Raw genomic sequence first — 121,896 nt, 5'->3', positions numbered from 1 at the left:
ACAGACATGAAGGGGACGGATTCGGGTGAGAGAAGGCATTTGATGATGTGGAGGAGAAGCTGGGAGGGCAGGAGGGCGGAAGGGTTGGCAGGTCGCAGGGATGGGTGTGTGTGGTTCCTGAAAGGATTGACGTTAAGATCAGAGACCAGGAAGGCTGCCCTTAATGTGGAGGAATTGGGGCTGACGACAGGCTCCAAAGTGTGACCAGGGGTGGGAGCAGCGGCAAGGTCAAGGGCCGGTGAGGTCATCCTCTTGGGCAATGGAGTCACATAAGACTGAGCGAGATCTGGGTGACAAGAAGTCTGTGAGCCAAGGGTGAAGCATGGCAGGAATGAGGTGGAGCGCAGCCCCAGGCAGGAGGCGGAGCACCCAGGGCCTTCAGCCTCCACGGCCGATGGGGTCTTCCAGGAGGAAGCTGGTCCAGAAGTAGGTATGGGAAACAAGCCTACCAACCTCCTCTTGATGGGAATCAAAGCATCACCCATTAGGAGACCCCAGGGAAGCAGGGTCCACAGGCAGAGCCAGCTTAGAAGCAAAGGTCCCAGGACGGGGAGGGGTGAGAGGTGAGTCAGTGACCAAGAAGGACAGAGACCTTCAGTCGAAGACAGATGGGGGCTGAGCTCTGGCTACCGCTTGGCAAAACCATCCGTGATGGGGATGGCAGGTTCCTTCCTCATGGTTACTCTCTGAACAGTGTGGACCCTGGACTGAAGGTCCATTGGCCTGGGGAGGAGCCACACGACAAGCTCATAAGGAAGGAACGCTTGTTCCCATTTGACGAGGAAGGAAATGGAGGCAGAGTCATAAACAGGTTAAGTAATTTACTCAAGGTCGGGGAGCATAACCACTTATTACGAAGTGATTAAGTGCAAACCGTAGAGCAGGTTTGAATGCTGTCAGTCTGACCCCTAAATAGATGGCCTGGTCCGTCCTACCTGTAACAGCTACAGAAGGACTGCCTCCCTCCAAAAAACCAAAGCAGCGCCTTTCCCCACCCCCACCTTAGGAAGGAGACCAGCATCGTGTCCTTCCCCCAACTTTGGTGTTCCTGGCCTATGCAAAGCCATTGCCCCCAGACTCCCAAAAGGCCCACCCACTGCCTGCAGGGCCAGACCCTGAGCACTGAAGGAACACCAGTGCCCAGTGGTCAGAGAGCATCGAGTAGAAAAGGGATCAGGGCAACCAAGGCGGCTCCCAGAATGAGGTACCAGGCCCTGCTCCTCCCCTTGTTTCCCAGACCCCATACAAGCCCCCCAGGAGGGGTCATGGCCAAAATTGAGTGTCTTGACAGTCCTATTGGAGGGAGGAATAAGAGCCAGATTTAAGGCGACTCTGTAAAACAAAGGATCGGGGGGCTCCTGGACTCAGGTCACCTGCCCCACTGAGTTCTGAGCTCCTGGAGGCTGTGGGCTTAGCCATCCTTGGATCCCTCTCAGATGAGCCCAGCGCTTTGTCTACAGCAGTTATCAATGATGTGAATTAAATCTGAGGCTCATGGTGGGAGTCCGGAGCTGTGGAGCTGGAGGGTCTGACTCCAAATCCCAGCTCCACTCTGTGCTAGGTTTGTGACTTTGAGCATGTCGCTTAACCTGAGTTTCACCTATGAAGTGCAAGCAGGGCCAAGCAAGGGCTTTGCCTTTGAGCTAATGCTCTGAGGCCCCCATGATGCTATTTTGAACAAGGGACCCTATGGTTTCATTCGTGGGGCCCTGGGTCCCACAATTTATGTAGCCAGTCCTGAATAGGAGTAATATTACTATCTACCTCAGAATGTTGATGCAAGGATTAAATGACATCATCTGTCTAAAGTGCTTAGTACATAAGGAGCGCGCAGTGGAACTTCTTGTCTTTTGCTATTAGACCGTCCCCAGCGCCGATGTGTGATAAATAGATGAAATGATCGAATGAGTCTGGGGAGCATGTGGAAGCGAAGGTGCTGGGCTGGGGGGCTGTACAAGAAGCGGGAGCATTTTTGGGCCCCACATCGTGGAGCAGCTGTTTACATGGCAGCGGTGGTTTGCGCTGTGGTCCAGATCTAGCCGTCACGTCCCGCAAGAAGTCCATTTGGTGAGAGATGAGGACGTGGGTTCCAGTCTCTACTACGAGGCGTGGCCTCGGCCCCAGTGAAGTCACCAGTCTCCAGCCCTGGGAGCTGCAAAGGGTCTGCGGAGGTCTCAGGGCAGTCTCAGCCGGCTTGGCTTCCGGGGCGGGTCCTGAGGTGGTAGCTCCGCCCACCCCGCGCCAGGGGGCGGGACCCAGAGCTGTCAGCACTGTCAGCACGTGGAGAAGGGGGCCTGGGCCTCGCGCGCACGCGCTGGGCAGCAGGCAGCCCGGGCCTTGCTCAGAGGAACGGGTTGGTGCCCGCCTGCTGGAGCGGGTTGAGTGGCCCGGCCGATCCAGAAGTGGGCAGCAGCGGCTGAGGCAGGCTCCCAGGGGGCGGCGGCGTGAAGGCGCGGGCTTGGGGGAAGACGCTGACCGAGGCGGGGAGGGTCACGCCGGCCGGCACGCTGCTGAGCGGGAGAGGCAGGGAGGCGCTGTAGGTCATAGAACCGAAGGGCGTCCCCACCGGCCCGCTGGCCGCCAGGCCGAGCGCTGGCGATCCGGCGCGCATCTGGTTCAGGGTGGGCCTGCCCTGCTCGCCCCCGCCGAAGGGGTTGGTGGGGGATGGAGCGCTGAGACCTGCGGAACGAGAGTGGATTGGGGGGCTTAGAGTGGACCAGGGGGACATAGCCCTAGTGGGAAGCGGGGCAGGGTGGCAAGATCTGGGGTCTTAGGAGTAGGGAAGAAGAAGATCTTAGGGCAGGAGCTGGGCTCTGAAAGAAGAGTTGGAGAGAGATCAGGGAATCCCAGTGTTGAGACCCAGCAGGGAGGAGAGGGCGGTCTACCTGTTAGGAAGGGGTTCCGGGTCTTTGCAGCCTGGGGTGCCTTGACTAATGAGTCAAGGTTGACCAAAGAGGAGGCCGAGGGGCCCAGGAAGGACTCAGGAGTGCGGCGAGCTGGGGTGTCCTTGCTGGGCTGTGTTAGCGCTTCCCCCAGTACATCAAGGTCAAAGGCATCTGGCTCCTTTGTGCCATTCTGCTTGGAACTGGGGATGGAGTCTCCAAACAGGTCCAGCTCTGGAACAGAAATGATAGAGCTCCTTGGTGGGGGCACCAAGTGGTCGCTCTGGGAGAGGGAGAAGGCAGAGGCCAGCTGTGGATGGACCCCTCTTTCCCCAGAGCTGCATCATTTCCTGCCTCCTGCTTACCCACAGGACTGCTGGGCTGCGCAGAGGGCGGAGCCTGGGCACACTCTGGCCCCTCCTTGGTCTCTGTGGATACTGGAGGCTTGGCAAATGGGTCAAAGTTTGAGGTACCACCTAGCCCTAGCCAAGGAAGAAAAGGGAGATGAGATGTGTTGGCAAAAGGGCAGGCACTGGGCTGACCCCTTTCCAGGCGAGCCACCCTCTTAAGACAGGAGCTCCTGCCCCTTGGCCCTGGAGGGAAAGGGACCCAGAAGTCCTCCAGCCCCTCACCCACAGCCTCTGGCCCTCTCCTTACCAGATGTGCTGGAAGTCTCCACCGCGGCCCCCCAAGGGTCAGCCCCTGAGTTGGGGAGTTTGTGGTGGGGGGAGTTCTGTGCCCAGGAGTCTGTGATGGGTGGTCCAGCAGGCAGTACTGGGGTCCGGCCCCAGGGCTCAGAGGACGAGAGCATAGGGGACAAGTTCCAGGGCTGACTTTGGGACAGGATGCTTCCTGAGGGGACTGGAGACCAGGGGTCTGCGGAAGGCCCCCAGGACGAACCACTGGGCTCTGTCTTGGGCCTGAGACCTGAAATGGGGACAGCACAGGTGTGACTCCAGGCCCACTCAAACCCCGGTCCGGAGCCTTCCCAGGTACTCAGACCAATTTGGGAGGCCAAGGAACCCATTTCACAGATGGGATGCTGACTCAGGACCACGCCACGAGCTGGAGCCCATATTCAGCAGGTTATCCCAGGATCCTGGACCCGCCCCCTCTTCTGCCCAGGCACAGGCAACTCAGGCCACCTTCCCAATCAGGGACAGGCTGGGCCAGGAAACCTGGGGCGATCAGGGGCAGCAAGAGAACATTTCGGAATCTTCCATAAGCTTGAGTTTCTCAGATGTGCCCCCTCCCACACTACAGCCCCATGGCACAGAGGATGCTGAGGCTCAGAGTGGTGAACAACTTGCCCAGCTGTCCTCAGCTGTCTGAAGTGTGTGCCAGCAAGAGGCTGAGAAGGAAGGGGCTCTCTAGGGGCCAGCCGGGGAGCCTCTTGCAGCCCCGCATGCCCACCTGGGATGTCCCATGGGTCAGCAGAGCAGTGTGTGGAGGGCAGGGCCGGGGCTGGTGCGAAGATGTCCACCAGGTCCAGGATGGAGGACTGTTGGAGAGGGGGAGAGGCAACAATGCTCAGAGAGGGTGGGGCCTGGAGGAAGGGCGGGCCCTGACCTGTCATCCTCACTCCAGCTCCTTCTCTCCTTTATTCATTCCACAAACATCTACTAATGATCCCTCCCCTCGGCCTAGGCACAGTGCTTTCCAGTTCCCGAGGTGTTTCCTTATCCAGGCAGTGCCTCATTTGCATAACAACCTGGGCTGTAGGTAGAGAAGGTGCTGGGGCTCCCATTTTATAGACGTGCCAGTGGGGGGCCCAGAGAGGGGAATCGAGTCGCCAAACGTCACACAGCCAGGGAGAGGCAGAGCTGGGAGAGAACACGGACCCGCCTGCCCCTTTTCTCAGGTGTCCTGCCCCTCAGACCATCAGGGGTAGCTCACCTTTTATGATGAGCCTACTTCCCTAAGTCCGTATCCAAGAGACACAGGCCACAGTGAACTTGGGCAGAAAGGGTACAGAGACACCCCAGGGGTAGCAGAGACAGCTTTGGAGGGTAGCCTCGCTACCAGCAGCTACGCATTCCTCCCTCTAGGAAACTAGGTGCGTGAGGCCAAGATGTTTTCTGCACCATGTGCCTGAGGCCACCCCTAGTCTTGAGCCACAGTATCACATGACCCTGGAATTGTCAGAGCTGGAACTGTCCAACAAGTCCACTGTACAGAGGAGGAAACCAAGGTCAAGACAATGACATGCCCTGAGTCTTAAAGTAGGGGGCGGCAAAGCCAGAATCCAGATCCAGTTGCCTTGGATCAAGGTTCTTTGCATCCTATTTTGCCACCAGCTCAGGCACCAGCCCGTGCAGGATGGGACCCGGAGCTGCGACACCCCCCCACACACCACCTCTAGTTTCATTGCATAGCACTTAAGCAGTGCTTACTGGATACCGAGCACTGTTCTGCACTTGTTACAAATATTTAACCTAGTTCATCTCCCAAGCTCTGCCCGCCCACGTCGCCAGCCCCCTCTACCTGGCTGGTTTGCCGCTTCTCCTCCTCTCTCTCTTCTTTGTCAGGCTCTCTGTCTTGCTGACGGTGGACTCCAGTCCCAGCACCATTGGCCACAGGGGAGTCGTCTCCCCGCCAGGACCTCACCTCCTGCAGAAGGCACAAGAGCGAGCAAAGCATGAGCAGCCACTGGGCTGGAGTGGAGAAGAGTGCAGTGTGGGAGGAGCTGAGAGGTTAGGGGCAGCAGGACCACCACGAGGAGCGGGAAGAGCCTGGTTAGTGGCCGCGTAGCACCTCCACCAGCACCAGCATCAGCGCAGGAGGCGTGGCCAACTACCTTCTGCTCCTGCCGGCTCAGGCGCAGGGCCAGCTGCAGCTGCAGGTCCTCATCCCTGCGGGAGGCTGGGGGGACCGGCTGTGAGGAAGGGAGAGAGGGGGTATACTTGGCACAGTGCTCCCATCCCTGGGCAGAAGGGCAACATCACCCTATGTGGGTAAGGGTGATGGAGAGAGAAGTACCACCCAGAGTGAGTGTGGGCAGTCTGCCCCCAGACACCGGTTGTGGGCGTGGCTTTCCCTTGCCCAGATCTGGATCTGAGATGCAGTTTAAAAATTCAGAAGATCGATCCTTCTCTTCTGGGTTTCCAGAGTGCGCCCCAAGCCCTGCTGTGTGAGGCCAGCTGCATCTTCCAGGTCTGCCGGGACCCACCGAGGCGATGGCAGAGACAAGGTCATCAGGGAGGCTGTCCCTGCCCCCCGCAAGGACAGCAGCATGTCTTTGTGTCTCCTAGGAAGCTGTCGGCACACGGACCCCTTCCCCTCCATCAGGCAACATCAGGCCCATAAGACAGACAGGTACCACAACCCACTACACACACAGGCTACCCTTTCCAGGCCCAGCCAGAGAGAATTAGGGGCGGGGAGGCAGTCCCCAAGCCGAGTAACCAACCCGAGGGACACAGACAAGGTCCTGTGCTGTCCTTGGAAGCAGGACTAGGACTTTGGGACCCAGAGTAGGCGAGCCTAACTATCAGAGGTGTGAAGCATCCAGGCACCTCGCTCGGGTCGCCCCACCCCCACTCGCAGGCTGCCCCAGGAGGAGGCCTCACCTTCTCAGCCTCCTCGCGGCTCATGGCCAAGGCCAGCTGCAGCTGCAGCTCCTCTTCTCCTGATGTCTGTGGCCGGGCCTGCTCGAGGTCAGAGGTGTAGCGGGGGGATGAGGAGGAGGCTGCAATAATCAACCATCCATGGTGGCTTCCATAACACACAGGTACCCGTGAGCTTCCCCACTCCCCAGGAGGTTAAGGCTCAGATATGGAACCTGAGGGGGACGGGAACACCTGGCCGTCCAGGGGGGCCCCATGGGGCCAGGCAACTTGCTTGGCACTTTCTGTAAGGTTTCCATTCCCCCATGGGGAAGATTCCAGTCCCTTCTTTATAGACGTGCAACAGCTCGGAGGGGTGGGCCCTTCAGCAAGACCTGACTCCAGTTCCTGGACTCTCATAGCTGGGCCCTGCTCAGCTTAGGGTCAAGTGCAATGGGAGGGTGAGAGGTTGCAGTCAGTTAAGGTCACAGCTCTCTGAACCCTCAGCATACTGTCAAGAAGGGGCATCCTTGGAGTTCCCGTCATGGCTTGTGATTAATGAATCTGACTAGGAACCATGAGGTTGCAGGTTCAATCCCTGGCCTTGCTCAGTGGGTTAAGGATCCGGCGTTGCTGTGAGCTGTAGTGTAGTTTTGCAGACGCGGCTCGGATCCCGTGTTGCTGTGGCTCTGGTGTAGGCTGGTGGCTACAGCTCGGATTGGACCCCTAGCCTGGGAACCTCCATATGCCGTGGGAGCAGCCCTAGAAAAGGCAAAAAGACAAAAAAAAAAAAGAAGGGGTATCCTTTTTTTTTTTTTTTTTGCTTTTTAGGACTGAACCCATGGCACATGGAAGCTCTCAGACTAGGGGTCAAATTGGAGCCACAGCCGCTGGCCACAGCCACAGCCACAGCAACCCAGGATCCAAGCCATGTCTGCAACCTACACCCCAGCTCAAGGCAACACTGGATCCTTAACGCACTGAACAAGGCCAGGGATCGAACTCACATCCTGATGGATACTAGTCAGATTTGTTTCCATTGCGCCACAATAGAAATTCCCAAGAAGGGCCACTCTGAGTGCCCCTCAAGTCAGGGAAGCCCCCATCACCGTGGGGGGGAGAGTCAAGGACATTCTGCAGCTGTCCCCATTTTCAAGGACGGTGCCCTGGAGTGGGGGCGATAAGGGACACGCCATGTGTCTGTGCACAGGGCTGAGTGCATTCCGGGGCCTGGTCTCATTTAACTCTCACCTTGAACAATTGCAGTCTATAAGATTATCCCTCCTTTACAGATGAGGAAACTGAGGCTCAGGGAGCTGCTTGTCTAGATCACACGGCTAAGAACGGGCAGGCTAAGGACCACAGCTACACTCCAGAGCCTGTGCTTCCACCGCCGTGCCTCTGCCAGACAGCGAGTGAACAGGAACAAGCCTGGCACATTCTCCTCCTTCTCTCTCGCATCCTCAGAACCCCCAGCCCCGCGACAGGTGTACTGATCCACAGCTGCGGGATGCAGAGCCAGCATCAGAACCCCCCAGGTGGCCTCCCTGCCCCCCAGGCACACCCCTGGGCTCACTCACAGTTGTAGGAGGACGGGGAACCGCGAACATCCCCGTGGCGGCGGCTGAAGCCCAGCTGGCCGCTGCCAATGCCTGTGCCCTCCAGCGCCATGCGCTCCTTGGTCTTGAGCGCGTGGGTCCGCTCCTGCCGGAGGCGCTCCTCGTCCCTGAGCAGGGCCATCACCTGCTTGACCTTCTCACGCACGTTGACGCCCTGGTCCTTGCCATCGCGGTCGATGTACTGGAAGTCCTTGAGCGTCTGGATGGTGTAGAGGTTCTCCCGGCACTGGTGGGCCACCCGCTCGGAGCCCGTCTTGAGCAGGTAGTCGAGCAGCGTCAGCGCCTTATACACGTGCCGCCAGTTCTTGCCGCTGTCATTGAGCCGCCGCCACAGCATGCCCATGACCTCGGCAAAGGCCACCGTGTTGAAGGTCAGATCGGCGATCTCCGACATGAGGGAGCTGGGCGGACCCCACGGGTCATTGCTGGTGGCCTCGCGCACCTTGATCTCTGCCTCCGAGTAGTTGTGCACGATGTTCTTGACCTGTCGCCGCAGCGCGGAGGTCGTCATGGCCGGGGACTTGGAGATGGGCGGCCCTCGCCCCAGCCAGAGGTGGAGGACCGAGGGCCACCGTCGAGAGGTCACCGTCTCCGAGCGTGGGCCGCCGTGCTCTCAGCAGGGCGGCTGTGTCCTTGGCTTCCACATGGGTCTGAGGAAGAGAGGCTCTGGCATTCAGGCCCACCTCAGCCAGTGACTTAAGGCCTGGCCAGGGTGTCCCTGATGCCAGGAACCGCTTTGGGCAGGCAATTACTTTTTATTTTTCTTATTCGATTTATTATTCAGCTGGCACTTCTAGCTGGGCATGTTCATTTCTTCACACTCACACCTATAAAGATACTATTGTCATTACCTCCATTCACAGATGGGGAGAGTGAGGTTGCGAGAAGGATTAAATGACTTGCCCAAGATGACAGAGCTGGTGAATGTGGCGCCAGGATTAACCCACATTCATGTGCCACAGTCAGTCACGTGCCACAGTCTTCCCTTAGTTAGGGACACAAAAGGGACCCCCCAGGAGTGCCTACCTGCCTTACTTCTGTTTCACAACCTCTCCTGTCTCTGCGGGGATCTGGCTTAAGACCTATTCTTTCCAACTTCTCCATCCTCACCTTCCCTTCTTCTTCTGTTGTTTGTTTGTTTGCTGTTTAGGGCTTTACCCGCAGCATATGGAGGTTCCCAGGCTAGGGGTCGAATCAGAGCCACAGCTGCCGGCCTACGCCACAGCCACAGCAACACCAGATCCGGGCCGCATCTTTGACCTACACCACAGCTCAAGGCAATGCCAGATCCTTAACCCACTGAGCGAGGCCAGGGATCGAACCCGCAAGCTCCTGATATGTGTCAGATTCATTTCTGCCAATCCACAATGGGAAGTCCCCCTTCTTCTATTGTTAATTTTTGTAGTTTGATTCATTCAGCACCAATTTCCTGGGACTTCTCTGAGCCAGGCACTGTGACAAGCACAGAATACAAGTCTTGGCCCACCCAGTGCGGTTGTGAAGGCACAGGCAGTCACTCTAGCACAGGAGTGCAGAGGCGCACAGGAGCACCCACACTCGGAAAATCAGAAGAGCTTCCCAGAGGAGGTGACGGCTGAGCTGAGAGCCGAGATCCAAAGGGAGGAGGGAGGAGGAAGGAGGTAGCAAAGCAAGGAAGGAAGCCTCCCAAAGAGACCTCCACTGTACACGGAGAGGGGTACGCACGGCCTGCCCACAGTCACACAGCATGTGGGTGGCAGAGCTGGGACCAACACCTCGGTCTCCAGAAGAGGAGACTTATCCTAATCCAGCACTTATTGTCAGTGTCACCCGTTTTATAAATATGTCATCTGATTGCTTTATGGTCTCAGTCCCAATTCCCAGCCAGAATGGAAGCTCCCTGAGGCCAAGGCCAAAACCCTAAGGCCCTGGGCACATCAGTCCTCTGATATCCCAGCTGAGGGATGCCTAGGGCCTGCCCACTGCCTCCCCACAGCCTCAGGACCAGGCCATCTGCTGAAAGCAAACCCAGACCCAAGACAGAGAACGGTTCTCCCAGGGCCCTACCAGAAACCCAAACCGGATTCCTCCTGCCACTGCTGTTCCTCTGGTGTATAAAACACATACACACACTGGCCGGACCTGGCCCCCACCCAAACCCCCCACCAACACCAGCACCCACGGAGAATGCGCCTCTCAGCTCTACCCTTGGGCGCAGCTGAAGTCTGAAGCCTGTCTACCCCCAGGCCCCCATCTCCACTCTCCCTCCAGCCAGCCCTGCCAACCTGGGCTCCGTTCAAAGCAGCCCGTGGGCCTGGGTAGGTTTCATCAGGCCCCTGTGCCTGGGAGCGCCTCGACCCAGAGGGCAGGAGCCTGTGCGAGAGCTGGCGAGATGGAGAGGGCTGGCTGGAAGCCGCTTACCTTCTGCGCGCTGCCTTTCTGTCCAGTGGTGGCAGGGCTTCTGCAGGGCGCCACGGGCAGCGCTCGTTTAATGCCTGCCCTCCCCCTCGCTAGTGACTCAAACCTGTCTTTACCTCCCCATCCTGTGGGCTGGCAAGTGGCAAGAGTCAAGATGAGAAATAATGGTGCCCTAAAGCCCGCCCGAGCGCTAGCCCCTCCCAGGGCTGGCCACCGAAACCAGCAGAACCAGTCAGGCATCCTGACTCGACTTGGAGCCTCCCAGAGCCGTCCTGACCCCCTGCCTGGCCTGGGGTAGTGGGAGGGGGCCCTCTGTGCGGGCCCCCGCGGCCCTGCCTGAACTTTCCTCCTGGAAGGTAGGGATGGAGGAGCCTTCTCTGCGCACCTCGGCCCGAGCTGGGGGAAGGGAGGGATCCGGAACATGGGGAGGCCCCTCCCCCACTGAAGTTGGAGGGGATGAGGTAGGAAGAAAGGGCAGGATGAGGCCCCGGGAGCACCGAGGGGAGGGGGAAGGAGAGGAAGGAACTCAGGAGGGGGTGGCTGGGAGAGCTGCCAGCTGTGTTACAAGCAAAGGGTTTTATCGAACACAATATGCCCAGAAATAAAAGGGAGTGAAACAGAAACCCAGCAGCCGATAAGACAGCAGCGGCAGCGGCGGCAGCCAGGCAGCCGGGTATGGAATTACTGCAGTGACCTTGAGCCAGACCCTGGCAGGTGGAGGGAAGGACACTGAGAAGGCCAGGCCGAGAGACCGATTCAGAGATGGGGGGAGGGTGGGGAAGGCAGGATGCAGGAGGCATGAGGGTACCAGCTGGGGAGGGAGGCTTAGGCTGGGGGATGGGAGAAGGGCCAGCAGGGGGCGGGGCGGGCCTTGGGGACGAGAGCATCAGCTCTCTCTTTTGTAGGGGGTACCAAGGAGAACTTTACAGGGGCCAGGAGCCTACTCTTCTCGGGACCCATAGGACTAGGGGATCAGGACTAAGGAAGCAGATGGCACACCCAGAGCAGGCGTTCAGGGAGACAGAAAGAACCCAGATATGCCGAGTCACGTGCATGAGTTTGTCCAAAGATCGTGTGTGCCCCCATCAGCACGCACCCCCTTCCATCCTCTGCTAAGGCTGCTAAGGCAACTCTATCCCCTGGCCCCTTCCCCACCTCCCAATCAGGTCCAGCCTGAACCATGGGGGGAGTGGCAGTGCCCTAACTCTTGGCACTGGAGGGACCAGCGGAGTGAGTGCTAGCCCAGAGGTAGCTGTGTCCTGGGGGTGCTAGAGTTGGGTGGGGGCTGTGGGTGCACCAGGGGCTCAAGAGGAGGAGGAATAGGGCAGAGAGAGCAGAACTCTGTGAGGAATGCCACCAGAGATGCCAGTCCCAGGATGGGGAGCGAGCCTCAAGAGGTACCCTTCCTGGGGGCTGCAGGGAAGGAAGGACAGCAGGCAAGATGCCTCCAAGTTTCTCTGGGGCCCCTGCCTTCCTCACCCTTCTTCCTGGGACCTGGAGGGAGATTGAGCCCCAAGCTTTCCATGCCAGGCACCAGCGCCGACAGGAGGAGCCAGCTTACCTCTGGTTCAGGCTCCCTTGGCCCCAGCCCGGGGACCACGAGCAGCCTCTGCAGTGACCCTCCAACCTGCGCAGCAGGGGGACAGCACAGCCTTGGGAGTGTCCCCAGAGCCATCCACCGCGGACCCTCGTTCTGGAGACCCGCCCTCTCCCAGGAGGCACAGACCCCTCGGAGGGGCAGCTCAGGGTCCCTGGAATGGGCTGCTGCTCTGCCTCCTGCCTGCCAGTCTTCTGGACGCCCAGCCGGCAGGCAGCACTGGGAGGAAAGTTGCTCAGCTGGCCAGGCAGGTCTGCCTCAGCAGTAACAGGACACAGGAGGCGCAGGGCGTGTTAACCCCTTCCTGCTGGCCAGGCAGGCAGCACCTTCAGAGATGGGAGGCCTGCCTACTGGCTGTCCCCAGGAGGTGCAGATCCAGAGGTGACCCACTCCCACCCTGCAGTGAGTTAACCCTTCCCCTGCCTCTTCACTGGAAATGGGGACGGGGGAGGCTCCAACACCCACCCCACCCCTAGCTCGTCCCTCTGGGCCAGGACCCCCATTCCCTGAGGCTGGCTCTTTAGTGGAGTAGTCTTCTGTGGGTTCCCGGCTGCTCCCCTGGGTCACGCTGAAGGGCATCAGGACTTCAGGCACAGTGCCATCTTACCTCTTTGACACAGGATCAGAGTGCCCTGTCCTCCCCAAACCTCCTCCCATGTCTCAACTGGAGGAGGACGCTTGAGGCCTATGAGGTCCTTATCGGAAGCTCCAAACGCAGAATCAAGTGGGCAGGAGACTGCAGCCACACCTTAGGTCTCCCCCTCTCCCCTCTCCCGCCCCAGTCTTCAAGGCAATAAGCCTGCCCTTAGCAAAGTTGCTCTTCAAACTCTGGGAGCCTGGAGTCCACTCTGCACAGGAGGCCTGGCCCAGAATGATTATTATTGACAGAGAAGAATTTATGATGCTGAGTCTGCGCTGAGAGCACATTTCTTTGTAAAAGCCATCTCTCACCCTCTTCATATTTCTCTGAGCAAGAGAGGGAGCAGCAAGTCCAGAGGCTGTTTTTAAGGCAGGAAAAAGAAAAAAAAAAAAGGCTCAAAGAGGCCAGGTGGTTTGACATGAAGAGAGGGGTGAGCAGACCCAAATCCATAATGATCTCTCGCTGCTGACACAGGGATCTGGACTCTAGGGTTTAAGAGTGGGGTGAGCGTGATCCTCTGGGACTGGGATGAGGCCCGTGGACCCAGCTGAAATATGTGGATCTCAAGGAGCCAGGTCCCGTGGGGTCTAATTCTCTTCCCCGGCACATGCTTTTGGCAATACTTGGTGAGGACTCTTTGGGAAAACCTTGTTCCAGGAAGCACGACCCCACATGTGTGAGCCAACAAAGGCCAGGGGCAGGGACTACAAGGGGTGACACTCTCTGTCCTGTCACCTGACTCATTCCTTGTCCTGCTACTAACGTGCTCCTTATCCCACGCATCACCTCCCCAGGTGTGCTTCTCTCCTCCTGTTGTGGGATGGCTCCAGGAACCGGGAGGAGAGGAAGCTGAGGGCAGGTGGGACATGAGAGGACCATGAGCTGCCTTCATCAAGATCTGACATTCAAGGAGTTCCTGTCGTGGCGCAGTGGTTAACAAACCTGACTAGGAACCATGAGGTTGTGGGTTCGATCCCTGGCCTTGCTCTGGGTTAAGGATCTGGCGTTGCCGTGAGCTGTGGTGTAGGTCGCAGACACGGCTCGGATCTGGTGTTGCTGTGACTGTGGTGTAGGCCGGCAGCTACAGCTCTGGTTAGACCCCTAGCCTGGGAACCTCCATATGCTTCGGGAGCGGCCCTAGAAAAGGCAAAAAGACAAAAAAAAAAAAAAAAAGATCTGACATTCAAGACACGGAGGTAAGTCCATCAATTGATGAAGAGATAAACAAAATGGGGCCTATCTATGTAACTGAGTATTATCTGGCAATAAAAAGGAAGAAAATACTGACACGTGCTACACGGATGAAACTTGAAGAGGTACTTAATGCACAATACTGAATCTACTGTCTTCTTCTGAATCGTATACTTTAGAAGGTTGAAGGTTTTTGTTTTTGTTTTTATTTTTTGCTTTTTAGGGCCACTCCCGCGGCATATGGAAGTTCCCAGGCTAGGGGTCAAATCAGAGCTGCAGTGGCTGGCCTATGCCGCAGCCGCCGAAACGCTGGCTCTGAGCCACATCTGCAACCTACATCGCAGCTCACAGCAATGCTGGATCCTTGAGCCACTGAGCAAGGCCAGGGATCGAACCCACATCCTCACAGATACTAGTCGGATTCGTTTCCATTGTGCCACAACAGGCACTCAGAAGGTTGAACTATAAAGTATATGAATTATATCTCAATAAAGCTGCTATTTAACAAAAAAACAAAAAAACAAAAAAAAAAGGAGGAGGAGTTCCCACTGTGGTACAATGAGATTGGTGGTGTCTTGGGTGTGCTGGGTCGCAGGTTTGATCCCAGGCCCTGCAATGGTGGGTTCAGGATCCAGCGTTGCCGCTGCTGTGGCTTAGGTCACAGCTACAGCTCAGATCTGATCCCTGGCCCAGGACCTCCATATGCGGAGGGGCAGCCAAAAATGAAAAAAAAAAAAAAAGAAGAAGAAGAAGAGGAGGACACGGAGGTCTAACAACGGGAAGTGGTAGGAACGTGGTAGAACGTAAAGTTTCTTTATTGATGTGTTTGTTAAACAGTTTCCCAGAAGGCAACTCGGGCATGCAAGTCAGGTGCAGAGATGCACAGCCTCCTCAACATTCTTTACGGGGCTGAGCTCCTCAGCCAGAACCAGCAGGTCCGTCACCAGGGCATCCAGCAGCCCGTAGACCTGGAAGAATGGAATGAACATCACAGGCGCCTGGGTGGAAAGCACCTGCACAGGGAGTGGCCCCCCCGCACCCCCCACTGCACGGTGGACGCTCCCAAACCAGAGGGGAGACAACTAAGCTATGTCGGTAACCAAAAGGTCTATAGAGCTTTTGTTTTTACAAATGGTTTTGTTTTGAACCAGCCCAGGGCAATAATCTTGCACTGGCCCCTTGAACATATAGCAACATTTAGAGTCTAGAGTGACTCGAGGGGCAATTCCAGGAGGCCCGGGGAGCGGCGCCCATTTCTTGAGTCCCTTAGGGTAGCCCAATTTCATCCTGGCCTCCAAGAGACCAACTTCCCTTCCGGTAAGATCACGGAGCCGTGAACTGAAATGTTTCCAAGACTGTATCTTCCAGTGGAGCTGACCCACTGAAGGCTCGGCAAGTTGAGTCTTGATTTCAAAGAGACAAGGGACCTCAGGGCCCTGTGATTACTTTCTAGATCCCATCGATCTCAGGGATGTCACCCACCGCAGAGCTCAGTGATGTCACCAGCAGCAAATGGAGCTTCTGATTAAGTGTAACGTGTCAAATGTGATTGCAATGCACAATGCAATCCCAGCTACCCAGGGGACCACAGCAGAGAAGACAGTGCGTGGCTACTCGACACCTCGACATGTTAAGCATGGCTCTGGGGATCTCGCCTCCAAAGAAACAACGACAACAAAGAACAAAACACAGCACCTAAGTGAATCTCTAAAAACCTACTGCTTAAGAACACACTTTAGGAGTTTCCATTGTGGCTCAGCCGTAACTAACCCAACTAGTATCCATGAAGATGCGGGTTCGATCTCTGGCCCCACTCAGCGGGTTAAGGATCCGGCATTGCTGTGAGTTGTGGTGTAGATCACAGACGCAGCTCGGATCCCACATTGCTGTGGCTGTGGCTGTGGCCAGCAGCTGTAGCTCTGACGAGACAGACCCCTGACCTGGGAACTTCCATATGCTATGGATGCGGCCCTTAAAAAAAAAAAAAAAAAATTTTAGAAAGTCTCTCCAGGGTTATTGTTGGTTTTGGCCACCCCTGTGGCATAAGGAGGAAGTTCCTGGACGAGGGAACTAATCCCAGCCGCGGCTGTGACATATGCCACCGCTGTGGCAATGCCCGATCTTTAACCCACTGTGCCACAGAGGGAACTCCTCTCTGCAGTGTTTTAAAACCCTTACACTTGCGGGAACTCCATCCTACACGGTACTCCCCCAAGGAACACATCTACCAAGACACACCTGACACAGAGAAAGCGGGAGCAGCAGAAAGAGAAAAGCTTCTGCTCCATTCCCTCTAGAGTCCATTTCCAAATGGCAGCCAGCAGGATCTTCTAAGGCGTGAATCGGACCATATCATTCCTCTAGTCAAAACCCTGTGTCCTCACAATGACCTACAGAGCCCCACATGGGGCTTTGGTGGGCTCTCTGCCCTTCTGTCCTCCCGGCCCGGGGGCACTCTTCCTAGATGTCCACATGGCCACGTCTCACTTCCCTTCAAGTCTTTGTTCGATGTCACCTTCCAATGAGGCCCAGCTACCCCCACCCGGGCCCTCAGCCCCGGTCTCTTTTCCCCACCGTGCTCATCCCCTGACACACCAGATGTTACTTATTCATGAGGTCTCTCTCAAACACTGGGATGCCCTTCACAAGGGCAGCTCTGCATCCGTCACGGATGCAGTGGGCACTTATTATCTGTGGAATAAACGGAATGAACGAGGGAGCAGAGGCAGGGACACAGCTCAGGCCTAAGTGAGGGGAGGGCAGCACAGCGGGCTCTTGCTCTCACCTCCGTGTGCAGCCTCTGGGTGTATTTCTCCATGACCAGGGGATCTATGGGCTCCTGAGACGGGGTGGTGCTGTCAGGGGCGGGGGCTTCCAAGGAGATCCTGTCCCGGCTTGAAGATTTCACAGGTTTCTTGTCATCCTTGGCTTTGTGCTTCTTGCTGTTTAAACGGTCCTGCTTGGAGAGACAGAGACACGCGCCGCCTTCAGCAGCTCCCGAGGGAGGCCCAGGGCTTTCTCCAGAGCAGCTCTGGGGCGGCGGGCATTGCACTGGAGTGACTGCCCACCTTCTGCAGCCCCTCCCCACCCAGGCCCCGGCCACGCGCTACGTGCCTCTTTCCCAGGTGGCAGCTTGGCTGCTTTTTTATCCTCTTTGTCTCTGATTCCCAACTGCTTCTTTTCCTGGGCTACCCCTTTTCGGTCCTCCTTCCCAACTCTCCCAGAAGTCACCTTTATTTCTGTGACTGGAGGCGATTTTCGGTCTAAGGGAAGTGAACGGAAGACAGATGGCCTGAGGCCTAGCTGACCTCACAGGGCAGGAGCCGGGAGAGCAAGGAGCCCTGAGCTGGCAGTGCTCTAGCTGTGTGAGTCCCCACGGGCTGGAAGCAAGGCCCTGGAACTCTGGGGAACAGACGTGTAGGGCAGCAGTGTTGAGGCCCTACACATGCGGGATGACACGTCACCTCAGCTCTCTGGGATTCCACTCGGAAAACATGGGGACTGAACTAAGGTGATCACTAAGGGTGCTTCTGGGTCCCACAGTCGAGCAGGAGATCAAAGGGTAGCCAGAGGCCTACCCCATGGACCAACCTAACAGAGGTTCCACCGGAAGGGTACAAACGGCTGAGGTGCCACTGCCACCCAGGCAGAGGGACGGGAAAGACCATCCGGAGAAGTGGCTGCCCTGTCTGACCTTGCTCTTCCGGCAGGTCCCGGTAGATGGTCTCCTTCTCAGGCAGGCCCAGCAGAGCCCTCAGCCACAGGGAATGGCTCACCAGGCTGTCAATCACATCTCGCCACAGCTGCAAACTAGACAGGGAGCCATTGGAGAAAAGCCATTACCTTTGAACCTGGAGAAGCTTCGTCCTTCCCTTCCAAGCCACTGCTATCGCATGGCAGCACCATGCCTCCGTCCAGCCAGCACCCTCACTGGCACCCACGCAAATGCTGGGATGGGGATCTGGCTTCCCTCGGGTGGCAGTCAAGAAAGAGTGGCCGGGGACTAGGGCCAGATCAGCCTTGAACGAACTCCAGCTTGAAACCCTGGCTAGAACTGGATCCAGTCCCACTGGAGGGGCTGGACCTGCCCAAGAGCTCCAGGGTGAGGCTCCTGGGGTGTGTTCTGAGGGCCTTGCAAAGGGACCCCAAGCCTGTCCAAGCAAATTCCAAACCAGTGATGAGGAGGCTGGCAACCAACTGAGGCTTTTCATGGAATCGGCCCCTCTTTCCACTGCCCTCTGCTCGCTCCTCTGGTCATTCCTCTGCTCACTGAGAAGGAACAAGGGAAGAGGTGCTCACTCTGCAGTAGCTCCTGCTCGGAGGGCAGCCGGCACAGGGAGAGCAGCTGTAGGGGCGGCCGCGGCAGGGGCCAGGGCACAGAATGTGTGCAGCATCTTTCAGCAACCTGAGCTCAGTTCCCTTGAGTCCCGGGAGTGCCTACCCAGACCCCACAAAGGGGAGGACACAGGACCAGCTCTCCTGGGGGTGAGGGGGTGTCACCTACCACATCTGGTACAGGAAGTCGGACCGCACTGGCCGCGGTTCCTGGCACAGGTCCAGGGCCGCTTTGTTGAGCTTGATGAGGGCATCTTCTCTCTGGTTCTCCTCCGGGAGCGCCATCACCGCCTGGCAGGGTCAGAGGTACCATGGGCAACCGTTCTGCCCAGGACACCATGGCTTCCTTGTCCTTAAGTAACAGGTGAGGTGCCGTGAGGGCAGGTGGCCGGGAGGCGATGAAGCCATGGAGTCTCCTGGGGGCCTTCCTGGGAGTCTGGGCCCGCCCTCACGAATCTGTACCCATGAGCCCTTTGCCAAGGTCAGAGAAGGAGCCCCTTTTACATTACAGTGGCCTATGCCCTGGGACGAAGGAGATGACCAAGAAGTTGCTTCCTCCGAGCCCTTAAAAGGTTGTTTCTCTGCCCATGGGGGTGAGAGGGGCTGCCGGAGCCCTCCCCCAGCTCTGGCCAGGAGCACCAGAACCCGGCTGTGCCAGGGCCCTTCTCACCAACCCCCCAGGGCTGTGGCGGCACCTTTCTGAAGCTCTCCAGGCAGAGGTTCCACTGGGCCGGGGGCAGGCTGCCCAGCTCCCAGGGCCTCCTGGCGCTCTCCAGGTCTGGCCTCCCCTCCACCGGGATCTCCTCCATGAGGCTCTTCCGCTGAGAACCCTTGGCCCCTGGCCTGGTCTTCTGGGACCCAAGAGGATCTCGGGTGTCCCTGAGGGCCTCACTGTCCTGCCAGGGAGGTTGGGAGTCCAATGCCGGGCTCTTGAGGTGCACAGAAGACCCAACCTTCATCGAGGCCTCCTCACAGTGGGCTGGGGGTGCCGTGGCAGCCTGGGCCCTGGGACTGAGTCGCTCTTCCTCGCCTGGCCTGGCCTCCTTGGTCTTGGGGGGCAGGATCATGCACTGGCACCACAGTCTGTGCAGGTTTTGCACCACTTGGTGCTGGTAGTGCAGCTGCAGCAGAGAGAAGGGGAGGCACATGATGACGTGATGGGGAGGCCGGGGTGTGGGGCACCCAGAGCCTGAGCCAGCCTGCTCTCTTCCTGTTTCCCGCTCCCTCGAGAACACTGGTGGAGGAGGCAGGAGGAAGCTGGTAGGAGCAGCTGGGCCCAGAGGGGCTCCCCACTTCCCTTTCAACCTGGGCACCTCCAGCTCAAAGCTTTCCTACGTTCAGGCTTCCAAGGAAGACTGGGTTTGAATTAAGGAGTTGCTGAAGCTCTGTTATTACCAAGCGTCCACATATAACAGCTATGTTATCCTGGGCAAAGTACTTAACCTCCCTGGCTCTCACTCTCTTCCATGTAAAATGAGGATATAAATAGCACCCATCGCGCAAGGCTGCTAAGGAGAAAGTGAGTTACTCATGGATGCTCAGAACAGGTCCTGGCACTCAGACGGTTTGCTATTATTTTCTCCCGGGGCCCGCACCATGGGCCGGGGCCAAGCGGGGCCTGTACCCGAGGGTTCCTATGGTGGAAAAGGTCCTCCTCCGTGAGGTAGGCATCCACGGGTGACTGTGCACGCTCCGGGGTCAGGATCCCTCTCAGCAGCTCCTGCAGCACGTTCTCCACGACGGTGACTGCTTCGTGGGAAGCCAGCTTGGTCTGGGGAAGGGAAGGTGGCACAGGTGGCAGCTCAGGCTTTCCAAACCCATGTTGCGTCCTCAAGGGGAGCCAGATCCCTCAAGACTTTGTGCCTTCCGAGTGACTGAGTTCCTGCCATGCCTGTCTCACACACTCCCTCGCCCTCTCTCTCTCTCTCACACACACACGCCCCTATTCCCAGACTCAATACTCCTTGGATCTCCCCCAAACATCCTTGTTCCCTAAAAGAGGCTGGAAGGATCCAGAGAAGGGGTCAGACCCAGAAAAGCTCCTCCCTTGTGGGGCCAGGAGGTCACACAGTCAGCATTTCCCCCAGCTTAGGAAGGAGGGCTAGAGCCACACAGCATGAGCCCTGCTGAGAACGTGGCTTGGCCACATGGCCAGGGTCACAGAAAGAGCAGAGAGAGCATCTCGTGTGAGATGCTGGTTCTAGAGTCAGCAAGGAAAACAGACAGAAATTTGGCAAAAATCACCTTTATGCATCAAGGGTTGAGCCCCCATGGAAGTAGCTGGCTTGGGTTTGGGGGCCATGATGAATTTAAAAAGCATGGCTTTCCCTAGAATCTCCCAAAGCACAGGGCCAGATGGCCAGGCCACAGAATGGATGGGCCACGGGCTCCCAGTTCCCCCCTCACACTCCTGGGTGCTGGCCCCAGGGGTTACATAATCCTCTCTGGTTTTTTGCCAGGTTGTGAAGTTACACCAGTTAACTGCAACTCCACTGGATCATTCTAGACAGTGAACAGACAGGGGTGTGGAGGGTCACGGGTGTTTGCACCCAAGTAAGTGCTTCCACGCCGTCTGCATCTTAAGGCCCCGTCTCATTTCTTCCTAAGGCACTGGGGCCACGCACCGTGGAGCTCAGAGCTCCCCTTCTCTTGCCTGCCCTCCCATCTGTCACATCACAAAGCCCTGAGGAGTGTTTGGCGAGCAAGAGTAGCGTCTGTTTTTGAAAAATCTACCTAGTGGACTGGGAGAAACAGGATCCCTGCAGGCTGTGCCAGGGAGCAGCCTAGATTAACCTACAGTGTCCACAGGGGCCGAGATCCCGGGTCCCTTACCTCCAGTAACTTCCTCTCATCCTTAAAAATGTCCTGGGCCAGGGAGACTGCATGGAGATTGACCTGCAGAGAGGCACCTCCTAACAGGATGGGGTGGGTTCCAAACTCCCAACATTCCCTGAAGATCCCGGCGTTCAAAGACTTGAAGAAGAAGGTAAAGGTTTTCGTTTCTCCAGGCAGAATCACACCTGAGAGGGACGAGACAGAGTTTTCACCAAATAGGAGCTGCAGAGCCCCAAGTCTGCATGCATAGGGTTAAGTAAGTCCCAGGTAGGGTGGCCAAGGGTTCCGGCTTGCCCAGGATGGAGAGCTTTCTTGAGATGTGGGACTTGCAGGGCTAACACCAGGACTGTCCCAAGCATCCAGGGACAGTCGGTCGTCCCAGCCTCAGGGCTGTGCATACGTGTAAGGGAACCCCTAGAATGCTTCTGCTCCCCGGTAGCTCGCCCCCTGTGTTCTCAAACGTTCCACCGTTCCCCAACAGACAGAAAGAGGAGATGCTGCGCTTCATGAAAAAACACCGGACGGGAGTTCCCTGGTGGCCTAGCAGTTAAGGGTCTGGCATCACCACTGCTGTGGCTCAGGTCACCGCTGAGGTGTGGGTTCAGCCCTTGGTCTGGAAACTTCTAGGAGAGAAGGTAAGCTCCAGTCCTATGAGTCTGCCGTCTTAATCCCATCTCCCCTGGTCTGGGAACTTCTGCATGCTGCAGGCATGACCAAAAAAAAAAAAAAGAGGGGAGGGGGAGTCGGATGGACTGGGAGTCTGAGATTAATACATGCAAATGACTGCATTCAGAATGGATAAGCAGGAGTTCCCGTCATGGCGCAGTGGTTAACGAATCCGACTAGGAACCATGAGGTTACGGGTTCGGTCCCTGCCCTTGCTCAGTGGGTTAATGATCCGGCGTTGCCGTGAGCTGTGGTGTAGGTTGCAGACGCGGCTCGGATCCCGCGTTGCTGTGGCTCTGGCGTAGGCCGGTGGCTACAGCTCCGATTCAACCCCTAGCCTGGGAACCTCCATATGCCGCGGGAGCGGCCCAAGAAATAGCAACAACAACAACAACAACAACAACAACAAAAGACAAAAAAAAAAAAAAAAGAATGGATAAGCAAAGAGCTCCTGCTGTACAGCACTGGGAACTATATCCAGTCACTTGTGATGGAGCATGATGGGGGATAATGTGAGAAAAAGAATGTAGGTATGTATGTGTGACTGAGTCTCTTTGCTGTACAGTAGAAAAGTAACAGAACTATAATGGAAAAAATAAAAATCATTTAAAAAAAAAAGAGAGAGAGAGAAAGGAACAGGAGGGACAGGTGGGCGAGGGGCTGGCACTTAACAGGAAGGGCACCGGCTAGACTTTGGCTGAGAGGGGTGAGTGGGGCAGTGCCTCCCAGGTACCTTCCCGATTGTTGAAGTAAAACCGCTGCATCCTGTTCCTCTTCAGGTCTTGGAAAGAGTCCGGCTGGGACCGTCGTCGCCAGTCATACCAAATGGCCACGGTGCCGTTATTGACCACGGTCAGTTCCGAAGATGTTTTCTCCCCTTCTAGAGTTTCGAAGGTCAAGCGGACAGCAATCCCAACATGCTTCTGGGGAGAGAGGAGGTCTAGAAATGTCTTTGAAGGCAGTCCTGCCCTCGGGTGACCAACTCAGCCCGCGTTGCCGGGACGTTTCCGGCCTTGGCACTGAGAGTCTCATGGCCTGGATCTCCAGGGCCCGGCCACTCTCAGGCAGGTAAGCATCCCTACCCCAGCAGTGGCTGTCTTGGAGGCTGCCATCAACAGTAAGGAGAGGAGATAAAACTGATTTTTTAATTTTTATTTATTTTTTTGTCTTTTTGCCTTTTCTAGGGCCTCTCCCGTGGCATATGGAGGTTCCCAGGCTAGGGGTCTAATTGGAGCTGTAGCCACCAGCCTAGGCCAGAGCCACAGCAATGCTGGATCCGAGCCGTGTCTGCCACCTACACCACAGCTCACGGCAATGCCGGATCCTCAACCCACTGAGCAAGGCCAGGGATCGAACCCCCAACCTCATGGTTCCTAGTCAGATTCGTTAACCACTGAGCCACGATGGGAACTCCAATTTATTTTATTTTATTTCATTTCATTTCATTTTGTCTTTTTGTTTTTTAGGGCCTCACCGGTAGCATATAGAGGTTCCCAGGCTAGGGCTCCAACCACAGCCACAGCAAAGTGGGATCCGAGCCGCGTCTGCGACCTACACCACAGCTCACGGCAATGCCAGATCTTTAGCCCACTGATCGAGGCCAGGAATCAAAACCGCGTCCTCACAGATGCTAGTCAGATTGGTTAACCACTGAGCCACGACGGGAACTCCTAAAATCGATTTTATATCTGAGGAACATTTCTGCTCCTTAGCATCTGAGGAGTATCTCAGAATCTTCTTAATGCACAGTTTTTTTGAGAAGGTTTGTTTATTTACATGTCTGGGGACTAGGTACAAACTGGGTGGCTTGTGACACTCTCTTTTCAGTCTTGTGACTTTACTCTGATTCAGATTAGCCTTGCTGTTAACATTTTCAGACACATGCTGAAAGTATGACTAGATAACAATGCAAACAGGGGAGTGTGCAGGTCCTTGTGACTGCCAGTCACCTTGGGCACGGCCACCTTGGGACTGCTCAATGAGGGTGGCCCTTCCAGCAGGTGGGTGAGGGCGAAGGCAGTTTTACCTTGTCCTCTGGGTTACTGCCTCGGATCCAGCAAGCTGGCTTCCCACAGAACAGCAGAGAAGGGCCGAGAACAGCCATGGGGACCATATCACAGTGATTGGTCAATAAGTCTCTGTAAGAAAAACCAATGACTAGGAGTTCCCTTCGTGGCAGCAGAAACAAATCTGACTAGAATCCACGATGATGTGGCTTCAATCCCTGGCCTCGCTCAGTGGGTCAGGGATCCAGCATTGCCGTGAGCTGTGGTGTAGGTGGCAGACACAGCTTGGATCCCACAGTTCCTGTGGCTGTGGCACAGGTCAGCAGCTGCAGCTCCAATTTGACCCCTAGCCTGGGAACTTCCATATGCCACAGGTGTGGCCCTAAAAAGCAAAAAAAGAAAGAAAAAAGAAAAAAACCAATGACTCATTTTCCCTGAGCTTGCCACAGTCTTGCTACCTGGAGCCCATAGAAATGGCTGCCAGGCAGTCTGGAGATGTGCCCGGCTCTGCCCGCCAGTGGAGCGTCTTCAGCTCCATCCTGCTCCGTTCCTGCAGGTGGGAGGTTTTCTTGGACATAAAGAGACTTCATGCAGAGCCACGCAGTACTGGGAGAGTCTGGAGGGCCCCCCTTTATGAGCAAAGGAATGTCTAGGAAATCCCCATTAGGGGTTGGTTGCTGGAGGAGAACAGATGGCAAGCACGGCTGTCCCTTCAAATGGGCTAGAGGAGGGGGTGCAGCCACTAGCGAGAGGCTGGAATGGAGGCACCTTGATTTCAGGGAGGGAAGCCTGTCTAGGAAATCCCCATTAGGGGCTGGTTGCTGGAGGAGAACAGATGGCAAGCACGGCTGTCCCTTCAAATGGGCTAGAGGAGGGGGTGCAGCCACTAGCGAGAGGCTGGAATGGAGGCACCTTGATTTCAGGGAGGGAAGCCCTCCCTATAACACTTGTGGGAGTTAGGGAAGCCACACTCTCCAAACGCTCTCCCTAGGGCCCAGGCCCAACTCACAAGTGCAGTGTGTCTGTAGAGGAGCTTTCCTGGCTCCTTTCAAACACCGAACAGTCTTCCACCATAACAGCCGAGAAAGGCCGCCCTCTGCCCACCACCTCCAGGCCATCAATATCCTCCGAGAGACGGAGAAAAGAAAGGTTAGCGGACTAAGACAGGTGCCCCCCCTGAGGGGCTTCAGATGAGGCACAGGGGCCTTACTAACCTGCTGGCTAAAATCCAGCTCTGCCATGATGATCTGCAGCTCCTTGCGTCGGTAGATCAGAAACAGACTCCGATCCCAGGTGTAGCGGTACCAAGCATCCTTCTGGGGTGGCAATCCTAGAGCAGGGGCCGAGGACCCTCAGCACAAGCTGCTTCCCTGCCCCCTTCCCCACCCGCTCTTGAGGGCTCCGGGAGTGCCGGTGCCAGCACCGGTTCTGGGAAAGGTGAAAATACAGCTTCCTTGTGAGCAGGGCTCCCCTCCTCCCGGCCCCATACCTACTGCTCAGCAGCCCTGCACAGGGCTCCTGCAAAATTAGCTTCCAAACCATCAGATCTTTGGGTTATAATAAAAATAACCATAGCAGCTACTTTTTATTGAGTGTTTAACAATGGGCTTCTTTTTTCTTTTAACAACTTAACCTCTTTTTTCTTTTTTTCTTTTTTGGCCATACCCATGGCATACAGAAGTTTCTAGGCCAGGGCTTGAACCCAGGACACAGCAGTGACAATGCCAAATCCTTAACCACTAGGCCACCAGGGAACTCGAACTCAAACTTCTTAATACACGTGATATCTCATTTCACCCCCTCACAACCCCATGCGTACTTTACAGACAGGGAAACTGAAGGCCAGAGGGGTTCAACTCGCTGGCGTTCATGAACTCAACACAGCTGGGATCTGAACCCAGGCAGTCTGGTGGCCTTTCAAGCAGTGCTGCCCATTAGAAATGTCATGCAAACCATGCACTGCAGGCCATGTATATGTAAATTTAAATTTTTCAGATGCCACATTTTAGAAGGTTTTACCTTTTTAGGAAACAGATGGGATTAATTTTAGGACTAGAGTTTAACCCAATATATTACAAATACTATCTCAATATGTAATGAATAAAAAAATGACTAATGAAATCTATTTTTTTCAAACTGATCTTGGAAATCCAGGGTGCAGTTTACACTTAGAGCACATCTCAGTTCAGAGCAGCCACATTCCGGGTGCTCCGCAGCCATAGTGGCTCGGCCTGCGGTGAGGACTGTGCAACCCCAGGGCCATGTGTCCCCTGGCTCCTCCCACCACTGCCCCTGCGGTCTTACAGAAGGGGGAAGTGGGCTTCCACAGGCCATAGGACTTGATCCCATGTCGGTATCACCCCAGAGCCCTGGTCTCTCGCACCCTGGCCCAGTCACAAGGTGCTGTTTCATTTACAGCCTGCTCCTCACCCATCTCCGCCTGGATGGAGCGGGGCTTCCTGATGTGGGTGATTGGTTCCACGAGGCCACGCTGAGTTTTTGTCTTCGTCATTACCAGACCCGTCATTTCATCTCCCAAGTATTCCAGTCGACTCCAGAACCCATTGGTCAATCCAGAGACCTGGCGATGGGAGACAGATGAGTCAGCCCACCTGAGCACCCTGGAGAGGCTGCTGGGGGGCCAGGGGAGGTAAGAACTCCACAGACAAAGATGCTCTCTCCAGGGGAACCGTGCTGCCCTGGGAGCAGGAGAGAAGCACCCCCTTTCTTGTTTTGAGGCTGCCCTGTTGTAGGTTTCCCTGGCCCCAGCCAGGGTAGTTTGGGCTGGGTAACTATACTGACATACCAGAGCCCAACACGGCACCCTGGGCCACGAAACCTGGAGTCTCAGCTTTTAGGAGACAAAAGACAAAGACTATTCTAATAACTTAGTACCCATGATTCCTTTTTCCTCAAACTGACTAACAGTGACCATCACAGGCCAAATTACTTACCTGGCCAGTCTCTGAATGACTAGTAATAGGAGCAATAATAGAATTTAGTGAAGGTCTTGAGGGCTTAACGATGTTTTACACTGGGTAGATTTTTCTTTTTTCTTTTCTGGCCTCCCCACGGCATATGGAGTTCCTGGGCCAGGGATGGAATCCAAGCTGGAGCTGCGACCTACGCAGGATCCTTAACCCACTGTGCTGGGCCAGGGATCGAACCCACGTCCCTGCCACTGCAGAGACACTGTCAATCCCAGTGCACTATACCGGGAACTCCTGGATAGATTTTTTTTTTTTTTTTGGCCCCCAGCTGTCCAGACCCTCCTCACAGGGCACTTGGGAATGCTGTCCCTACCTTCCCATCGGGCCGCCTGGGCAGCGCACGGTCAATGAGCTCCCGTTCCTCCTGGATCTGTCTGTAGGTCTCCCCCATGTGCATCAGCAGCTCACCCACTGGCTTCTTCAGCCGTTCTAGAGAGAGAGCCGAGAATGCAGTCCTGCCACCAAAATCAGAGCAGGCAGGGGCCTGAGCACTCGGCACTGACCAGCTCAGGTCACTGGGCTGATTTCACGACCCACTAAGAGCAGGAAGCACAAACATGAGCAGCCTGAATCCAGGCTCCGGAGGTGGAGGGAGAGGAAAAAGACACGGCAGCAGAGCCTGGATGCCCTGTCTGCTCTGCTCACCACTGAGGGCTTCCTGCTGCTTCTTCCACAGGGCTATGTTGCGCTGCCAGTTTTTCAGAAAGTTGTGCTGAGGAGGTGGGGCCCAGGGAGGGTGTGCCTTCTCTTCCTTGGGGGCTTCCCGCTTGGGCTCTTCTGTATCCGAGATGAGGGTCATCAGACAGGGCGGGGTGTGGATCAGCTCGACCAGCTGAAAAGAGCGAGGGGAGGAGGGTGTGGGAAGGAGTGGAGCCAGGGCTGACTTCTCCAGGCCTCAATCCCTGCTGTCCCCTCTCTGCTGAGTCCCTCCTCTCCAGGACCCTAAGGTAGCGCGTGACAGAAGACACACTGCAGAACCAGGGGACCTCGGAAGCCGCTGTCAGTCCCCTCTCCCCTAGAATGGGGAGACTTGTTCTAAGACTGGGGTCACTGTCTTAAGTATATCTGTCCTCTTTACATCTGCCATGTGACTGAGCCTTTTTTTTTTTTTTTTTTTTTTAAGGGCCGTGCCCATGGCCTATGGAAGTTCCCAGGCTAGGGGGTCCAATCAAAGCTGCAGCTGCTGGCCTACACCACAGCCATAGCAACTCAGGAACTGAGCCGTGTCTCTGACCTACACCACAGCTCGCAGCAACACCGGATCCTTAACCTATTGAGTGAGGCCAGGGATCAAAGCCACATCCTCATGGATACTAGTTGGGTTTGTTACCACTGAGCTACAACAGGCAACTCCAACTGAGCCATGTTTATATGACTCCAGGCCTCTTAGCACTGGACCAATCGGAGAGTCTTTGCCTGGCAAGCAGAGGAGTGAAGGAACTGACACACAAGTGTTGCATGACAGGAAGGTCGGAAGGACAGACTCTCCACGTGGGCCGGGGAGCTGTGCAGAGCCACCTTCCTCCACCACGTGGACCAGGGAGAACAACGTGAAATAACGCCCACCAGGGCCCAGAGGAGCAGAGGGCAACACGGGAGCCCTGATCCTGAAGCCGGGGTCGGTCGGGCGGGAGCCAGACACATTCTGGCTTTCGGCTTCCTTGAGGCGCTTCTGTCTCCTTACAGTGAACTCCTGACTTCAGCTGAAGCCAGCGTACTTTGGCTTCATTATCTGGGGGGGAAGGGTCACTCAGACTCGGGGGCCCAGAGCCTGGACTGTCTCTGCAACCCCAGTCCTGCTGGCCTCTTCTTTGCCTCTTAAACTCATGAAATGACATCAGTGATCTCTCTCCCGCAGGCAGCTCTGTACAAACGAACCTCGGTGTTCCCTCGAGCAAGTGCAATTCTCTTGAAGTCATGGAGACTCCCCAAGATATGGTGAGACAAGATCTGGTCACTGCCGTGGAAGATGTCGCCTGGTCCTGGGGGTAAAAAGAGCGGGGAAGGCAAGCTGCAGCCAGCGGTATAAACGGCTCAAGAGGCTGCTTCCTGATGGGGACCTGGCTTTCTCTCCAGGGTGACCCATGACTTCAGATGCCAGGGCCGGGGCTGGGCATACCAGAGTAGTCCAGGGGCTTTGTGGCTGCATCTGGGGTCGCGGGATGTGCCACTAAGTGGCAGACCTTCCTCCTACGATCCTTGGGTTTGAGTTTACGGATGATAAATTTCTGGGTAGTGACAGGTTTATCTTCTGTTTCAATAAGGCGAGGACTGTGTTGCTAAAAAGAAATAAAACAGAGGAGATTCCATGGGAGATCCGGGGAGGAAAAAATACCACCTTCTTCTCTGTCCTAATTCTTGGTGGAATTCCTAAAGGCTGACAAATCTGTTTCTCTAGAGCTGTCCATATGTTCTATCGAGGAAATGCCTGTGCAAAAGATAGACTTAGTAACGCTCTGGGGAAAAAATAGCATCTCATGCCTCCACACAGTTCAGGTGAGAAGTGGCTGATTCTTCTGGGTTAAGCCTGGGCGGGGCAGGGTTATCCACACCTGTAATTTTGCTTCTTTTTTTTTTGGTCACTTCTTGGGCAGCTCCCTCGGCATATGGAGGCTCCCAGGCTAGGGTCTAATCGGAGCTGTAGCTGCTGGCCTACACCACAGCCACAGCAGCACCAGATCCGAGCCATGTCTGCAACCTACACCACAGCTCACAGCAACGCTGGATCCTTAACCCACTGAGCAAGGCCAGGGATCGAACCCGCAACCTCATGGTTCCTAGTCGGATTTGTTAACCATTGCGCCACGATGGGAACTCCTAATTTTGCTTCTTAAACTTCATTGTCCCTTCTGCGAAATGGGGGCCAGAGCACTTGCCTCTACAGGATGCAAATTACTTCATTCTCTCCCTTCCCTGTGAATCTCAGAAATTTTAAAATAAACAGCATAGTAAATTCCTTTAGATGCAAATGTGCACAGATGTGTGTTTAATGGAGTTTTCCAAGGAATTAGATACTCCTGAGGAGGGAGGTGGTAGGCAGACAATGGATATGGTTCAAGTCCTAGACCCCCCAGGTGGCAGGGAGCCCTGTTCCTGCAGGAAGGGATCTCTGGACTTCATACTTACCTTCTTCAGATCTTCCTTCTTAATGGCCAAGGCAAGAATGTCATCTCCTTGGAGGACATTGCTAACGGGCTCAGGTTCTTCCTGAATCGGGGGTGTGGGCTGTTCAGGGACCTTCGCCCGCTTCTTTTCTGAAGAGAGGCAGAAAGGTCAAGTGCTTAAAAACAGATATTAGACTCCACGGAGGGAGGCAGAGTTGGCCACTTTGATGGAGAGCGGAGGCTGCCAAGGTGGCCTGGGCGGCACTTTTCCAGAGTGACAGAACTCTCTCTCATAGGTCCCCCTACCCACTTCCCCGGCCCACCACAGTGACCCAGGCTTCTGTAGCCAGAATTAAGATCAGACGTTGCCTTCCAGGCAAGGCTGCTTACAACCTTGGGTACATCCCTTAACCTCTCTTGGTCTGTCTTGTGTGAAAAAAAAGAAGCTGGACCACATCAGTGGTTCCCGAATATTAGTCAAGTGTCTGCCTCAGAATCTCCTGGGGAGTTTTACAAATACAGCTTCCTGGCTCCCACATGGAGTCAGGGCCTGGGAACTGTGTTACAAAACTTCCTAGGTGGGAGTTCCCATCGTGGCTCAGGGGTAAGGAACCTGACTAGCATCCATGAGGATACGGGTTTGATCCCTAGCCTCTCACAATGGGTTAAGAATCCTGTGTGTCTGTGAGCGGTGGTGTAGGTCGCAGATACAGCTCAGATCCCACGTTGCTGTGGCTGTGGCGTAGGCCGGCAGCTGTAGCTCCAATTCAGCCCCTAGCCTGGGAAATTCCATATGCTGCAGGTGCAGCCTGAAAAAGCAAAAAAATAAATAAATAAAAATAATAAAACTCCTTATATGGCTCTGATGCACAGTGTTTTGGGACAACTGGACCAGCTGCCTTTTCGGCCTCCTCTCTCCATTGCTGGCACTGACCCAGTCTTCTGGGTGAAGGTGCTGGGTCTCTTAACACACTGGTTAAAATGCAGACGCTCTGGGGAAAGCAGCACATTCACCACTGACTGTCTGCTTCACATTCTTTCATTTAATAACACTATTTAAGCATCTTCTACATGCCAGGCACAGTGCTAGGCTTTGGGGATACAAGGCAAAGTCTTAGGCTTCAGAGAGCACATGCCCACGGGAGCAAGCCTCTCAAACACACTGAACAAAGGTGACCATGGGAGCATCCAGGGGGCCCCAGCCACGTGTGGGGGGTGATCAGGGAGGGCCTCCTAAGGAGGTAAGTAGATTGAGAGCTCCAGGAGGAAGAAAGACAAGGGAAAGGGCACCGAATGGGCATTCCAGTGGGCATAGCGTGAAGAGGCTTAGAGGCAAGGGAGGATGGAGCACACACCTGGAACGCAAAGCATGTGTTTTTAAATAGCTGGTGCGGAGTTCCCGTCATGGCTCAACGGTTAACGAATCCGACTAGGAACCATGAGGTTGCGGGTTTGATCCCTGGCCTTGCTCAGTGGCTTAAGGATCTGGCATTGGCCGTGAGCTGTGGTGTAGGTTGCAGACACAGCTCGGATCCTGCATTGCTGTGGCTCTGGCGTAGGCCGGTGGCTACAGCTCCGATTCGGCCCCTAGCCTGGGAACCTCCATGTGCCGCGGGAGCAGCCCAAAAAATGGCAAAAAGACAAAAAATAAAAATAAAATAAATAGCTGGTACGCAGCGAGGTGGGAAGTAGGAAGCAGAGCCTTGGAGGGGGAAGCAGTAACTGTATCACAAAGAGCTTAGTGAGCTGTGTAAAGGACTTCAGTTTTTACCCTGTGGGCCATGACAGGGCAAGGAATGGATTCAGGGGTGAACAGGAGATCACTTAGGAGTGTACCGCCGTGATGAAGCGCTTGACGGAGCGGCTCAAGGGCCTGGAGGAAAGTGGAGCCAAATCTGAGCCTGTTTCTCCCATGCGCCACGCCAGAGCACCACGCCAACTCCCAGGGCAGAAGCAAGTTAGGCCCCAAGGACACAGTCCCTGTCTTCCTTCCACAGAGGTGCATTCACTGTTTCAAATGCCTCTCGTTCCCCTGGCTGGCACTGTCCTGTCGGCTGCCCTCTGGTTCAGAAAGCTTTGATGTAAGGCCCTATGCAAATCAATCAAGAGAAAACCTAAGCATTGCCTTTAGGACTTTTACTTATTTATTTATTTTTGTCTTTTTAGAGCTGCACCTGCAGCATATGGAGGTTCCCAGACTAGGGCTCAAGTCAGAGCTATAGCTACTGGCCTACACCACAGCACAGCAACGCCAGATCTGAGCTGCATCTGCGACCTACACCACAGCTCACGGCAACACCAGACCCTTAACCCACTGAGCGAGACCAGGGATCAAACCTGTATCCTCACGGATGCTCGTCAGATTCGTTTCCGCTGAGCCACTACAGGAACTCCTGCCTTTAGGACTTTAAAACACACCTAGGTTTTGTCCACTGCTTCTCATGGTGCTTTAATTTTTAAGAAGCAGTATAATTAAAACATCAGGGCAGGTGTTTTGGTTACCAAAAGCAAACTATTTTAAAGAAAATGCCTATATAGTTAATGGCAAAACAAACAAACAAACAAAACAAGCCAGAATCATTCTAAACATAACTTTAGGAGTTCTCTGGAAGCTCAGCAGATTAAGGATCTGGCATTGTCACTGCTGTGGCTCAGGTCTGGTCTGTAGTAGGGTAGTATAGCCGGGCTACATCAGAGACTTCCCCTGAGAAATTTAGGAGGAAAAAGGCATTTTGGAAGGTTTTTTTCCTTCCTCACCTTAATGCATGTTCTTAACTCAAGGGCTATTTAACAAGTCAAATTTCCTCTTATTAAAAATAAATATGCAGTGAAAGGATCTTTCCTTGATTTGTTTACAGCAGAAAGTTCAAATCTGATAAGATCCTCGGAAACTAGGTAAACAGCAGGCAGTAGCTAGGAAAGCCCTTGACTGCCCTTGGGAAAGCAGACTAGCTATTTTTCCCTCTTTCTCTCCTAACTGTTAAAAGTATATCATGAGGAGTTCCCGTCACGGCACAGTGGTTAACGAATCTAACTAGGAACCATGAGGTTGCGGGTTCGACCCCTGCCCTTGCTCAGTGGGTTAAGGATCCGGTGTTGCCGTGAGCTGTGGTGTAGGTTGCAGACGCGGCTCAGATCCTGTGTTGCTGTGGCTCTGGTGTAGGCCGGTGGCTACAGCTCCGACTCGACCCCTACCCTGGGAACCTCCATGTGCTGCAGGAGCTGCCCAAGAAATGGCAAAAAGACAAAAAAAAAAAAAAAAGTATATCATGAGAGAGCATCTCCGTGTTCTCTGGTGGCTCAGTGGGTTAAGGATCCGGTGTTGTCACTGCTGTGGCACGAGTTCAATTTTTGACCAGGGAACGTCCCAATGCCACGGGTATGGCCAAAAAAAAAAAAAAAAGAGGAGTTCCCATCGTGGCACAGTGGTTAACGAATCCGACTAGGAACCATGAGGTTGCGGGTTCGATCCCTGCCCTTGCTCAGTGGGTTAACGATCCGGCGTTGCCATGAACTGTGGTGTAGGTTGCAGACGCGGCTCAGATCCTGCGTTGCTGTGGCTCTGGCATAGGCTGGTGGCTACAGCTCCGATTAGACCCCTAGCCTGGGAACCTCCATATGCCACGGGAGCGGCCCGAGAAATAGCAAAAAGACAAAAAAAAAAAGAGCATTTTGTTGTAGTCTACATTGGACCTTCATGCTGTGAAGAAGCATTAAAGAAAGCCCTTCCAGGCCTCCCAGGGAACCCTACTAACTCCAGGCCTGCCCCTTCCTCACACTCAGCTCACACCATCATCTGAGGCTGGGTCTCCCCAGGGGCTGCAATGACACACCGACTTTCTGACCTGGCATGTAAAGCACTTCTGTGGTCTGGTCCCTACCTGTGCAGTCCCCTCTGGCTTCCTTCCCCCCTTCTCCACACTCACCACCTCTGCCTTGGCCATTAATGTCAAAGTTCCACTCCCTAGCTTCTTCCTAGACCTAGAGAAGCATATCGCTTTTCGTTTGTTTTTTGTTTTTTGATTAGACCTAGATGTCATCTTCTTCAGAAAAATGTTCCCCCTAATCTACCATTCAAAGCCTAAGTCAGCCCCCTTGATACCGACGGGCGTCTGTATCACCATCTTTTGACTGGTTTCTCCTCCAGGAGTTCACAAGACTCCATTTCCTGAGGTCTGGGGTCCCACAGTTACCACCCATGGCCTTGTTGCCCAGCACAGTGCCCGCACACAGCAGGCCCTCAATAAATGCAAACAAAAGAAGACTGAAGAGGAAGTGGATTGCACATGGGCACAAGTTCATGGGGTCAGCCTGCTGACCAGGCACCCTGGGGTTCTCCCTCTCGCAACCAGAGGGTAATTGCAGAGGACAGGAAGCAGGGATCATGTCCATTGATTGTCTCCAGGTTAAACAAGCAGGACAGGGGTTACACAGTCTGGCTGGAAAGGGCACAGGGTGGGAAGAGGTAATCAGAAAACTGGCCAAGTCAGGCATTTCTCCCGGTTTTTCCAGTAGGACTCTAAGGTGGCACTCAGCAGAGAATCCCACTAAGGTCGTTGGTTTCACCACCTCAACATGTTTCCTGCATCTTTTCTGAATTTCTTTTCCCAAGACCCCATGGCCTGGCCTTTCTAGTCTTAAACTCTTTTCTGGATCTTTCCTTTCTTTTCTTTTGTTTTCTTTTTTGGCCGCCCTACTGGCATATGGAGTTCCCAGGCCAGGGATCAGATCTCAGCTCTAATTGTGACCTATGACACAGCTGCGGCAATGTCAGATCCTCTAACCCACTGTGCCAGGCCAGGCCTGGTGCTGCAGAGACACAGCAATCCCACTGTGCCACAGGGGGAACTCCTTTCTTGGCTCTTTCACACCCACTCAGGTGAAGGATTCTGCCTTCTGTATCCCACCCTAAGATACTGTTCAAGGTCTCATAGGCCTGCCTTTCCAAGGTCATCTCCCCAAAAGCTGATCCCTGAGTCCCCTCCTTTCTATGTCCCCACTCTCAAGGCCCCAGTGCCCTGCGGCCCCAGCCTGCCCTGCGAGTCCCTTCCTTGTACATCATCCCCAAGGCCCAGTGTACTGTGCCCCACCCTCCAGGGTTCACCGCCTTGTCTAAGGCATGGGGTTCGCCTTGTCCTGTACCCCATTCCCGTGTGATCTTTACCTCCAGGCTATCACCCCCATCCTCCAGGCCCTGTGTTGTGACGCCCCAGAACCCCTGCCCCTGTCGGGCTTTCCTGAGCTCCCAAGGCAGCCAGGGCCAACCTTTCAAGCTACCTGAAGACTCCACGAATCTGTTTGTAGGTATTCTGTGGCGGGATTCCTTCTTTAGAGATTTCATGGTGCGGCCCGGGCGGCGAGCGTGGCCCTGTGGACCCGGACCCAGGACCCGCAAAAAGGAGGCGGCGCCGCAGCCCCCGCGACCCTGCGCGAGCGCGCCCGCCCGCCAGCGGCCGCCCGGGCGTCCATAGCAACCAGCGCCGCGCGCGGGGGAGCGCACCCACCGAACAACTTGGGCGGAGACTGCTTGGGAACCACCTTTTTCATCAGGCCGCAACCACGCGCCCGCCACGGGCCACTTCTTCGACCCTAACAATGCCCCCAATCCGGACCGTGACGTCACAGGCGGCGCCAGCGGGCGCCGTGACGTCACTAGCCCGGCGGTCGGGGAGGGGGGGGGGGCCGGGGGAGGGGAGGCGGGGTCGGGAGGCGGGACCGGGAAGGAAAGCGGAGGAGGAGGGAAGAAGGGGCTCCACTAGCTTCCAGGCTGTTTCCTGCTGCTCCTTCTGCCCGCTATCCTTTCGTCCCGTCTGCACAGCCGCCGCGGCATCCATCATTTCACACCGTGCAGAAAACCCCTGATGCCTTCTCGCGGATTTCAGTTGCCCCGTGGTCCCTGCCTGTCCCCTGCAAGCGCTGGGTGTCCTTCCCGGCTCGCTGCAGCCACTTTGGGCTTGCATCACTTCCCAGACCAGCCAAGCTTGGGAAACTTGGGGCCACCTCACACTGTCGGTTGCAGTCCTTGAGCTCCCCGCCCCGCAATTTAAAGTAGCTCTCTGTTATCTCAACTTGGTATATGCCCCCTTATATTTTTTTCCAGAGTCTTAATGCATTCAACAATTACTGTGTTTGTTTAACTGGTTGGCTGCTGTCAAGCTCTCTGTAAGAATATAAAATTCATGAGAGCAAGGCTGGCTTGTCCTTTGTCCACACCTCAACTCAAAGTGTAACACGTAGTGGCTCAGAAACTGTGGAATAATGAAGGGGCTATAGAGCAGGACAGAACTGGGTTCCAATCTCAGCCCTTCCTGTTTCCTAGCTGTGTGTTCTTGGGCTAGTCCCTTAACCTCTCTGAGCCACAGTTTTCCCACTTATAAAATGGAGGATGCAATGGTCACTGTACGGATTAATTGAGAGTATGCACGATGGCCACTGTACAGACTGAGAGAAAGGGCCTCTGTAAGGATTAACTGAGTATGCATTTAAACTACTCAACACAGTACCCTCCATAAACTGTAGTGACATCTCAGTCAATTCTCAAAATCATGCTGGGGTTGAGGAGCTCCACTCTGTGCCCATTTGACAGATGGAAAAACTGAGCTCCACCAAGGAAAAGTCACCGGTCAGGGAGCTCCCGATGTGGCACTGTGGATTAAAGATCTGATGTTGCTGCAGCCATTGTGTAGTTTGCAGCTTCAGCTCAGACTCGATCCCTGGCCTGGGAACTTCCATATGCTGTAAGTGCTGCCAAAAAAGAAAAAATAAAATAAAATAAAAATAAAGTCACTAGCTAGAAGCAAAGTTTGAAGGTGGTTCTCCCAAGTCAAAGACCAGGGCTCTTTAGGCCCTGACTCTTGGGGTATTTTTTGTTTTGTTTTGCTTTTTAGGGCTGCAACCACAGCATAAGGAAGTCCCCAGGCTAGGGGTCAAATCAGAGCTGCAGCTGCCAGCCTACGCCACAGCCACAGCAACACGGGATCTGAGCCGAGTCTGCCACCAACACCACAGCTCATGGCAATGCCAGATCCTTAACTCACTGAACGAGGCCCAGGATCAAACCCACAACCTCGTGGATACTAGTTGGATTCGTTTCCGCTGCGACACAATGGGAATTCCTCTTGGGACATTTCTGAGCTTTGCTGTAGTCTGCCCCAGACAGAGGAGGGGCTGAGGTTGGATGCCAGCAGGGCTAGTTGGTCCCTGGGCTCCCTATGTGTTCTCCACTCCTGGGTCTCTCCCAGGAGCATGGCCCCTTCTCCATGCCCATCCAGAACTTCACTCCTCTTATGACTGAGACATTCTCCACGGGCCCTTCCTCTCCTACTCTCCGAGGCCTAGGCACTAACCTCCTTCCACCCTCCAGGGATTCGCCAGTTCAATTCACTCCATGAACATTTACTGAACGCTTAGGATACTCCGGGCTGGTGCTGTATCACCTGGATCCTCCAGAATGCAGACACAGATAGAGATAGGAGTGCAAGAGGTTTATGGGGCTGGGGGGTAGGGGTGGGATGGGGTGGGTGGTGGGCAGCAGACCAAGCTGGGAGAGCTTCAGACTGTATTGCAGGTCTGAGAAAGTCTGGGTCAACCCACTGTGGGCCTCTGGGACTAAGAATGTTCATTTACAGGTTGTCAGCTAACGGCGCTCTTTGCAAGTGAACAAGCTCTTTCCTCCTTCCCTCCTCCCTCCCTACCCCCTCCCCCCCTCCCTTTCTTTTCTTTCTTTCTTTCTTTATTTTTTTTTTTTGTCTTTTTAGGGCCACACCCTCAGCATATGCAGGTGCCCAGGCTGGGGGTCGAATCAGAGCTGTAGACGCCAGCCTACGCCACAGCCACAGCAATGCCAGATCCGAACCATGTCTGCAACCTACACCCCAGTTCACGGCAACGCCAGATCCTTAACCCACTGAGTGAGGCCAGGGATCGAACCCCAAACCTCATGGTTCCTAGTCGGATTTGTTTCCACAGCGCCATGACGGGAACACCAGCAAGCTCTTTCTAAAAAGGAGCTGGGCACTCCATGGCTGCCACTGGAACTCTGCAATATATAGAAGAAAGTAAACGTCTCCTCTTGTTCTTAGCTCAGGGTCCACTCTAGAGCGGAAGACAAACACCCCTGGAACACTAAACCGTGCGCTCAGCTTCCAGAAGGTCTTTGAACTTTGGGAGGTGATGCAGCCAGTGGCTAGCCTGGCTGGGAGCAGTTCAGAGGCCTCGGGACTCTTGAAGGAGGGTGCAGTGTAGGTTAAAGGGCAAGAGAAGAGGGAAGCAGGAGAGGTGTGTGGTCAAGCAGGTACAGAACCTGGGAGGTTTCGCCACCAGCCCCCAAGTGACCCTGGACAGGTGCCTCCGTGTCACCATCTATATCATGAAGGTGTCAGACCAGATCGGAGCTGCTTAACCTTTTGAAAATGGGATCGAAATTATAACCCATGGAGTTCCCGTCGTGGCGCAGTGGTTAGCAAATCCGACTAGGAACCATGAGGTTGCTGGTTCGATCCCTGGCCTTGCTCAGTGGCTTAAGGATCCGGTGTTGCCATGAGCTGTGGTGTAGGTTGCAGACGCAACTTGGATCCCACGTTGCTGTGGCTGTGGCGTAGGCCAGTGGCTATAGCTCTGATTCGACCCCTAGCCTGGGAACGTCCATATGCCGCGGGAGCGGGCCAAGAAATGGCAAAAAAAAAAAAAAGAAAAAAAATTATAACCCTTTCCCCAGAAATATACATTTAATTTTTAAATTTTTTTTCTTTTGGGGCAGCACCCACAGCATATGGAGGTTCCCAGGTTAGGGGTTGAATCAGAGCTGTAGCCACTGGCCTCCCACAGCCACAGCCATGCCCGATCCTTAACCCACGGAGTGAGGCCAGGGAGCAAATTCACATCCTCATGGATACTAATCAGATTCATTTCTGCTGAGCTACAACTGGAACTCCTGATTTTTTTTTTTAATTGTGGTAAATTACATGTTACATAAAATGCACCTTTTTTTTTTTTTTCTTTTACGGCCACTCCTGCGGCATGTGGAAGTTCCTGGGATCTGAGCTGCAGCTGCTGGCCTACACCACAGCCACGGCAACACCAGATCTGAGCTGCATCTGTAACCTAAGCCACAGCTTGAGGCAACGCCATATCCTTAACCCGCTGAGTGAGGCCAGGGATCAAACCCTCATTCTCATGGACACTGTGATGGGTTCTTAACACCCTGAGCCACAATGGGAACTCCTAAAATTCACCATTTTAATAAACATGATTCAGTGGCCTTTAGTACATTCACCATTTTCTAGTTTCAGAACTTTTTCATCATCCCCAAAGAAACACTATATCCAGCCACTCCCCACTCCTCCACCTGGAAAACACTAATTTACTTTCTCTTTTCACTGTTTTGCCTGTACAGGATATGTCCTATAAATGGAAAGCTACACTATTTGGCCTTTTGTGTCTGCCTATTTTTTTTTTTTTTGTATTTGTAGGATCACATCCATGGCATATGGAGGTTCCCAGGCTAGGGGTCCAATCAGAGCTGCAGCTGCTGGCCTACACCACAGCCACAGCAACCCAGGATCCGAGCTGCATCTGTGACCTACACCACAGCTCAAGGCAAAGCTGGATCCTTAACCCACTGAGTGAGGGCAGGAATCGAACCTGTGTTCTCATGGATACTAGTCAGATTCGTTTCTGCTGAGCTATACGGGAACGCCTGTGTCTGCCTACTTTTACTAAGTATAATGTTTTTCAGGGTTCCTCGGTGTCGTGGCATGGATCTGTACTTTGTTCTCTTTTATGGCTGGATAATATTCCATTGCAGAGGTATACCGCATTCTGATTATTCATTCATTTGCCTTTGCACATGATTTTGCACTCTTTTCCAAGAATGCCCTGAAGTTTATATGTGTGGCCCTCATGTTGGGTGGGCTGAGGTCAGTGTGCCTTAGAAACAGACTTGGGCCAGGAGTTCCTGCTGTGGTGCAGTGGAAATGAATCCAACTATTATCCATGAGGATGTGGGTTCGATCCCTGGCCTTGCTCAGTGGGTTGGGGAGCCAGCATCACAGTGAGTTTCGGTGTAGGCTGAAGACGCAGCTCGGATCCTGCGTTGCTGTGTCTGTGGCATAGGCCAGCAGCAACAGCTCCAATTCGACCCCTAGCCTGGGAATGTCCATGTGCCTCAGGTGTGGCCCTGAAAAGCCAAAAAAAAAAAAAGAAGAAGAAGAAGGAAAAAAACAGACTTGGGTCTTCTGAAAGTGGGTTTCCAACTCTAATGTGTGTGAATTAATTACAACTGGTGATTAATCACAACTTGGGAAAGGCAGGATGTGTGTGTTAGGGGAGCCTTCTTAGGGGAGGGGCATTGGAGGTACTCAAGACAAGACTTCAACAGGCAGGTCAGGTGGCAGGCACTCCACATGAGGATCCAGCAGCAAGCAGTATAAAGCACAAGCTCAGGGGACAGTGTCATTTAGCCACTGCAGTCTACTCCTAGTACAGCAGCTCTGAGCAACCTCCTCAAAACCAGGGAGGATGAGGAGTTCCCATCGTGGCTCAGTGGTTAACGAATCCGACTAGGAACCATGAGGTTTCGGGTTCGATCCCTGCCCTTGCTCAGTGGGTTAACGATCCAGCGTTGCCTTGAGCTGTGGTGTAGGCTGCAGACTCAGCTCGGATCCCGTGTTGCTGTGGCTCTGGTGGAGGCCGGCAGCTACAGCTCCGATTGGACCCCTAACCTGGGAACCTCCATATGCTGCGGGATCGGCTCAAGAAAAGGCAAAAAGACAAAAATAAAATAAAATAAATAAATAAATAAAATTTTTTTTTTGTCTTTTTAGGGCCACACCCATGGCATATGGAAGTTGCCAGGCTAAGGATTGAATCAGAGCTACAGCTGCCAGCCTACACTACAGCCACAGCAATGCCAGATCCTTAACTCACTGAGCAAGGCCAGGGATCAAACCCACATCCTCATGGTACTAGTCGGGTTTGTTACCACTGAACCACAATGGGAACTCCAAAACATAAATAATGTTTTTTGTATAAGTATGTCCCACACAATATTTCCTTGTTATGAACTTACTTGTTCAAAACTTGTTCGTTGTTCTAACTGAAATTCCAATATAACTGGGTATTTGTATTTTTATTTGCTAAATCCATCAACCACAGTCTTGTCCCAGGCCATGAGCTTGTAAGCAACAGAGCTAAGCCTTGGTCTCAGACCTTTCAACCACAAGGTTGAAAAGCATCCTGTTCCAGGAGTTCCCACAGTGGCCTAACGGGTTAAGAGTCTGACTACAGAAGTTTCCACTGTAGCTCAGCAGATTAAGAACTTGACTAGTATCCATGAGGATGCAGGTTCAATCCCTGGCCTTGCTCGGTGGGCTAAGGATCCAGTGTTGCTACAAGCTGTGGCTTAGGTTGCAGACGTGGCTCTAATTTGGTGTTTCTGAGGCTGTGGCTGTGGCCGAAAGCTGCAACTCTGATTAGGCTCCTAGCCTAGGAACTTCCATATGCCATGGATGTGGCCGAGAAAAAAAGGACAAAAAAAAAAAAAGAATCTGACTTTAGCGGCTCAGGTCACTGCAGAGGCAGAGGCATGGGTTTGACCCTCAGCACAGCACAGTGGGTTAAAGGATCTGAAGTTGCAGCAACTGCTGCATAGGCCACAGCTGTGGCTTGGATTCAATCCCTGGACCGGGAATTTCTGCATGCTGTGGGCGTAGCCAAAAAAAACCAAAAAGCAAAAAAATGCAGTTTGAGCTTTGGAAAATCACTTTATACCGTAAAAATATCTAAAAGGATTATGGAATAAAATGCTTATATTTATTATATACCTAAAGTAGGTAAAAATCAAAACCAAGTATGAAAAATAAATGAAAGAAAAAAACCATAAGCAAAAAATGCTTTAACATATATCAAGAATGTGACTAGGAGTTCCCCTCATGGCTCAGCGGAAACGAATCTGAGTTGCATCCATGAGGACGCAGGTTTGATCCTTGGCCTCTTTCAGTGGGTTACGGATCTGGCATTGCTGTGAACTGCAGTGTATGTAGGTAGCAGACGTGTCTCACATCTGGCATGCTGTGGCTGTGGTGTAGGCTGGCAGCTGTAGCTCTGATTCGACCCCGAGCCTGGCAACCTCCATATGCGGAGGGTGTCGCTCTAAAAGCCAAAAAAAAAAAAAAAAAAAGAATGTGACTATAGCTCTAATGTGTCTTTTAGGATTTTTTTTTTACCTTCTCCCTGATGTGGACCGACCCATAAGTCCAATGGAGTTTAAATGGCAGCTAATCTTACTGAGGGTTATGGACTCAGTAGAATTCTAAGAACTTCTGTTTTTTTAAATTGCGATAAAGGAGTTCCCTTCATGGCCCAGCGGAAATGAATCTGACTAGCATCCATGAGGAGGCAGGTTCGATCCCTGGCCTCGCTCAGTGGGTTGAGGATCCAGCATTGCTGTGGCTGTGGCATAGGTTGGCAGCTATAGCTCTGATTCAACCCCTAGTCTGGGAACCTCCATATGCCTTGGGTGCGGCCCTAAAAAAAAAAAAAAAAAAGGGTAAAATTCAGTGTGAAAGCGTACATTCTCAGGGTTGTGCAGCTGTCAACCACTATCTAGCTCTGGAACATTCCCATCACCCCAAAAAGAAAGCTGTATTCATCAGCAGTCACTTCCTACTCCCCTCTGCCTTCAGCTCCTGGCAAACATGTGTCTATTTTTCTGTCCCTATGGATTTGCCTATTCTGGACATTTTACATATAGGAAATTATACAATATGTGGCCTTTCATGTCTGGTTTCTTTCACATGCATAATGTCATCAAGGTTAAATCCACAAAGCACATGTCAGTATTTCATCTCTTTTTATTGCCGAATAATATTTCATTGTATTAATATAATATGCTTTATTTACTTATATTTCTTTTGGCTGTGCCCGGAGCAGCCAGAAGTTCCCAGGCCAGGGATCAAACCCACACCACAGGAGTGACCTAGGCCATTGCAGTGACAATTTCGGATCTTCAACTTGCTGAGCCATATGGGAACCCCAGTATCCCATGTTTTATTTGTCCATTTACCAGTTGATGGGTATTTTGAGTTGTTTCCATTTTGTGGCTCTTGTGAATAATGCTATGAACATTTATTTGTGTATAAGTTTTTGTGTGGACATACGGTTTTTTGTTTTTTGTTTTGTCTTTTTAGGGCAGCCCCTGCAGCATATGGAGGTTCCCAGGCTAGGGGTCGAATATTCTGGGTATTAGCCTCTTATCAGAGAAAAAATTTGCAAATATTTTCTCCCATTCTGTAGATTTTCTTTTTCTTAAAAAAAAAAAAAAAAAAGGTTTAGGGAGTTCCCGTCATGGCTCAGTGATTAACAAATCCAACTAGGAACCATGAAGTTGCAGGTTCGATCCCTGGCCTTGCTGGGTGGGTTAAGGATCTGGCGTTGCCGTGAGCTGTGGTGTAGGTCTCGGATGCGGCTTGGATCCTGCGTTGCTGTGGCTCTGGTGTAGGCTAGTGGCTACATCTCCGATTAGACCCCTAGCCTGGGAACCTCCATATGCAGCAGGTGTGGCCCTAAAGAGAAAATAAAAAAGAAAGAACAAGAAAAAATTTTTAAATTTTACAAAAAATAAATACATAGAAATTTTAAAAAATTTTCCGGCCATGGCATGCAGCAACTTGTGGTATCTCAGTTCCCAGACCAGGGATTAAGCCCAGGCCTCTGCAGGGAGCACACTGAATCCTAACCACTAGACCACCAGGGAACTCCCCCCAATTTTTTAATTTTGATGAAATCCAATTTATGTATTTTCTCTAGTTGTTTTAGCTATGTGTACTAACTTGTTTTTTAAAGGGCCGGAGGTGTGGCATATGAAAGTTCCCAGGCTAGGGATGAAATCAGAGCTGCAGCTGCTGGCCTACACCACAGTCCCAGCAACACCAGATCTGAGCCATGTCTGCAACCTACACCACAGCTCATGGCAACACTGAATCCTTAACCCACGGAATGGGGCCAGGGATTGAACCTGTATCCTCATGGATACTAGTTGGGTTTGTTTCTGGTGAACCACAGCGAGAACTCCTGTACTGACTTCTTGAAAGCTTCTAACAAACATCATGAACACTCCTATTTTACAGATGAGAAAACTGAGGTATAGAAAGATGAAGCAACGAACAGGTGGCAGTGCTGAACGCAAGCACCCAGGCAGGAACCATTCACCACCCCTGCACTCAGTCTGGTGTTCGGGAGCAGGATCCCTAAAGTGTCCCTGGAACTTCAGACCCTGTTCAGGATTAGGAGAGCTGGCCTGACAGTTTTCACAGCTCATTTTTTATTGTTCATGAATTAATGGGAAGGGGCAGCATGGGGTGGGGACTGGGGGGGGGGGGCATTTCCACCGCAGCCTCCTCAGTGATTTATATCACTGCCCAAGGCCTCAGAGAGGGGGTCCGGCCTCTCACGGTGGTCCTAATCAAAATAAGAAGGCTCAGCAAGGAGTTTCCCTTGTGGCTCAGTGGAAATGAATCTGACTCGTATCCGTGAGGATGCGGGTTCGATCCCTGGCCTTGCTCAGTGGGTTGGCGATCGGGCGTTGCCTGTGATGTAGGTCGCAAAGGCAGCTTGGATCCTGTGTTGCTGTGGCTGTGGTGTAGGCTGGCAGCTGTAGCTCCAATTCAACCCCGAGCCTGGGAACTTCCATATGCCGTAGGTGCGGCCCTAAAAAAACAAAACCAAGCAAAAAGAAAGAAAGGAAGGGAGGGAGGCGGGAGGAGACGGAAGAAAGGAAAGAAAAGAACAGAACGAGCAAGCAAGCAAGACAGCTCAGCCAAGAAAGTGATGCTTGTGTAAGTTGCTCAGGCTCAAGGGTACAGGGGGAGGCCCAGGCGGAGTCAGGGACAGCAAGAACAGAGGTAAGGAGGCCCAAGGTCTTGGGAAGGATGAGAAGCCATGGGCACCAGGTGAGGCCTAATCTAGAGGTGGAGGCAAAGGAAGGGCACCCTCTGGAGGGAACGTCTCTCACACGTCGAGTGTCAGGATCAGGGAGGTAGGTAGGGGCGGGCTCTGCCCACACAGGTCAGCAGCCCGAGGAATGGGGCCACTCCTGTGTGACCTGCTGGGGGAGGCCAAGGAGCACGGGGCTGAGGCATCACCTAGCGAGGGCCCTTCCTTCTTCGGTGGGTGTCACTGCCTGGAGGACGTCATTGTGCCCTGTGGCCCCCACCCACCTGAAAGGTAGCAAGTTCTACATTGGGCTGGGCGGGGCTGGAGGGGGGAATTTTCCAGAAGCCCAGGGCTACCTACCACCAAGTTTCAGCATCACAAAGAAATGACAGGTCTCTCTCTGTCCTGTCAGGAAGCAGGAATTCCTGCTTGGGAATCTCTCTCCCTCGGGCTAGAAGCATCACAATGAAAATGCTAACAGCAATAACCACATTTGTCAAATGTGCATTTTGTGCCAGGAACTTCCTGCCATCCATCCATCCATCCATCATTGCCAACCGTATTAAAACCCTGAGGAAGGCATAGTCCATGGAGTTCCCGTCATGGCTCAGTGGCTAACGAATCCGACTAGAAACCATGAGGTTGCGGGGTCGATCCCTGGCCTTGCTCAATGGGTTAAGGATCCAGCGTTGCTGTGAGCTGTGGTGTTGGTCACAGACGCAGCTCGGATCCCCAAGTTGCTGTGGCTCTGGCGTAGGCCGGTGGCTACAGCCCGGATTCAACCCCTAGCCTGGGAACCTCCATATGCCGTGGGAGCAGCCCTAGAAAAGGCAAAAAGACCAAACAAACAAACAAACAAAAAAACAACAAAAAAAACCCCTGAGGAAGGCATAGTCCTTGCTTTCAGAGGCCAGGAAATGGAAACTCACCAAGTGGCTTAATTAAGGCCACCAGCTAGTAAGTGACACTGACTCCCTTACAGAGGCATTGCTGTGGTGCCCCCCACCCCCAGGCTGTCCCTCAGTAGCATGACAACCACCCAACTCTGCCCCCAACCCCAGAGAAGTAGGAAGAAGGGGCTGCTGCTTAGACTGGATATGAAGTGGGAGCTATGACCCAAGAGGAAGAGGCAGGTCCAGTTGGTCTTGACAGACACGGTGGCCAAGGGTTGCAGCTTCCCTCACTTATTACTCAGAGAGCCCAGCTAGTGAAGCAACCTGAAACACTAGCTGGTCCAGAGGTTCTGAAATATGTCTGAGCATCAGGTTCTCTGGAGAGCGTTTAAAAATACAGATTGTGGAATTCCGTTGTGGCGCAATGGTTAACGAATCCGACTAGGAACCATGAGGTTGCGGGTTCGATCCCTGGCCTTGCTCAATGGGTTAAGGATCCTGCATTGCTGTGAGTTGTGGTGTAGGTCGCAGACGTGGCTTGGATCCCGAGTTGCTGTGGCCCTGGCGTAGGCCGGCAGCTACAGCTCCAATTAGACTCCTAGCCTGGGAACCTCCATATGCCGCAGGAAGCGGCCCTAGAAAAGACAAAAAAAAAAAGAAAGAAAGAAAAAACAGATTGCCTGGTATTCCCACTGTGGCACAGTGGGTTAAGGTTTTGGCATTGCTGCAGCTGTGGCATAAGTAGCAGCTCCAGCTCAGATTTTATTCCTGGCCTGGGAACCTCCATAGGCCGAGGGTGTGGCCAAAAAAGGAAAAAAAAAACACAAAACAAAAACCTACAGATCCTTGGATATAGAAATTTGTATGCTATAGATCTGAGGGGAGCCCAGGAATGTGCATATGTGCATTTCATGTGTATTTCTTTTTCTTTCTGTCTTTTTAGGTCCACACTTGTGGCATATGGATGTTCCCAGGCTAGGGGTCGAATTGGAGCTGTAGCTGCCGGCCTACACTAGAGCCACAGCCACTTGGGATCCAAGCCACGTCTGTGATCTATACCACAGCTCAGGGCAATGCAGGATCCTTGACCCACTGAGTGAGGCCAGGGATGGAACCCATATCTTCATGGATACTAGTTGGGTTCGTTAACCACTGAGCCACGATGGAACTCCTCTCTTTTCTTTCTTTTTTTGCTTTTTTTAGGGCCACACCTGTGGCATATGAAAGTTCCCAGGCTAGGGGTCACATCAGAGCTGCAGCTGCCAGCCTGGGCCACAGCCTCAGCAACACAGGATCCAAGCCATGCCTGTGACCTACACCACAGCTCACAGCAATGCCAGATCCTTAACCCACTGAGTGGGGCCAGGGATCGAACATGCATCCTGGATACTAGTCAGGTGCTTAACCCACTGAGCCACAATGGGAACTCCCTGATTGCTTCTTTAATATCTATTCTCACCTTATTTATTTATTTATTTGCTTTTTAGTGCCGCACCTACAACATATGGAAGTTCCCAGGCTAGTGGTCTAATTGGAGCTACAGCTGCTGGCCTACACCACAGCCACAGCCACTTGGGATCCAAGCCACGTCTGTGACCTATACCACAGGTGACGGCAACTCTGGATCCGTGACCCACTGAGCAAGGATCGGGTTCAAACCTACATTCTCATGGATACTAGTCGGATTCTTTTCTGCTGTGCCACAATGGGAACTCCTATTTCTACCCTTTTTAAAAAAATAACCAAGCCTTTCTACTATGGGGTATGGTAAGGAAGCAGCAACATGCTTATTTCCTGCAATGCAGACATGCTGGCTGGAGCTCCAGGGACCACATGAGACCATGCAGAGACCTTGGGGATGGAAGCTAGGAACTGAGGATACAGAGCATCAAGTTAGAAGCCTCCGTTTTTCACCCAGTGACCATGGGTCCACCATGCTGGCCCTGAAATGCTTTGTTCAGACGTCTTTCATGTGGAAGAAAAATAAATAGATTTATTCAAGTTTATGGTACTTTGATTTTCTGTCACGCGTAGTTGAATCTCAGCTAATACACACATCAAACCTCTGTGGAAATGTACAGTGTAAATGCTTACTCTTATTATAATCTTTTATATTAACAATGTATTCATGTCTTGTTTTTTAATTGCAGTGTAGTTGACTTACAATGTGCCAATTTCTGCTATATATTCATGTGTTATTGATGTCAGCATCTGTTTTGGAGCCCCGGGGACCTTGGCTTGAGTGCGAGCCCCATCACCTCCTAGCTATGTGACCTGGGGCAGCCAATTCCCCTGAGCCTGTTTGCTCATCTGTAAAGTCGGCATGATAATAATAGAACTTCTTTCCTTGTGTTGTTGTGGTGCTTAAATGAACTAAGGCAGATAAAATCCTTGGCACCATGCCTGGCTTACAGCTATTACTACACTACATTACGCTCCCACATATGCACTGGTGGTGACAGAAGCAATTAGAAAAACCCAGGACATGTTGTTGAGTAAAAAAACAGGTTGCAAAACTGGCACACGAGTCTGATCTCTTTCGTGAAAAGTTATTTTTATTTCTACGTGGATATGTATATCTAAGCATCAAGAAATGTCTGGAAGGATGGTTGACCAAATGTTGTAGTGCTAATTTCTGGGTAGTAGAAGTTTTGCTTTCTTCTCTATGGTTGAAAAAGAGCATGATCATTTTTTAAGCAGAAAAGCCCCTTGGAAAACAATATAACGATTCACATCAAGAATCATTAAAGTGGAGTTCCCACTGCGGTTTAGCAGTAACAAACCCAACTAGTATCCGTGAGGATTCGGGCTTGATCCCTGGCCTCGCTCAGTCAGGTTAAGGATCCGGCGTTGCCGTGAGCTGTGGCATAGGTCACAGCCAAGGCTTGTATCTGGTATTGCTGTGGCTGAGGCATAGGCCAGCAGCTACACTTCCGATTTGACCCCTAGCCTGGGAACTCCATACGTGGCATGTGCAGCCCTAAAAAGACAAAAGACCAAAAAAAGAAAAAGCAAACTGCAAATGAATATCCTTTTAGGGACACTGATGCAAAAATTCTCAACAAAATTTACTAGCAAACCTAACTGAGCAGGTCATACCTTTTGATCGAGTGGGGTTTATTCCTGGAAAGCAAGGCTGCTTCAACATAGGGAAGTTGATCAATGTGATAGGTCATATTAACAGAATAAAACATGATCATCTCTAGTGATGCAGAAAAAGAATTTGACAAAATTCAACACCTGGAGTTCCCATCGTGGCGCAGCGGAAATGAATCCAACTAGGAACCATGAGGTTGTGGGTTCGATCCCTGGTCTTGCTTAGTGGGTTAAGGATCCAGTGTTGCTGTGAGCTGTGGTGTAGGTCGCAGATGCAGCTCAAATTCCATGTTGCTGTGGCTGTGGTGTAGGCCAGCAGCTGTAGCTCTGATTCAACCCCTAGCCTGGGAACTCTCATATGCTGCAGGTGCGGCCCTAGGGGGAAAAAAAAAAAGGCTAAATAAATAAATAAATAAAAGTGCTGTCCAGATCGGAATCAGCTGGAAAAACTGACCATGTTTGCAACTGACCAGTGAGTTGGCAAGGCGTGAACCACCAGGCCTCCTTGCGGCTTGGCGGCTTGGCCCTTTGTATCCCAACGAAGGATGTGTGTATCCTCAGAGTTAGGAAGCCCACTCCTTGGAATTTAAACTTAAGGAAATGATTGAGCCAATGCATAAAAATATTTACATAAGATGTTCATCACTGAGTTTATAAAAATAAAAAATTAAACCCTCTGTTTCACCAGAAAGGAACTGGGAAACCAAATTTCAGTATAGCCGTGCAGTGGTATACTATGAAGCTACACTTAAAAAATAGGATGTGTTGGAGTTCCCGTCGTGGTGCAGTGGTTAATGAATCCAACTAGGAACCATGAGGTTGCAGGTTCGATCCCTGCCCTTGCTCAGGGGGTTAACGGATCCGGCGTTGCCGTGAGCTGTGGTGTAGGTTGCAGACGCGGCTCAGATCCCACGTTGCTGTGGCTCTGGCGTAGGGTGGCGGCTACAGCTCCGATTCTACCTCTAGCCTGGGAACCTCCATATGCCGCAGAAGCGGCTCAAGAAATGGCAAAAAGACAAAAAAAAAAAAGGGATGTGGGGAATCCAGTGGGATTGGCGGTGTCTCTGCAGTGCCAAGGCACAGGTTCAATCCCTGGCCTGGTACAATGGGTTAAAGGATCCAGCGCTGCTGCAGCTGCAGGATAAGTCACAACTGTGGCTCGGACCTGATCCCTGGCCTGGGAGCTCCATATGCTGCAGGGCAACTGAAAAAGGAAAAAAGATAAAAAGGATGTGGGAGTTCCCTAGTGGCTCAGCGGGTTAAGGACTGGTGTTGTCATTGCTGTGGTTCAGATCACTGCTGTAGCATGGATTTTGAACCCTGGCCCAGGAACTTCCACATGCCACAGGCATGGCAAAAAAAAAAAAAAAAAAAAGATATACATAGAAATTTGACACGAAAAAATACCCAGCATATTTGAGATATAACAGGAAGCTCCAAAGCAAAATTCACATGATCTCATTTCTTCTGAGTCTATGTCTACATAATTAAGTTCATCTGCATGTAAGAATTTCTGCTAATATGGAGTTCCCATCGTGGCAGCAGTGGTTAACAAATCCGACTATGAACCATGAGGTTGCGGGTTCGATCCCTGGCCTTGCTCAGTGGGATAAGGATCCAGCGCTGCCGTGAGCTGTGGTGTAGGTCGCAGATGTGGCTCGGATCCAGCGTTGCTGTGGCTCTGGTGTAGGCTGGCAGCTATAGCTCCGACTGGACCCCTAGCCTGGGAACCTCCATATGCCGTGGGAGCGGCCCAAGAAATGGCAAAAAGACAAAAAAAAAAAGAATTTCTGCTAATACACACCAGAATCTTAACAGCAGTTAATCTCTGAATGGTGGGGTTACAAATTGTATCAAGCAGTTTAGTCTCAGTTACATTGCTGCAGTACCAAACAAGCCCAAATCTACTGGTTCACAACGGTAAGTGGGAGATGATGGACCACCCCTTGGCTCCTACAACCTGTGCTGGGCAAGTCTCATGACCCTTTCCAAGTTCAACAGGGCAGGGATAAATAATGGTAAACATTTTGAATAATAATACAAGGTACCACATAAATTATCTCATCCTTATCTTAGTCCATTCGGGCTGCTATAAAAAGAATACCATAGGCGTTCCCATCGTGGCTCAGCAGAAACAATTCTGACTAGGATCCATGAGGATACAGGTTCGACCCCTGGCCTCGCTCTGTGGGTTGGGGATCCGGCCTTGCCGTGAGGTGTAGTGTAGGCCACAGACACAGCTCGGATCCTGCGTTGCTGTGGCTGTGGTGTAGGCCCCTAGCCTGGGAACCTCCACATGCTGCAGGTGCAGCCCTAAAAAAGACAAAAAAGAAGAAAAAAAAAAGAATACCAGAGCCTGGGTGGCTTAACAAATATTTATTTCTCACAGTTTTGAAGGCTTGGAAGTCCTAAGATCAAGATGCCAGGAGATTTGGTGTTTGACAAGGGCCTGATTCCAGATTCACTGGTTCCCAGCTGTCTTCTCTCCATGTCTGCACATGAAGGCACAAGGGAGCTCTCTGAGGCTCTTTCATAAGGCCCCTAATCCTATTCCTGAGGCTCCATCCTCATGACCCAATCACCTCCCAAGCTCCACTCCCAAACACCATACCCCTGCGGATACAGTTTCCACATACAAACTCTGGAGGGAACATAAACATTCAGTTTAAAGCAATCCTATTATTTAAAGTCCTTTCTTTGCAGAATGCAGTTCTTTCCCAAGAAGTTGATGGTCTCATGGAGATGGGATACGTGGGTTCTCCAAGAGGGAAAAACATAGACTCAAGGCCAAGCTACCCAGCATCAGACAAAGACTGTGGCTCAAGCCTGAGCCAGAGGGGCCAGAGAGAGGTCAGGATTTGCCTAATTCAAGAGATAATCAGGAGTTCCCGTCGTAGCATAGTGGTTAACGAATCCGACTAGGAACCATGAGGTTGTCGGGTTCGATCCCTGGCCTTGCTCAGTGGGTTAAGGATCCGGTGTTGCTGTGAGCTGTGGTGTAGGTTACAGACGCAGCTCGGATCCTGTGTTGCTGTGGCTCTGGTGTAGGCTGGTGGCTACAGCTCTGACTGGACCCCTAGCCTGGGAACCTCCATATGCCGTGGGAAGCTGCCCTAGAAAAGGCAAAAAGACCAAAAAAAAAAAAAAGAGAGATAATCAATCTACCTGACCCATGGTAAGAATGAAATAAAGTTCTAAATGCCCAGAAATGGCACGCTATGTTATGAGTCAAGATAGTGGGCCTCTTTGACAGTCCCCATACATAAAATGGAAATGAAAATAGCTGTCCTGGGGAGTTCCCTGATGGCCTAGTGGTTAAGGACTTGGTGTTATCACTGCTGCACCTCAGGTTCGATTCCTGGTCTGGGAACTTCCACATGCTGTGAGCACAGGAAAAAAAAAAAAAAAATACTGAAATGAAAAGAAAAAAAAAAAAGAAAGAAAGAAAATAGCTGTCCTGCTTACTTCACTCTCCTTGGTTGGGGATGGAGACAGGGGTGAGAGGAGGGGTGGCTCAGTCAATTTAAAGGTCCGCTTTAAAACTGTCCTCACTAGGAGTTCCCATCGTGGTGCAGCAGAAACGAATCCAACCAGGAACCACGAGGTTGTGGGTTCAATCCCTGGCCTCGCTCAGTGGGTTAAGGATCTGGCATTGCTGTGACCTGTGGTGTAGGTTGCAGACACGGCTCAGATCTGGCATTGCTGTGGCTCCATTTAGACCCCTAGCCTGGGAACCTCCATATGCCGCGAGTGCGGCCCTAAAAAGCAAAAATAAAATAAAATAAAACAAAATTGTCCACACTCTAGGTTTGGTCCTTCAAGCTGTAACCACATACTCAGACACATTTATACTTCCCCAATCCCCCTCATCACCTCATCGTCAGAGTAGCTTGCTCACCCCTCTTGTTTGTGTCTGTGCTTTCCAACAGGACAGGTGAAAAGATGACAGTGGAAGTTTCCATAGAGAGGAGGAGAAACCCTTTGATGGACGAGCCCCAGAAGGCCTGGATGCAGAGGGGAGGACCCCACTCCACTTGGGCATAGTCTGGAATTAGCCTCACTTCCCCCCCAACCCCCGCATTTCTCCTGATCCCAGCTTCTCAGGATGGAAAAGGAGAGGACAGGGCTTCTCAAGCTGGCCCGATCCTGAGAGCCGCTCAGGCAACATTTAAAAACTAGATTCCTGGGCTCCACCTCCCCAAGATTCTGATTCACCTGGTGAGGGTGGGAAGCTGAGTCACAGAAGGTATGATCCGGGCCTTGCCCACCTGGCTCCTGTCCAGCCCCTCTGCACAGGCCTCGGGAGGTGCCCCAGCAGGGAGGGCCGGGCATTTCAGGTGGCACGAGCCCTGGCAGCTGGCAGAAACCTGAGTGGGCCCAAGTTATCTGGTGGCGCACCAGCTCCAGCCCCATGCTCACATCTTGAATGTCAAGATCGGGGCAGGGGAAGGCTCAAGAATAGGCTCTCCGCGGCAGCACAGGTCATCCTGGCCAGCTGCCCCAAGGGCCAGAGGAGGTAGTAAGAAAAACATATTTCCCCATTCCTGCTCCCACCTCCTCAGAACTGAATGCGCCACAGGCTTCCACAGCCCCCTACACAGCTTTACAGATAACCCTGGAGTTTCTCTCTCTCCACATCTATAGGCACAGTGGTGAGATGCTCCAGGGCTGGGACAGGTCTTATTCCTCGCTGCGTGCCACTCAGGGCCTGGCGCACTATTAGTGCCTGCTGAATATTTCATGACAAAAGGAGAGGCAGTAACACTTACCATGTTACCACAAGGTCAAAGAAGGCCTGATATTCACACTCACAGGGCACACAGGAAATGCGCGTGCTCACCTCTGAGGGGTCGGGGTGGCGGGGGGGTGGGGGTGGGGGGGTGGGGGGGGTGGACCCCATCCTCAGTCACCCAGCTAGAGACTGAGCTTAGTGTGCCCTGATTTGTAGGGGTGCTAAATTACCTTTGACATTAGGGCCCCCTTTGATAGATGGAGCCTCCTCACAGGAAAATGCCTCCCTTCCCCAACTCCCCAACTCCAGCATAGAATTTCCAGGTTAAGAGTACCAGCCCTGGAATTCCTGCTGTGGCGCAGTAGAAACGAATCTGACTAGTAACCATGAGATTGCAGGTTCAATTCCTGGCCACGCTCAGTGGGTGGGGGATCTGGCGTTGCCAAGAGCTGTGGTGTACGTTGTGCCTTTTTTTTTTTTTTTTGGTTTTGTCTTTTTGCCTTTTCTAGGGCCGCTCCTGCAGCATATGGAGGTTCCCAGGCTAGGGGTCAAATCGGAGCTGTAGCCACCGGCCTGAGCCAGAGACACATGCAACGCAGGATCTGAGCTGCATCTGCAACCTACACCATAGCTCGCGGCAATGCCAGATCCTTAACCCACTGAGCAAGGGCAGGGATTGAACCAGCAACCTCATTGTTCCTAGTCAGATTCGTCAACCACTGAGCCACAATGGGAACTCCTTTTTTTTTTTTTTCTTTTTTTAAATATGTAACTGCACCCGTGGCATGTGGAAGTTCCTAGGCCAGGGATCGAATCCAAGCCACAGCTACAACCTACGAGCTGCTGCAGTCAGATTCTTAGCCCACTGCACCATAGCAGGAACTCCAAGAAAGTTCTTTTTTACAGATGCGTGCCAGTCAACGAATGCAGACGGAACAATAGTCAGAAATTAACATTTTGCAAGTCCTAATCTAGTCACTGATTGGGGCAAGGATCATTGATGAATGCTAAGATCGCTGGGCAAATGATTGTCAGGAGGGCATCTTAGCCCTAGACTCAGCCTCAAGCCCTCAAATCAGGATCCTACACTCCAGGAAGGACCCCAGACAAAGGAGAGGCCCATAGGCAAGGTGGGCTCCCAGGTGGGCTTCTGAGGCTTTTTTTTTTTTTTGTCTTTTTGCCATTTCTTGGGCTGCTCCCACGGCACATGGAGGTTCCCAGGCTAGGGGTCGAATCGGAGCTGTAGACACCGGCCTACGCCAGAGCCACAGCAACGTGGGATCTGAGCCGCATCTGCAACCTACACCACAGCTCACGGCAATGCCGGATCAGTTAACCCACTGAGCAAGGCGAGGGATCGAACCCGCAACCTCATGGTTCCTAGTCGGATTTGTTAACCACTGCGCCACGACGGGAACTCCCTGAGGCTTTTTTTAATCTTCATACGTGGTTCAGAGACTCTATTTTATTTTGTCTTTTGTCTTTTTAGGGCCTGAACCCGCGGCATATGGAGGTTCCCAGGCTAGGGGTCGAATTGGAGCTGTAGCCGCCAGCCTACACCACACCCACAGCAATGCCTACACCACAGCTCACGGCAACGCTGGATCCTTAACCCACTTAGTGAGATCAGGGATCAAACCCGCAACCTCATGGTTCCTAGTTGGATTCGTTTCTGCTGCACCACCACGGGAACGCTGAAGCTCTTTTTATTTTCATTATTTTTTTAGGTTTTTATTTTTTTAAATTTTTTCTATTATACTTTTGAGTTACCTTGTTCTGCCAATTTCTGCATGAGGCTCTTTAAATAAAAGCAGGTGATCCCTCTGCAGGCCAGGGGAGAGCTACCAGGCTCTGGTCTTTCCTGAATTCTCCCCTTCCCTGTCCCCACTTAGCTTCTCCCCACCGTCACTCTCTCAAGGGAAAGGCTGCAAGGGGAGGAATGGGGGGACTCTAGGGGGCCTGGGGGGCTCCTAACATAGCCTGGTGGCCAAAAGAGAAGAGGCAAGGCTTGCTCTGATCTTTCCCGCTGTCTCAGAGTCTGACAAGGCTGCTGTGCTGGCCACTCTTGTCCTGTTCTTCCTGCAGGGGCAGGAAGCCTGAGAGCTCTATTTCTCAGAACCTCTTGCCAGCAGGATTTGCTCTAGAGTCTACTGATGGGAAGAGGTACCCACAGAAACCATCGATCCTTCTCTGGCAGGGGTGGGTGCATTTAGTGTTAGTTCCCAGACAAGGATGTCCCCCCCTACTGGAGCCATTCCCCTGGGGATGCAGGGCTGAGCAGTGACCAGAGCCAGGGGAGAAGACTGCAGTGTCAGCCCAGCCCCCAGAGCCCGCCTGGCAGGGTCCTGGGATACAGGAACGTGAGGTTATCCTCCTGGCACAGGGGAGGAGGGTCTCTGCTGCCAGGCCTCTTGGAGCCGAGAGAGAAGGGTGGGCAACAGAGAGTCCAGCACGGCCAGCCCCTCCCAGGAACACCGAAGACCCCTGGAAAGACAAGAGATCTGGCTATGACTGCCCCATCTTACCAGTTTTCGTTGTTGTTGTTGTTTCCTTTTTAGGGCCGTACCTGCATCATATGAAAGTTTCTGGGCTGGGGTTGAACTGGAGCTGCAGCTGCCAGCCTAAGCCACAGCCATAGCAACACGGGATCTGAGCCACTTCTGCGACCTACGCCACAGTTCACGGCAACCTTAACCCACTGAGCTGGATCCTTAACTCACTGAGCAAGGCCCGGGATCGAACCCACATCCTCATGGATACCATGTCGAGTTCTTAACCCACTGAGCCACATTGGGAATTCCCGCCTTACCAGCTTCAATCCTCACCTCTCCCAGGTCTGTGGATCTGTAGTCAGGGTTCCCTGGGACCCCTTACCAACACCCCCTCGCAACGCACCTGTGATCCAGCAGCAAAAGGCATTGCTCCAGCAGCACCTTCACCTCCTCACTGGCTCCAAATACATCCCACAGGGTCAGCTGGTGCTCAAACTGCTGCCAGTGCTACAGAGACCAGAAGGGTCATCAGAGGTGCAGGGACCACAAGGCGAGGAACTGGTGGGGCTGTCCCAGGCAGTGAGGGGTGAGAGGGGTCCAGTCCAGCATAAGAATCTCAGAAACTGGAGTTCCTAATATGGCTCAGTGGAAAGAAATCTGACTAGCATCCATGAGGACGCAGGTTCGATCCCTGGTCTCACTAAGTGGGTCGGGGATGCAGCATGGCCGTGAGCTGCGATACAGATCACAGACATGGCTCGGATATGGCATTACTGTGGCTATGGTGTAGGCCTGCAGCTGCAGTTCCAATTTGACCCCTAGCCTGGGAACCTCCATATGCCACCAGTGCAGGCCTAAAAAGACAAAAAAAAAAAAAGAGAGAGAGAGAGAGAATTTCAGGAACTGACTGTCATGCACACCAGGACCAGGCCAATGGGCCAGCAGGGAGCTCGGCACCTTCACCCCTATTCCACGTTCAGGCCAAAACCCAGTTCCCAGCTGAGCCAGGTCTCCCTCTGCTCCTCCCCTTCCCTGTGTTGGCCAGAGGGTGGCCAGCCCCAGCCAGGGTCCTGTGGCTCTGACTTCATCTAGTGCAGCTCTGAACTCAAGATTGATCTTTATTTATTATACTTCCTAACTGAGCTTTCAGCACTGTTTATTTTTATTTTTATTTTATTTTTTGCTTTTTAGGGCCACACCCGTGGCATATGGAGGTTCCCAGGCTAGGGGTCAAATTGGAGCTGTAGCTGCCGGCCTGCACTATAGCCACAGCAACACTGGATCCGAGCGGCGTCTGTGACCTACACCACAGCTCACAGCAAACACCAGATCCTTAACCCGCTGAGCGAGGCCAGGGATCGACCGTGCCACCTCATGGTTCCTAGTCGGGTTCATTGACCGCTGAGCCATGATGGGAACTCCTCAGCACTGTTTAAAAACATTTGAAAACTCTTCATCCAGTCTAGTCCCTTAGACGGCTGAGAAAAGTGAAGTTCAGAGGTGAAAGGATGTGTGCCCAAGGCTGCAAGGGAATGGGGACCAGTGCCTGGGTCTCTGCAGCCCTAGCGTCTAGAGTTCTCATCATTGCACTGTGTTGCCCATCAGGGTTTGGCTGGACCAAGGCCTCTAGCTGCCATCCCAGAGGATGGGGAGGAGTGAGTGAGTGTGTGTGTGTGTGTGTGTGTGTGTGTGTGTGTGTGTGTGTGTGTAGAAGAGAGACTGAGACAAAGAGGAGTGATTCTGAGAGGCCCAGGAGGAGGAAGCAGTGTGTCAGAGCCCCCTGATCTCTTACCTGGTGAGTGAGCCCCACATCTGTGCGTAGCCCCATGGCCAAAACCTCCTCCAGCCTGAAAGAAAAACCATTAAGGGGTCGTGGAGAGGAGATGTGTGCTTCTCCCATGCTTCAAACCCTCCTCTGGGGTCTGTGTCTGAGGGGCTTATGAGGATCGAGCAGTATGGGGCGGGGTGGGGGAAGGACAAGGCAGGAAGCAAAGATGTGCAAGGGGTGGTTCTTGGGGATACAGGGGAGGCCTGGGTGAAGAGCCCTGTGCCCTCAGGTGCTCACAGCTCCAGCTCGCCCAGGCGGATGCGCCTCCGGGTGCCGTGACCGAACAGCATCACCTCCTTCATCCAGTTGTCCGGCTCCAGGGTCTGGATCCGAGCCTCTCGGGTGTGGCCCCCGGCCCCCTGGGGTATAAATCGCCCATGGGCCCCTGACAATATCAATAACCAACCCCCCTTTAATAGCAGCTAACACTGTGTGCTTCCCACATGTTGAATCAGTGGTTCTAACGTGCGGCCCCTGGATCGCCAGCATCTAATGTGCTGGAAATGTACATTCTCAGGCCCAGTCCAACTTCAAAAATTCTAGGAGTTCCTATCTTGGCTCAGAGGAAATGAATCTGACTAGCATCCATGAGGACGCAGGTTCGATCCTGGGCCTCGCTCAGTGAGTTAAGGATCTGGTGTTGCTGTGAGCTGTGGGGTAGGTCACAGACTCGGCTCAGATCCTGGGTTGCTGTGGCTGTGGTGTAGGCCAGCAGCTGCAGTTCCAATTCGAGCCCTAGCCTGGGAACTTCCATGTGCCATGGGTGTGGTTCTTTTTAGGGCCCCCCCCCCCAAAAAAAAAAAATCTAGGTTTTTTGTTGGAGCCCAGCTGGGTTTTAATAAGCAATCCAGATAATTCTGATGGATGCTTCAGGTCAAGAACCACAATGCCAGGCACTATACCAAGTGCCTCAAAATACATACTTAACTGCTCGACAAGGAGGGAATCTTTTTTGCCACCCTTTACCTATAAGGAAACAGAGGCTGGAGAGGTTAATAAGTGGCCCAAGAGCACACAGCCATGACATTGCTCTCCTGAGTCATCCCTTCTATGGTTCACAGGGGACTCACCAGGCCCAACGCCAAGGTACTGACCGCACTGCCAGTAAGTCCAGTTGTGGGTACTAAGCGCCCCCTGGTGGGGAGAGAGGGAATAGTCAGCACAGAGCCGCTTTCTGCTCAAATAAAGGGCACCCAGGTAGAATGTGTGTTCCCCCACCCCCGTCTCAAGCCTCAGAAGCACCCTTCTCCTCAAAGGGCCACAACTGCCTGGTCACACCTCAGCCTGCCCATGCCCCACCTTCTGCCCCAGGACTTACATTCCGGGCGAAGTTGGAGACCTCGTACTGGCGGAAGCCGGCCTCCCGAAGGACTGCCCGACCCTGCTGGTACATCTCAGCAGCAAGTTCAGGGTCAGGGGCAGGAAGGGCACCCTGCTGCACCTGGGCGAAGAGTGCAGTGCCCCGCTCCAGGGTCAGCTGGTAGAGGGAGATGTGGTCATCACAGCGGCGCAGCAGTTCCTGCAGCTGCCGAAGCCATGGCCCCACCTGCTGCGCCGGCAGCCCCAGCAGCAGGTCCACAGATACACGCCCCGGGAACAGGCGCCGGGCCTCCGCCAGCGTCCGCAGAGCATCACCAGCCGAGTGTGTCCTCCCCAGAAGCTGGAGCTCTGCGTCATCTAAGGACTGGGAGCATGTAGGCCGGCTCAGAGGGAGAAAGAAACACCCGCCTGACCTTCCTGCAGACACAGATACAGGGCAAGGCACAGATACACAGGACATGGCAGGGAGCTGGAAGGCAGATGGTCAAGCCAGTAGCGGGGGTACCATTCCCTGAAGGGTCACTGTGTGCAAAAGTATTCTTTTTTGGGCAGTGGAGGGGTCCACGCCAGAGGCATGCAGAAGTTTCCAGGGGGAGTGAATGTGTGCCACAGCAGCAACCCAAAGTGCTGCAGTGACAATGCCAGGTCCTTAACTTGCTGCACCACAAGAGAACTCTTGTGTATTCTTATGTAATATCTAATTTATCCTTGTAACCCCCTATCATTAGCTGCATTTTACAGATGACAAAACTGAGGCTCAGAGGTCATACAATGGCAAAATCAGATCTGGAAATTCAGACTGTCAGACTCCAAAGCCAACAATCAGTTTTTGTTTTCTTTTGCTTTTTAGAACCACAGGTGTGACATATGGAGGTTCCCAGACTAGGGGTTGAATCAGAGCTACAGCTGCCAGCCTACACCACAGCCACAGCAACGCAAAATCTGAGCTACATCTGACCACCGCTCACGGCAACGCTGGATCCTTTAACCCACTGAGTGAGGCCAGGGATTGAACCGGCATCCCCATGGATCCTAGTCAGTTTCATTACCACTGAACCACAACGGGAACTCCTGTCACTGTCTCTTTAGTCTCTTTTAGTTAAGATCCTCCCTACCCTTGTCTTTTATAACACTGACATTTTTGAAAAGTAAAGGCTAGTAGGTTTTTGGGGGTTTTTGTCTTTTTGCCTTTTCTAGGGCCGCTCCTGAAGCATATGGAGGTTCCCAGGCTAGGGGTCGAATCGGAGCTGTAGCTGCCGGCCTACACCAGAGCCACAGCAACGCGGGATCTGAGCCGTGTCTGTGACCTACACCACAGCCCACGGCAACGCCGGATCCTTAACCCACTGAGCAAGGCCAGGGATCGAACCTGCAACCTCATGGCTCCTAGTCGGATTCGTTAACCACTGCGCCACGACAGGAACTCCAAGGCTAGTAGTTTTTTAAAATGTCTCTTAGTAGGTCCTAGCAATCTGCTATACATCATTGTGTTGACAACAAGCAATATTATACTGTACATTAAAAAACTGTTAAGAGGGTAGATTGAGCTCATGTATCTGTTTTTACCACACACACACACACACAAAGGCTCTTAATTGAGGTGTTCCTGATGTTTCCTCACAATTTAGATTCAAGATATGTAAGCAGTGGAGTTCCTGTCGTGGCTCAGAGGTTAGCCAGTGGGTTAAGGATCTGGCATTGCCGTGAGCTGTGGTGTAGGTCACAGATGAGGCTTGGATCCCAAGTTGCTGTGGCTGTGGTGTAGGCTGGTGGCTACGGCTTTGATTGGACTCCTAGCCTGAAAACCATATATGCTGTGAGTGTGGCCCCTAAAAAGACAAAAAAAGAAAAAAAAAAGATTTGTAAGCATTTAGGGGTAGAATATCTCAGAAATGGTGTGTCCCTTTCAACATGTTCCATCAGGACAAAGCCCTGACCCCAAACCCTATGGGAAGTGATAAGTGTACGCAGTAGTGGCCATGGAACTATCAGGGGCCAATCCAAGAGGAATGTATTTCTCTCCACTTAAAAACCTTCAGGAGGAGTTCCCGTCGTGGCTCGGTGGTTAACAAATGCGACCAGGAACCATGAGGTTGCGGGTTTGATCCCTGGCCTCGCTCAGTGGGTTAAGGATCCGGCATTGCTGTGAGCTGGGGTTGTAAGTCTCAGACGAGGCTCAGATCCCGCATTGCTGTGGCTGTGGTGCAGGCCAGCAGCTGCAGCTCCAATTAGACCCCTAGCCTGGGAACTTCCATATGCCGCAGGAGCAGCCCTGGAAAAGGCAAAAAGACAAAAAAAAAAAAAAAACCAAAAAACCAAAAAAACCCTTCAGGAGTTCCCATGATGGCGCAGCAGTAACGAACTCGACTAGTATTCATGAGGATGCGGGTTTGATCCCTAGCCCTGCTCAGTGGATGAAGGATCCGGTGTTGCTGTGAGCTGTGGCGTAGGTCCAGATGCAGCTCAGATCTGGCATTGCTGTGGCTGTGCTGATCTGATCTCCAGTCTACCTCTCCTGTGTCTCCAATCATGTAACCAAATTTTTTCAAGCATTTACTATGTGCCAGGCATGGTAGTGGGTACTTGGGATGCTGTGAGGAACAAAAAAGTATGTACGATCCCTGCTTCATAGAGTCTTTGGTCTAGCGCAGCAGCAGACAATTAGGTAGTTACCAAAGTGTCACCATACACTTGTCAGTGCCTGCAGGGCCCTGACCCCCAGAAGGAGCTCAATAAATATTACCCAATGGGAGTTCCCGTCGTGGTGCAGGGGAAATGAATCCGACTAGGAACCATGAGGTTGCGGGTTCGATCCCTGGCCTCACTCAGTGGCTTAAGGATCTGGCGTTGCCATGAGCTGTGGTGTAGGTTGTAGACACAGCGCAGATCCTGTGTTGCTGTGGCTGTGGTGTAGGCCGGCAGCGGTAGCTCCAATTCAACCCCTAGCCTGGGAACCTCCATATGCTGAGGGTAGGGCCCTAAAAAGCAAAAAATAAATAAATAAATAAAAATTAAATAAATGTTGCCCAATGAATGAATGTGACCAGAGCAGAGACAGCACTTGTATGCGGTGGGTGAGATGGGTTACCTGGAGGCCAATGGACAACCTGTTGACTCCTGCTGCCCGGAATGCTGCCAGCCTGGAGCCTGGCGCCGAGGTAGGGTTGGCCTCCAATGTAACTTCAGAGTCTGCAGGCAGATGGGTTGCCTGGGCCACTGCCTCCAGGACAGCTGCCACAGTACGGGGGCTGGCTAGACTGGGGGTACCCCCACCAAAGAACACAGACTCCACCCTGGTGGAGGAGAATGGAGAAGATGAGACACGGGGGAAACCTCCGGGATGTGGGCACCAGTCCCATCCACTCCCCCACATAGTTCCCAAGATACCCACCTACAGCCCCCAGTACCCACCGCCGCACCCCACTGAGCCGCAAAAGCGTCTGAGCCTCCGTCACCAGACAGCGTCTCATAGCAGCCTCGTCCACTCCGCGAGGGATGTACTTGTTGAAGTTGCAATAACTGCAGCGCTTCTCACAGTAGGGCCACTAAGGGTAGCGGGTATATGAACGGGACTAGAGGTGACCCAGGGCTGCCCTGGCCATTTCCTGGGTTCAGTCGCACACATCCCCATCCCGAAGTGCATCCACGGTAGCTACCACATCTAAGCCACACAACTTCCCAAGGAAATCAGCAAGCCCACTTCAACAGGAGAAAACTGCAGTTCAAAGAGGAAATCAGAGTTCCCCTCATGGCGCAGCGGAAACAAAACCGACTAGGAACCATGAGGTTGCAGGTTCGATCCCTGGCCTCGCTCAGCGGGTTAAGGATCCTGCGTTGCTCTGAGCCGTGGTGTAGGTCGCAGATGCGGCTCGGATCCGACGTTGCTGTGGCTGTGGTGTAGGCCAGCAGCTACAGCTCCGATTCGACCCCTAGCCTGGGAACCTCCATTTGCCGCGGGTACGGCCTAAAAAGACAGAAGAGAAGAAAGAAAGGAAAGAAAGGAAAGAAAGGAAGGAAGGAAGGAAGGAAGGAAGGAAGGAAGGAAGGAAGAAAGGAAGGAAGGAAGGAAGGAGAAAGAACAGAAAGAAAGAAGAAAGAAAGAAGAAAGAAAGAAGAAAGAAAGAAAGAAAGAAAGAAAGAAAGAAAGAAAGAAAGAAAGAAAGAAAGAAAGAAAGAAAGAAAGAAAGAAAGAAGGAAATCACTTGGTCAAGATCACCGAGGTGGCGAGCACCAGAAACTTCAGGTCTCTGGATCTACACATTTCCCTGCCAGGGAATCAGTCCCAGACCTTGGCTGGGGGCGGGGAAAGACCGCTGCGGGGCTCGTAGGGTCATACGCCACCTCGTGGGTTCCAGCCGACTGAGCCTGCGACACCCCCTCCCCACCCCACTCACGTGGACGTAAAGCGCGGCGCGCTGGCTCCCGGGCGCCGGACTCGGGGTTCCTCCTGCGTCCTCCGAGAGACGGCGTCTCTGGGCCACATTGGCGGCCCTCACCCAGCCCCGGGCCCGAGCCCCGGGGAGCGCCATAGCGCCCGCTGTAGTGGGGGCAGGACCCGAACCCAAAAGGAGCCCAGGGAAGGACGCCGGAGTGTGCACAGAGCCGGGCCGCCCCAGCGGAAGGAAGGGGGCTGTGTGGCCGCGCCCTGGGTCTCAGCGGCGCCGGGACGGCTCGGGCTGCGGCGCCACCTGCTGGGCACTGGAGCGCTCACCGCAGCCGCCGTGCTGTCCTTTCGCTGGGGGTCGGAAGTGTCCCCCACTTTTTGGCACCCCGTCAGATGCCAAAGAGCAACTCTTAGTCCATTCAATCGGATCCTTCATATTTTATGTGCCCTTGGGCGCTGGGGATATCCAGCATGAGATACTGCAGCATGATATGAGAGACGCAAACCAACAAGAGAAAACAGGCAACCGACTTGAATTAGGCACCTGCTGGATACCAGGCCAGTGTGCTCCGTACTATGAGGCGAGTCTGTTACAAGGGCTGTGGAGTCATTTCGGGGGTGGGGCGGGAGAGGGCACTTGGACTGAATTTTTTTTTTTTTTTGTCTTTTCTAGGGCCGCACCCGTGGCATATAGAGGTTCCCAGGCTAGGGGTCGAATCGGAGCTGTAGCTGCCTGCCTACGCCAGAGCCACAGCAACGTAGGATCCGAGCCGCATCTGCGGCCCACACCACAGCTCACTGCAACGCCAGATCCTTAAGAACCCACTGAGCGAGGCTGGGGATCGAACCCTCATCCTCATGGTTCCTAGCTGTATTTGTTAACCACTGGGCCACGATGGGAACTCCTGGACTGAATGTCCAGAAGCAGAAAATCCCAGGGAGGAATGGGCTTGGCCAGGAGAGTAAGCTGTCACCTCCTGGGTCAGGCCACCTCCCCACCCCACCTCCGCACCTGCTGTGAGGGGAGTCAGAGGTGGTGTATGTGGGACAGACAGGGTTCAGGTGAAGAGCTGGGAAAGCAGATACCTGAAAAACTGTCCAGGAAGTGGAAAGATCATGGGCTTTGGAGTCAGGCAGCTGGGTTCTAATTCCAGCTGTGTGATCTTGGGCAAGACACTCAACCTCCCTGAATTTCGGTTTCATCATTTGTGAAATGGGGCTAATGTCTACTTGACTGTGTCGTTGGGAAATTTCACAAGGAAATGTACGGGATGAACCTAGCAATAGTGCTTGGCATTCAGAATATCCTAAACTTACATTCATTTCTAAAAAGTAGAGGCCACGGCTGCCAGGGCAGCACTGGGAGGTAAGGATTGCAAGCAGAAGGAACCTTTCTTTCTGTCTCTATGAACTGGAAACTGATGTGCTCAGCTGTTTTTATTTCTTGAGTCAAGCTGTAGCCTCCTTTATCTGGCCCTGCCCATTAAAGAAGCCCCAGGTTGGTTCATTGATTAAGAAAAAAAGATCAAGGGAGTTCCCATTGCGGCTCAGAGGGTTACAAACCAAACTCGTATCCATGAGGATTTGATCCCTGGCCTCGCTCAATGGGTTAAGGATCCAGTGTTGCCATGAGCTGCAGTGTATGTCACAGATGTGGCTCGTATCCCACGTTACTGTGGCTGAGATGTAGGCCGGCAGCTGCAGCTCCAATTCAACCCCTAGCCTGGGAACTTCCATAGCTGCAGGTGTGGCCCTAAAAAAAAGCAAAGAAAGAAAGAAAGAAAAAGATCAAAATTGGTTGGTTGGAAGGGATGGAGGAAAATGAGGGTACAGGATGCAGGATGATCACTAAAGACTATGGAGTTTCTTTCTTTTTTTTCCTGCACCTGAGGCAAAGGAAATTCCCAGGCTAGAGACTGAATCTGGGTGGCAGCTGCAACCTGTGCTGCAGCTGTGGCAATGCTGGGTCCTTTAACCCACTGTGCCAGGCCAGATATTGAACCTATGCACCCGTGCATCCACAGCCACCTCCAGCACTACAGTCGGGTTCTTAACCCACTGCCCCACCACAGGAATTCCTGAAATTTCTTTTCCTTTCTTCCTTTCATTCTTTTTTTCTTTACTTGTGTATTGGCCACTCCTGTGGCATGCAGAAGTTCCCAGGCCAGGGATTGAACCCACACCACAGCAGCAACCCACTGAGCCATGAAGGAACTCCTGGAGTTTCTTTTTAAAAGTGATGGACTTTTAAAAATTGACTTTGGTCATGGGTGCACATATCTGTGAATATGCTAAAAACCATTGACTGCAACAATTTTTTTGGCCACGGCCATGGCATATGGAAGCTCCTGGGCCAGGAATTAAATGTGAGCTGCAGCTGGGACCTACACTGCAGCTGTGGCAACACCAGATCCTTAACCTATTGCGCGCCAGGCCAGGAATCAAACCCATGCTGCCGGAGACAGCACCAGATCCCTAACCCACCATGCCACAGCATGGCTCCTGGATATCACATTTTAAGTAGGTGAATTGGATGGTACGTGTGAATTATAACTCAATAAAGCTGTATTTAAAAAAAAAAAAAAAGAATACTTCTTGCCGGACAAATCTGGCAATGATGCGAAAAAGAAATGAGTATAAGGAGTTTCCGTCGTGGCGCAGCGGTTAACGAATCCAACTAGGAACCATGAGGTTGCGAGTTCGATCCCTGGCCTTGCTCAGTGGGTTAACGATCCGGCGTTGCCGTGAACTGTGGTGTGGGTCATGGATGAGGCTCAGATCCCAAGTTGCTGTGGCTGTGTTGTAGGCTGGCAGCTACAGCTCCAATTCTTCATCCTGGAAACTTCCATATGCTGTGGGTGAAGCCCTAAAAAAACAGACAAACAAAAAAAAACAAAACAAAAAAGAAAGAAAGAAAATAAATAAGTAGAGCCCTAAAAAAATTTGTGTTGGCATTCCCGTTGTGGCTCAACAGTTATCGAACCCCAACTAGCATCCATGAGGACTCGGTTCAATCCCTGGCCTTGCTCAGTGGGTTAAGGATCCAGCGTTGCTGTGGCTGTTGCATAGGCTGGCAGCTACAGCTCTGATTGGACCCCTAGCCCGGGAACCTCCATATGCCTCGGGTGCGGCCCTCAAAAGACAAAAAGACCAAAAAAAAAAAAAATTTGTGTTGGTATGGAGGGAGGATTAAATGAAGTAACGAATGCATGCCAAAGTGCTTAGTGCCACCCTTGATCAGGAAGAGGTCTGACAGTGCTAGTTTCCCTTGGGTCTCTTCCCTTCTCCATCCCCTAGAAGCTGCCAAGAGAGCACGCCAGAATAAACAGAGAAGCTCTTTATGCCAGGATCACAGGGACAAGAGGGGGGATGTGGGAAAAGGGCAGGGAGGGCCTGGGAGGACCGCGCCCCCCTCTCTTATTCACAGGTTTAGATGTTGTTCCATCTGCTCTCGAAGTTTGAATTTCTGGACCTAGAAGAGAGAGAAGGGAGAACCAGGTGTGGGCCTCTGCCAGCCAGGGTGCCCAAGCCCAGAGGGTTTGCCTGGGCCCTCAGACGTTCTCCAGCTAAAGCCAGGAAAGGGTCTGGGGCACACCAGGATGAGCCGACTAGTTGGTGATCCTACGGCCAGCCTCGCAACAGATGCCAGCCTGTCCCTCAGGGACGAATAGGCAGGGCTGCCTGAACCTCTGCTGGCCCTGGGGGCCCCAGGCTCTCCCCTGCCCCACTCCACTCCCCCACCCTGAGCCCTTCCACCTTCCACACCTTTCCCGAGACGGTGAGGGGGTAGTCTGTCACAAACACGATGTACCGAGGAATCTTAAAGTGGGAGATCTGCAGACCAGAGGGAGATCAAGCATGAGGCTGGGTGGGGTTCCAGGCTGGGGAGGAGGGAACCGTGGGATGACTGGTGGGCAGGGAAGAGGGTGTCGGAGAACCGGGCAACATCGGCTTGCAGGGGATGGAGCGGGGGTGGGGGGAATGCGGGGATGAGGCCCCCACCTTCCCTTTGCAGAAAGCCTTGATCTCCTCCGCCGTGGTCTTCTCCCCCTTCTTGAGCCGAATGCAGGCACAGATTTCCTCCCCCATCCGGTTGTCCTTCACTCCCACCACCTTCCAGGGTCAGAGACAGCGGCAGACATCCCCATCCGCATCCCCATCCATGCCCCCTGCCCCTGGGGGTCTCGCCTGAGCTCCTCAGGGCTGGGTGTCTCACCTGCACATCCTGCACCTGTGGGTGAGTGTGAAAGAAGTCCTCCAGCTCCGCAGGGTAGATGTTCTCACCGCCTCGGATGATCATATCCTTGGCGCGACCCACGATCTTACAGAAGCCCTGCTCGTCCATCACAGCGATGTCTCTGCAAGGAAAGCCCAGGAGCTGCTCTCACCTCTGCCTCATCCGGCTTGCTCGTTTCACTCATTCAGCAAATAGTCACTGCGCACCTGCTACGGGTCCTGCACTGCTCTAGACACTGGGGGACCACAGAATGAACAAGACATTCCCTGGATCGTATAGTCTAATGGAGGAGGCAGCCCCAAACAAGGAAACCAATACCTCTAGCATATCTGCTCTCTCTCCTGCCTATACATATGTTTTTTTCATGGCTGGCTCCTTTCTTCTCATTCAGATGTTTCTACCTTAGAGAAGCCTTCTCTGATCACCCAATAAAGAGGAGTTCCCCTCCCCACCACTGCCGCTTTCTCTCCTGGGACCCTGTTTTGTTTTCTTTGTGATGTGCATTAATGTCTGAAATGATCTCATTTGTATCTGTCTCCCTCCACCAGACATGTGGGAAGTAAGAGCAAGATCTTTCCCAGCCTGCTTTCTGCTGGACCAGCATAGTGCTGGCCTGTGGCAGGTGCATAATTAGAATTTGCTGACTTAGTAAATAAGTGACTGATGCTTGGCTCGGATTTTGCAAGTACTGTCCTAGGCGCTCTCTCCTGTGCTGCATCTGGTCCCTCCGGGAGCTCTATTCAGAGAATACGATCCTCTTCATTTTACACGTTTTTTTTGTTTGTTTGTTTTGGGGTTTTTTTTGTTTTTTGTCTTTTTGCCATTTCTTGGGCCGCTCCCGCAGCATATGGAGGTCCCCAGGCTAGGGGTCGAATCGGAGGTGTAGCTGCCGGCCTACACCAGAGCCACAGCAGCGCTGGACCCGAGCCACATCTGTGACCTACATCACAGCTCATGGCAACGCCGGATCCTTAACCCACTGAGCAAGGCCAGGGATCAAACCTGCAACCTCATGGTTCCTAGCCGAATTCGTTAACCACTGCGCCACGACGGGAACTCCATTTTACACATTTTGAAAATTAAGCCTCCAAGATGTTCAAGGGCCATCTTGACACACGTGTTCTCCTTGTTCTGGTTCAATGTTCCCAACTCGCCTGGGGACTCCCAGCCTCCCCTCTTGGTCCTGCCCTACTCACCCTGTCCGATACCACTTGTCCTGTCCGATTACTTCGTCCGTCTTCTGAGGATCACCCCAGTAGCCCTGCATGACGCAGTAGCCCCGGATACACAGCTCTCCAGGTGTGTTCAGCTCTGCCAGTGTCCTCGTCTCCACATTCATGATCTGGGCCTGGGAGCAGGCAGCTTCAGACCGGGGCCTCCCACCCTCTCGCTTCAGGATGGGGAGCCCTCAGGAATGGGGGGGCGAGGAGTGAAGCTTTGCCTTCCTTCCCCCTGGTAAGGAGGCCCCCTGGCTCTGCCCATCCCAATCCAGGGAAGGGAGACGAAACCAGAATAGGTCAGTCACCAGGTGGACACCTGAGCTGGGCAGGAAGGTGGGGCCCAGACCAGGAGATGCTCAGAGAAGGAGGCCAGCAGAGGGCCAGGCTAGCTAAAGAATGATAAACTGCAGAAGAAAAGCAAGCCTCTTCTTACTTCCCACTAAACAGCAAATAATGAAGCCAGAGGAGGGGGGCACAGCAGGGCCACGTGAACAGGAGAGGTGGCAGAGATGCAGACCCCGAATGCCTCGGCGAGAAATGAGCCACAGCCAACGTGCAAGGAAAGCTTAGCCTGAGTGCCTCATGTCTGCATGTGCGAAATGGAGAGACCTGCACTCTGCACTGGTGAGCATCCTTGTGAGGTTGTCAGGCACATAGAAGGGGATTAGTGTCACTGCACACTCACTTCAGGGAGGAGGGAAGGAGATTTCTTTTTTCCTTTTTTTCTTTTTTTTTTGTATTTTTGCCTTTTCTGGGGCCGCTTCCCATGGCATACGGAAGTTCCCAGGCTAGGGGGTCGAATAGGAGCTGTAGCCGCCGGCCTATGCCAGAGCCATAGCAACACGGGATCAGAGCCTCATCTGCAACCTACACCACAGCTCATGGCAACGCTGGATCCTTAACCCACTGAGCAAGGCCAGGGATCGAACCCACAACCTCGTGGTTCCTAGTCAGATTCGTTAACCACTGCGCCACGACGGGAACTCCGAGATTTCTGAAATAGGATGGTGGCTGGCCCCAGGGGAAGCACATTGGCAGTGACCCCCAGAGGGGCAAGGGCACAAGGGGGGAGGGGAAACCAGGTACAGGGCTGGCATAAAGCACCAGTGTTGGACGCTGGCAATTTGGAAGGGAAAGGTACTCAGGGTCAGCCTTCAAGGTACAAGGAACCCCCAGAGGGACAAGCTGCCTGGGAAACTGTTTACACCAAGCAAAAAGAGGACCGCTGCCTAAGGTTGGGGTGGGGGGAGGGCTATGGGAGAGAAAGAGCTGTGTAGGAAAAATCTCTGTGCTGTGGCTCCTCTTTGAGGCTGTTCTGGCTGCCCCGAAACAGACAGTTGGCTTGGCAAAAACACACCTCAGACAGGAAGGGAGGCTGTGGAGTTCGGCTGGCGGCTGCTCCTGGCCACTGTTCCAGCTCTTCCCCACTCAAGGCCTCAGCCCACAGAGAAGCCCCAGGCCAGGCCCCGGGAAGCCCCTGCTGCTGGGGGTGCTCTCAGCATCCTGAGTGAGCTCTGATGGAAAAAAACGCGTCCCAAAGGGTGCCCCCCCCGCAGCCACATGGTGGGAGGTGGGGCCTGGGCTCACCTCGGTGTGAGGCATAACTCTGCCCACACTTTCTGCCTTCTGCTCCATGGTGTCCTCGGGAAAGTTCATGAAAGTGACAGGACTATTTTCTGTGGTTCCATAAGCCACCTAGAGGGTCCAGAAAGGGTATTTGGAAGGGAGCAAAGGGATGGCGGCAAGATGGAGAAGCCTCCCTGGGGAAATGGGGAGGAACTCGGGGGAAAGAAGGCAGTGGTTGAACGGTGGGACAAGTGGCATAGTCGGTAGAGGTCAGAGGTCAGAGGTCAGAGGTCAGGAGGCAAACCTGACCTCTGGGATGGAGCCCAAACTAGCTCAACGAGCAGAGTCCCGAGGTCTGAAATAAAACTGAGAGCAGGGAGGCTACTGGCTTCCAGGCAGGGCGCCCAGTCTCCACAGTTCCCTGGAGCAGCCATACGCTTTAGCCTGTGGCTCCCAGCAGCACCAGTGCCCCAGCCCCAAGGCGTCTTAGCACCCGCTTCCTGAATTCAGGCTGTAACATCCCCTGGCCCTCCCTTCCAAGCTGAAGGGTCTGAAAACTTGATGAGAAAGCCAGCCTCCCCTGGCCCACCTGGGAGCTATAAACACAACCCACCCACCCACCAGACTCCTGGTACAAGTGCCTAGCCTTGGGATAGGTGCGCCTCCCCCCACCCCAAGTTCTGGAAAGTTTCCTGTACATTTATTTTCATCAAAATAAAAATACAGCCAAAGCAAGGATTTAAAAAGCCAGTGGCACACACCCTCCCCCCACTCCCCCCCTTCTAGTGGTTGGAACGTCCTGAGCCACAGAAAACCAGAAGCCAGCCTTGGAGAAGCCTGAACACCAGGCAGTGTTCTGGGCCGACTGTGACCCCCAACGCGTGAAAGGAGCTTAGGAGAGAGGCAGGTCTCCCCACCTGAGTGCTGGGTGAAAGGAGAGGGGCCGGCTACCCTCTCTTCTTGGTCCCTTCCAGCCAGCAAAGACACCAGACCTTTGTTCGTCCTTCGGCCTCACCCCGTTCCAAATTTCTTCTGTGTCAGGGGGCATGACTCAGGCACAGCTGGGGTCTGGCAAGATCTGAGGTCCGGCTCCTCCCCTCACCCCCCAAAACAGACAAGAACCCCTACCGGTCAGCTCAGAGCTTGCTTTGAGGCCAGAGCTGAGACACTGCCTGCCCTCCCCTCCCCTTTCCACAAGAATCTGGACACCGTGGCGGGACAAGTGGACACAGAGATCTGGTCAGCTGGGGCAGGGCTGCCCACAGGACCTGGGGTCAGGAAACCCAAGCTGTCCAAGGGCTGGTCCTTTGTAGCCAGGACCCAGCCCCCTCACCCACCCTCACAGTCCTGGGGCCACTGCCCAGGTGTGGCTTCTGCCAAGTACACCTTGGCGCCACCCTGGCCGCCTTCCTGAGAGAGCCCCCCACCTCCCCCGGGGAGGGGGGCGGTTCCTGACCGCCGAGGGGTGGGGATGAAGAGATGGGGACATTCTAGGGAGATTAAGGACAGGGAAAGATGGTGCGGCTGTGGCCTTCTGGTGTGTTTGCCCAGCCCTGCGGGTCACTCCCCTCACCCCCAGGTCCCACTCTTCTGATTACCTTCACCCGTGGCAAAGGGGCATGGGGGTGCCGGGGACGGAAACGCGAGCCCAGGGAGAAGGGGAGGGCGGGGGGCGGGGGAGGTGGGGGAGCGCCTGGGAGAGAGGAGCCATCGGACCTCCAACCTCTCCAGCCTCCTGAGGGTTGGCTGCGGGTGCAGCCGGAAGGGGGAGCCCGATGCCAGAGCGGCTCTCACGCTCCGCCGGCGCCGCACAAGAGCCCCATTAAAGCGCCGCCGGCCGGCGACCGCGGCGAGACTCGCGTCCGGCCGTCCGGCCCCACTTCCTCCCTCGCTGGGTCCAGGGCACGCGGCCGAGCGTGTATGGGGGGGAGGCGTGGAGGCTCAGACTTGAGCAAACAAATAAGTTCAGGGACCGCCTCCCTCTCTGCGGTGTAAACTCGGGGGCCCTGGACACACCCATTACTGCCCCCACCAGGAAAGCAGGGGGAAAGGAGGTCAGGGCTGGGAGGGAGCGAGATCCGAGGGCAGGGAGATAGTGGGGGCCGGGCTGGGGACTGAGGTTCGGGGACCTGGGTCCAGCCGCGCACGGTCCCCAGGGTGAGAGGGCCCCTCCCCGTCGAGGGCAGGGGCGCAGCTCCGGGCGGGAGGGAGTTAACCCGGTGCCCTCGCGGCTCCACGTAGGAGCTGGCTCCGGCTGCCGGCTGCGGTCAGGGCCACCGTATAAATAGGGCGGGAGACCGAGCGCCGAGGACTTGCAGCCGCCCCCAGCCCCGGCCCCTGGCGTCCCAGCCATGGCCCGCCAGATGCTCTTGCTCAGCCTCGGCCTCCTGGCCGGCCTGCTGCCGGCGCTGGCCGCCTGCCCCCAGAACTGCCACTGCCACGGCGACCTGCAGCACGTCATCTGCGACAAGGTGGGGCTGCAGAAGATCCCCAAAGTGTCAGAGAAGACCAAGCTGCTCAACCTACAGCGCAACAACTTCCCAGTGCTGGCTGCCAACTCGTTTCGGGCCATGCCGAACCTCGTCTCGCTGCACCTGCAGCACTGCCAGATCCGCGAGGTGGCCTCCGGCGCCTTCCGCGGCCTCAAGCAGCTCATCTACCTGTACCTATCCCACAACGACATCCGCGTGCTGCGCGCGGGCGCCTTCGACGACCTGACCGAGCTCACCTACCTCTACCTGGACCACAACAAGGTGACCGAGCTGCCCCGAGGGCTACTCTCCCCGCTGGTCAACCTTTTCATCCTGCAGCTCAACAACAACAAGATCCGCGAGCTGCGCGCAGGCGCCTTCCAGGGCGCCAAGGACCTGCGCTGGCTCTACCTGTCGGAAAACTCACTCAGTTCCCTGCAGCCCGGCGCTCTGGACGACGTGGAGAACCTCGCCAAGTTCTACCTGGATAGGAACCAGCTATCCAGCTACCCCTCGGCTGCTCTGAGCAAGCTGCGGGTAGTGGAGGAGCTGAAGCTGTCCCACAACCCCCTGAAAAGCATCCCAGACCATGCCTTCCAGTCTTTCGGCAGATACCTGGAGACCCTCTGGCTGGACAACACCAACCTGGAGAAGGTGAGCTCCTGGCTGCAGAGCTCTGCCCTGGCTCCTTCTTCACTGCCAGGAGGCCCGGGGATCCAGGGCCACAGCTGGGCACCGTCCCCTCTTCCCTAAAATTGCCTCTTCCTGTGGCTAACTCCAAGGTGAGGAGCTCTGCCACCTCTGTCCCTCATCTTGTCCCGTGCCTGCCCCAAATCCTGCCCTGCTGCCCCTAGTCCCTAGTCTCTGGCACGGCCCTCCTAGGATTCCTACTTAAAAACAGCCGGGCTGCCCTGGCCCCACCAGTAGGCCCCAAGGAGGGATATCCAGGGCTCCCAAACTCCTTGCACAGCAGCCACCTCTTCCTTTGGGGCCTTCCACCCGTCCTTGCTGTGTCCCCCACCTCCACCCCGCCCCCAGTCTCCAGCAAACCTCCCACCCCATAAAGGAAGGTTTGTTTATTGAGGAGCCTTCCAGAGGAGCTGGGCACCTCAGGCCCACAAAGAGACCCTGTTCCTGGTGGGGAGAGTGCATGTGTGCTAAGGTGGGGTGGGGGGCTGGGGAGTGAGGGGGGAGCACATAGCTGAGGAAGGCCTCCCAGAGATGCCCCCCACCCCCCAGTCCACACACACACACACACACACACACACACACACACACACACACGCCACTGCATTCCCAGGTCCATCTCAGCCGAGTGGGGACCAGGGGCAGGCCCCAGGTTGCAGGCACGGCACCCAGGGGCTCTGTGAAGGGGCAAAAGCAAGAGCCACTCATCGTTGCCAACCTTTGGCACCAGGACCCCAGGTGTCTCCCCTTAGGGAAGGTGGGCTGGGCCTCACTGTGCCCCAGGACACTCACGGCCCTTTGCCCACCCTGGTCACCAGACCCATCACTTGGCTGCATCCTTCCTTGCTCAGTCCTTCCTCCCCTGTGATTCCCTGGCCAGGTGGGGCTGCCTTGGCTCAGGGTGGCGTTCGCTCTGATGACCACCTCCCGCACCTTGCCCTGGTCCCTGTCCTATACCAGAGGGATTTGCCAGTCCCAAGGAAGGACTAGGTGCGGGAGATGGTCATCAGAGCAGTCTGATTAGCAGGGAACTCCACATCTCTCCCTGGGCCGCAGGCACGGAGATGAGAGCAGCATGGTACCTGGATGGCAACCAGCCTTTGTCTGGGTGGACGGTGCCTGCCTGAGCCTGCCCTTCTTTAGCCCCAGCCACTCCCCAGCAGAAATCAGAGTCCTCTGTGGCCCACCACTGCCACACTGGCCTTTCAGTGGGATGTAGAACAGGGCGGCAGGGGCTCATTTGGGGCGGGGAGGGGAGGCAGGAACTGTGACGTCTGGGCCAAGATGTGGGCACCAATAGAATGTTTCCTCTGGAGTCAGCCAACCTGGCCAAAGGCTCCACCGAGGTGGCTCTACAAATAGTGTCTGGCGGACGGTGAGGGAGCCGTGAGGACAGAGCTGGGGGACATCCCAGGGCCCTGGGGGCTGTGGGGAGCCTGGGCCCACGGCCCATCCCACCAAACACTGACCAACTTCACTGTGTACCAGCTTGCGCCTCTGGGACCAAACTCTGGCTGCCTCCCCAGTCCCAGTGTTTGTGCAGGGAGCACGGTGCCAGGGGAAGAGGAGCTGGGTGTGGTTCTGCAGCTACTGTTTACTCCCTAGTGCCACTCTGGGCAAGGGACTTAACCCTCCCCCCTCCCCCCCCTCTCCAATCTACATATTGGAAATAATACCACCTATCTCAAAAGGTCATTGTATGGATTGGATCTGAGACAACTGAGTCACACTGTGAAACTTCTCAAGCTGCCACTGAGGAGTCCAGGGAAGGACCTACCCCTCGGGGACCACAGAGCTGGGAGAGGCAGACCCCTGGGGCTGGGGGGCTTAGCTCATGCCCACTTCACTCTCTAGTTCTCTGACGGTGCCTTCCTGGGCGTGACCACGCTGAAACACGTCCATCTGGAGAACAACCGCCTGAGCCAGCTGCCCTCCAACTTCCCCTTTGACAACCTGGAGACCCTTACCCTTACCAACAACCCCTGGAAGTGTACCTGCCAGCTTCGGGGACTTCGGAGGTGAGAGCCACCCCCATGTCCCCCCCCAGAATCCGCCCTCACGTGATGGAGTGGAGACACACTGGCCCTGCACTAAGGCATCCTGGGCGCACATCCTGGATCTGCTGCCTAAGAAGTGCGGGACCCTGGGAGTTTCCCATTTGTTTTGTGGTTTTTTTTTTGTTGTTGTTGTTTTTTGTCTTTTTGCCATTTCTTGGGCTGCTCCCATGGCATATGGAGGTTCCCAGGCTAGGGGTCCGATCGGAGCTGTAGCCACCGGCCTATGCCAGAGCCACAGCAACTCGGGACCTGAGCCGCATCTGCAACCTACACCACAGTTCTCGGCAACGCCGGACCCTTAACCCACTGAGCAAGGCCAGGGATCGAGCCCGCAACCTCATGGTTCCTAGTCGGATTCGGTAACCACTGAGCCACGATGGGGACTCCTCCCGTTTGTAAAATGAAGGTGACAGTTCCAGACTGCCCGAAAGCCAAGGCAATCCTAGCCCCCATGGCTGACGCTCCTCCCTCTGGTCCTCTTACCTCTCTTCCCCAACCCCAGCAACTCTCTGTCTCTCCAGGTGGCTGGAAGCCAAGACCTCCCGCCCTGATGCCACTTGCGCATCACCCGCCAAGTTCAGGGGCCAGCACATTCGGGACACGGATGCCCTCCGCGGCTGCAAGTTCCCCACTAAGAGGTCCAAGAAAGCCGGTCGCCATTAAACAGGTGGGGCCGGGTGGGCAGGTCCCCCATGCCCTCTCTGGAGCTTCTGGAAGTGAGGAGGGTGTCCCAGGACGGCCCGTCCCCACCAAGGAAGGGCAGGCAGACCCTCCATTTTGCAGGGAGAGGAGGGGAGGGTTGGGGCTCCCCTCTGAGGGGGCGATGGTACTGTCCAGGGCTCCCACTCTGCAAACTTCGTCTGGGTGGTTGGAGTCCTGACACCAATCCTTGCCTCACCGCAGGTCCTGACCCAGCCGGTCCTGGTGACTGGCCTCTGCCTTCTGCCGGAGAAACTACTGACCCTCCCACCTCCGACCCCCACCTTCTCCCCACAGCCCCTGCTGATGCACAGAGCTGTCCCCACCTAGACACGTCCTGGCAGGGGGGACTCAGGCACCCCAGCACGAGCCCAGCTCCACCTGACAGTGAGAGCTCCATCATGCCTGGCCCCACTGCCATGGCTTCTCTCAGAGAAGCTGTTGCTGAGACTCCCAAGTCCTTAGCCATCAGGATGGCTACCCTTCCAGAATCTTCCTCTCTTCTCCCCTTTCCCTGCCACTTGGAAACAAACATCAGATCCTTGTTCCCCCCCTTGCTTCCAGGAAGGGTCTTAAGGGCCTGCCCCCAACTGTGCCAGCGCCCCCCCACCCCCTGCCAGGACACTCTAGCAGGACACCGGTGCTTTGCCACATACCCTCCCAGGCTGCATATTTTTCCCCCAGATGTCTATAAATATAAATTTATGTATGTATGATATTTACTCCCCCGTCACCTATCTCTGTGACTTGCCAGCCACTGATGAGGTCAGACTGTATTTTCTCACATCCGCTTTCTGGAATGATGGCCAGCCAAAGGGCCTTCCTTGGAGACCTTCCTGGCCTCCTCCCCGCTCCCATCAGTCTGTTCTCATGCAGCCCCAGCCTGCCCTCAACCCCCAGCCCTGCCTCCACTCACCACCAGCTCCTTCATGTTCATCTTGTTGATGATGGCGCGGATCAGCTCTGGGGGTACGGGTGACCCGGCAATAACACCTGGATCAGAGAAAGAGCTGACACAGCTCCCACCTTCTCCAGGCCCAGTGGACCCCCTCTTCACCCATGGCCCTTTAGGGGAAATAACATTCCCTTCTCTCCCCGGACCCTGGACCTGGCAGGTGGCCTTGGGCTGGTATCTAGGGACACTGATTGGCCTCCCTCCCACCCATGTTTCCACAGTGGCCTCCGTGCCCTCGAAATGAATGATTGGGCTCAAATGCAGTTCACTGGGCCAGTCCTGGCCTGGCCCCCCCTGGCCCGATCCCACCTCCACAAATGGCTGAGATGTCGTAACTGGAGAAGTCCGGTTGGTTCAGAATGTCCACGAACATGGTAGGGGTGCCATACAGGAAGGAGCCTCTGTATAAGGAGGGGGTCGTCTCAGAATCAGGTTCGGAAGTAGAAGGGAACAGCCCCTTCGGACCCACCCCACCCTGACCCTACGGCTAGGGCTGAGACTCCAACTCTGGGGAACGGGCAGGTGAAGCTCCTTGGAGGGAAGAACTGGTTCTCCTCTGGGAGTCCCCCGCTACCCCATTTCCATGTCTCCCAGTTGGAGGGAGGAGACGTCTGAGAACGGGATTGGGGCCCAGGAGTGAAGAACCAGACGGGTCTCCTCTGCCCCCAGGTAGCTGCCCACTGATGCTCACCTCTCTCTGCTAATGGCCTCCAGCACCTTCTTGCCATCAAAGACCGGAGAGGACAGGATGAGGGTGACCCCATGCATCAAGCTCACCATTGTGCCCCCCACGGAACCCAGGCAGTGGTACAGGGGGGTGGGCAGGACCATCCTTGACTTCTCTGCCATCTGGAGATGGAGGCAGGAGGCTGGGTCTACTGTGGGGCCGGAAGCTCTGGAAGCCAGTTCCTCTAGCCAGCAGGGGGGAGCCCAGCAGGCGGCCCGCCCCTGCAGGGTGCCAGGAAGCCCTGGCTGGGCCGGCACCCCCTCACCTTCTGTGACAGTTGCAGGCGCTCCCCTATCATGTTGGAGTTGTTGACGATGTTGTAGTGGGAGAGCGTGGCCCCCTTGGGACTGCCGGTTGTCCCCTGCCAAGAGAAGCAGGTGATGGCTTGGCTCCTTTTGTCCCATCTCCTCCCCCCCACCCCCAGGCCACGGCATGCAAGAGCAGTGCACTGGGAATCGGAAGACTGGGACCTTGGCCCAGACCCATTCTTTCGTTCCGTACGTCCTCATGAAGGTTTGCCACGTGCCAGGGGTTAGGATCCAGAGATGTGGAAGACACGGTCTACCCTCATGCCAGAGAGGCAGAGAACTCTGAGGCCCACCAGCAGATGCCCTCTTTGGGCCTCAGTTTCCCCATCTGTTAAATGAGGGGCTCTGAATTGTGGTGGCACAATGTACCTGTCCCTGTGCTGGGGACGAAGGCCAGGGGAGGGCAGGTGACAAGGACACCAGTTGCTGCTGTTTTCCAGGGCAGAGGGGACAGCTAGGTCCAGCCCAGGGAGAAGAGCGTCTGCTCTCCCGATCTCTGCTGCCTCCTCCTTCTCAGGGGAGGGTGACTGGGTCGCAGAGGGGGAGGGTGCCAGCCTGGGCTTGGGACCTGAGACCTCTGCCCTACCGAGGTGAACTGGATGTTGATGGGGTCATGGCAGGACAGGAACTTCTGAGTGTGCCGGAGCTGAGCCAGATGCTGCTCTTGATTGCCAGCTGCCACCACGTCATCCAGAAGCAGGGTCCCTGGCAGAGGGGTGTCCACTGAGATGACGATGGTCAGGTCCGGGAGCCTAGGGTAGGCAGCATGGCGAGAGTCAGGGCTGCGGGAGGGCCCGCAGAGATGCCAGCCTCATCCCTGGGGGGTGGGGGAGGGGGGAGGAAGGCTGCACGATGCACCCCTCCCAACCCGGGATACCCCCACCTCTGGCTCTTCAAGGCCCCTGGCTCGGCCTTCTCCACCTCTGGACAGATCTGCTTCAGGATGTCGTAGTACTGCTGGGTCTTGAATTGCTTGGGGAACACGAGGGCTTTGCAGCCCACCTGTGGAAGAGAAGGGCCCCCCCACCACCACAGTCAGCAGGAAGCCCCCGCTTGGGGTTCTGGTGGAGTCCTAAGGGTTGCTCTCTCCCCCCCACAATACTTCCCTGACACACACAGGCACCGCCCCCCAACACACACCCCATCACCACCACAACACACGCACGCACGACCCCCAACACACACATTAGCCCGTCGGACCAGCCACCCCCTCTTCCCACCCAAGCACAGCCTGGGTGTCACCCATTTGGGCATGCCTCCACCTCACCAGCCCTCTGTGACAACTGGAAGACCCCTGTGCCAGACACCAGCCGGCCCCAACGCCCCCACCCCAAGAACAGACTTACCTTCTTGAGGGCATACTCCAGCTCTCGAGCCTGGTAGGCTGGGTTCACGGACACCTGGTGGAGACAGCAAGGGTGCATCACGTGTTCTGGGCAGACGTGGTCCCTCTCGATGCCCTCCACCCTCAGAGGCTGCAACCCATACCTTGGGCCTCCTTGGTGGGCTTCAGGAAAAAGCACTAGCTGGTCTGATACCAGCCAGGCATTGGTGTGATTTGGGGGCCAAGGATCCAGGGGTCTGTCCTGAATGATCCCCCCCAGTCCCCCTCACACCCCCAGATGTGCAGGCAAGGCCCTCCTCACCAGAATGATGCCTGCCTGGGCTGTGGCCAGCTGAATAAGTACCCATGCATAGGAGTTGGGTCCCCACATGCCCAGCCGGTCACCCTTGCGGAGGCCGATACTCAAGAGCCCAGCAGCAGCTTTGTCCACCTGGTGTAAACAGACAGGGCACAAGGGGGTGAGATGTGGATGAGCAGAAAGGGGCCCGTGATGCCCACCTCAACCTTTGGCCCAGGGGTTCACATCAGAATCACCTGGGAACAAGGGACAGGCAGATTCCCAGGCCTCAGCAGATCTGGAAGGTGCCTTGGGACCATGCATGTTAACTAGGGCCCCAGGGGAACACCCATCATGGCTCAGTGGAAACGAATCTGACTAGCATCCGTGAGGATGCAGGTTCAATCCCTGGTCTCGCTCAGTGGGTTAAGGATCTGGTGTTGCCATGAGCTGTGGTGTAGGTCGAAGATGCGGCTCGGATCCCGCGTGGCTGTGGCTGTGGCGTAGGCTGACGGCTACAGCTCCAATGAGACCCCTAGCCTGGGAACCTCCATATGCTGAGTTGCGGCTCTAAAAAGACAAAAAAAAACCCAAAACACGGGGCCCCAGGAACGACTGAGGCAGGAGGCACCCTCTGCCTCAGCCCTGCCCTCTTCCCCTGACACCCCTTGGGGCTTTCAGGCAGACCCAGCATCCCGCCCCAGAGCCTGCCACCACCCTCAAAGCTCCACCCACCCAGCCAGGGCAGCCTGGGGGACCAGCACTTGTCCACATCAAGGGTTCAAAGTCAGGACCCACCTGCTCCTTGAGCTGGGCAAAGGTCAACCTGATGTTTTCGTGGAAGACAACCAAGGCCTCTTTGTCCGGGAGCCTCTGTGCTGTGGCATCCAGGCACCACCCCACGGTCTTGTTAATAAGGCGCAATTTGGTGTTGCCCTGGATGTAGCTGAGGCCTCCGATGGGCAGGGGGGAGGTGTGATCCACCTCTCCAGAACTGTGGGGAGAGGGGTTATAGGCTCAACAGCCCTGGGCCAGACCTTCCTGGCACCAAAGGCCTGACCCACCCCGCTGAGTCACGTGTTTGGGACACTCCAGAAACTGTCTGACCACCCCATCCCCAGGCACTAATCACCATTTAGGAGCTGATGTGCCCTTGAGAAAGCCAAACCCGGAGCCTGACTCCTTGCCTTTTTTTTTTTTCTTTTCTTTTCTTTTCTTTTCTTTTCTAGGGCTGCACTTGAGGCATATGGAAGTTCCCAGGCTAGGGGTCTAATCAGAGCTGTAGCCGCCAGCCTACACCAGAGCCACAGCAATGCAGGATCCGAGCCACGTCTGTGACCTACACCACAGCTCACAGCAATGCCAGATCCTTAACCCACTGAGCAAGGCCAGGGATCGAACCCGCAACCTCATGGTTCCTAGTCGGATTTGGTAACCACTGAGCCGTGATGGGAACTCCTGACTCCTTGGCTTTAATCAGAGAGAAGTTTCTTTCCCCAACCTAGTCCTCAGTTTCCACTCGACACCAGTGGCCTGGAGCCTTGTTGCCAAAACCCCGAGAAGCCAAGCTGAGGTCAGTCACTCTGCCTTGACTAAGCAGAGAGGTGGCCTGGGAGGGCCAGGAACAGCTTTATCCTAGACACTGCTCCATCCTGGTAAAGAGATCCCTGGGTATATGTCAAAACCCATAGAATAGTCTTAACACAAGGACTAAACTTTAGTGTAAATTATAGACGGAAGTCACTAATAATGTACTAATTGCAACAAATGTTCACTAATTGTAACAAACGTACCACACCAGTGCAGATGCTAATAGTCAAGGAACTTGTGCCAGACTGGGAGGGTGTGGGTATAAAGAACTCTAGGTGAGATCTGCTTGGTTATTCTATAATGTGATAAGTGCCTATTAATTATTAAAACCGTCCGGAGTCTATCGTTTTTTTGTGGGGTTTTTTTTGTTTTTTTTTTTTTTTAGGGCCACACCTATGGCATATGGAGGCTATGAGTTGAGTCAGAGCTGTAGCTGCTGGCCTACAGCACAGCCATGGCAAAGCCAGATCCGAGCTGCATCTGTGACCTACGCCACAGCTCATGGCAACGCTGGATCCTTAACCCACTGAGCGAGGCCTGGGACTGAACCTGTGTTCTCATGGATGCTAGTCAGATTTATTTCCACTGAATCAGGACGGGAACTCCCGAAGTCTATCAATTATTAAAGCAAAAACAAGAGTTCCCATCATGGCTCAGAGGTTACCGAATCTGACTAGGAACCACAAAGGTTCGATCCCTGGCCTTGCTCAATGGGTTAAGGATCTGGCACAGCCGTGAGTTGTGGTATAGGTCGCAGACGCGGCTCGGATCCCACGTGGCTGTGGCTCTGGCATAGGCTGGTGGCTACAGCTCTGATTAGACCCCTAGCCTGGGAACCTCCATATGCCGAGGGCGTGGCCCAAGAAAAGACACACACACACACAAAAAGGTGCCCAGCAGTCCAAGGATCACAGCCGAGGCCGCATGTGCCCACTTGCCTGCCCCAGGAGACAGCTGCTGGGCTCCCACCCAGGCCCGGGTGGGAGTGTGGCAACTCTCAGACCCCATTCTCATCAGAGGGGTGGGCTCCAGGAGCCGGGCCTTCCAGGCAGGCTTCCTCCAGGAGGAGGACCCCAAAGACCCACCCTGATGCTTCTGTCCTGCAGCTGCTGAGCTGAAAAGACCAAGCGTAGCTTTCACGGATTAACCACCCATGGCCTGTCAGGGAGGTTCTAGGAAGAACAAGGTACACAGGACAGCGTGGGAGCAAAGCTGCGTTTCCCTGCAAATGGGAGAAGACACCCCATCTCACAGGAGTGTGGGTCCCAGTGCAGGCTGCCGGGGATGCTCTCCTGACTTCGGTGACATCAGGTCACACAGTGGGGAGCAAGTGAGCCCTGGGCTGGAGCTGGGGGGCCTGAGTATTTCATCCCAGGTGTGCCACCAGCCGGGTAGGTGGCGGTCACCTTTGGTGTCCCATGGCATGTCCCTCAGCACGTCTCTGGTTTCAGCTGCCGGGATGGCTTCCTTGTGGTTCTGTTTGCCCAGGGACTCCCACAAGTGTCCCCTTCTGTGGGACAGATCTGGGTGGCATCAAGTCCTAGAGGCAGGACCCTGGTGGCCTGCACACACTCATGTTGACCCCTCTTCCTCTCTCCGCTCCACACTCCCTCACTCCCGCTTCCCAGGATGACAAACAAACCACCTGCAGCCAAGTCCTTGTTCTCAGGAGAATCCAAGTTAAGATACCTGTGCTTCCCCACCTTCGAATCTGAGGACTTGGGTCAATGGTTATCCTCAAGAGGATGCTATCTAATTACCTACCTGGGCAATCTCCTCAGAGGGCTGTACCAAAGCCAGGTGGTCCCCTCGGCTGTGCCAGGGCAGAACACAGCCCTGCCACTCACACGTGACAAGCTTAAAGAACTGCTGAGGTAGTTCCCCCGTGGTCACCATGACAACCCTCAAGAGAGGCAGTGTACCAAAATCCTTCCCTCAGACATACTGTAGAGGGCATTCATTTTTGCCCACTGGGAAAAAGATATGCTCTTTTCTTTGGATTTGCCAAAGTGAGAGTTGCACGAGCAAGCTTGTGGAGAAAACCTGCCTTAAGAGGAAAGCCAGGAGTTCCTGTCGTGGCTCAGTGCATGTTCGATCCCTGGCCTTGCTCAATGGGTTAAGGATCGGGCGTTGCCCTGAGCTGCGGTGTAGGTTACAGACATGGCTCGGATCCCGCGTTGCTGTGCCTGTGGCTGTGGCTGGTGGCTACAGCTCCGATTCGGCCCCTAGCCTGGGAACCTCCATATTCCGCAGGAGTGGCCCTAGAAAAGGCAAAAAGACAAAAAAAAAAGAGTCAATAAGTCCCCTCCTTAAATTTAAACTAGTTTGGGGAATTCCTGTTGTGGTGCAGTGGAAACGAATCAGACTAGTATCCATAAGGATGCAGGTTCTGTCCTTAGCCTCACTCAGTGGATTGGGGATCTGATGTTACCGTGAGCTGTCGCATGGGTCACAGAGGTGGCTTGGATCCTATGTTGCTGTGGCTGTGGTGTAGGCAGGCAGCTGCAGCTCTGATTGGACCCCGGGCCTGGGAACTTCCATATACCATGGGTAAAAAGCAAAAATAAATAAATATATATATGTGTGTGTGTGTGTGTGTGTGTATACACTTAAACAAGTTTGAAAAAAAAAAAAAGCCGAACTCCATTTGCAACAACATGGATGAAACTGAAGGGCATTAGGCTCAAGGGAAATAAGCCAGACACGGAAAAGACTAACATTGCATGGTCTCACTTATATGTGGAATCTGAAATCAAACAAACAAACGTCAGCCAGTCTGAGTTGGGTTTCTCTTGCTCTCAACTGGTGAATCCTAACTACATACATTTTTTGCATTCCGTGGCTAACCAGTATCTTAGCAGCAGCCCAGCATCTGGATCAGAAGGCAGAGAAGTACAGGTCTCAGCCAACTTAATGGTTTCATTGTCAACAGAGCATTAAAATTGGGGTGGGGGGGTAGGGCGCTCTGCCTCAAAACAGGGACCCTCCTCTCTCAAAATGACCCAGAGTCCTGTCTAGTCTGGCACGTGATTTTCTGCACATTGGCCATGGTTTTCAGTGGCCTCTTTTTATTTTTTTTATTTTTTTTGGCCTCACCCACGGCATGTGGCCAGGCATCAAACCCGCGACCTGAGCCGCTACAGTGACAATGCCAGATCCCTAACTTGCTGTGCCACAAGAGAACTCCTTCAGTGACCTCTTGGAATGTCTAGTTGACAAATCAACAGATTGATTTATGTGCCCCCCCGCTCCCCAGGAAAAAAAATCCAGTTCAATTGCCCGTGTATGATCTCCTTTATCTTCACAGTGGCTCTGATAAGTGCTGTGACAGAGACACCCCTCACCCCCGTAGTCTCTTCTCTCTTAGTAATACCCCCCCCACCCCAGCATTCTCTGGTAGTGCAGTGGAGTAGGATTCCAGCATCGTCACTGCAGAGGTTTGGGTTGCTGCTGTAGTGTGGGTTCGATCCCTGGCCTGGGAACGTCCACATCCCATGGGTGCAGGGAAAAAAAAACAAATTGAAAACAGTGGAGTTCGAACTAGTATCCATGAGGATGCAGGTTCAATCCCTGGCCTCACTGAGTGGGTTAAGGATACGGTGTTGCCATGAGATGAGCTGTGGCAGAGGCCCACAACTCCAGCTCTGATTCGACCCCTAGCCTGAAACCTCCCTATGCTGCAGGTGCAGCCCTGAAAATAGTAATAATAATAATAACAATAATAATAATAATACACCCTTGGATGTTTACCTGTCCATGGCCACACGCAATAGAAACTACATTTCCAAGCTTCCCCCTAGCAGGTGATCTGGTCCAAGAGTAAAGTTCTGGCCAATGGGATTTTTTTGTTGGGTTTTTCTGGGGTTTTTTTTTTTTGCCATTTCTAGGGCTGCTTCTGCGGCATATGGAGGTTCCCAGGCTAGGGGTCGAATCGGAGCTGTAGCCACCTGGCCTACACCAGAGTCACAGCAACGCAGGATCCGAGCTGCGTCTGCAAACTACACCACAGCTCACGGCAACGCCGGATCCTTAACCTACTGAGCGAGGCCAGGGATCGAACCCGCAACCTCATGGTTCCTAGTCACATTCGCTAACCACTGCGCCACGACGGGAACTCCTGGCCAATGGGATTTAAGGAGAGGTCATGTGTGCAGCTTCTGAGAAGAGCCCTTAAAGGGAAGTGCATCTTCTCTTTTTCTCTCCGGCTGGCTGGAGTGCTGCACATGACGGGTCTCTTGGACCACATGGTGAGTGTGGGCACCACAGAGCAATAAGACAGAAGAGCCTGGAGCCTAACAGCAGGGTGCACCACGCCAGCCCCAGACTGGCTGTCTCCCAGCAGAACAAACTCCCATTTCCTAAAACCACAGCGACGGGGGTTCTCGGATACACACGAAGCTAGTCCTAAAAAAATGCAGATGCGAATTGTGAACTCTCATTCTCTAGATAAGGAAACTGAAGCGCAAAGAGATCAAGTGGCTGCCCGGCTGGTAAACAGCTGAACCTGGAGTGGGGAATCCAGCACAACAGCCATGCCTGCCCACACGCCACCCAACCCGGAGAGAAAGGGTGGCGTGGGTAACTCTCTTCTTCACACTCTGGATTTAGTCCCTGTCTGATCTCCAGAGATGGTCTTATTTCAGTTTTATTTTTGCCGCAATTATGTACTAACTGAACCCAAGAAACCACGACTGGGGTAGGGCAGGGTTGAGGTGCAAACGAGTTGCTCCTTCAAAGGATTTAAGAGTACTAGAAACGTCTATCAACGCGATTTGCTCATAAACTTAAGAACCACCCATCATTTCAAAAACCCAAGTGCAAACACCACTGATTCTACTTCCCTCCTTCCTCAAACACAGCCCCCAACCCCTTGGGCAACAAGGGCAGCCACTTTTTCTATCCTTAAACAAAGTAGCAGATATCCCATTTCACCCTGAAAAAGACAATAAAGAGACCTGGTTTTTATTTCTTTGTGGGAAGTTCAAGGAGTTGGGGGGGCAGGGAGGACTGGCAATGCCAGCTGCTCCCAACCCAACTAGAGTAAATCTTTGGACTGGGTGTTGTAAACCGCCAGGTGGGGTTACGTCAGCCAGGTGGGAGCTGCGAGGGAACTGGAGACAAAGCGCAGCCCCACCTAAAGGTGTCCTCAGAGAGTTGGCATGGGAGAATCCAGGCCTGGATCTGCTGCTGATTTCATAAAAGTCAGGAAACCAGATTTTTTTTTTTTTTTTTTTTTGCTTTTTAGGGCCGCACCTGTGGAGTATAAAGGTTCCCAGGCCAGGGGTCTAACTGGAGCTACAGCTGCTGGCCTACACGACAGCCACAGCAATGCCAGATCCAAGCTGCGTCTGTGACCTACCTGCACCACAGCTCATGGCAACGCCGGATCCCCAACCCACTGATCGAGGTCAGGGATCGAACCCACAACCTCATGGTTCCTAGTCGGATTTGTTTCCTCTGTGCCTCGACGGGAACTCCTAGGAAACCAGAATTTTTTTTTTAAATTTTTAAATAATTCTTTTGACTCTTCATTTTGTGGGATCAATGTGTTCACCGTTTTGTCCTCAGCGCCTCACAGGGCCTAGAATGTAGGAAGTGCTGAAATAAATGAGTAAATGAATAAATGCTAAATAATGCACACATGGAGTTCCCACTGTGGTGCAACAGGATTGGCAGTGTCTTGGGAGCCTTGGGAGGCAGGTTTGATCCCTGGCCCGGCACAGTGAATTAAGGATCCAGCCTTGCTGCAGCTGTGGCTTAGATCCGAACTGCAGCTTGGATCTGCTCCCTGGCCTGGGAACCCCATATGCCATGGGGCAGACAAAAAATAAAATAAATAAATAAATAGGGAGTTCCCATTGTGGCTCAGTGGAGACAAATCCGACTAGGAACCATGAGGATGCGGGTTTCGATCCCTGGCCTCGATCAGTGGGTTGGGGATCCGGCGCCATGAGCTGTGGTGTAGGTCACAGATGCAGAGATGTTGCTGTGGCTATGACATAGGTCACAGATGCAGAGATGTTGCTGTGGCTGTGGCGTAGGCCGGCGCTACAGCTCCTGATTCTATCCCTAGCCTGGGAACCTCCATATGCCGCAGGTGCAGCCCTAAAAAAAAAAAAAAAATTAAATACATAAAGGTCATAACAACCCAATTCAAAAATAAGCAAAGGACTTGAATAGATATTTTTCCAAAGAAGCTATGTGAATAGCCAACAAGCACAGGAATTGCAAATCAAAACCACAGTGAGATACACCTTCACACCCACTAGAAAGTCCATAAAGAAAAAACCAAAATAACAAGTGTTAGTGAGCACTAGAGAAATTTGAACTCTTTTTTTTATTTGTTTTGTTTTGGTGTCTTAGGACTGCACCTGCAGCATATGAGGTTCCCAGGCTAGGGGTCAAATCCAAGCTGCAGCCACTGGCCTACACCACAGCCACAGAAACTTCAGATCCTTAACCCACTGAATGAGGCGAGGGATCGAACCTGCGTCCTCATGGATACTAGTCCAATTCGTTTCTGCTGAGCCACAACGGGAACTCTGAGAAACCGGAACTCTTACGCATTGCTGTAGGAATGTAAGATGGTGTAGCTGCTCTGGAAAACAGTTTGGTAGTTCTCCAAAGAGTTAAAAATAGAGTTACCACTTGACCTGGCAATTCAAAAGAAGCAAAACCAAGTGTTCAGATATTTGTACACAAATATCCATAGCAGAAGTGAAGTCAGCCATACAATGAGACACCAACATCAAGTGCTTTCACGGAATGTGGAATCTGAAAAAAGGACAGACTGAGCTTCTTTGCAGAACAGATGCTGACTCACATTGAAAAACTTATGGTCTCCAGAGGAGACAGTTTGGGGGGTGGGGGGATGAACTTGGGTTGTGGGATGGAAATCCTGTGAAATTGGATTGTGATGATCATTATACAACTACAGATGTGATAAATTCGTTTGAGTAATAAAAAAATTAAATTAAATTAAAATATATATATATATTCATAGCAGTACTATCCACAACAGCCCAAAGGTGAAAACCCCAATACCCAGCAGTAGATAAATGAATGGATAAACGAAATATGGACTCTCCCTACAATGGAATATTACTTGACCATAAAAAGTAATGAAGTATTGATACATGCTACAACACGGATGAACCTTGAAAATATGGTATGTGAAAGAAGCCAAACACAGAAAATCACATATTGTATAATTCCATTTAGGTGAAATGTCGAAGTTAGACAAATCTGTAGATACAGGAAGTAAAGGAAGGAATTCCCGTCGTGGCTCATTGGAAACGAATCTGACTAGTATCCATGAGGACGCAGGTTCCATCCCTGCCATCGCTCAGTGAGTTAGGGATCCAGCGTTGCCCTGAACTGTGGTGTAGGTCGAAGATGAGGCTCAGACCCCGAGTTGATGTGGCTGTGGTGTAGGTGAGCAGCTATAGCTTCAGTTCGACCCCTAGGCTGGGAACCTCCATATGCTGTGGGTGCCACCCTAAAAAGGCCAAAAAAAAAAAAAAAAAGGAAGGAAGGAAAGGGGAAAGAAAGGAAGAAAAAGAAAGAAAAGTAAGTGGTTGCTTAGGACAGAGGGGATGGAGGATAGAGAGGTGATGGCCAAGGGTAGGGGGCGTTTTCTTTGAGACAATGAAAATGTTCTAAAATTGATTGTAAGGGAAGTCCCATAGTGGCACAGCGGAAACGAATCCGCCTGGGAACCATGAGGCTGTGGGTTCGATCCCTGACCTCGCTCAGTGGGCTAAGGATCTGGCGTTGCCGTGAGCTGCAGTATAGGTCACAGATGCGGCTTGGATCTAGCATTGCTGTGGTTGTGGTATAGGCCGGCAGCTGTAGCTCCCGTTGGACCCCTAACCTGGGAACCTCCATATGCTGCGGGTGTGGCCCTAAAAAAGATAAAAGATAATAAATAAATTAATGAATTAAATTGATCATAGGGATGGTTGCACATATTAGTGAACATACTGAAAATGGTTTAAACAAACACCTTTAAAAATAATGCACAACATTCTACTCCAGGGTATATACATCCACCAGAAATCATACATGTGCTCACTGAAAGACAGGATATTTATATTATCTCCAATATGGAAACTACTCAAATACTCATCAGTGGTAGAAGAGAGAAACAAGGTCCTACTGTAGAGCATAGGGAACTATATTCAATATATTATGATAAACCATAATGGAAAAGAATATTCTTTAAAAGTTATACACACACGCACACACACACACACACAATTGGATCACTTTGCTGTGCAGAAGAAATTAATATAACATTGTAAATCAACTCTAATAAAAACAGTTGAATAGATTGTGATTTATTCTTTGCAATGTTATAAAATGAGAGCAAACGAACTATGACTATCCCAAACAATATGAAATCCATTTTAAAAATGTTAAATGAAAAATGCCAGGCAGAAAAAGGTATATATTGTCTGATTCCATCGATATGTACAAAACAGGCCAAACCAGGAGTTTCTGCTCTGGCACACTGGGTTAAGGAAACTGCACTGTCTTTGCAGCGGTAAAGGTTTGATTCCCAGCCTGGTGCAGTGGATTAAGGATCTGGGGTTGCCGCAGCTGAGGTGTAGGTCGCAGCTGTGGCTCAGAGTCCGTCCCTGGCCTAGAAACTTCCATATGCTGTGGGTGTGGCCAAAAAAAAAAAAAAAAAACCAGGCAAACCAATCTATGCAAGAAAGCAGCCAAAATCCATGCAGCCAACTGGGTGCTGGTTTTAGAAGTGTGTTCAGTCTATGAAAAACTCATCAAGCTAGCACATAAGATGTGTGTACTTTTCTGAATCTATGTTATAAGTCAATGCAAAGTTTAAAAGAAGACCCTCCTAGGGCTTAAGCCACTGTTGCTATAAACACAACTCATAACCTAACTTTAGCAACAGGCTGTGGTATCTATTTGCCATCCTGTCAGAAAAATTAAAGCAACATGTTATCTCTTCTGTGCAAAATCCATGCACACATAAATAAATAAAGCCAGGCAAGCCAAGTAAACACATCTGTTTGTGATCTCCACTTTAGAAATTACTCAAGAAAAGAAATAAGTGCATTTTTTTTTCTTTTTTGGCCACCCCGTGGCATGTGGAGTTCCCAGGGGCCAGGGATCAGATCCAAGCTGCAGCTGCAGCAATGCCAGGTCCTTAACCCACCGTGCCAGGTCTGGGATCAAACACTCAAACGCAGCCCAGTGCTCCAGAGAGGCAGCCGATCCCTGTTTTGCCACAGCAGGAGCTCCAATAAGTGCCGTTGGGTTTTTTTTTTTCCTTTTTTTTTTTTTTTTTTTTTTGGCCGCCCTGCAGCACATGGAGCTCCTGGGCCTGGGATCAGATCCAAGCCACAGCCAAGAACTAAGCTGCACTAATGCCTGATCCACTGTGCCAGGCTGGGATCGAACCTGCACGCCAGTGCTCCCAAGCCAATCCCACCGCACCACAGCAGGAGCTCCAATAAGTGCCGTTTTGAGTGGAGCAGGATTTTCCTTTCTGAGAGTTTCAATAGAGGAGAGAGCAGTGCGTGTGCCCTCTGTGTGGTACACCGTGACTGCTGCCCAGGAAACCCGTTTCCTCCGTGGATACATATTTCCCCACGTTCAGGAGCAGCTCAGGACACACTGCCTACTATTTAGAATGTGGCTCACTGGATGCAAGGCTTTGGTCCAGAAGACAGCTCCCCAACTGGAATATTGTTCCAGTGGGAAACTCGGAGCCACCTGATGATAACTACTTGACAGTGTAATTTCCAAGAATGTCTGTAGAGACGTTTAATGACAAGTCAGGAGTGTAATGACTCTGATTGATGAAACAGATGGGCACACTCAGTGGGGAAGGGCAGAGATGGGCAAGGGATGTGTGAACCGAAGGAAGGGGCAGAAGCATGAACATCTCCCCTGTGAAGCTGTCAGGCAGGTTTTCTCAGGCAAATCGTCCCAAGGGCTCTTATCCCTGTCTTACAAGTGGAGAAAATTGAGAGAGAAGTTAAGCCACCTGTCCAAGCTGCCACCCTAAAAATGCACTAAAACAGCCTCATCACTAGATCACAAACAGCTCTCCACTAAAACAGACAGGGGACCTTGACACAGGAAACACGACAATAACCAAACTTGCAGGAGAAGGAAGACAAGTGGCCAGTAAGCATAGAAGAAGATGTCTATGTTACAAATTAAAGCAAAATAACCGCGAGAGATCAGCAAAGACGGAAAATATTGATATTATGATGTCTGCAATTGATTTTCCAATGGCAGCCAAAAATATGTGTGCACAGAGTTCCCACTGTGGCTCAGCGGTCACAAACCCCACTAGTATCCATGAGCACTCGGGTTCGATCCCTGGCCTTGCTCAGTGGGTTAAGGATCCAGGTTGCTGCAAGCTGCAGCGTAGCTTGCGGATGTGGCTTGGATCAGGCGTTGCTGTGGCTGTGGCGTTGGCTGGCAGCTGCAGCTCCAGTTTGACCCCTAGCCTGGGAACTTCCATATGCAGTGAGGGCGGCCCTTAGGAAAAAAATAAAAAATTTAAGAATTTTTTCAAAAATATGTGTGTCTATAAGAAGGTTTCTACAAAGAGCATTATTAGGGAGTTCCCACTGTGGCACAGTGGGTTAAGAACCTGACTACAATATGAGAAAATAAAATATATATATATTATAACTGGGTCAATTTGCTATACAGCAGAAATTGACAAAACATTGTAAATCAACTATAATTAAAATTTTAAAAAAAAAAGAAGCTGGGAGTTCCCATCGTGGCACGGCAGAAACAAATCTGACTAGGAACCATGAGGTTGCGGGTTCGATCCCTGGCCTTGTTCAGTGGACTGGGGATCTGGCGTTGCCATGAGCTGTGGTGTAGGTCGCAGACGCGGCTTGGATCTGGCATTGCTCTGGCTGTGGCATAGGCTGGCAGCAACAGCTCCAAAGAGTCCCCTAGTCTGGGAACCTCCATATGTTGCCCTAAAAAGACCAAAAAGACAAAAAAAAAAAAAAAAGAAAGAAAGAAAGAACCTGATCACAGCAGCTCAGGTAGCTGCAAAGGCATGAATTTGATCTTGGCCAGCCCATTGGGTTAAGGATCTGGTGTTGCTGCAGCTGTGGCACAGGTGGAAGCTTTGGCTTGGATTCGATTCCTGGCCTGGGAACTTCCATACACTGGGTGCAGCTGTGAAAAAAAAAAAGGCAGTGGGGGAGGAGGATTATTCATTTTTATGGATAAGGTAAGAGTTCCTTTTCTTAAGCTTCCAAATCTAAAGGTGGCCACACTGGGTCCTTTTCTGAATGTAGTGCTCTTTACACTTTACTTTTTACCCCTTCTCTGGGGGTTGTGCAGGGGCTGGAGCAGCAAACCTGAGCCTGAGGGTGCCACAGGCCCATGGAGAAGCACCCCCACTTGGCTCCCACCTCCCAGCCCTCAAGTCCGCACTGGTTTTTTCCCGTGCTTTATTTTGTGGCATCTGATTAACCTTCCTTGCTGCCTTGGATCCCACGGTGCCAGGTCACCTCTCCTGGCACCAGGCACGACGGCTTTGCATCCTAATTTCACAGTCCCTGGTTAAAGCAACCTGGAAAGCCTTGTGCCCCCGGGTTGGCTCCGCCCAGTACAGCCTAGCCTAGCTGTCCGGCAGGCCCTAGACACAAAACACGGGCTGGCTGGCTCAGGGAACTCCTGTGACAAGCCATAGCATTCTGTGATATTTTAGGGCTGGCCCCTAAAATCAGAACTAGAATTCTCTGTGGGCACCAAGGATCACAGCTCCTGACAGGATCAGGCAGAGACCAGAGGCAGAGCATGAGGGAGCTCTGAAGGAGTCATGGGGGCAGGGACCTCAGCAGACAGGCCTGCAGAATCTAGTTGAGGAAGAAGCTGTTTGTTTTGCCTCCTGCTGTTTGTTTTGCACATTACCTGCTGCCCAGAGGCTCTTGGAACCTGGGCCAGGACATTACAGGTGAACCCTCCCTGCCAGAGGCTGGAATTGCCCCAGATCTGGGGCAAGAACTCTTAACCCTTTCAGAAGCCTCCAAGAAGGGAGGGTGACTGGACGTGAGGGACCCATGGAACCGCAGGAATGTCCCCCACAATGAGGCCGGACCCCTGCTCGCCTGGGCAGGGTGCCATGCCATGCCACCAGCAAGAAGTCTTTAGAAAGAAAGTGGAAATCAATTGCCTGCTTTTGTTCCAAGTCATGCACTGATCTCTGTTCCTCCCGTCATAGGCATTTGATGCCGGGCTGGTCCCTGGGCTCTAAGAAAAAAGACAAATCACCAGCAAAGCTAAAAGAGAGCAACTGCCCGGGTTTACAGATTTCATTTTATATGTAAGAGACAAAGGATTGGTATTGAAGCTATAAATCAATCGAGGACAAGTAATCTAACACAGTAAATGAGCAAAGAATATGAGTAGTCACAGAAGACTTTTCAAAAGATGCCCACCCTCACTGGTAATCAGGGAGGTATAAACCAGACCACAATAAGATACCCTTTAGCCCCCACCAGAGTGGCAAACCCTTCAATGTTCGGTAATACTAAGTATTTGCCAGGCTGTGGGGAAACAGAACTCTTGATAGCTACTGCTGGTCACAGCAGCACAGCCTTTCAAGGGCAATTTCTAAAAAAGCTGAAAATGTCACCCTCTTAACACAATAATTGCATTGTTGAAGATAGAATCATATAACAGGCATCTATACAGTAGATAAAAAGAATTGTCTATATCTATAGGTATCCATGTAAACAGATCTCAAAAACACACTGTTGGGTGGGAGTTTCCGTCACGCCTCAGCAAAAACAAATCCAACTAGTATTCATGAGGACGCAGATTCGATCCCTGGCCTCGCTCAGTGGCTTAAGGATCCAGCATTGCTGTGGCTGTTCTGGAGGCCGATAGCTACAGCTTTGATTCAACCTGTAGCCTGGGAACTTCCATATGCCTCAGGTGTGGCCCTAAAAAAGCAAAAAAACAAAAACACACTGTTGGGCGAAAAAAGAAGGGCACAGTGGTATATTTTTTGCTAAGAACTGTAAACACCTAAGTGTGGTTTATGGACACAAAAAACAAGAAAAACTGGTTTTTGTTTGTTTGTGTGTTTTTAGGGCCTCACCTCCAGCACATTGACGTTCCCAGACCAGGGATCGAATCAGAGCTGCAGCTGCTGGCCTAGCCACAGCCACAGCCACGGCCACACCGGAACCTTAACCCTCTGAGGGGGGAACTGGGATCAATCCCGTGTCCTCATGGATTCTAGTCAGGTTCATTACTGCTGCGCCACAAGGGGAGCGCCCTATAAGCTACTGTTTAAAAGCAAAAGACATGCTCTGACATGACATGCATTCAATTTCTGACAGTGGCTCTCTGCCTGTCTGAGGGGTGGGTTGGAGGAGGCTTACAAAAGGGACGTTGACTTGATCTATTTCTTTCTTTTATAAACAGTTTTCTAATTTTTTTCCTTTTTTTTGTTTTTGTTTTTGTCTTTTTTAGGGCCGCACCTGTGGAATCTGGAAGTTCCCAGGCTTGGGGTCAAATCAGAGCTGCAGCTGCCGGCCTGCACCACAGACCCAGCAATGCAGGATCTGAGCCATGTCTTTGACCTACACCACAGCTCATGGCAATGATGGATCCTTAACCCACTAAGTGAGGCCAGGGATCAAACCCGCTTCCTCATGGATACTAGTCAGGTTCGTTTCCACTGAACCACAAGAACTCAAGTTCTAATTTCTATGTGCCCACATTGGTGAGTGGCACATTTATGCCAGCAACAAAATAACAACTATCGTTCAAGAAAAAGAAGGTGGAGCTCCCTGGCGGCTCAATGGGTTAAGGATCCGGTGTTGTCATTGCTGTGGTTGGGTCACTATTCTGGTGTGGGTTCGAGCCTGGCCTGAGAACTTCTGAATGCCATGGGCATGGCCAAAATAATCCCAAACTCAACACCACAAGCACGATTCATAAAATTAATAAACCAGACCTCATCAAAATTAAAACTTTCTGCTCTGCCAAAGACCCTGTTAAGAGGACAAGAAGGTGAGCTACCGAGTGGGAGAAAATATTTGCAAACTACATATTTGAAAAGTATATCTAGACTGCATAAAGAACTCTGAAAACTCCACAGTAAAAAACCAAACAATCCCACTCGAAAATGGGCAAAAGACATAGATATTTCACCAAAGAGGATATACAGGTGGTGAGTAAGCACATGAAATTTACTCAACATCATTAGCCATTAGGAAAATGCATATTAATACCGCAATAAGATATCGCCATACACCTACCAGAAGGGGAAAAATTAAAAACAGTGACAACACCAAAGGCTGGAGAGGATGCTGATCACCCATACATTGTTGATGAGAATGTAAAATGGTACAATCATTCTGGAAAACAGGTAGTGTCTGTGCAACTATACATGCAACTACCATGTAAACCAGCAACTGCACTTCAGCGCAATTATCCCCAAGAAATACATTTCGTTGGCCCTCTGAACCCACAGGCTCCATATGCAGATGTGGACCAGAAGATACAGAGAGCTGACTCTACTACAATCCTGTTGGGTTTTGGGTTTTTTGTTTGTTTTTTGTTTTTTTGTTTTTTTGTTTTGCTTTTTAGGGCCACACCCATGGCATATGGAAGTGCCCAGGCTAGGGGTCAAACTGGAGCTGGAGCTGCTGGCCTATACCACAGCCACAGCAACCCAGGATCCAAACCGCGTCTGAGACCTACACCACAGTTCATGGCAATGCCAGATCCTTCACCCACTGAGCGAGGCCAGGGATTGAAACCGCAACCTCATGGTTCCTAGGCGGATTTGTTTCCGCTGCACCACGATGGGAATTCCTACTACAGTTCTTTCATATGAGAGACTTAACCATCACAGATTTGGGTACTGACAGAGGTCCTGGAACCAGTCTCCCTCGAACACCAAAGAGAACCATAAAGAATTATGGTCACAGATAAATGAAAACATGTTCACACCAAAACCTGAACTGGGAGTTCTCAAAATGGCTCAGTGGTTAACGCATCCGACTAGGAACCATGAGGTTGCAGGTTTGATCCCTGGCCTTGCTCAATGGGTTGGGGATCTGGTGTTGCCATGAGCTGTGGTGTAGGTTGCAGATGTGGCTCGGATCTGGCACTGCTGTGGCTCTAACGTAGGCCAGCAGCTACAGCTCCCATTCGACCCCTAGCCTGGCAATTTCCATGTGTCGCAGGAACGACCCTAGAAAAGGCAAAAAGACAAAAAAACAAAACAAAACAAAAATGTGAACTGAATGCTTGTAGCTGCCCAATTTGAAAAAAAACTGGAAACAGGAATTGCCCCTGTGGCACAAAGGGCTGTGCTGCCTGGAGGTCAAAAATAAAAAGAAGAAAGAGGAGTTCCCATCGTGGCGCAGTGGTTGATGAATCCCGCGTTGCTGTGGCTCTGGCGTAGGCTGGCAGCTACAGCTCCGATTAGATCCCTAGCCTGGGAACCTCCATATGCTGCGGGAGCGGCCCAAGAAATGGCAAAAAGACCAAAAAAAAAAAAAAATACCAGAGTCAAAAAAAGAAGAAAGAAAGAACTGGAAATAACCCGAAGGTCCTTCAGTGGGTGAAGGGTTAGACCAATTCTACATCCATAGCAAGGAATTCTATTTAATGATAAAAAGAAAGGAACCATTGATCCACAAAACAACCTGAATGAATCTCCAGAGAATTATGCAGAGTGAAAAAAAAAAAAAATCCCAAAAGATTGGACATAATACGACTCCAATTACATAATATCTTGAAATGACAAATGCTATTAATGGAAAACAAATAAGAGATTGTTAGAAGCTAAGGAAGGGTGGAGATGGGAGAGGAGTAAGTGTGGCTATAGAAGAGAAACTTGAAGGGTCCTGTGCTGGTGACACTGTATCAGTGGGAACACCGTGGCTGTAATACTTACTGTACTACAGTTTTGCAAGATGTTACCACTGGGGGAAACTGGATAAGGGGTATGTGGGATCTGTTTGTGCTACTGCTGACAACTGCAGGTGAATGTACGATTATCTCAAAATAAAAGTTTTTGAAAAAAAAAAAAAAATTCTTGGAGTTCCTGCTGTGGCTCAGAGGAAATGGCTCAGAGGAAATGAACCTGACTAGTATCCATGAGGATGCAGGTTCGATCCCTGGCCTCACTCAGTGGGTTAAGGATCCAGCGTTGCCGTGAGCTGTGGCATATGTCACAGATGAGGCTCGGATATGGTGTTGCTGTGGCTGTGGCGTAGGCTAGCGGCTACAGCTGCAATTAGACCCCTAGCCTGGGAATCTCCATATGCCACAGGTGTGGCCCTAAAAAGACAAAAAAAAAGGAAAAAAAAGGAAAAAAAAAAGAAGATGCTACATACAAGAGTCTATACTTATTCTAAGATTCAAGAGTAGAAAAACTGATCTATGGAGAGTGGTGTGACATTGGTAGTCTGGTTGGGGAATGGAACTGACTGGAAATGAGGACTGGAGAAATTTCTAGAACTGCGCTGTCTAGATGGTAGTGGTTCTAGAACATTTGAAATGTGGCTGGTCTGAATTGATGTCTTCTGTAAGTGCTAAACACACACCAGATTTGGAAGACGTATGAAATAAAGAATATAAAATATCTCCTTAGCCATGTTTAAAAGATTGGTTACAGGCTGAAATGATGTCTTGGCTCTACTAAGTTACGGAAAATGTGTTGTTAAAATTAATATCGCCTATTTCTCATTACTTTTTATTTTGTTTATTTTTTTCCCCTTTGTGGTCACACCCACAGCATATGGAAGTTCCTCGGGCCAAGGATCAAATTCAAGCCTCAGCTGCAACCTATGCCACAGCTATGGCAACGCCAGATCCTTAACCCACTGTGCTGGCTGGAAATCAAACTGGCACCACCACACAGACAAGCCAGATCATTAACCCACTGAGCCACAGGGGAGCTTCTATTTTGTTTATTATTATTATTATTATTATTATTATTATTATGGCCATGTCCATGGCACGTGGAAGTTCCCAGGCCAGAGAGCAAGCCCATGCATGCCACAGTAGCAACCCAAGCCACAGCAGTGGGAACTCTGGATCCTTAACCCACTGTGCCACCAAGGATACCCTCCTATTAATTTTTTTAATATGGCTACTAGAAAACAAAATTATATATGTGGCTCCCATTATATTTCTACTGAACGGCACTGTTTTAGAGTAATGCACAAGTTCTGTTTCTTGGGGTGTTGCATAATGGGTGTATACATTTCTTAATAGCCATCAAGCTGTACACTTAAGATTTGCGCATTGTCTGTAATTATACCATAAAGCCCCGTAATCTTTTCACCACCCAATATAGCTTTCCTGAAGGAGTCCACAGCCTGCAAAGGACACAGACTACAAAAAACCCCCAAGGTAAGAGTTACAACAAAGATTTTGAAGAGTTCCCTTCATGACTCAGCAGTTAACAAACCCAGAGAGGATCCATGAGGATGTGGGTTCAATCCCTAACCTCGATCAGTGGGTTAAGGATCCATCCTTGCCACGAGCTTGACGTAAGTTATGGATGTGGCTCAGGGCCTGCATGGATGTGGCTGTGGCATAGGCAACTATAGCTCTGATTCAACCCTTAGCCTCAGAACTTCCATATGCCTCGGGTGTGGCCCTAAAAAGACAAATATATATATATATATTTTTTTTTTTGAGCAAGGCACTCTATATTTGTGGAAATTTCCATTTTTAGCTCAAATAAAACTGATAGTGGGAGTTCCCGTCATGGTGCAGTGGTTAACGAATCCGACTAGGAACCATGAGGTGGCGGGTTCGATTCCTCGCCTTGCTCAGTGGGTTAAGGATCCGGCGTTGCCGTGAGCTGTGGTGTAGGTTGCAGACGCGGCTCGGATCTGGTGTTGCTGTGGCTCTGGCGTAGGCCAGTGGCTACAGCTCCGATTGGACCCCTAGCCTGGGAATCTCCATATGCCACGAGCGCGGCCCTATAAAAAAGGCAAAAAGATAAAAAACAAACAAACAAACAAAAACTGATAGCGAATGTGTGTTTGTGCCTATGTAGAGAAAGAACACTGACTCAGAGATCAGGCCCAAAGAACACAGACTCAGAGATGAGGCCCAAAGAACATGGACTCAGAGATCAGGCCCAAAGCCCAAAATGTCCACAGAAATAGTGCAGAGTGCCTCTTGTCCAAGTGGCCTATTTTACAAAGAAACCAAGGTCCAGACAGGGTGAGTGACTTGCCTAAAGCCATACTGAACTAGAAGTGGTAGGGCTGGGATTTTCTGTCCTGTGGTCTAACTCCCAAACTGAGAAGCACGTGTGCCGGTTAGGTTCCCAAAACATGATTCCTAAGCTCAAAATGGCTTGTTTATTTCTGAAGGGAGAGGCGCCTGGTAGCATTATTGGTACCTGCCATTTATCAGGACACTCCCCCAGCCAGGCCCTTTCAAGGGATGAAATTACATCCTATACTTTGGTTTCTTCAACACATGATTGGGGGTGGGGGGGGAGAGCAGCCATTTATCCCAGCACTCAGCATAAGCACGATGTGTCTGTCAACAGCCAGAGCAGCCCCATGTTGGTTCAAGTAGACCTATGTTCTTCCTACTCTCCAGACAGGCTTCTAAGCCGTGGATCTTGGAATAATTGCAGGAATGTCCAAAACCATTATTGCACAAGCCCTATTAATGCAATGGGTTGAAGGTCTCCTTAGAGTCAGGCCATGAATTAAGAATTTTCTGGGAGTTCCCGTCGTGGTGCAGTGGTTAACAATCCGACTAGGAACCATGAGGTGGTGGGTTCGATCCCTGGCCTCGCTCAGTGGGTTAAGGATCCGGTGTTGCCATGAGCTGTGGTGTAGGTTGCAGACGCGGCTCGGATCTGGTGTTGCTGTGGCTGTGGTATAGGCCAGCGGCTACAGCTCTGATTAGACCCCTAGCCTGGGAACCTCCATATGCTGTGGGTGCAGCCCTAGAAAAGACAAAAAAAGATGAAAAAAAAAAGATTTTTCTTAAAAAAAAAAAATAGGGAGTTCACGTTGTGACCTAGTGGTTAACGAATCCAACTAGTATCTATGAGGACTCGGGTTCAATTCCTGGCCTCGCTCAGTGAGTTAAGGATCCGGCATTGCCATGAGCTGTGGTGTAGGTTGCAGCCGTGGCTTGGATCCCGAGTTACTGTGGCTGTGGCAGGGGCCACCAGCTACAGCTGTGATTCAGCCCCTAGCCTGGGAATCTCCATGTGCCGCAGGTGCAGCCCTAAAAAGACAAAAGACGGGGAAAAAAAAAAAAAAAACATTCTTATGTGACCTCACTTAACTCTCACAACAACACCGTTTACAAACAACAAAGTTCTCAAGTTCAACTGATTCCGGAAGCTACCAGCTAGAAAGTGGTTCTTTGAACACAGATCTGTCTGGCTCCAAAATCTTTGTAGACTGAATAAATAAATAATGTGAGAGATCTTAGCAAGGCTTCATATCCAAGGTTCAAAAGAGTTTAGGGCAAGCAAGCGTTCATACAAGTATACAGACTTCATCCTTCAAACTACAGCCCTGTCATTGGAGATCAGGCTCATACTCTGGGCTCTTTAGAAAGTCTTACCTAGTCCCATTCCTACCAGTCAGATTCTTCCCTGCTTTGATTGACACCCTCCCTGGTACAGCATCCTTACTTCCTTGAATCAGTGGGTCTATGATCTTTCCCTGTAGAGCCCTTTTAGTCAAAGAAGTCACTGAAAACAAGTTCATCCATCCTTGTATTCCCCATTGCACCCGCCACAGTAGACTGCATACCTGCATCATTCACAGATTACAATGTCTAAATTTATAGTTTCTTTTCTTTCTTTTTTTTTCTTTGTTTTTTTTTTTTTTTGTCTTTTTAGGGCCGCACCTGCACATAAGGAGGGTCCCAGGCTAGGGGTCAAATTGGAGCCGTAGCTGCCAGCCTACGTGACAGCCACAGCAAGGCGGGATCCGAGCTGCACCTGTGACCTACACCACAGCTCACGGCAACGCCGATCCTTAGCCCAGTGAGTAAGGATAGGGATCAAACCTGCATCCTCACGGATACTAGTTGGGTTCGTTAACCACTGAGCCACGATGGGAACTCCTAAACCACTGTTCTTTCTGTCTTTCCCAGCTCTAAGTGCTCACAATAACCCAGGTGCAGCTGCCTCACAGGCTTCCCCAAGGAATCAGCATGGGATTCCTCCCTCCAAAGCTCCTGAAAGCCCCAGACTAAACCATTTCCCATTCCTGGGGAATAGCGTGTGTGTGGACAAGGGGAAGGGGTTGATAGTTCAGGAGATCTGGAGAGCAATGGACAGCTTCCTCTTTCCTTCTGGGAAAAAGGGCTCTGGACAGCCCTGACCTTGATGGATAGGGGAGTGTCCAGCAGATCCAGGCACTAGACTTGGGGCTGGGCAGAGCCCAACATTTTGGCAACTGATCAGGAAAGAGGACCAGGTGCAAGAAAGAGGTCACTGAGGAGGGGGTCCTTTCCTCCCTTCAAATCACTTGGGAGTCCTACCTAGACACCATTGGGAGGTTCTCAGGGACCAAGCCTGCCCCAAAGCAAAGGCTGAGAGGAGCAAGCCTTTGTCGATTCAGCAAGTAGGTACCATTAGTGACAACTCCACAGGCTCTTGGCTCAGGTCACATGCTCAAGTCACACAGCAAGTAGGTGGAGGCACTAGGGCTATAACCCAAAGCAGCCTGGCTTCAAAATTCTTGCTTTTTCCTAACAGGCAAAACTAAGGATCTGATAAGTAATAGACATGGGTGCTGGTCAGCAAGAAAGCGAGCTATATGGGACCAGGTCAGAAAGAGCAGAGGACAAAAGTCCAGGAGCTTTCCACACGGCACCCAGAACACGGAGCAGTGGTCATCCTGACTTGTCTCTGTACTAGGCTACAAGTCCCCGGAGGACTGGGTTCTATGACTTTCATAACTACGGCACCCATCAGGGGTTGGACATGATGAAGGCTCTCGGGAGTATACGCTGAATGCTTGAGACTCTTGAGGGTTTCCGAGAGGACAGGAAGAGCAAAATCAGGCCAAACGACCAGAGTCAGTAGGGAAGGGTTCATGCACGAGTGCATGGAAAGGATGGGAGGGAATTAGGCCAGATGCTCAGGAAATCCTTCTCTGGACACATGGCTCTCCTCCTGACACAGAGTCAGAAATTTCTCGGAGACCTAGTACCCCTACCCTAAGGTTACAGGACTGTAGCAAGTAAGGGACCTGCTTTGTTTACACATAAAAAAAAGTCAAAGGTCCAGAACGATTGCAAAGGTGGCCTGATGTAGCATCATGAAACATGTACACTTTGGAGGGTAACTTTCCTTAGCACCCTCACGATCTAAGGGTGGGTGCCCCCACCCTTAGATTCGGAGGGTGGGAGGGTGGGGGCACCCCCACCCCCGCCCGGAGTCCAGAAGTGAGGCTTGAAGGCTGTGGGGTGGTGATGGCAGAGCTTGCCTAGGAAGGCATTTAGCAGGTGGTTGTGAGTGATGGAGCCAGCAGAGAAGCATTCTCGTCCTCAGAATCCCATCTGCTGACCTTCTTGAGCCACCTCCAGAAAAATCAGGCCTAGCAATCTGAAAGCACTGCATGCTTTCTACCAGCTAGTTCAAAACACTGTGATCTCCAGAGTTCCAGCCAAAGAGGAGTTTGGACCTCCCATCAACTTCCCTCATCTGTTTTTTTTCGTTTTGTTTACACCATGCCGGCAAGACAAGAAACCTCTTCGGGCTTCTCCTCCCTTTTCAATGCCCAGGCCTACATGGCACCTGGGGTCCAAAACCCTGTCCTGACCCCAGAGCCAGTCCTGGCCTAGGTGGGTGGCAGGGCAGGCTCAGTGGTGGCCAGGCCTCCCCCTGCTGGGTGCTACAGATAAAAGCCACCGCTAATAACTAGCCGGAGCCCAGTTCTGCTTCCCAAACACATTTTCACATCTGCACTCTTAGAGGGAGGTAGTATTGCTTACGCTGCTGCTTTAGAGGCAGCACACTTGCTAGAAAAACACTTCCTTCATCTGCCAGGGCACTTTCCTTCTGCACCAGAGCAGAAGAAAAGAGGCCAAGGAAGCAGCAAGGAGCCCAGCAGGGTTTGTCAGCAGCAGAGGAGGAGAGGGGAGACTGCTGAGCTTCAGGGTCTGGGGTGCACAAGACGGGGTGGAAGATCCCCAAGTTTAACCATGAAAAGGTTCCAGCTCAGAAGGAGTGTCCTAGGGAGAGAGTCCAGGCCTTGGGCTAGACTGCTAATGGCTCCCACTCCCGGCCATCAGTATGCCCGCGACTGGAAGAATCTAAGTCTTGGACCAGAACCCAGAGTCTGTGCAGAGTCCCTGCAGCTGCAGCCCCAGCCTGTGTGGGCCAGGCCAGCATTTCCTGTTGCCTAGGTGCCAGATTCGGGGTACCTGCTCCCTCGCCTGTGCTGCCCAGGGGTGCAGCCGCCGCGGGTCTCCCAGCTTGAGCGCCATCTGCCCCCTGCGAGGCTCTGCAGACCCCCCCCCCCCCGCCCCCCGCCCAGGATCCCCACCCAGGGGACTGGCCCGTCCCTTCTCTTCCCGGGGCCGCGTACCTGAGGGGACGGACGCCCCACAGCCTCGCTTCCTGCCAAACCCAGGAGAGGCCGCCCCGGGCCCCCAGCACCTCCGGCCTCCCGGCGCACAGCCTCACGACGCGCAGCATCCCGAGGTAGACGGCCATGGCTCGCGACGTCAGCGTCCCGGCCCGGAGTAAACTTTTAAAGCGCGCCGAGGCGGGGCGAAGCGCGGGGAGGCGGGAGGGTCGCCTCTGCCTATGGGTTGCGGAGAAGTTGGGGCTGGCCGGCCGGGGCGGGGCGAGGCGAGGCCCAAACGAGGCGTGGAGGAAGTGCCCGCTCCCGGGCCACCTTCCCTGGGACCCGCTTCCCTGCCCCGCCCCCACCCACCCTCGAAGAATTGCCTTGGTTTCCCCTTTGGACCCGACGGTCCCCGCCGCAGGACCCCGGCAGCTCTCCCCTTCCAACTACCAGGGGCCTGAGTTTGGGGGCGCAAGAACGTATTGATTTCGTAGAGGGGGAACCAGCGGCGCGGCCAGACGCGTCCACCCCCCCACCCCCACCCCCCCAAGAGCCGGGTTAGGGCACAGGTCACGTGCTGGTTCCCGGGTTGTGGGCCAGAGGCCGGGGGAACCGGTGCAAGGCTCCCCCAGGCCTGCCAGCTGGAGCACAGGGCCCGCGGGGGAGGGGAGGCAGGCGGGACAAAAGGTGCAGCGGGTGAGACACCCCCCCCACCCCGTGCGGGGCGAGTCCTGGCTGAGGACAAACGCCAGCTCCAGTTGGTACTCCCGTGTCCCAAGGGGCAGCCTGCGTTCCCTCCCCCTGCCTTGAGCTGCCGGCCCGGTTAAGGTGGTGGAAACCTGTGTTTCTCTCTCCCCCCATCTGCCCGCTCTAGCGGCGGGGTGGGGGCCCTAAGGCACAGTTCCCGAGAGGCTGTCCCTGGCTGACAATGAAAAGCAACTGTGCCAAGGCTCCGCCCATCTCTCTCTCTCTCTCTCTCTCTCTCTCTCTCTCTCTCTCTCTCTCTCTCTCTCTCTCTCTCTCTCTCTCTCTCTCTCTCTCTCTCACCCCCCCCTCCCCAGGCCTTCCTTATGATCCTCTGAGGCCCCAGTGTGTCTGCAGGTTGGAAAGAAGGTGACTATTTACCTCTGGACCTGGCTGGAAAGGTGGTGTTGGAGACCAGAGTGCCTGGTCCACAGTGTCTTGGTGTAGCCTTGACCCTTTTCCAGAGAAGGAGAGGGAGAGCTATGGGGGAAAGGCCCTGGCAGGGTGCTTTCCCCTCTCCTGACCCAGAAGCAGGGATACAGTGGGTCAGGCTGAATGGGTGCTGAGGGCTGCACCTGGCCGGAGGAGACCTTTGCCTTTATCTGGGAACTTTGGCTCCAAACTGAGGTCATGAGAAGGAGGCTATGTTTCCTCTCCCTTTTTTTTTTTTTGGCCACACACGTGGCATACGGAGGTTCCCAGGCTAGGGGTCTAATTGGAGCTGTAGCCGCCAGCCTATACCACAGCAACAGCAACCTGGGATCCCAGCCGCGTCTGTGACCTACACCACAGCTCACGGCAACGCCAGATCCTTAACCCACTGATCAAGGCCAGGGATCGAACCTGCAACCTCATGGTTTCCAGTCGGATTCGTTAACCACTATGCCACAATGGGAACTCCTGTTTCCTCTCTTTATGATCCCAAAAGTGACTGTGGATTCCCCCTGAAACCCTGGCTCTTGGGGATGGTCCCCCCCCCACTTCAGCTGCCTGGAGATAGGACGGAAAGGAAGACGGAGAAAGCGAGATAAAGAGGAGCTGGGCTCACAGGGCATGCCTTCCTAAGAGACTAACTCACAGAGTCTGACAGCTCAGCCCAGGGAATGGGGAGTAGCCCAGGAGTGGGTACCTGAACTGCTCAGCAGGCTTTGCTACTAGCTTGCTGGATGACCCTGGGTAAGTCATTTCTCCTCTCTGGGCCTGTGAAACGAGAGGTGGACACTGCTCTGGCAGACCTTTGTGAGTGTGAGTTCCCGTGGTAGCACAGAACCAGATGTAGTGTCTGTGAGGATGTGGGTTCGGTTCCTGGCCTCGCTCAGTGGGTTCAGGATCCAGCGTTGCCTTGAGCTGTGGCATAGGTTGCAGATGCGGCTCCAACCCGGTGTTGCTGAGGCAGTGGAGGCTGTGGCGTAGACCGGCAGCTGCAGCTCTGATACAGCCCCTAGCCTGGGAACCTGCATATGCCACAAGTGCAGCCATAAATTTTTTTTTTTAATGTGAATGGATGTGCCATTGATGGTTAAAATAGTAAATTTCATTTATGTCTACTTTACCACAATTTTTTAAAAACGGCTCTCTTTGGAATGAAAGGAGGGAGGAAGCAGAGAACTACTTTTTGTTTAAAAAGCCATTTTCTTGTTTTATTTTCCTAAGACACTGTACATGTTTTCTCTTAATAAGTTTTCAAAGTAACAGCCCAGGAGTTCCCATCGTGGCACAGTGGTTCATGAATCCAACTAGGAACCATGAGGTTGTGGATTTGATCCCCGGCCTCACTCAGTGGGTTAAGGATCCAGTGTTGCTGTGAGCTGTGGTGTAGGCCACAGACATGGCTTGGATCCCGTGTTGCTGTGGCTGTGGCTGTGGCATAGGCCAGCTGGTTAGACCCCTAGCCTGGGAACCTCCATATGCCCCAGGAAGGGGCCCTAGAAAAGATAAAAAGACAACAACAACAGCAACAACAAAGTAACAGCCCAAGAGAGGCATCCTGACTAGTGCTATTGATCATTTACAGAGACTAGCGTGTTTCATGAGGCTTTCAATGAATGCCAAGGTGTTACATAGGCCTGCAGTTGGCCTCAGAGTCAGGTCTGGGAAGAATCCAGCTCTGCTGCTTTTTCCTCTCAATGACCTTGAGCAAAGTTCTTTTCTCTGCTGTCATTTTCCAGAGCTGTCTGTTGTAAATGACGGTTTCCAAGTAGTACATGAAACATGTTTCTCTCTTTTTTTTTTGTCTTTTTTGTTGTTGTTATTGTTGTTGTTGTTGTTGTTGCTATTTCTTGGGCCGCTCCCACGGCATATGGAGGTTCCCAGGCTAGGGGTCCAATCGGAGCTGTAGCCACCGGCCTACGCCAGAGCCACAGCAACACAGGATCCGAGCCACGTCTGCAACCTACACCACAGCTCACGGCAACACCGGATCGTTAACCCACTGAGCAAGGGCAGGGACCGAACCCGCGACCTCATGGTTCCTAGTCAGATTCGTTAACCACTGCGCCACGACAGGAACTCCGAAACATGTTTCTTTTAAAGAAATTTCTTCACCGTATGTCTGAGGAAGGAGCTATCTAATAAGAAATGCAGCAGTCTTGAAGGAAAGATGGGAAAAAAGGAAAGGCTGCTGGCAGCCCCATGCCGAAAGAGGAGGCTGTGGAAGGAAGTTTTAATTTTAAAAGAAGAGATGACAGTGACTTCATACATAATGTTGTTTATACTCTGCCCGTCAGATCCAGGACCCAACACTGAAAGCAAAACAAACCAAAAAAAAAGACCCACCAAGGCTGATGAAGATTGTTCTAAAAAGCAATGCTACTGATATTCAAACTGAAAGTGAAAATACAGAACTTGTTCGGAACTGCTCGGTCAAGTAAAATTATTTTGATCACAACTGCTAATTGATGGCAGGCACAGGGAGACATGATCTTAAGCTATCAGTATTTTCTCGCTGACAGCTCAAAATGGAAAAAATTAAGTAAGCCACGATCCCAGCACTTGCCAAAAGTTGTGAAAGCCTTGCTTTCATAGAGTGTAAGACTTTAAGTCCTAAAAAAAAAAAAAAAAGAGGGAGAGAGAGAGAGAGAGAGAGAGAGAGAGAGAGAGTGTGTGTGTGTGTGTGTGTGTGTATGTTGGGGGATGGGGTGGTACAAAAATCTTTCTCTAGATAACATAATTCTTAACTTTTCTTGGGTCAAAAGCTAAAGTCAAGTCTTGTAAAGTCTTTTTTTTTTTTTTTTTAAGTCTTGTCAAATCTTGAATAAGACCCATTGTTATCAGACCAAATCTAATTTATCTTCCTTTACTCCATCATCGGTTCAATAGACATTCAAAGAGTGCTCACTAAGTACAAGGTTGGGACCTCAGGGTCCAGACAGCACAGGTATAGTAGAGAACACCAACCCTGAGACTGATGATGGCATATAGTGTGGCCACTACCGTGGGAGAAGGGGGACAGAGGACTGGTACCTATCCTAGGTGTGTCACCTAGAGATCTGAGCTGAGCGAGTAGTGTATTAGTTTCCTAACACTGTTGGAATGCATTACACGAGTTTAGCGGCTTAAAAGAACAGAAATTTAAGGAGTTCCCTCTGTGGCTCAGCGGTTAACAAACTGGACTAGGATCCATGAGGATGTGGGTTTGATCCCTGGCCTTGAGCGGTGGGTTAAGGATCCAGGGTTGCTGTGAGCTATGGCGTAGGGCGTAGATGTGGCTCAGATCTTGCATTGCTGTGGCTGTCTGTGGCCAGCAGCTGCAGCTCCAATTCGACCCCTAGCCTGGGAACCTCCATATGCCACAAGTGTGGCCCTAAAAAGCAAAAAAAAGAAAAAAAAAGAAAAAAGAAAAAAAGAAATTTATTCTCTTATAGTTCTGGGGGCCAGAAGTCTGAATTGACTTTAGGGGACTAAAATCAAAGTGTTGGCAGGGCTGTTTCTTTATGGAATTGTTCCTTGTCTCTTCTAGCTCCAGGCATCTTTTTTTTTTTTTGTCTTTTCTAGACTGCACCTGTGCCATATGGAGGTTCCCAGGCTAGGGGTCGAATCAGAGCTGTAGCTGCCCATCTACGCCAGAGCCACAGCAATGTGGGACCCGAGCTGCGTCTGCGACCTATACCACAGCTCACGGCAACGCCGGATCCTTAACCCACTGAGCAAGGCCAGGGATCAAACCCGAAACCTCATAGTTCCTAGTCGGATTCATTAACCACTGAGCCATGATGGGAACTCCCAGGCATCATTCTTATTTCTGTCCTCTTGGTCACAACGTATCCTATGCTGTGGCAACCCTGGATCCTGTTAACCCACAGGCCAAGGATCAAACCCACACCTCCGCAGTGACCAGAGCTGTTGCAGTCAGATTCTTAGCCCACTGCAACACAGTGGGAATTCCCTCTACCCTTCTTACAAGGACACTTGTGATGACATTTAAGGCTTCCCTGGATAATCCTAAGAAATCTCTCCATCTCAAGATCTGTAACTCAATCACATCTGAAAAATCCTTTGCCCTATAAAGGTAACATATTCACAGGTTCCAGGGATCAGGAATGGATAACTTTGGGAGCCATTATGCAGCCCAGATAGGAGTGAGAGAGAAGGGGGCATTCAGTGTTTGGAGGTGCTAACCTGCTGTGTCCCCCTTTGCCTGGAAAAGCCATAAAGCTATTCTTTTCTCCTTCATCCAAAACTCTTGTCAGTTCACCAATGAGCACTGAGGCCAAGTTTCAGCAACAGTAACAGCCATCTCCCAGCGGTGGCTTTAAGGTTCTCCCACATCCAAGTAGGTTGGCTCCTTGGTTACTTAGTCTTTTAGAAACTTTTATCTACTTTCTCTTTTCCCTTCTCCCTCTCTCCCTTCCTCCATCCTTCTTTCTTTCCTTTCTCTGCAACCACCATGTGCTAAGAACTGTGCTGAGGCTGAAGATAAATTAGTAAGAAGAACAGACTCTGCCCTCATGGGGTTCATAGTCTAGAAAGGGTGAGTGGGAGCAGATAATTAAACAATTAAATAGGGAGTGGCTCAGCAGAAAGGAATCTGACTAGTATCCATGAGGATGCTGGTTCCATCCCTGGCCTCGTTTAGTGAGTTAAGGATCTGGTGTTCCTGTGAGCTGTGGTGTAGGTCACAGACGCAGACTGGATCCCGAGTTACCGTGGCTGTGCCATAGTCCAGCAGCAACAGCTCCAATTCGACCCCTAGTCTGGGAACTTACGTATGCCGCAGGTGCAGCCCTAAAAAGACAAAAAAAAAGAATTAAATAAGCTAATTTTAGATTATCATCAGTGCTTAACAAATAAACAAGGTGAAAAGACCGAGAGTAAATAATTAATAATACAAATATAATTATTTAGTCACATATAAATGAGGCTATCCTGCCATAGGTGTATTAAAAGAAAAGAATTAATGAAAAAAATAACTTCTAAGTTCTTATTTATTTATTTATTTTGTCTTTTTGCCTCCACGGCATAGGGAGATTCCCAGGCTAGGGGTCTAATCGGAGCCATAGCCACCGGCCTATGCCAGAGCCACAGCAACGCGGGATCCAAGCCGTGTCTGAAACCTACACCACAGCTCACGGCAACACCAGATCTTTAACCCATTTAGCAAGGCCAGGGATCGAACCCACAACCTCATGGTTCCTAGTTGGATTCATTAACCACTGAGCCACGATGAGAACTCCCTAAGTTCTTTTTTTTTTTTTTTTGTCTTTTGTCTTTTGTCTTTTGTTGTTGTTGTTGCTATTTCTTGGGCCGCTCCCACGGCATATGGAGTTTCCCAGGCTAGGGGTCCAATCGGAGCTGTAGCCACCGGCCTACGCCAGAGCCACAGCAACGCGGGATCCGAGCCGCGTCTGCAACCTACACCACAGCTCATGGCAACACTGGATCCTTAACCCACTGAGTAAGGCCAGGGATCGAACCTGCAACCTCATGGTTCCTAGTCGGATTCGTTAACCACTGCGCCACGACGGGAACTCCCCTAAGTTCTTTATTAAATTTTGTAACATGGCTAATACATAGAAAACATAAAAATCACTAGGACCAGAGTTCCCATCGTGACTAGCATCCATGAGGACACAAGTTCAATCCCTGGCCTCTCTCGGAGGGTTAAGGATTTGGTGTTGCTGTGAGCTGTGGTGTAGGTCACAGAGGCGGTTCAGATCCCAAGTGGCTCTGGCTGTGGCATAGACCAGCGTCTACAGCTACGATAGGGCCCTTAGCCTGGGAACCTCCATATGCCACAGACGCAGCCCTTAAAAAAAAGACAAAAAAAAAATCACTGGGACCAACATTAATGTTGAAAGATTAGCTGAAGAAATAACATTATGAAGCCACTGGTGGGAAGAAAAAATACTTTAGGAATTCCTGCTGTGACTCAGCAAGTTAAGAACCTGACGTTGTGTCCATGAGGATACAGATTCAACTCCTGGCCTTGCTCAGTGTGTCAAGGTATCTGGCATTGCTGCAAGCTGTGGCATAGCTCACAGATGCAGCTTGGATCAGATCCCATGTTGCCATGGCTGTGCTGTAGGCTGGCAGCTGCAGCTCCAATTTGACCCCTAGGAGTTCCCATCGTGGCTCAGTGGTTAACAAATCCGACTAGGAACCATGAGGTTGTGGGTTCGATCCCTGGTCTTGCTCAGTGGGTTAAGGATCCGGCGTTGCCGTGAGCTGTGGTGTAGGTTGCAGACGCGGCTTGGATCCCGCACTGCTGTGGCTCTGGCATAGGTTGGCGTCTACAGCTCCGATTCGACCCCTATCCTGGGAATCTCCATATGCCGCGGGAGCGGCCCAAGAAATGGCAAAAAGACCAAAAAAAAAAAAATAGGAGTTCCCACTGTGGCTCAGTGGTTAACGAACCCAACTAGTATCCATGAGGACGAATGTTCGATCCCTGGCCTTGCTCAGTGGGCTAAGGATCCAGTGTTGCTGTGGCTGTGGTGTAGGCTGGCAGCTGCAGCTCTGATTTGAACCCTAGCCTGGGAACTTCTGAATGCCTTGGGTGGCCCTAAAAAGACAAAAAAAAATTATTTTATTTTATTTTATTTTTTTTTGTCTTTTTGCCATTTCTTGGGCCGCTCCCGCGGCATATGGAGATTCCCAGGATAGGGGTCGAATCGGAGCTGTAGCTGCCAGCCTATGCCAGAGCCACAGCAACGCGGGATCCAAGCCGTGTCTGCAACCTACACCACAGCTCACGGCAACGCCGGATCGTTAACCCACTGAGCAAGGGCAGGGATCGAACCCGCAACCTCATGGTTCCTAGTCGGATTCGTTAACCACTGCGCCATGACGGGAACTCCAAAATTATTTTATTTTTAAGGCATTCTACATGACTCACATGAATGCCAGCATTTCTAATGTACCTTGACATTCCAAAGGAAAGACACTACCAATAATCTGTTTACAATTTTTTCTTTTCTTTTTTAGCTTTAAAAATCTTTTATTATAGTTGATTTACATTGTTCTGTCATTTCCTCCTATACAGCCAAGTGACCTAGTCATACCTATATACATATTCTTTTTCTCATCTTTCATCATGTTCCATCACAAGTGATTAGACATAATTCCATGTGCTATATAGCATAATTTTTTTTTTTTTTGTCTTTTTAGGGCCATACCCAAGGCATACAGAAGTTCCCAGGCTAGGGGTCAAATCGGAGCTGCAGCTGCCAGCCTCTGCCACAGCTACGGCAACACTGGATCTGAACCACATCTGCAACCTATGCCAGGGCTTGTGGCAATGCCGGATCCTTAACCCATTGAGCAAGGCCAGGGATCCAACCCACAACCTCTTGGATACTAGTCAGGCGCTTAACTCACTGAGCCACAACAGGAACTCCCAGTTCACAATTTTTTTAAAAAGTAAATTTCAATTTTCAAGTTGTCTCAGGCACACTATGAACAGTGTTAAAGAAAAAGAAAGAGGAATATTTGAAACTTGTTACCATGGTTTCCAGATATACTTGAAAGTCCTGTATCTCAATTGTAACCTGAGACGCTACTAAATTGACAATAGAGGCCTTCCCCTTCTCTGTTAAGTGCTAATTGTTGCTGTTTTTATTATTCAGAAATCTTTAGCACTTGAAAGGAAATTCCCAGCTCTACCTCCTGGTATTGCCAGTGCTACTGGAAGTCAAACATCTGCTTTCTGCTGCCTTATTTTGTGTACCCAATAGATTTACGGGATTTTTTTAATTTTTTTGTGGGTTTTTTTTTTTTTTTTTTAACGGTCATACCTGCAGCATACGGAAGTTCCCAGGCTAGGGGTTGAATGGGAGCTGTAGCTGCAGGCCAACACCACGGCCACAGCAATGAGAGATCCAAGACTTGGATCACATCTCACAGGAACACCGGATCCTTAACCCACTGAACAAGGCCAGGGATCAAACCTGCAACTTCATGGTTCCTAGTCAGATTTGTTTCCGCTGCGCCACCATGGGAACTCCCAGTTTATGGGATTTTTAAATGTTGACTAGGATTAATTATCCTGGCACTCCCTGAAATTCCTCACTTACCTTCTTCTTTATCCAAACATAAGTGCTTATTTATTTGCATTTAGTTTGTTCCCTATAAATAGCTTTTAAAATGAGAGAGAGGAGTTCCTGTCATGGCACAGTGGTTAACGAACCTGACTAGGAACCATGAGGTTGGGGGTTCGATCCCTGGCCTCGCTCAGTGGGTTAAGGATCCGGCGTTGCCAGGAGCTGTGGTGTAGGTTGCAGGCACGGATCCTGTGTTGCTTAGGCTCTGGCGTAGGCTGGCGGCTACAGCTTCAATTGGACCCCTAGCTTGGGAAACCCCCATATGCTACGGGAGTGGCCCAAGAAATGGCAAAAAGACAAAAAATAAAAAAACAAAAAATAAGAGACAGAATCAGAGAAGAAACTGAGGACAGCCAATGGGATGTTATGGGGAAATATATCTAATGAGAATGTGGAGAAAGTACAAGCAGAAGGCAGGAAGCACACACATTCTGGAAGTTGCTAGAATGTTATGGGAGTGTTTTTGGAAGTAGCGGGAGGCAAGGCGTGGTCTTATGAGAGAGGCAGGTAGAGTATATAATGACTATGGATTTTTTTTTTTTTTTTTTGGTCTTTTTAGGTTGGCACATGCGACACATGGAGGTTCCCAGGCTAGGGGTCAAATCAGAGCTGGAAGCTGCCGGCCTACACCACAGCCACAGCAATGCAGGATCCAAGCTATGTCTGTGACCTACATGACAGCTTACGGCAACGTTGGATCCTTAACCCACCGAGCAAGGCCTGGGATCGAACCTATGTCCTCATGGATGCTATTCAGTTTCATTAACCACTGAGCCACAACGGGAACTCCAATTCTGGATTTTATTTCCATCTAAGCCCTTAGCTAGCATGAGACATGTGGTAGGTACTCAATATATTTTGGATGATTTGAGTCAAATGAATGATTCAAACAAGAAATATTCTTAGAATGCCTATTATACGTTTGTTGGAGGTATAAATAGAAAAAAAAAAAATCTCCATTTTGATGCCAGAAAGTTGCTACCAGTATCTGGGTTCTTGTTCATGAAGCCAAAGAATGAACTTCTCGAACACACAGGCTGTAAGCAACCAAAGTCTTTATTACAGGAAAGCCAACAGCTCCCAGGACAGGCTGGCAGGGGGAAGAAGAGACCCCTCTCTCTATTGTCTTATAGGGGTTTTTATCCTTTAAAGATGGGGGGACACCAGAGGTCCCATTGTGGCTCAGTGGTTAATGAACCCAAGTAGCAACCATGAGGACAAGGGTTCAATCCCTGGCCTCGCTCAGTGTGTTAAGGATCCAGCGTTGCCATGAACTGTGGTGTAGGTTGCAGACGCAACTTGGATCCCGAGTTGCTGTGGCTGTGGCTGTGGCCAGTGGCTACAGCTCTAATTGGACCCCTAGCCTGGGAACCTCCATTTGCCGGGGTGTGGCCCTAAAAAGACAAAAGACAAAAAAAAATGGGGGATACCACTGTGGGGTCCAGAAAGATGTGGTTTTCTCCCATTGGCTTTGTGCAGTTACCTATATCAGTCCTTGTCCAATAGGGGTCTTAGAGGTGGAAATGTACCGTAAGTTTTATGGTTTCTTTGCCCTTCTCTTCCTTAGACTGTGTCATCATTCCTCTCATTCCTTTTCTATCAGTTGAATGGTTTAGAGATTAATGTCCACCTGGACGTAAAACACATACACTCCCTCTAGGGAACAAGGCCTGTGGGGATGATATTCCCTGGAGTCCTTAAGCCACAAGTGTTAATCAATGGCCATATCAAAGAATGCATCAAAGCCCATGCTTCTCCACTAACCACCTGCGTTATTATCCTGCTTCAATTTGGTGGTATTCAAACTCTATGACTAAGAAGCTAGGCCTCTCAAGGACTGGGCAGTGTGTCAGGATACTTCCAGATGCTGGTACCATGATCTAAACTCATCCATCCTATCCCTCTGTCATTCTCTGTGTGCAAGCAGTATCTTCCTGATGGTCCCACCATGGCAGTTCCAGGCTTCAGCAGCAGAGAAGCACAGCAGCCTTTGATTGATAAGGAAAGCCTTTCTTTTGGGCTCCCAGCAGACTCCCTGGGGTTCAATCATCGTTATCCCTTTCAACAATTCTAAACACAAAGGGCATGGGGCCGCCACAGGGCATCCGTGGAAAGAGTTCATTCTTGGTCAGCGTGATCAGGCAAGTATTTCTGGAGGAGGTGGCATCTAGATTGGGCCTCGAAGGATGAAAAGGATGGTGACAGTGGCAGGGGACGAAAGGGCATTCGAAGATGAATGGGAACATGCAAGAGGCAATTCTTAGGTGGAAACTAAAAGGAAGGCCTAGAAAAGACCAAGTCCCCATGACTCACTGACCCCCCCAGACCCAGACCCGCAGTCTCCACTTTATCGGACCTCCACAGGTGAAACAACCAAGCTTATGAAGTGGTTGACTCTCCAAGGACAAAGACAGACCCAAGGAGAAAGTTAAATTTTATACCATGATCTCAACGGCCATCCCAGCACATGACCCCCTGCCTATAAAACCTGCTGCTTCCCCACAGCAGGGGGCCTGCCTCAGTTTTACTTGCTCAGTGCTCCCAGCCACTCTGTTGGTCAATAAACCCTGCTGTCGATCTCACCGCTCCAGCCTCTGCCCTAACAAAAATGAGTTCACTGGTTTTATAGGAATTTTGGGGGGCCACACCCATGACACATGGAAATTCCTGGGCCAAGGAGCAAACCTGCACCACAGCAGGGACTCCCAGCTGCTTCAGTCACAACACCGGATCTTTAACCAGCTGCTCCACAAGGGAACTCTCAGGAATTATTATTATTATTTTCTTTTTTTGGTCTTTTTGCCTTTTCTAGGGCCATGCCCATGGCATATGGAGGTTCCCAGGCTAGGGCTTGAATCAGAGCTGTAGCCGCCGGCCTACACCACAGCCACAGCAACACAGGATCCGAGCCACATCTGCAAGCTACACCACAGCTCCCAGCAACGCCAGATCCTTAACCCACTGAGCAAGGCCAGGGATCGAACCTGCAACCTCATGGTTCCTAGACGGACTCACCAACCTCTGAGGAACTCCAGGAATTGTTTCTTTTAATGCCCTCTAGGGACTAAGAACTTTGCATATTCTTTCCCATTTAGTCCTTATTAAAAATAGAGCTTCCTGGAATTCCCATAGTGGCTCGGCAGGTTAAGAACCCAACTAGTATCCATGAGGATTCTAGTTTGATCCCTGGCCTTGCTCAGTGGGCTAAGGATCTGGCTCTGCTGCAAGCTGTAATGTAGGTCACAGACACACCTCGGATCTGGCATTGCTGTGGCTGACATCATGCTGGATAATTGGTGAAATCTGAATAAGGTCCATAGGGCGATAATAGTATTGATGAGTATTAACTTAATTTTTATAACTATCCTGTGGTTATATAAGATATTTCCTTGTACTTGGAAGAGACACTGATGTATTCATGGATAAAGGGATAGCATGTCTGCAACACACTCTTAAATAGTTCAGAAACATTATATATTTCTGTAGTAAAATGTTACCTTGGGCAAATCTGGGTGACGAATATCCAGGAATTCTTCCTTCTACCCATGCAACTTTTCTGTCAGTCTGAAATAATGTCAAAACTTAAAAAAAAATTTTTTTCGGCCATGCTCACAACATGTGGAATTTCCAGGGCCAGGGATCTAAGCCAAGCCACAGCAGCAACTTGAGCAACAGCAGTGACAATGCTGGATCCTTAACCCATTGAGCCACCAGGGAACTCCAAAGTTTTAAAAATTTAAAAAATGAAATCAAGCCATGCATCCTATTCAGTGACTTACATTTTCCTTTGTTTTTGTCTTTTTAGGGCCACACCCGAGGCATATGGAAGTTCCCAGGCTAGGGGTTGAATCTGGAGCTGTAGCTGCCAGCCACAGCCACAACAGTGCTGGATCTGAGCTTCCTCTACAACCTACACCACAGCTTACAGCAATGCCGGATCCTTAATCCACTTAGCAAGGCCAGGGACTGAACCCACATCCTCATGGATACTAGTCGGGTTCATTACCACTGAGCCACTATAGCAACTCTGAATTTTCACTTGAACATATTACAACAAACATTTTTTTTTCTCACGTCAGTGTATATAGTTCTATGCATTCTCTTTAATGGCTGCGTAATGTTCTGCAGAGAAAATCCATTGTGTAGACACATTCTAATTTGTTCAACTACTTCCTCTTTGATAGATTTGACTTTTATTTTATTTTATTTCTTGTCTTTTGCCTTTTCTAGGGCCGCTTCAGGGGCATATGGAGGTTTCCAGGCTAGGGGTCTAATCAGAGCTGTAGCCGCCAGCCTACACCACAGCCACAGCAACTCTAGATGGATTTGACTTTAAATACAATGTTAATTATATGTTAAGGACATTTATATCTGTTTCCTGACTCGCTATGTTGTTCCATTGAGACCTTTCCATGACAATGCTTTACTATTTTCGAGTTTTCTTATCTGGTTGGACAGGACTCCCATGGCTGTTCGTTAATTTCAGATGGGAGGGCAGTTCTCCCTCATTTGCCTTCCCATTTAAATTAGATTGTTGGGAGTTCCCGTCGTGGCGCAGTGGTTAACGAATCCGACTAGGAACCATGAGGTTGCGGGTTGGGTCCCTGACCTCGCTCAGTGGGTTAAGGATCCGGCGTTGCCGTGAGCTGTGGTGTAGGTTGCAGATGCGGCTCGGATCCTGCGTTGCTGTGGCTCTGGCGTAGGCCGGTGGCTACAGCTCTGATTCAACCCCTAGCCTGGGAACCCCCATATGCGGCGGAAGCGGCCCAAGAAATAGCAACAACAACAACAACAACAAAAGACAAAAGACAAAAAAAAAAATTTAGATTGTTGCAGAGCGGAGTAACTGTGGTAGCGCAGTGGTTAACGAATCTGACTAGGAACCATGAGGTTGCAGATTCGATCCCTGGCCTTGCTCAGGGGGTTAAGGATCTGGCGTTGCCCTGACCTGTGGTGTAGGTTGCAGACGTGGCTCGGATCTGGCGTGGCTGTGGCTGTGGTGTAGGCCAGTGGCTACAGCTCCGATTCGACCCCTAGCCTGGGAACCTCCATATGCCACAGGAGCGGCTCTAGAAAAGGCAAAAAAACAAAAAACAAAAAAAGCAAAAAATTAGATTGTTGCCTTTTGCCTTGTTGCAGCAGAGAGAGCAAGACGGGTCACCAGCAGCTCTGCTGGGGCCATCTGAGAAAATTTGGCCAGGGTTCTCGCTCTTGCCAAGTCTGCTCAAACTGGCATGGTCTGACCCAGAAATACGGCCTCAATATGTGCCGCTGGTGCTTCTGCCAGTACTCGAAAATATTGGCCTAAGTTGGACTAAGTGAGCTTCCTTGGAAGTTCCCTTCGTGGCTCAAGTGGTTAACGATTCTGACTAGGAACCATGAGGTTGCGGGTTCAATCCCTGGCCTTGCTCAGTGGGTTAAGGATCCAGCGTTGCCCTGAGCTGTGGTGTAGGTTGCAAAAGCTGCTTGGATCTGGCGTTGCTGTGGCTCTGGCATAGACTGGTGGCTACAGCTCCAATTTGACCCCTAGCCTGGGAACCTCCATATGCCGAGGGATCGGCCCAAGAAATGGCAAAAAGACAAAAAAAAAAAAAAAAAAAAGCACATGAGCTTCCTTGAATGGGTCATCCAGGACATCTACCTTATGCAGAAACAATACTAGTTTTTTGTATATAAAAAAAATTTGGAGCTCCTGTCGTGGCTCAGTGTTTAACTAATCTGACTAGGAACCATGAGGTTGTGGGTTCAATCCCTGGCCTCACTCAATGGGTTAAGGATCTGGTGTTGCTGTGAGCTGTGATGTAGGTCACAGATGCAGCTCAGATCCCGAATTGCTATGGCTGTGGTGTAGGCCGGAAGCTGTAGCTCTGATTAGACCCCTAGCCTGGGAACCTCCATATGCCTCAGGTGTGGCCCTAGAAAATACAAAAAAAAAAAAAAAAATTAACCCCCCCAAATGAAATAAAATAAATTAGATTTTTTCCTTCTTGTATGCACTTTCAGATCATTTTTTCCTGGTTCTAAAACAAAAATCTTGTCAGGATTTGTAATTGCGATTACTTCAGATTTGAAGTTTACTTTGTGCTCATGTATAGGAATGTGGTGTATCTCTCTACAAGTGTTGAAAGCAAGTCTGTGTGATTAAGTAAGCAATAGACACAGAGGCCATTTGCGTTAAAAAGTACTTTGGGGCCTTCAATCTTCAAGGACTCTTCGAGTTGGCCTTTTTTGCAGCCAACCTCCAGCTGTAGGGTGAACCATGAAAGGGGCCAGCTGCCCTCAGAACCTTGAAAGGGGTCAGCTGCCCTCAGATATCCTGCATGGGCCCTTCCCATGTTGCCCCAATGGGTCCTTGAAACACTTTCCCATTTTATTTATTTATTTACTTTTTTTTTTGTCTTTTTGCCTTTTCTAGGGCCGCTTCCACGGCATATGGAGGTTCCCAGGCTAGGGGTCCAATCAGACCTGTAGCTGCCAAGCCTACGCCACAGCCACAGCAACGTGGGATCCGAGCCACGTCTGCAACCTGCACCACAGCTCACAGCAATGCTGGATCCTTAACCCACTGAGCAAAGCCAGGGATCGAACCTGCAACCTCATGGTTCCTAGTTGGATTCATTAACCACTGCGCCACGACAGGAATTCCTGTTTATTTACTTCTTGACCTTACCTGTGGCATGTGGAAGTTCCCAGGCCAGGGATTGAACCCACCCCACAGCAACGACCAGAGCCACAGCAGCGACACCACCAGATCTTTAACTGCTAGGCCACCAGGGAATTCCTGTGACTGTCCTTAAATAGAGAGTTGACTTCTCTGAGCCTTAATGACTTCCTTTGTAAAACTTCCTTGTACGAGTTAAAATAAATAATAGCTGTAAATCTGTCCTAGGTACACAGAATGCTTTTACATATGTTACTCTGATGTTATCACACCCAAAGGTACACCCGCACAGAACCTGCATGTTCACACACAGATTTTGTTTGTATGTTTTTTGCTTTTTAGGGCCACACTCGAGGCATGTGGAGGTTCCCAGGCTAGGGGTCAAATTGGAGCTGTAGCCACCAGTCTATGCCAAAGCCACAGCAATGAGAGATCTGAGCCACGTCTGTGACCTACAGCTCACGGCAACGCTGGATCCTTAACCCACTGAGCGAGGTCAGGGATCGAACCCGCATCCTCATGGTTCCTAGTTGGATTCGTTTCTGCTGCACCACAAAGGGAATTCCCGACACGCACACATTTCAATCTGTATGTATTAGGGCGCTTTATTCTTTCTACCTCCTATAATCATTATTTGTGTAGGCTCCTGGGGTGGGGGTAGGGAAAATAGGATGTAGTGAAAAGAAACAGGATTTGGAATAAAAAAAACTGGTGGTGTTCCCATTGTGGCTCAGCAGGTTAAGAGCCAGACATGGTGTCTGTGAAGTTGTGGGTTCCGTCCCTGGCCTTGCTCGGTGGGTTAAGGATCAGGCATTGCCGCAAGCTGCAGTGTAGGCCACAGATGCTACTCCATCCAGTGTTGCTGTGGCTGTGGCGTAGGCCAGCATCAGAAGCTCCCATTCAACCCCTAGTGAGGGAACTTCCATATGCCACAGGCGTGGCTGTAAAAACAAACCAAACCAAAGACAGAATATAAAAATTTGGGTGTTTCCATCAACCAGCTATGTGATTGAGGTCAATTTATTCCTCCTTCATAAAAGGGATATAACAATAAAATGTGCCCCATGGTCTCTTCATATGCAGAATCAAAATAAGAATGGGTGCTCAAGGAGTTCCCATTGTGGCTCAGTGGGTTGAGAACCCGACATGGTGTCCCTGAGGATGCAGGTTTGATCCCTGGCCTTGCTCAGTGGGTTAAGGATCCAGTGTTGCCGTAAACCACCACCTAGGTTGAGGATGGGCTTGGATCTGGCATTGCTGTGGCTGTGGCACAGGCTCCAGTTGCAATTCCAATTCCACCCCTAGCCTGGGAACTTCCATATGCCACAGGTGCGTTTCTAAAAAGAAAAAAAGAATGGATGCTCAAGGGCTTTAAAGATTGCCCAGTGCTAATATAGCATTACCCCAACTGCCTTTGTCTATCTCCCAGGAGCCCAGAGTATTGTGCCTTCCTAGGGATGGGGAGGAGTACGCACAATGATTTATTTGTTAAATGAGTAGGCCCCTGAACTGACTTCATTGGTTCTTCCTAGATCCCCTCTCCATTTCGAAAATAAGCCAGGAGTTCCCATCGTGGTATAGTGGGTTAAAGATCCCGTGTTCCCATGAGCTGTGGTGTCGGTCGCAGACGTGGCTCGAATCTGGCATTGCCGTGGCTGTGGCTGTGGCTGGCAGCTGTAGCTCTGATTCGACCCCTAGCCTGGAAACTTCCATATGCCTTGCGTGCAGCCCTAAAATGCAAAAACAAAACAAAACAAAACAAAAATAAGTCAA

General features: G+C 52.0%; 5 protein-coding genes and 1 long non-coding RNA gene across 13 annotated transcripts; 2 read left to right on the top strand and 4 right to left on the bottom strand.

Moving 5' to 3' along the window:
- Positions 1–2,256: 2,256 nt before the first annotated feature.
- Positions 2,257–10,700, bottom strand: EPN3 (epsin 3). Its single transcript, XM_047757868.1, has 10 exons — positions 10,447–10,700; positions 8,008–8,873; positions 6,452–6,570; positions 5,680–5,757; positions 5,367–5,492; positions 4,296–4,383; positions 3,540–3,809; positions 3,248–3,364; positions 2,886–3,116; positions 2,257–2,679 (listed from the first exon to the last, which is right to left on the bottom strand). The coding sequence occupies exons 2-10, from the start codon at positions 8,555–8,557 to the stop codon at positions 2,342–2,344; spliced, it is 1,917 nt and encodes a 638-aa protein (XP_047613824.1). The 5' UTR covers positions 8,558–8,873; positions 10,447–10,700; the 3' UTR covers positions 2,257–2,341.
- A 3,965-nt stretch (positions 10,701–14,665) lies between these two features.
- MYCBPAP (MYCBP associated protein) lies at positions 14,666–35,420 on the bottom strand. 6 transcript variants are annotated; one of them, XM_047757862.1, is made up of 19 exons: positions 35,312–35,420; positions 29,830–29,957; positions 28,823–28,982; positions 28,582–28,685; positions 27,349–27,535; positions 27,017–27,132; positions 26,144–26,294; positions 24,928–25,043; positions 24,723–24,838; positions 23,734–23,845; positions 22,441–22,630; positions 21,039–21,226; positions 19,831–19,977; positions 18,902–19,327; positions 18,376–18,497; positions 17,566–17,681; positions 16,986–17,134; positions 16,657–16,827; positions 14,666–14,839 (listed from the first exon to the last, which is right to left on the bottom strand). In XM_047757862.1, exons 1-19 carry the CDS (start codon positions 35,352–35,354, stop codon positions 14,738–14,740), a joined length of 2,844 nt encoding a protein of 947 aa, XP_047613818.1. In that variant the 5' UTR covers positions 35,355–35,420; the 3' UTR covers positions 14,666–14,737. The 6 variants fall into 6 exon arrangements, with proteins under 6 accessions (XP_047613818.1, XP_047613823.1, XP_047613820.1 ...); XM_047757867.1 differs by lacking the exon at positions 35,312–35,420 and adding an exon at positions 35,085–35,283; XM_047757863.1 differs by lacking the exons at positions 14,666–14,839; positions 35,312–35,420 and adding an exon at positions 35,085–35,271 and having other exon boundaries at positions 16,725–16,827; positions 17,463–17,681.
- Positions 21,185–28,812, top strand: LOC125114537 (uncharacterized). Its single transcript, XR_007131841.1, has 4 exons — positions 21,185–21,676; positions 22,487–22,775; positions 26,132–26,363; positions 28,562–28,812. It is a non-coding gene; the product is annotated as an uncharacterized LOC125114537 (long non-coding RNA).
- A 20,230-nt stretch (positions 35,421–55,650) lies between the features above and the next one.
- RSAD1 (radical S-adenosyl methionine domain containing 1) lies at positions 55,651–63,996 on the bottom strand. 2 transcript variants are annotated; one of them, XM_047758217.1, is made up of 9 exons: positions 63,494–63,995; positions 62,511–62,644; positions 62,188–62,392; positions 59,098–59,463; positions 58,850–58,913; positions 58,017–58,164; positions 57,744–57,798; positions 56,355–56,458; positions 55,651–55,943 (listed from the first exon to the last, which is right to left on the bottom strand). In XM_047758217.1, exons 1-9 carry the CDS (start codon positions 63,626–63,628, stop codon positions 55,826–55,828), a joined length of 1,329 nt encoding a protein of 442 aa, XP_047614173.1. In that variant the 5' UTR covers positions 63,629–63,995; the 3' UTR covers positions 55,651–55,825. The 2 variants fall into 2 exon arrangements, with proteins under 2 accessions (XP_047614173.1, XP_047614174.1); XM_047758218.1 differs by lacking the exon at positions 62,511–62,644 and having other exon boundaries at positions 63,494–63,996.
- A 2,809-nt stretch (positions 63,997–66,805) lies between these two features.
- On the bottom strand, positions 66,806–104,488 carry ACSF2 (acyl-CoA synthetase family member 2). 2 transcript variants are annotated; one of them, XM_047756853.1, is made up of 16 exons: positions 104,200–104,488; positions 80,831–81,026; positions 80,057–80,185; positions 79,757–79,810; positions 79,294–79,412; positions 78,997–79,162; positions 78,368–78,463; positions 78,067–78,224; positions 77,685–77,776; positions 77,337–77,413; positions 70,528–70,635; positions 68,917–69,068; positions 67,700–67,841; positions 67,486–67,596; positions 67,249–67,317; positions 66,806–66,955 (listed from the first exon to the last, which is right to left on the bottom strand). In XM_047756853.1, exons 1-16 carry the CDS (start codon positions 104,325–104,327, stop codon positions 66,905–66,907), a joined length of 1,848 nt encoding a protein of 615 aa, XP_047612809.1. In that variant the 5' UTR covers positions 104,328–104,488; the 3' UTR covers positions 66,806–66,904. The 2 variants fall into 2 exon arrangements, with proteins under 2 accessions (XP_047612809.1, XP_047612810.1); XM_047756854.1 differs by lacking the exon at positions 67,486–67,596 and having other exon boundaries at positions 104,200–104,426.
- On the top strand, positions 72,518–77,138 carry CHAD (chondroadherin). Its single transcript, XM_047756855.1, has 4 exons — positions 72,518–73,631; positions 75,519–75,682; positions 76,243–76,388; positions 76,625–77,138. The coding sequence occupies exons 1-3, from the start codon at positions 72,858–72,860 to the stop codon at positions 76,382–76,384; spliced, it is 1,080 nt and encodes a 359-aa protein (XP_047612811.1). The 5' UTR covers positions 72,518–72,857; the 3' UTR covers positions 76,385–76,388; positions 76,625–77,138.
- Positions 104,489–121,896: the final 17,408 nt, after the last annotated feature.

Source organism: Phacochoerus africanus, chromosome 14 (genome assembly GCF_016906955.1).
Source record: "Phacochoerus africanus isolate WHEZ1 chromosome 14, ROS_Pafr_v1, whole genome shotgun sequence".
Lineage (NCBI taxonomy): Eukaryota > Metazoa > Chordata > Mammalia > Artiodactyla > Suidae > Phacochoerus > Phacochoerus africanus.
The sequence above is the reverse complement of the archived record's forward strand: the minus strand, read 5'-3'. Positions and strand labels throughout refer to the sequence as shown.

What these genes read in the sequence shown, in the direction of transcription:
- EPN3 (XM_047757868.1), bottom strand. Translation starts at nt 8,557, where the DNA reads ATGACGACCTCCGCGCTGCGGCGACAGGTCAAGAACATCGTGCACAAC. An exon ending in GCCGCGAGGAGGCTGAGAAG is followed by an intron (nt 5,758 to 6,451) that starts GTGAGGCCTCCT and finishes CCTTCCTCACAG; the next exon opens with CCGGTCCCCCCAGCCTCCCG. An exon ending in AGAAGCGGCAAACCAGCCAG is followed by an intron (nt 4,384 to 5,366) that starts GTAGAGGGGGCT and finishes CCTCTCCAACAG; the next exon opens with TCCTCCATCCTGGACCTGGT.
- ACSF2 (XM_047756853.1), bottom strand. Translation starts at nt 104,327, where the DNA reads ATGGCCGTCTACCTCGGGATGCTGCGCGTCGTGAGGCTGTGCGCCGGG. An exon ending in CCCAGGCAGGCATCATTCTG is followed by an intron (nt 79,811 to 80,056) that starts GTGAGGAGGGCC and finishes TGTCTCCACCAG; the next exon opens with GTGTCCGTGAACCCAGCCTA. An exon ending in GGGGCCTTGAAGAGCCAGAG is followed by an intron (nt 79,163 to 79,293) that starts GTGGGGGTATCC and finishes TGCCTACCCTAG; the next exon opens with GCTCCCGGACCTGACCATCG.
- RSAD1 (XM_047758217.1), bottom strand. Translation starts at nt 63,628, where the DNA reads ATGGCGCTCCCCGGGGCTCGGGCCCGGGGCTGGGTGAGGGCCGCCAAT. An exon ending in GCGCCGCGCTTTACGTCCAC is followed by an intron (nt 62,645 to 63,493) that starts GTGAGTGGGGTG and finishes CGCTACCCTTAG; the next exon opens with TGGCCCTACTGTGAGAAGCG. An exon ending in CGCCTGGGCGAGCTGGAGCT is followed by an intron (nt 57,799 to 58,016) that starts GTGAGCACCTGA and finishes TTTTTCTTTCAG; the next exon opens with GCTGGAGGAGGTTTTGGCCA.
- MYCBPAP (XM_047757867.1), bottom strand. Translation starts at nt 35,148, where the DNA reads ATGAAATCTCTAAAGAAGGAATCCCGCCACAGAATACCTACAAACAGA. An exon ending in TCTACAGACACACTGCACTT is followed by an intron (nt 23,846 to 24,722) that starts GTGAGTTGGGCC and finishes TTTTTCTTACAG; the next exon opens with AGACTTATTGACCAATCACT. An exon ending in GACTTCCTGTACCAGATGTG is followed by an intron (nt 17,682 to 18,375) that starts GTAGGTGACACC and finishes CTCCCTGTCTAG; the next exon opens with TTTGCAGCTGTGGCGAGATG.
- CHAD (XM_047756855.1), top strand. Translation starts at nt 72,858, where the DNA reads ATGGCCCGCCAGATGCTCTTGCTCAGCCTCGGCCTCCTGGCCGGCCTG. An exon ending in ACAACACCAACCTGGAGAAG is followed by an intron (nt 73,632 to 75,518) that starts GTGAGCTCCTGG and finishes TTCACTCTCTAG; the next exon opens with TTCTCTGACGGTGCCTTCCT. An exon ending in CAGCTTCGGGGACTTCGGAG is followed by an intron (nt 75,683 to 76,242) that starts GTGAGAGCCACC and finishes CTGTCTCTCCAG; the next exon opens with GTGGCTGGAAGCCAAGACCT.